Genomic DNA, 144,179 nt, shown 5'->3' with positions numbered 1-144,179 from the left:
GGTGTTGCTTCAGTTTGTTACTGTGCAGAGTACAATACATAAGAGTACCCTCTGGTACTGCTAACATGGGTGTCCTTCCTGCAGGCACACAGTTCCTTTGGCGAACTTGAAGCCAGTGTCACAAGTGGCTCCTGTCCTTGCTTGGAATATGGCTCACAACAGAAGAGGAGCTTATCAGAAAGTAACTGGTGGACACTTCTCAGGAATAGGTTTGTACAATGCTTCCAGAAACATTTCTTCCCTGGGGAAGTAGGAGAGTTGCTCATGGGAGCTGTAACTGTAGCAGGCTTTGGATGTTGGAATGGACTCAATTCACCCTGTGATGTAAAACTTGGCCACTGTAGGGGTTTTATAAAAAGCTGTCTTTCAGACAGGGATGAATTTAACTTTTCAATAGAGCAAATGTATTGAAATACAGAGCAAATTTGGTATTGCTCAAAATTGCCCAGAACAAATTTGCCACTTGGGAACCATCTAGAAAGACATGTCAGTGAACCAGAGAGCTTGTCTGACCTGGCATGAGCAGAGATGGATGGATGGAGCAGGGATCCACTTAAATATGGGTTCAATTTAATTTGGAGGAGGAGTGGTGAGGTTTTTTACTTTTATGAATAAATGCAGCCTGCATAGAGAGGTTTTAACACTGAGTACTGGTTGGATTAGCTGAAGCTGGGAAGGTGTTCCCGTGTCAGATGCTTGTATCATGAATTCCTGCTTGATTCTTTTAAAGAAATGTCTGTAGTGCCCATATTTACAATGCACTTTTTCTGGAACGTGCCACTGGCTTTCTTCTCTATGGGTTCTTCTTCGCTTTATCATTTGTGGCCATAGCTCAGGTTTAAGGTGTAAATCTCTTTTCTGTCTCATGGAAACTGCAGAAATGGATATGAAAACACGGAAGAGGATGCTCAAGAAGGTCCGTGGGAAGGAAGTGTTCATGGCTGTGGCTTACAGCAGGGGCCAGCCAGTGCTGCCCCCCAGGCTGCAGCACAGTGCTCCCTCAGGGCGCTTCCCTCCCATCCACTGCTCCCAGGGAGCTGCAGCCATGGCACCCTACAAACCCTATCACCAGCAGAACCCTCCCAGGCAGCACCGCGACTCCGGCATGCCCAGGTAGGAACCTTTAAAAACATGAGCTGGTCACTTGTTTCCTGTTCACTCTTGCTGCACACCGGTTAGGAGAGAGTTTGTGCTGTCCAGGTAAAACTACAGCTGAGAGGCACTTCTGGTAGTTGTACTTTTTCCCCTTTAAACTCAGGGTATCTACGTGGTTTGTAGACATGGGTATGTACATGGGTGTATATGGGTTTTGTAGACATGGGTATATATATATCACCTGGAGAGAGAACAAGGGAAGCTCTAGAAAAGCTTAAACTGCATCAGAATATTGTCACAAACCCCTAATAGCACAGGCTGCTCCCAGCCAGTCCCATGTTACTGAGCTGGCCCAACAGTCTCAAATATTTCTTCAAAACAGCAACCAAAATAAAGAGCGCTGTACTAACTCCAGGGAGGATAAAAAGACGCAAAATCAGTCTTGTGAGCAGCTGAGAGGCAAGATACTAGCTTGGCCCTCAGATAGCATTCTAGCCCAGCCCAGGGAAGAGAGGCTGTCAGAGTTATGACAACTTGTCCTGGTGAGTGACAACAAACCTCTCTCTTCCACCAAAAATTGCTCTACCACGATGCTGGGGCACGAATTGCCTGTTTGCAGCAGAGTGTGAAAAAGCAGGTTTCTTGGTGGCTCTGCAGAAGGAGCTGGGTTCAAAGTGAGCAGCCAGAGGCAGGTGGAAGTGCAGGTGGTGGTGACTGCTCACCCCTCTCTTGCTCCCCAGCTCGTACAGTCGCAGCCGCCGCCCGCTGCCGTGCCCAAACAAGGAGTGCCAGTACGGCTTCGTGCCAGGGGCTGCCGAGGAACCCCAGGGGCCAGAGGAAACTGTCACCTTCTGTGAAATCGAAGGAGATGACCCTGCTTTTCCTTCTCTGCCTGTGAGTTATGAACAAAGGGTAAGTTGAAGCCTCTCAGAGAGAGGAGGAGGGGGAAACTAAATGCACAGTGATTCTTTACTCAATATATAGAGCAGGGGTTTTTTGCTTTCTTGGAGTAAGGTTTAGCAGTGAATGCGTTTTTGACAATGGAAGACTGAAATTAGTCTAGTTCCTGTAAAACATTCTTAAAAAATATCAGTTTTTCTAGATATTCCCTTCTTGGTATCTTCAGTAGCAACACTTGTTTTCTTTTAAGCATATTTTCATAAACATAATCATGTTTCTCCTTTCTGTTGCGGTTTGAAAACAAACTATTTTCCTCCTGTGCATATCTGTCTAGCTCTAAACATTGTGGGAGAAAGCTTTTCACTTGTTTGCCACACTATAATTTATCATTTGGGGAGGAAGATTCAGAAACTGGATAGTGATAGCCTGTTTTTCCCTAAGAATTTGTAGTTGTGATGTCTTAGATTAATGTGTTGTTCCTGACACAGTTTCTTCTGCTACCAAAACAGGGAAAAATTGCAAACCTAGACTTTTCTTAAAGCAGTCTTTCTGTTAAGTTGTAGATAAAGTGGCAAAGTGTATTCTTAAACTTTAAAATGCCTTTTTTTTTTTTCTTTATTTGTAGTCTAGACTTAGTCCAAAGCTGGGAGTGCTAAGAAAAAAAAATCAATTTATACTTAGGTATCTGAATAGGAAAGCAGATTAAAAAAACCACAACCAACCTGGTATGTTTGAATTTTTTTGCTGTGTTGATGCAATGAACTATTGTTAGACTCATATTTAAATGAGGAAGAGAGAATATGCTTAGGGCTGTTTCAGCACCAGTCATTTTTTCTTTGCTCTGATGTACTAGATCTGTAATCTTTGCTCTGATTTTTCCTCCAAGAGTGCCAAGGAAGAAGGACACATTATCCTGCAATTTCTTTTTTCCAACATGAAATCAATACAGCTCAGTGGTTTTTTCTCCCCCTTTGCTAGACTTGCCTGCAGCTCCTAATGAATAGGTTTTCATGTTCATTCAGTGACTTTGTTATTGTCAATGCCAAAGCTTTTTTTCTGTCTCTTCCTTGTCTTGTTTAGTAAAGGAATGTGACATTTCCTGGGGAAAGATGCATCTCACAGAGGACTCTGCCATGCTGCCAGAGGCCTGGTGGGAGAATCTTCTGACTTACCATCTCTGCTTCAACCTTGGAAATCTTTCAAGCCTCTCTGAGCACTTTATCGATCTTGTAGTCACCAGTGGCTTCTGAGGAGAGTTTTGAGTGTCACCTTAGCCACCACAAGAGTGAATCAACTTATTTTACTTAAGCATCTCAACCCTACATTCCTCCTTCAGAGAACTGATTTTTTAAACTGGGGTGCAGCTAAGGATTTATTTCAGTGCAGCAGCAAAGGGCCTGTAAGAAACTGAAGGAGTGCTGTGGGTGGCCTTGGAGTGTGCTGCTCTCTGAAATAGTCAAGGTTGCACATATGGATCAGCCTAGTGCAGACAGTGCTGTCTATGCCAGCAGCCACCTTCTGGTTCCACTGGTTGGGACTAAAGATGACCTTTCTCCATGGTGATCAGTGTTTGGATGAGCTGATCTACTGCTGGTGTGGGGGGAATGCTCTGGAATGAGGAATGCACTAATACAGCCTTGCCTGGGATCTGCTCCTTCCTTTGCAGCTTTGTTAGACTTTGGGAAAAAGCTGGCTGAGTTCTGGGAGGGAGCAGCTTGACTGCCTGCATGGGACAGTGGTAAAGCTTCTGAACTGCCTTAAGTGTGCAAGGCAGAACAGGGGGAGAAGGAAAGAAATGTTTGTTGCATTAGAATGGACATACAGATGATGCTTCTAGTAAGCTTTGGTTGCAGCAAGCTGGGTCTGCCAGCCTGGTTCTGTGTGTCTGTCTACAGAGCATGGAAAGGTTCTGAATTATTTCTAAATGTGTGCTTCTGACTTTGCCTTTTAGAGCCACACTAGCCATGCTCCCATTGTCCATGGTCCAGGGGCATTTTGGGTAGCAAGGAGAGGTCCAAACTCTGTTCCATCCAACAAGCAGACTCTGAGTACCTTAGAGGAAGAGGAAGAAGCAAGTGAAAATGGTGAGTTCTTGAAGGATTAATGGGCAAAAAAATGTTTAAGAGATTGTATCCTTTAGGAGATGTAAGGAACCTGCTTTTGACAATGAAAAGCACATTGACAAAGTGAGATGATACTGAAAGCAGGTTATTTATAGAGGCACTGAAGTATAATTGCAGTAACTCCAGATTTAAGCTTTTTTTGCCTTCCCCTTTTTTCCCCCTGAATCAAAACTTCCTGTTCTCTTTCCCTTGTAGGGAAATTTCATGAGGAATATATCTATGTATCTTCAGGTAAGTAAAAGTTTAGTCTTTGCTGATAGAACATTTGGTGAATGTAATACACTCAATTATGAGCTCTTTATATGTTTCTGAAGGATTAGATTTAGTGCAGCTCTTTTCAATTAATTTTGCTTATGTTCCCCAGATCCCAATTGTGAAACTGCAGCAGTGTTTAGTTCACCAGAACCTGCAGCAAACTTGGTAAGTTTTACTCACAGACTGTTCAGATTTGAGATCTTTGAGGTGTGTGGCATTCATGGAAACTGTCCTTGGATGCACAAGTGGGTTAGAGACTTAATAAAATAAATGAAATCGGCATTCCTTTCTATATTCACCATCCTTTTCCTCTGTGAATGGTGAGGTTTTTATCTGAGTCTGCAGGTACAGTCTGAATTGCACTGGATGCATTAATGATTTTCCATCTTTCCCTCTGCAAAGAGGGAATGTGTATTTGAGTGCTGTTTACTTTTCTTTCTCTGCTCCAGACAGCACTTGCTTTTATCAGGCAACCCTTCAGGTTATATTCAGTTGATCTTAGCCCTCCTCTGTGAGACTGGAGAGATCTCATCTGTGATAGAACTTATCTTGGAACTTAATTTTTTTTTATTTGAAACTAAATCTTTAGTCACCTGCTGCTCCACAGTGGGTGTGAAAGCAGTCCTGAGCATGCCATAATAGAACTGTGTTTAATGGAGCTACAAAAGACACTCTGAGTGTATAGTCCAGAAATTTAAAAATAAACACTAGGGGTGTGGTGTGTGTGCCTTGTGGCTTCTTTGCCACTGAAATGGACCATGCTTTGCTTTGGAATCCCTTCAGGAAGAAGGGCCAGTCTCGGTGTCACCTCCAGATGAAGTGGCTTCCTACAGCTATCCCCAGAAGGTAGTGTCTGGTACTCTGAACTGTATCTCACACTGCACTGTGGTGGCCCTGCAGGGAGGTGACCACTCTGCTTGGACTGTGACACTTTCTGGGGACCCCTCACAGCCTCTGGCAGCAGAGAATGCAATTCCCTCTAAATACAAGCAAAGCAGAAGATGCCTTGCAGGTGTCTGCAACTCTAAACTGGTATTTTCAAGCCAATTTTTTCAGAGTTTAGATAGTTAGTGCCTTTACAGCTAGGATTTACAAGATGGATTTGTGTGAAGTGAGAATTTTTGAAGTGTGTGGTATTTTCGTAGTCTTTGTCAAAGCCAGTTGCAGAGGCAGACTGTTGAGTACTCTTGACTCTTTTCCAGGTGTTGGTGAACTCTGCAACAGTTTCCACCTCCACAGATGTTTATACTGCTCCAGCTACAGGTCTCTCTTCAAATTCTGCTGCCTCCACTCCAGCCAGTGTCATTACAGCAGCTCCCCCACAAACAGCAGTGCAGCCTGTCATAGTATCTCCCTTTTCTGTGGGGAGGCCAGGTAGAGTGTACAGACTGCAGCTGTGGACTTGGATTTCCAAGTTTTCAGTTACATTTTCCCCTCCCTTTCTCCCCCCATCCAAAACAAGTGTTAAAAGGCTTTAAAAAAAAGTGTCACTTGCTTTGGTTTAAGATTACATAGCTGTAACTTGGCTGCTGGCTTCTTGTTTTGAAGGGGCTGATGCCCCTGAATTTTTGTGGGAATTGGAGTTCTCTGCTTTGTGTTCCCCCCTATCCACCTTTAACCATTAATGCCAAGTGTTTGCTAGAAAATTCTTTTCAGAAGGCAGAAGTTCAGTGTGACTGCTTTCACCTCCCCTTTCCTACAGCTAATTTTCCTCTTGAGTTGAGGTAGCAAGCCTCTAGAGCACCATCACTTCCAGGAGAGTCACTGCCCAGGGTGTTCCAGTTTATTTTTGTGACCCTTAGTTTCCTCTGTGCAGGGCGATCAGGTTTGTGGGTGCACAGGGTGCCCTCTCCACCTTAGGTCCTCTATTTGCTTTGCTCTTAGAAAATGGCAGTTATGAAAAAATTCTGTTTTCCTTCTTACAGAGAGCACTTTTCCTGTCTTCTGTAAGTTTTCATTTAGCATCTAAGACATCTCCACCTTCCATGCTGCTCAGTTCTGTCTCACTTTTCTTGGTTTTTTTTTTCTGCTCCTACTCTGCATGAGAGTTTAGTCAGCATGGTTCTCAAAGCTGTCTGCTCACTGGTGCCAACCTGCTGCTGTGTTAGAGGTGTGGGCTACCTAAAAGGATATTTAACAGTTGTCTATCCAGAAGATTTTTGTTCTGATATGTCTCAAGCCTTCCCTTGTTTTTGTGGGTTTACTGTCACACTTCTGAGGACTTCAGGTGATTAGCCTAAAGCTGTTGTTCTCTTACAACAGAGAAGTCTGGCCTGCCTTCTAATATGAAGAAATAATTGAAAAATACTTTTTTTCCTTTAACTGGGATATACATCTTGCAGATAGAAGTGCAGTTAAGGCTTGAGAGATGGGAAACCTTCCTATCTAGTTACAAAATTTCTTCTGTTTGCCTTTTAAAGTGATTTCTGAACAGAATTTTGTTAAAGCCTGTATCTAGAGGCACCAAGGTGTCAAAGTGCATGCTGAGTTGTGTAAGTTAACACCTTACTCGTTTGACATACCATGGCAAAGTTAACCTTTTGGGTGACATTTGTTTCCTTCCAATTGTAGCAGTTTCTTCAGTGCCATTCCCAGTTTACTCAGCTCCTCTTCCCCCAGTGAGTGAGGTGGGAGAAGCCAGTGCTGTGCTTCCAGCTTACTCCTGTGATCCCAGTGGCAGTGATTTGCCTCGAGGTAATTAATGATGGTGGTTTGTATTTTTACTCCTGTTGCTCTTCAGCACACTTCTGACTTGTGCTCTCCTTGGAAACTTAACAGAACACCAAGTGAGAATACATAGTGAGAAGAAATGGCTCTCTGCAACTTGCAGGGAATGAGAAATAATATTATACATATTTATGCTAAAAGATTTTCATTCCCAGTTTGGAACAGAGAGTTTGTATCTGACTCAAATGTGATCATTGCAGCTCTAGACAGCACCTTAAATAAATGAAAGCCCAGGGAGAGAGTGCTTGGCCTGTGTCATACTTGTTTGTGGCCAAGTAACCACTTTTCTGATAACTGATTAAAATAAGAACTGTGTGTTTATAAGTTGTGCTCTTGCACAGTGGGGTGTTTTAGTTGTTTTCCTTTATGGCTCCAAGCTGTAATTCTGTGATATGACAAACCAGGGCTGAAGTGTGGGGTCAGCTTGTTCCTTGGGTGTGCAGCTTTGTCACACACTGCCATCAGCTGGGACGGTGTCCCAGGTCCACATTGAGCAGTGAGTGCAGAGCCCAAGCCTGCTGCTTTCACACTGCTGCTGCTGTGCTCTGCAGTTGCTCTGCTGCCTCCCCTGTGCCCTCAAATCCAAGAATTGTTCACCTTGGCTGTTCTGGCTCCCTTCCCTGCTGTGGTAGCATCACTCTGACCCCATGCTCACATCAGAGTTCCTGCTTTCCAGCTTGAGCTGAATGCCCTTTAACTGAGGCTTTCTCCACTTGGGAGAATGGGGTGTGAAGTGTGCTGACAAGAATCTGGAGTGGATGTGGATTAATAACCTCTCCAGACCCTGCCTGGAGCTCTTCAGCTGAGTCAGTCCACATCATATTGGTCCTGTCCTTGGCACAGGCTGTAGGAATTTTAAAGGTTGCTTCTTGAATGCTACATGCAGTACTGTTGTGTTACACTGCTGGAGTATAATCTATATGGCCTTTAAGTTAAAAAGCCCAGCAGGTTTGGAGTAGGGCAGGGTGAAATATGTGGGTGTGCTTGATCTGGAGTTCTGTGTGCTTTGCTAAAGACACCAGGCCTGGTACAGATGGGGAGCAGGACTTGGCAATAGACTGGAGTCCTGGACCTGGGAGGAAATCCTCCTGTGGGCTCTAGCATTGGTTGTATCTGCATTTATTCCAGTTTTCATACCATCTTGTATCTTGTTTTAATGGCATTTAGGATTTGTCAAGTGTGTTTATTAACCTCAAGTGTCCTGCCCTTGCATGGTGCCTTGTATTTGAAGGAGCTGTTGATAAAAGCCTGCTTGAAATTGCCATGTTCCAGAAACAGAGTGTTCAGTGCTGGCTGGAGCTTCCCAACAGCACAGTGAAAACTCTAGCACCAGATGAGATTTTTATCAGGCATCAGTGTGATCTTTATATTTTCATATCAGAACGGAGAACTTGTTATGGCTTAGCTGTTGCTTCCTAAGCAACATGTTTTACTGAAGATGGACTTGATTTCCAGACATCTAAAAGAGGAATCTAAACACAAACTGGTCTCCTACTGTACTGGTTTCTTTTCCATCATTCCACAGATGTCAGTATTTCCAGTGTCACTTTGTCACTTCAGTCTCCCAGCAGTTCCTTTGTACTGTTATTGCTGCTATGGAAGCAGCTGTTTCATTCAGCTCTTATGCTTGCTTTGCATAGATTTGCATAAACAATTGAAGAACAAAATTGGGTTTTTAAAAAAATCCAACTTCTTCCAGATGTAGATGGAATTTTAGCTAGATACCAAAAGGTTTGCACTTGTCTAAGCCTTTGAGTTATTTTTACTATTTCACTGACCATGGTCAGTGTTAAAGCCAGCCCACCAATACCTCCAGGACTAAGGAAGGATCTGTGAGCATTTCCTAAAACAGCTGCATGGATTGTTGCCCTGATAATTGGGCTGAGCAGTAAAAGAATTGAGAATTGGCAGCAGCAACAGAGGAATAAATCCACGTGGATTTTAAAATTGTGGTTTGCTTTGCTGATGCTTTTGCCTTCCTGCAGCAAGGCACAACACAAAGTGCCACAGAAGCAGGGCTGGGGAAGGTGTGGGAGATGAGTGGGCAGGGAGGCACTGTGGAGCCTGGTCTAGGGCAGGGTGGGTGTTCGTGAGGATGGAATGTGCTAGCTCTGGAGGTGTTGCTGAGTTGAATCCCTAGAAAATTCCTTTTGAGTTGTCTCCCTGCTTTCCCTTGGCTTTAGTACAGCTGGGAGCTCAAAGGCTCTGCTGTGGAATAGGTCACTTGCTCTTCCTTCAAAGCCTTCAAAGCAAATCTGGATTGAAATCTAAGAAATCAATTTTTCTCATGCACAGTTCCAGCACTCCATCATGGGATTAAACACACACCCTCTTTTTTTTTTTCTTTTTTTTCTTTTTTTTTTTTTGTCCTTTCAGTGGGTCAACTTTAAAGGTTTAAAGCTGCTTCACAGCTTTTGGACAGTTGGAAATGTATTTCCAAGTTCAAAACCCTGTTGCTTTTGGAGAGAGGGTTCAAAGTCCCTTCACACACCTGGGACTGTTTCTCAGCATATCACTTCCTTGGCTGGGGACAAATTATTCAGTACAGGGAAGAGAGCAGTAAAAGACTCTGCAAGAAAGTAGGGAACTGAGTACCCTTGTGGGGAAGGAATTTATTCCTTATTCCTGCCCCCCACTGAGCTTAATATAACAGTTGGAGGGGTGCAAAACTTGGTGAGAAGCTCTGTGTGAAGTCCTAGTTGCTTAGACAACTTTTCTGATTATTTTGTAAAAAAAAAAAGAGTTATCACTTGAGTAATCAAGATGAATAAACCAAAACTAAAGCTAATGTAATTAAATTGAATTAAATAATTAGTTGGCCAGACAAATGCTCTGCCATTGCACAAACATCTAACTGGATTTAATTTAAAAGATAAAACTAGTTTAACAACAATTTATATTCAAGATACGTTCTTTACCCTTGAAATTTTAAAGCAAAGGTAGTGCTGAAATACTGTTACTCATTAAGTAAGAATAACTTCAGGTAAAATGTTGTTAATGTAAGTTGCTTTTGCTTCTTGGTTTATGTTCCTCTGCTCTTTAATGTCCTGTCTTTAATTTCAGATACAAAGGTCTTGCGGTATTATTTTAATATGGGATTGCAAGTAAGTGCTTTTAAAATTAGTATAGCAATTGTCTGTAAAAACTGCTGGGTTTCCTGATAAATGTACTGATGTATTCAAAATTCCAAGTGTCCTAAATGTGCATTCTGTGCACTGGACTATTAATATGGATGGACTTTATTGGTGGAGATTAAAGCCTGGCTCAGGAAGTAAAGTTCTACCACAAAATGTGAAGTACACCATATTAATTATTTTACTGTGGGTTGTGGTGGTTTTTCAGTTTTACTTTTAGTTTTTTGGGGTTTTTTTTTTTTGTATTTTGATGGTGGATAAGTATTCTTTCTATGAAGAGAAGGGAAGAATCTGAGCCATTCTTAAAAAGAATTTGTGCACTTAGATAAGAAATCAAAGACCACTTAGAGATGTGTGGATGGAGTGTCCTAGGGCTTGTGCAGCTGAGCTCAGACTGGTTAGCACCATTTCTGTGTTCTGGAAACCTGCTCTGCTGTAGTAGTTAAATGCAGTGTCAGTGCTGCTGCTCAGGGAAGTAAAAAGAAGCAACATGAGCTCCTTCAGCTGAAGAAATGGGAAAAATGTCTGAAAATATGGCAAAGTTAATAAATGGGAATCTTCTTTCTCTGTAAAGACTTCAGACACAGCAGCAGTGTGGCTGTTGCTGCAAGTATCTTTCCTGGTAGGCTATGTTGGTTTGATGGGGTTTTTGTTTATATGTCTTAAAAGGGCTAGGGAGGAAAAAAATTCACTTTTTCCTAACTTTAGCTCTGAAAGTAGCAGTGATTTGGAGGAGGGCTGGCGCGTGTGACCATGTTTTTCCTTTTTCTGCAAGTATTGCCATCAGAGCTGCTGGCCTTCCATGATGTACATGCAGCCAGTGCTGCCTCCATCTCCAGTGGAAGTTTACCCAGCCTATGCTGAGCCAGCTCCTGTCCTGGATCAGTCAGTGCCCCAGCTCTTCCCTGATGCTGGGCAAGCTGAGGTCCACCAGGTCCCCTTGGAGGCATCACCAAATGGTTTGTACTTGAGCAATGCTGCCTTCATACTCATGAAATCCTGCATAAAAAGGCCATCAGTGTGGCTGAAGTGTGGGAATGAGCTTTTTGTTCTGTTTTTTTTTTTAAGGAAACTTCCAAAACACAGAGCCTCCACCCCTGTCCTATGGGCCAGTGTATTACCCAGTGGTGTCAGACCCCTACAGCCAGCAGCCTGTGCCTGCCTTTGACTCTGTGGTTCCTGCCTACCGCTACATTGGCACCTGGCATCCTGTAAATCCTCCCCATGGAAATTCCCCACCTGTGGCCAAGGCTGGGAGCTCAGGAGCACCACCCCAGGTGGGCTACATGGCCTCCCCTAACCCTGCACCTCCTGATGCACCTCAGGGAATGTAAACCTGGAAGCGGGGGGCTCCTCCTTGGCTCCTCGATTCTTGTTTGCCAGCTCTTGTTAATACTGTTTTGTAAATGTTATCCTCTCTTAGAGGGTTGAGTCAGTTTGCTCAAACTGTGTTCAAATTTCGTGTTTCTCTTTAGGTTTATGCTACTGATAGATGACAAGATGTTGCTTTAGTTGATTAGGGAAGCATAGGAGAAAAGTACTTTTATGCAGGGAACAGCTTGGATGTGAGTAGAGGAAGGATGTGAAAAAGCTTGCTGTGACTAAAGACATGTTATGTGTCTCTGAGGGCTTGCACTGAGCACTTAAACACCTGGTTCTTGCTGAAGCACTGAACCACTGCCATCACAACTCAGGTAAACACTGGGCACAGGGTCATTAGAGGGGGGATAATAATGTTTAAAGTAAGTTGACTTTTTCAGATTTTGCAAAACAAAGCTGCTTTCTCTAGTGGTCACATATTTGAAACACATATTTGTATTTCTTCTGTCTGACTTTGTGGTGCATAGGTTTCATGGCTGTGGAAAGTGTAAGAATAATGATTTGATCTGTTGTATATTTGTAAGATTTATTTTGTGAAAGCTGTTGCACGTACGGTGGTGGCCGTGGTGGTTAAGTTGCACTGACAGCACAAAATAAAAGCATTAAACACTTGAAAATGAGTGGTCATTTATCACTGGCAGGTAATGTTCCTGACAATTAGCTATCCTACAGCCTGGAGTGAAGAAATGCACTGGTGTGGGACAAGGCTGTTCTAGCCTTCTGTGAGAAGGCAGCAAAAGCTTTCAGCACGGAAATGGAAGCAGAATAATTCCTGGTAATTGCACCTTTTGCCCTCTAAACTCAGGCACAACATGCTTTGCCCTCAAATGGCATTCTACACAAAATTTAAATCGGCTCTATTGGCCCATTCTACTGTTTGGTGATTTTTTTTTTTTAATATTTTTTCCTTTCTGTAAAACAGGTGGTGGTGAAAAGGGGATTAAGCACAGAAGTGGGAGAGGGAAAAAATTGTATTTCCTTTGGTATCCCTTTTTAGTAACCCTGGAAGCAAAACCACAGTAGGAAAAAGTAATTTGTTACATTTTTGTCTTAAATTCATGCAGCACTGTTGGTGTTGATAATGTAACTCTGTAGGGGCAGGGCTGCAAGCTCAGCTTTTAGTTTGTCTACTGCAATTTTTAATTGCTGTACATTTAATTTGGCAATTTAAAAATGGCTTTTCCAAATGGAGCAGCCAGGTAAAAAAGTCAAAGTGAGATTAAAAAGACCCCTGAATAGCTAATTTGATTTTGAGCTGCTGTGCTGTTTTAAAAAAACAAAACATTTACACAAAACTGTTTATGAAATAATGGGTGGCCTTTGTGTTTCTGCCTCTGGAGGAGCACTTGACTTGCACAGATGTTTTTTGGAGAAAATACCATGAGGATTTTTTTCTTTTTCTCTGAAATAGCATTCACTGGCCTAACCTCTTAAAGGAACTAGTAAAGGCTGTGATTTATTTTAAGGAGTTTAAAGTGGCACTTACCTGAGCACAGTCTCCATGCTGGAGTCATGGAGTGTGGTTCCATCTGTCATATCCCAAGCAGTTTCTGTCAAGCACTGAAGGGAATGGAATATCTTCCCCTTTCAGGCTGTAGCTGTGAATTCTGCCTCCTGTCTTCCTCTCTGTGAGACAACCTTCTGTTTTCTGTACACGTGGTTATCACAGCACAGTGTTGGAGTTTTGTGTTCTGGTATTAGTCTGTCCCTGGAATTCAACCTTTTTTTTTTTTTTTTTAATTAGAAAAGCTGATAATTCTGCTAGAATTCTCCTGACTTTTTTGGTTTTGCTTACCCACCTAGGACCTTGATTATTCACCATTAGCCATGGCTATTTTGGCCTTACTGGCCATTTCAATACACATGAAAATTACTTCAATTGATATAACAACATGCCATATGTGGCCAGTTAACTTATTTATGGATTTGATATACAGCAGTACCTCTGTGGCCCATTTTATGTATTTTTCCCAAGGCTTTTAAGCCTCAAAATCAGCTTTTTGAACTAGCAAACAGGAGCTGTGGGCAGTGGTTAGCACTGTGTGAATGCTGTCCATGGATAGGAAATGCCCCCCCTTTACTCACAGCAAAAGAGCTCAGAATGGCACAGAAATTTAAGTGGTTGCTGGAGTCTTTCAATTCTGTTTCCCAGAACTGTGTTGCAGTACCACAGCTCTGCAGCACTTTTCTGAAACAGAAAAACAGCTGCCAAAAAAGCCACAGCTCTGCCCAAACCACAGCTGACCTGCTTTGTGCTCGTGCCCTGTCCTCAGCTGGGGTTTGCCAGCTGTGGCTGCAGCATCCCTGGATTAAAAACATCCCTGGGTCTGGGGCTGGTCAGCCTTTCCAGGGGCTGTAGGATAATTCACATCAAAATTAGACCGAGGGCTGGGGCTTGGTTTGAGAGGTTTGGGATGTTTTTTGTTGGGGTTTATGCACGCTCCAGGATGTGGGCTCAGGGTCTTTTCTTTGGTGGGGAACCCAGTGTCAGCCTGGTGCTTTTCCAGACCTCTCTGGCACATGTTTTAGTGTGATTATTTGATTGCTGTTATAGTTTGGTACCAGACCAATGCTCTGGGTTTTTTATGCCCAGCAGAATTGCTGTGAATGGGGATATTGGAATACAGTTTGAAGCCATAACCATATTTTATCTTTAGTTAGAAGAATGAAAAAATCCATGAGTATTGATTTCTATCTGGAATTATTTTTTTCTGCAGATCAATGTTTTAAAATTTTATTTTTATTGGACTTCTTGAATCATGTTGCCTAATAGTAAATTTTTTAAAGCAAAGGTTTGATCCTGGAATGGGAGGGTTTTTGGGTTTTTATTTGTTTGTTTGGGGTTTTTTTGTTGTTATTTTGGTTTTTGGTGGGGTTTTTTCTTGTGGATGGCTTTTCAGCCTTGAAAAGGGAGAACAGAAGAGTTCAGCCAGGTTTTCACTAGTCATGCTTGCCACCTCCTTTCCTTCACTGTATTTTTACAGATGAAAGGCGGAGGCTCAAATTAAATTAACAGCTGCAGGCTTTGTGAAGTGGCAGCACCATGGAGTGCTGTCCCTCCATGTGAGCCCCAGAGCCAAGCCTGTCCCTGCTGACAGAGGGCAGGGCTCCAGCTGTGCCAGGGGAGGCTCAGGCTGCACGCCAGGGAGGATTTTTCATGGGAAAGGTTCACTGGTGAATGGGAGGTATGGAGTCCCCATCCCTGGATGTGGCACTCAGTGCTCTGGGCTGGGTGACAAAGTGGGGATCACCCACAGGCTGGGCTCAATCTTTGAGGTCTTTTCCATCCTGAATGGTTGTGTGATTCTTCTGAACCTGCAGGATGGACAAAGCAGTGACCAGCCTCAGGTGTGGCACTTTGGGGTGCTTTGCTTCTCAGTGTTTGAGTCTGAGGAGCAGGCTCCAGCCGTGTGAGCTGCCAGGCTCCAGAGTCTCTGTTATCTCTGTTATCTCATCTCTGTTATCTCAGCACCCCTCACTGCACAGTCAGCCCATGCTGGTGCTTGCAGAGGTGTCACCTGTGTCACCCCCAGGGCAGCACCAGTCCTGCACTGCCAGCCTCTGCATCTCTCTGATGGGACTGCAGTTCCAGCTGTGCTTGAAGAAATGATAAATACTGCACGGAGACCCTGCTGGCTCTGTCTCCAGCAGCACTGACCACTGGGCTGTCCCCTACTAATGCTCCTGTGCTGTTTTCCCCTTGCTCACATAACCAAACCAATCCCTACAGAAAGTTCGTTTTTCTACCTCAGTTGTTGTTTGTTTGTTTGTTGTTTTTTTTATTATTTCACTCCTAGGTTCCATTTCTCTCGGCAGTGCTGCTGGGATACCTTTTCTTATATAAAATTACACCATCAAAGGCTGCATTATACATGGGAGATACTCAACATATAAATCCAGACCCAGAATTCCAAGTAACTGCTTTTTTCACAAGGGAGGAAGATAAAACCCTTGAACCAGAAAGTTATAGCTTTGAAATAAGATCAGAAATTAAATTTTGCAGGGCAGACCTGTATCTAGGAGCTCCTAGCCACTGCTGCTGACCAGATTTCACAGTCAGCTGGGCTGCAGCACATAGGAAACAGCTCAGAGCACGTTCAGGCACTGAGTGCAGCCCAGCCCTCCCTCCAGTGGGGTGATCTGCAGCCCCAGAACAGGTGCCTGAGCCCTGACAGGGTTTCTTTATCTCTTAGGTTCTGTTTATGGCAATATTTTTATTCCAGATGCTAAATCTTGCCTTCCCTGGAGCAGCTGAGCATTTTGCCACAAGCTTTGGGGCAGGTGAGGATCAGACTGTGCTCACAGCTGTGATGAGGGCTTGGGAAAATGGACTTTTAAGAGAAAGTGGAATATCCCCTAATGATAAAATTGATGGATCATCCAATTCCCTCTATAATTTCCTTTATGTATTTTTTTCTATTCCCTCCCCTCCCTGTTTTCATTTTCCAATCAATTGCAGACATGTGGTTTCTGACTCTGTTTAAACCAGTACTTTTTTCACACGTCGTAGTTGAAAGCAAGAGATGTTTCTTTTGATGCTTGTGGTGATTACTGAATGTGTGATTTGTGTAACTTTGCAAGAAGTGCAAGTCAGAGGAGTGTGCTGAGTCACTCCCTGGCTTTGCAGGGACAAGGAGGGGGTGGAAATCCCTGCCAGGTGAAGTTCAGTCCCTGTTTCTGGAACAAGGACCAAAACTGGAGATTGACAGTGCCTTAACTTCAGCTTTTAGCTTTCTAGTGTGAGTGGGAATGTGTTGCAGACATCTTTTTATGAAAAATCCTTTCCTTAGGATTTTTCCTCCTGAGAAGCTGAGAAGCCTCAGGAACAAAATGTAAACAATGATTGTCTGCTGCTGTGGAATGCAACATCTGTGATTGGTCTCATGTGGTTGTTTCTCATTAATGGCCAATCACAGTCAGCTGGCTTGGACAGAGAGTCCGAGACAGAAGCTTTGTTATTGTTCTTTGCTTTCTGTTCTTAGCTAGCCTTCTGATGAAAGAATTTCTTCTATTCTTTTAGTATAGTTTTAATGTAATATATATCATAAAATAATAAATCAGCCTTCTGAAACATGGAGTCAGATCCTCATCTCTTCCCTCATCCAAAAATCCCTGTGAACACCATCACAGGAATGTGCGCATCCAACTGCAAAAACTCCTTTTCTATTAAAAAAAAAAAGAAGGCATAGCCTTTTGTTTTTATGCAAATATTTAAATTTCTGCCACTGTCGATGCCTGGATTTTGTACAGCTTTTGCCATGGTCAGTGTTAATTTGTGTGTCCACGTTGCCTCCCTTGTGCAGGAACCTTCTGCATTCCAAGGGAAGGGAATTGCTATGGTACAACTTGGGGAAACTCTTGTTGTCCTGCAAGCTTGACCAAAAGCCTCTGGTCAGAGATGGAAACCTGAAATGTATCTCCAGGACTTTAATGAGATTTGCTGGAGGACACTTTCCAGGAGCAAATTATGTTAATACAGTTCTAAGTTGTTGCTTAATGACTCCCTTACACTATTAGCTATATTGCTAATTGTGTGGCCAATGCAGTTGGGCTGGGCTGAGGATATCTTTGGGGAGTAAATTAAAATGAAATTACACTTACTTAGACTTTTCTGTGCAGGAGCAATTGCATTCATGTGGTGAATTTTATTTACCAACACTTCTAGAGGGTTGCTATTTTCTGTTGTAGCCAAGATATAATGAATATTTTGGGGCTGTTTTGTTGTTTGGGCTTTTTTCCACAGCCAGATGTTGTTCAGCTCTTGCTCAGATTTGGGTGATCAGCTTCACTGGAGGCAAGCAGGACTGTGAGATGTCTTTTTTTAATGAAATACCAATAAAATCTTCATAGAATCAGAGCCTTTAAGTACTCCTGACAGTACTCCTGACTTCTGACAGCCCTTGAGAAGTCTGTGCTGAACTTGTTTTTTAAAAACTCTAAAATGTCAGATCTGTTGCTGTTCATAAATGTTTATTATCAATAGGCAGCTGGAAATGTTACATCTGAAAAGGTAGAAACACCTTGATTTTTCAATAGGCTTACATTTTTTGGGAAAAAAATTAAATGCTTTTTATTTGGTTTTTTTTTTTTCAGTTTACAGTTAAGCTAAAAATACACATAAAATAAATAATTTCATTTGTTATGTACATAGTTTCATTTTGTACAGGTTATACGAGGGTCTGACATGGAGTCTGCACTAGGGGTGGAAGAGATGGAAGTAGAAAAGTACATAAAACTAAGCATCTGTTTTTGCTTTTTGCTCTTGCCCTTGTCTCCAGGGGTGGCTGTTACCACTCAACTGGCAGATTCTGAGGTCCCCATTCTGTCTTTGCATACACAAAATTCTTACAACATGTAAAAGCTCTTTTGCCTGGAAAAGGCCTTGGAGTTTTTGAGCAAAACTAAAATAAAGAAGAAGGGGGTGGGAGGATTGAAAAAAGCCTCACTTTTTTTGTTATTCCATGAAATAAAATGGCATTCTAAAATGTGCTTGGGTGTGAAGGCTGTTTCTGTGGTTGCTTTTTTTTATTAATGAAGATTTAACTTGACAATAAAACTTGATTGCTAAAAAAACTTCAGAGTCAGCCCAGGTCTCCAGGGCTCCCATATAGAAAATAGAATACTCAAGCATCTGCTACTATCTTTTGCTTCTCAAAATCTTTAGCCCTGTAGCTCCCAGACCTGCCTTATAAACACCTTCAGGAGTTTTTAAATAACTGTACAATAGCCAGAAAAAATAGCTTAGACCCAAAAGTGCCCTCTTGCTGAAAAACAGCTATTTATAGTCAAAAGGCCTCACTCTGCTGGCTAAAGGTATCACAGTGTTCTGTCAGCTCCTCCTGGGGCATCTCTGAGCCCTGGGCACAGCATCTCTGCTGCCTCAGGGGTGCTGCTGATGTGGGAATGCTTCCTATGGGATGGAAATTAAAAAAAAATGCCCCAAACAATCCCCAAAGCAGGCTGTGCTGAGCGGGGATGGGGACAGGCTGCACTGGTGTCCCCATGGGTGGCACTGGTGGAGAAGGGGCTGGCAGGAGACAGAGGGTGGGACTGCATCTCCAGGGGTCCCTTCCAGCCCAAAGCAGGATTCTGTATGGGAGGAATGAACTAGATGTGAAATTCTGGGTGGTTTCAGCTCTATTGCTGTTCTGCTTGGGGGTTTCGTTTTGCTTTGCACACCTTAAAAAAAAAAAAAACAAACAGAACAGGTCAAAATGTTTCCCTGAAGCACAAAATGCTATCAAAGGTTTGGAAGATGAGGATCAAATGCTTTTTGCTTTTTAAGTGTGCTTCTTTAGATGAAACATGTTTTCTTTTTAGAACAATGATTCTTGGTCCTGAATTGCCTCCAGAGCAGTTGTTGGTCTGGGTGGAGAAATGAATAGTTACATGAATAGTATAGAAATTACTCTTCTGTAAAAAGGGCCTGAAATGGGGAAAGAAGTGTGAAAATTAAATTTAATCAAATTATAAATGTTTAGGAAATAAGCTGATGTGCCTAGCCCAGAGTATTCTCTATCTCCTCCAAAAAAAATCCAGTGAGGAAGTGACTTTACAGCTGTTTCAAGTCACACATTCACTGAAAACTGCAGATTCTGTTGGGGGACACTTTTAGATACTTCTCCAGAGAGTGGATTCATTATCCACCAGTCTTGCTGACTCCAATTAATTTCACCATGACATTAATTAGAGTGCCTGATGCTTGCAGCACACCTGGGAAGGTGTGAGCAGCCCTGGCCCCTCCCTCAGCTGGGGCTGGAAATGCCCTTTGGGGGGAAGAGGGGCAGGGCACCCATCCCAAAATCACCTCCAGGAGGGCTCAGTAAAACCCAACCCTCACTCACTGCAGGCAGCCCTGGTGGCTGGGAGGGTTTTGATGGATTTTTGCCGTTCTGTGGTGGAATTGCAGCAGAGGTGAGAGGGGGGTCCTGATCCCTGGGGAATCAGCCTTGGAGGATGCACAGAGCTTCGTCTGCCTGTGAGACAGGGGTGGGCACTGCAGGAGGAGCTGACTGCTTAAAGGAGAGCTCAGCCAGCACTGAACTCCTCCTGGTTAACTGAAATGTGCTTTTCTTTGGGATTTGGGTCCTTTGGAAAGGAAAGGAGCAACACCAAAGCGAAAGGAAGGGGGACAAACACGTCATGGTGTGAGAGCAGTGAGTGCTTGGGTGGTCTCCAGCACCCCAGAGGTGATCCAGATCCTTGCTTACACTGCTGTCACTGTGCAGACACCCCTGCCAATGACATCCGGGTCCCCAGGGCAGGGACCTGCAGGTGCTCCTGTCCCTGGCAGGGAGCTCAGAGTGCTCAGAGTGCCCTTGCCCTGCCAGTCCCCTCTTAGAGCTCCTCTTGCTCAAACCAAAGACCTTTATCCCGAGTGAACACTGAAGAAAACACATAGCACAGAGAAATCTGGGTGAGGAGCCCCTCCAGGGATGCAGGGACAGCGTCCAGCTGTCCAGGCTCCCCCAGCAGCCACAGTGTTGGCCACCCTCTGCTGCCTGGGTGGGTGCCCAGAGCTGCTGTCCCCTCTCCTGGGGCAGAGCAGGCAGCAGGGCCACCCTGCTCCAGTCCCAGCCTCCCTTTGCCCTCCTCTGACACCCAGGTGAATTCTCCTTGCCAGTGATGGGGTGAGAGGTGATGATCACAGAGGTGATGATGCGAAATTTCCCTATAGCCCTACCCTGGTGTGCACCAGTGCTGAGCTGCCTGTGGAGCCCCCCTCCCCGTGCTTAGAATCCTGTTGTACCAACCAATTTTAACCTCTTTCAAAGGTAAGGGTTTATAGTCATACATTAATATATTTATTTAAATACTCTTAATATTTACAGTGGCTGTTTCTGCTAAAAATCATGTTACAGGGGCTGTGGGGGAAAGGGGTGGAACACAAATACAGGAAGGTGACATTTGGGGTGAGGCAAAAATCACAAAAGCAAAGGTGGCAGAATTTAGGCTTCCAGGGTATGCTGCTCCTGCTCTCTGTCTACTGCAGAAGTCCCCTAAATTCCCTTCATGGGGAAACCATGCGAGTTTCCTACATGGAAAATTATCATAACAGACATAACAGTTAAATCCTAACCTGAATTAGTTGTAAGAAAATAAAAGTACCTACTACTGCTACCAGTGTTACCTACGTACTGTATATAGCGCCTTTAAATTGCAAAGTGCTTCTAAACACTGAACTAACCCCCCCTGCGAGGTAGGTGAGTATTATTATCCCTATTTTACAGATGGGGAAACTGAGGCATTCCAGAGGCTGAGTGACTTGCCCAAGGTCACAGGGGAGGCAGAGGCAGAGCAGGGAGTGGAGCTGAGCTCCCTCCTGGCTCTGACCTGCCCATGCTTCCTCTGAGGGGACACGGGTACAAACACAGCACTATTTACATATTCACCAGCGAGTGAGCCATGTACAAATGCAGTTATCCAAATAACCTGCACTGGTAATTCAGTTGATTTCTTGTTTCTTGAAGCAATTTAGGTAATCTCTGACCTGAGTACAAACACCTCCCAGCTCTATTAAATTCTTAACCCTGGGTGTTATTTGTTAACTTTTTCATTGGTGATGATGCCCCATCCCTGGAAATGTCCAAGGACAGGGCTTGGAGCAATCTGGCCTTGTGTAAGGGGCCCTGCCCATGGCAGGAAGGCTGGAAAAAGAACTTTAAGGTCCCTTCCAACCCAAACCACTCCATAATTCCATGACCATTTGCAGGTGCGCTGCTTTACAAAGCCAGGTGAAAATGACACTGGGATGGGAGGTGAGAAAAAATGCAACTTCAAGAGCAAGAAACCTAAGAAAGGGCAAATGGTTCAAAAGTCTCTGTTTTTCCTCACTCCAAACTCCTTGCATACATACAAGGGTCCTTCTTGAAGCCCACAGAATAAAGGCCAGGTGTGAACCAGCTGAGGCAAGGAAAATTTTAACTCCTCAAGTGTTCCATCAGCTCCTACCCTGGCCCAAGACAGCACAGGAAAGAACAACTTTCGCTAAAACAGGCTTTCATTTTTGAGCAACTGAAAGCAGAAAAATACTGGTGCAGTCCCAAATACTGTGCTGCAAGTGAATTAAGCAATACCTGGGTGAGGTTTTTTTTATCAAATGTATTTTTCAGAAGCTACTTCAATTTCACTCCCCTGAAGCTCCTGTTTTAGCATAATAATAATTCACCAGCTGCTCCAAAGTCTATTGCTATCAACAGGGATGCATAGATGCAATCAAAGAGAATTTTGCCTTTTGGGGGGGACCAATTTGAGTTTTTAAAATTCCTGGACATGTGTATTAATCACAGCCAAATCAAATATTGGTGTTGAATTCCAGAGTCAGCTCAGACTCGTTCATAGCTGGGAGCAAGGATGGATCTCAGTCATGAAACAAAGCCCAGGGGAGCCCCAGCCAGGGGACCAGAGAGCATCTCCCCCTCCAGATCTGCCCTCCACGGCCATGGGGCAGCTCCCAGCCCTGCCTTTTCGGCACCAGCAGGGCAACCTGACTCACACAGCCTGCAGGGAAGGGATTTTTGCATTTTTGGGGGCAGCACTGCTGAGTTAATTCCGTCTCTTTGTGCTGTTTGTACCTGGTGATGCATTGGAGTGACACCGTGTGAGCGTCACCAGCGCTGGGTGCTTGCTCTCACTGAGCACTTCAAAGCCTTTCTGCAGCCCAAGGACACAAACCCAGCTTCTGGCCCAATTTGATGTAATCTGCATAACTGAACTTGAATTGTTTTCATTCCTCCTCCTTGCCCAGGAAATGCCACAGAGATTCTCTGGCCCCTCGTCAAGCAGAGTTCCCAGACTGCAGAGTGGGTTAGGTGAGGCACCAAAGGACCCAAATTCACCCCCCTGCACCCCTGCAGCACCTCCTGCTCATGTTTATCCTTGCAGAAATGTGCTCAGTTTGGTTTCCTGACCTATGGGATTTTTATTGTGACCACAGCCTTGGTGGGTTCTGCCCGTGGCTCTGCCCCATCCATGGATTTGCTCCCCCAGCCAGGGGTGCCTGATTTCCTGAGGGAATGAATGATCAGCAAGCTGCTCCCCCTCGGGTTTTGCAATTCCCCTTGTGTACCACCAATGTCAGTTTGCTCAGCCTTCCATGAGGGAAGAGGAAATGCAGTTTTCAAAGACAACCCTAACCCTGCAATTAGCGTGAAAGCCCGAAATCTGTTGATACAAAAATGCCTTTCACTCTGCCTTAACTAACACATCCAGAGGCTTAAATATTTGGGGTTTTTACACTGCCTGCTGAGAACAAGACTGCTGTCATCATAAGCAAGGAATACAGAAATGGCTTGGAGTCTCTGCTCCTTGCTGCTGGTTTATTCCAACACCACAGAGGAGCCACAGAGTCTGCACTGAACACTGAACACTGCCATGGGTCTGCACTGAACACTGCCATGGGTTTGGGGTGCTTTCTCTCCCTGTTCCACTTGCTGGGTGAAGCTGCACAAGTGCCCAAAGGAAAAACCCCACAATGGGGAGTTTTCCCCCACAAGGGAAGGGAGGCAGGGTTAAAACTCAGGCAAAGCTGCAGGTGTTCCAGCATCTCCCATCCCCCTGACCCCCCGTGCTGCCAGCAGAGCTGCTCCTGCCCCTGCTGATGGAGTCTGATCTGCTCCAGGGGCAGGTGTGGATTTTCCAGCATTCTGCTCCTCCAGAGGCAATTCACAACCCAGCTCCCAGGTGAGGTGAGTGCTGGCAGCCACCCTGGGGAAATGCTGGAGCTCCACAGCCCCTCCTGGGAGCAGAGCCCTGCAGGAATGGGGACAGGAATGGGACAGGAATGGGGAAAGGAATGGGACAGGAATGGGACAGGAATGGGGACAGGGATGGGGCAGGGATGGGGGCAGGGATGGGGCAGGAATGGGGACAGGAATGGGGACAGGGATGGGGCAGGAATGGGGACAGGAATGGGGACAGGGATGGGGACAGGGATGGGGGCAGGAATGGGACAGGAATGGGGGCAGGAATGGGGACAGGAATGGGGACAGGAACGGGACAGGAACGGGGCAGGAATGGGGACAGGAATGGGGGCAGGAATGGGACAGGAATGGGACAGGAACGGGACAGGAACGGGGACAGGAATGGGAACAGGGATGGGAACAGGAATGGGACAGGAATGGGAACAGGAATGGGGACAGGAATGGGGGCAGGAATGGGGGCAGGAATGGGGGCAGGAATGAACCCATTCCTGAGCTCCTGGGAAGCAGCTGACCAAGACCAGCTCTGAGGTGGTGGTGAGTGCCAATCATCTGTGCTTCTTAGCAACACTGCAGAATAAAGTTCAAGTATCCCATTGTTAAAAAATTAAAATAAAAATCCCTGTTAAGAATTCAACCACCTTGCCCTTGATGGGTTTTTCTCCCCGCTTTGATGCTCCTTGGGACAGCAGCAGTGACAGTGCTAAGCACTGTCCAAACACCCCCACAGCTGGGGAAATAAAAGATAATAAAAGATTCACCTCCTGACACACTGCTTTTTGTTGCACCTCAGAGAAGGACCTGCAGAGCTGTTCCATGCTGCTCAGGCTGCTTTTCAGACCTGCAGCTCAGGGGCCCAGGGAAGATGCTCTCCCTCAGGAGATGGATTTCCCCTGGCACCCATCAGAGAGGCAGCAAAAAGTGAATGCAGCACTGGAAGTAAAATTAGGAATTGCAAAATAAAGGCAAGGCTTAGAGCTGGGTTTTGGTTCAGCCTATTAGAAACTACTCTGAGGGCTGTATTTCAAGCAGCCAAGGTTGTTTTGGGTTGTTTTTCTTTTCAGTTCATCTACACAGGAGTTGGAGGCAAGGCCAGGTGCTGACTCCCACTGTCAGCCTAATTGGAAAGTCCTTCTGCCCCCCAAAAGGGAAATTAGGTACATAAGCAAATATGTTAGCAACAAAAACATGTTCCAGGTGGATGATCAAAGAGGTTTCATATTCAGTAATACTTTACAATATTAATATAGTGGCCTGAAAAAACAAGCACAACCAAAAGAAGTCATATTGCTTAAAGGAAAACAAAAACACCAGTTATAGGTCAAAACCCTTTTAAAAAACATTTTCAGTGTGATTCTCAGCCTCCTGCTGAACAGCTGTTTGTGTTGATGAGGAACATTGAGCAGGATGCAGAGCCAATGGTGCTGGACAGCAGCACTGAACCCAGCTGGGGTGGGATGATGACGGGAGCACTGGAGAAATCCTTTCCTCAGCCACCTGCACGCCTCAGGTCTGTGGGGTTTGGAGACTAAGACTGCATCCAGAGGGATTCCTGTGGTTTATGGCAACCTTATCAATGGTGAAACCATTCGTTAAGTATTAGTGAGTGTAAAAAAAAGAAGTAAATTAAAAAAGGTGCAGATGGCTACAAAATAGGCTATAACATAAGTAGGTTTACACTTTTTTTTTCACCTGTGGACAGAAAGGAAACAGTGATGCTGAACCAGATGAGAGCAAACAATTACCAATACTTGGCTGAGTTTTGCAGTGAGAGTGAAGAGAGCTTTGCTCAGAGCCGGGTGGTAACATGATCCTCCTGCCCATCTTTCCACTGGTTTATAAACAAGTCACAGGCCTCTCCCCAGGAATCAAACACATCCTCTGACGAGTCTATGAGTTTGGAGTTAGAGGAACAAATACTGGAAGCACAGTGAAGGGAACTGGTACAAACCACAGGGCACTCCTTGCTCTGTCCTGTGAGTCTCGTGTTCCCACTGTAGGCCACCTCATTGAGGTTAATTTCACTTTTGGAACAATTCTCTTCTCTCTCTCTGTCCATGGGAGAATATTTAATGTCTTTCCACATGTAGTGTGGCTGGATGATGCCGTCTGAGATGGTGTACATGGGTTCTGAGCTGGGCTCGGGGACGTGCCCGTTCATCTTGGAGAAGAGCAGGCCCAGCCTCTTGAAGGATTCCTTCTTGGAGCTGGAGAGTCTCTGCACGCGGTTCCCGTTGCGCACGAACGAGCGCTTGCTGATCCCGTTGCTTTTTGGCTTCTCCTCCACCATGTTGATCCCAGACATGGTTTTAATCAGGGCAGACACGTTGAAGTCCTTCTTCTTGTTGGCTACATTGAAGGACACGCTCTTGGCTCTGGGTTTTTCCGCAGCATTGTCCTCGTTTGTCTCCTCCTTTTGGGACACCTCTGTGCTGCTGGTAGAGTAACTTCTCCTCTGGGGCTTCCTGTTGCCCAAGAGGTCAAGAACTTCATAGCGAAAGCTCGAGATGTCCTGTTTTAATTCCTGGGGCAAGAGGAGACAGGAATTACCCCGGCAGCCTAATCTGACAGGAAGGAATGACCACATTCCCTCGGGGGGGCTCAGTTGTGCCAGTGGCTGGTACCAAGCCACACAAGAACATCACACCCATGTCCAGTGTCACAGAATTGGGGACCTCACAACGCTTTTGTCTCCAAAAGTTGGGGACTAGCCCTGTTGATCAACCCCTCCTGCACACCCCAAAAATTCAGATAAAAGAGTTACAGAACAGGGAAAATTGCTGAAATATGTCAGGAATCTTTTCTGGCTGATAGGCCCAATTTTACATTTGTTGGTGAGTAATCTTAATATCCACCAACCCCAACCCATCCTTTGGCTCTGTCTGCATTAGGATTGGGAATGTGATGTTGACTCAAGTCACATATTTCATTCCTACTCTTTTCGAATGCTTTTGTCTGCATAGCATATTGTATATTAAAATATGGGAGGTGGTCATATAGGAAGACACTCAATAATAACTCACTCTGCCCACAAAACCCCAAAGGCCCATCAGATACATTCCCAGCTTCAGTCACAATCCTACTTCCACACATCACAAATCACCCTAACGAGTTAGTGCAAACTCTGCAAGTGGCTGTTTGAATTAATAAAACAAATTATTATTGAGGAATAATAAATTACCTTGAAGTTTTCTTCAGTTAAACCTTCGTTGGTTTTGGAAGTTCTTATCATTGCAGCGACGTACCTTTTCACAAGATTTCTTATCACTTCCTGGAACAGGAAACAGTCCAAGTGATTCAATTGCTGGATCAGCCCAAACTTTGTTCTTGCTGTGTTTCCCTGAGCTCTTGCCAACAGCAGCTGTCCTGACTCTGCTGGTTAAAAACCACTCACCACCAGAAACAAAATGCTTCCTTTTAAGCACAGCAAACCTTGGGAAGGGGCGATACAGCTTCCATCTTATGGATGCTCAGTTTTTAACTGTTAACTCAATTTTAAAGGCAAAGCAGTTGTTTTGTGCTGGGGCTTGTAAATGTGCAAGTCATGGAGAAAAAAAATTCTAGGAGTGCTCTCTCCAAGCAGTTCTTGGATGGGCTCTTTAATCTCAGCTGCTGAAAGGTTTTACAATTACCAATCTCATGTGCACGCTGCGTATCATGATGGACTGAATTTGGCATCTGAAGGTGGTTTATCAAGTATTTGAAGCCAAGGAGGCTGTGTTGGCAATAAATAATGTGAAGAACAGCCAGGATCCCATGGGTCAATGGACATTCACCTCAAACCACATCTGCAGCTGCCTGAGTGCTCCCCAAGGGCAGAAACTCCTTTAAGGGTGGCTGCACCATCTGTGGGCAGCACTGGAAGGGCCAAACCACACTCCCAGTGACTTCTCCAGGGACTCTCACTCCTCTGTGTCACCTGTCTGCTGTACCCCATGTTTTTGGTAGGATGAGCTCCATTTTGCTCCGCTCATGTCCCTCCCTGATGGCTTCACAGAAGCAAACTGGTGCTTTGAGCTTGCACATTTATCTGTGCCAGCCAAAACACACCCAGGCTGTTTGTGCCTGTTGTGTGCAGGGAAGAGACTGCTCCAAACCTGCCCTGCATCTCTCCCCCTTCACAAACAATCTGAGCAACACCAAGCTGAAAATGGTGTCTGCAACAAGGCTTTGATGGGAGGTTTTTCAGAGATCCCAATGTCGCAGCCCTAAGCTGTGCTGTGAAGTCAGAAAGCTCCATATGCCAGTTGTCAGAGGTGACTAATTATGTTAACCACCAACTTCTGATAAAAGTGCTCTTCAGAAAGCAGGAGATGTCTTAAGTAAGACAAATTACTAATGGCTTTTGGCAGTGCAGCCTAATGTACCACCTAACATTTTGGAGAATTTTTTTCCTTCCAGCGTGCTGGCATAATACATCCCACTGAATTCAAGGGCTGAAGCTTGTATTTTTAATGAAGTTTCATCCTTTTGTAGGTTGAGTTTAATGAGTACTTGATGACAGGCAGGCTGAGAATAAACAAACCAGCAAGATTCAATAAAGGAATCATTCCTCCTTCCCAAGCTGTCCCTAACAAAACAATATCCCAACCACAGTCTGAGTTAGGGGTGCTTTACAAAAAAGAGCAAGAGAGGAACAACACAGGAGTGTAAAAATGCTGCAGAAATAGTTTTAGCTAGGATGTCCTGACAGCCTGATGGCAATGGGGATGTGACCTTGACTTCAGCAGCCACACTGATACCTGCAAGTTTTCCACTATTCCAGAGGGGCTGAAAGGCAAGGACAGATTTACTGAACCATCCACCCCCAACGAGGAAATGCTTTAATCCATGATAAGCTAAATCCTCTTAGAGGACCTACACTTATCAACATATATTCTGGAAACAAGCAAGAACTGAAGTATTGGAAAATGAGCAGGAGAAAGAAACAGCAAGTAAAAACTTTATTTGCCCAAAAGTTTACCTGGTAATGTTGATTCTGAATCAGGTTGTCAGCATGACGTTCCTGGAAAGAGAAAGGCACAGGGGTGTCACCTGTCTGCTCCTGCCTTCAGAACTCCCCATGGCTCTGAGCAAGTGTCTCAGGTTTAGCTGGGTGTGTGTTCTATTTGTTATTTGTCAGAGCTGGGGCAGTTCTCTGCTGTCCATGGGGCAGTTTTTCCTTTATCTCTCCCACAGCCAACCCTCCCTCCAGGAGATCTCTGCTGTCCATGGCCACCGAGTGTCCCTGCAGGGCTGATCCAATCCCAGCATCCCATGGGGAGATGCTCCGCCCAGGGGAGGAGCCAAGCATTCCTACCTGGATCCAACCTCAGCCTGGCACAGCACAGCAGCCTCTGCCCCCTGCATTGCCAGAGGAGCAGCTTTCTGCTGCCCTGCATGGCCAGAGGGAGCCCAGGCCCATCTGCAGCAGCCCTGGAGCTGCAGAGGAAAACTCCCCCCTTGTGCAGGATCCCTGCTGCAGCAGAGCCACAGCTGGCACTGCAGGAGGGCTGAGCCCCCATGGCATGGGGCTGGGACACTGCCCTGACACACAGGGGGACAGGGCATGGTCTGACTCTGGCAGTGGGGTTTTTTGTACTATTGCATTTTGTATTTTAGTTTTCCTAGTAAAGAACTGTTATTTCTATTCCCATATCTTTGCCTGAGAGCTGCTTACTTTCAAAATCATAATAATTCAGAGGGAGGGGTTTTACATTTCCCATTTCACAGGAGGCTCCTGCCTTCCTTAGCAGACACCTGGCTTCTCAAACCCAGACAGCAAGTGATGATCCAGCAACCCTCTGCTCATCCCTCACAACCCTGAATATCCCCAACACCCTCCAGAAACCAAGCACAAGCCCGTGAGCTCCTTACTGTGAATGTTTTGAGGTTTTCGTGCCTCTTCTGTTCGTTGTCAGAGTCATCTCCTGGGCACAGCTGGTTGTGGATCCACTTGCAAAGGTACCAGACCGACTTGGGGCTGGGGACAATGTTGAAAGGAGGGGGCAGAGTGGCGCCTTCATCAAAGTAACTCATCCAGAGCTTCGTCCGCGCAAACTTCCACTCGATGTCCGCGTGGTCCTGTGGGAGGAGGGCAGAGACCATCAGCAGCTGCAGGCAGCTGTTCCTGGGGCCAGGCTGAGCAGGGGAGGCGTGAGGGATTCCCCCAGCTGCAGGCAGAGCAGCGTCACTCCTTACATCACCCTCGCTGGGGGTGGGCGTCAAAAAATTGGTGTGAAATGTAACTGGAGTGAAAAAATACCAACCACTGAGAGACCAGAGGGGAGCAATACCCAGGAAGGAGAATTCCCTGTGCTAGAGGCCAGAATAGAGCAATACCAGCAAGGAGAATTCCATGTGCTAGAGACCAGAGCAGTACCCAGCAAGGAGACTTCCCTGTGCTAGAGACCAGAGGAGAGCAATACCCAGCAAGAATTCCATGTGCTAGAGGCCAGAGGAGAGCAATACCCAGCAAGGAGACTTCCCTGTGCTAGAGGCCAGAATAAAGCAAAACACAGCAAGGAGAATTCCCTGTGCTAGAGGCCAGCTTTGTCCTTAAGAGGTTGTGCTTATTAGCTCACCAATGCAAGAAGCAAGAAAACACATTTCTTATTTTGCTCTTTGCTAGCACTTTTATTGTCACAAACCACTGTTCCTCATGTCTAAATCAAATGAATTCTCATATTCTTCCCTGGGAAAAAAGGTCTTCCATAGTGGTTTTTGATTTGTTTTTTACGGCCTCCATTAATTCTGCTCTTATAAGGAAATGACACATTTTATGTGTGCCGTATTTTACATCCTGCCTCTGCACTATCCTTACAGAAGCCAGGAGACACTTCACTCTTGGGTTGGTAGGTTTTGTATTTATATTATCACCATGATGGTTTGCTGTGCCCTGGTGTTTTTCACCCCAACAAAGTGGAGGTGGGAAGTTAACACCACCATTTCACAGCTGTACAGACAGACACTGGCTCCATACAGATCCCAGGAAAGGAATGCTGAGTTATGGAAGAGACTGACCTTACAGACTTCAGAATAGCTGGTTTTGGGGAGCAAAATTTAGTCAATTTTTAATGACAGTGGAGCCAACCCAGTAACACAATGCATATTCCCTCCTACACCAGGGCAGAGGCAGCTCCCGGCAGCCAGAGATGCTGCAGGGACTCAAACCACATCTCGTGCTGCTCTGTGCAGGTTTTAAAGTCAAAAAAAAAGCCACTGCTTTGTAGGTTCTGCAGAAATTCTGACATTAGGCAGAAAAGGGGGGGAAATAATTAGTGCTGAACGCAGCTGACAGCAGCACACTGAGCAGAAGTGGTGTAGTGTGTGTTGTTACCTCTGCAGAGCAGCGCTAAGCTGATGGTTGTGACATTTCAGCATTTGCGCGAACGGTGTCTGACACCAGATTAAACCAGAGCCACGGTGATTCAGCCTAAGCACAGCACAAGGTGGGAGAAAAGGACAATGCAGGAGTTTAATTTTCTGAGGAGATTTCAGCGAGGCTGGAACAAGCAGCTTATTGAGCGAGGGGTGCTGGGCTGCAGCTCTGGCAGGCAGGCACTGAAGTGTAGGACAGGGAGTTTAATAAAATATTGCTGAACATCTACCCAAAAAATTACTACACTGGCTCTCTGGCCATGCTCCAGCGCCCTGAAACGGGTAAAATATGCTCACATTTTGACAGTGAGGTGCAGCTGAACTCCATTTTGGTAATGTATTCAAATTATGTGCAGCCCTGGATTTAGAACGACTGTCTCAGTGGCCCAGGAGCACATTAATCTCTGCAGATGGTCTCAACCAGCCCAGAACATCATTGTCCCCTGCCAGTTTACCACAGGGGCTCTCTGCAAGCTCAGAGGTGCAGCCTGTCCTGCCCCTTTTCCTCAAACACCATCACACCCCATAAACAGGTGAACTGCAGCATTGCTGTGAAGTGTCACGAGTTGATGCTGCTGGAAATGAAGTCCTGGGTAGTAAAAAAAAGGCAGTTTGTAGCAGTGGGAATAACTGCCACCAGAAAAAAAGAAAAAGAAAAGAAAGAAAGAGAAAAGAGAGGAAGGAAGAGAGAGAGAAAGTGGGAGGGAGGGAGGGAGGGAGGAAGGGAGGGAGGGAGGAAGGAAGGAGAAAAAAGAACAACTCCTGCTCATTTTTAGTTCATTTGTCTCTGCCTCAGCCCCTTCCAGAAGCAGGGCTGGCTGCTCCCTGCCCACACCTGCCTCATGCCCATCTTTCCACCTGAGCCTTCCCAGGTCTGGGCAGCCTGAGCTGAAACAAGAGGAACAATGGGCACTGCAGGCCAGGTGAGCCCAGAGGGACCAGGGAGGAGGGAGAGAAGGGGCCTGAGCTGCACTTTCTGTGCCTCACCTGGATATAGAATCATTTATCATGGAAAAGCCCTCTGAGATCATCAACTCCAGCCATTCCCCAAGGCTACCACCACTCACCCCTGGCCCCAAGTGCCACATCCACCCTCCTTTTAAATCCCTGCAGGGATGGGGACCACATCACTGCTCTGGGCAGCTGTGCCAGTGCTGGACAAATCTCTAGGAAAAGGAATTTTTCCTGGTATCCAAGCTTAACCTCCCCTGCTCTTTACCAGGAAAAGCCCAGTGGCAGCTGCACTTTGCTGGTCTGAGCATCTACAGCATTTTGTAGGGGAAGATCTGCACGAGCCCAGGGCTGGATTACACAGCCCTGCTGGGGCTGAGCAGGAACTAAACCTGGCAGCACTGCCTGGGGAGCTCTGGGCAAGGCAGGAGCTGAAGGATGGTGCAAAGACTTATTTTGGATAGAGATGGCTCTTTTGAGTTCATTGTCAGCACAGGAGTTGTCGGGATCTCTAGTTGCTCACAGTGACCCCGAGAAGAGTTCCAAAGTCTCTTTTCCCAGCCTGGCACTTGAAGAAAGAGTCAGGGCTCTTCATTTCTCGGTCTCAAGGTTGTTTATTGTATCTTATCTATAAAATATTTTCTCCTGCACTGCCAAGGTCCGTCCAGCAGGACAGTTCCAGGCACTCTGCCTGCCCCGGGGCACTGACAAACAGTCTTTATACTAAAAACTACCTGTACAATATTTACAATTACTTTCCAATACCTATCACCTGTGTTAGACAGTGAGCTTCTACTCTAAACCAATCCAAAAGTGCCACCATCACAGCAGGAGATGGAGGCCAAGGAGGAGAAGGAGAAAGGCTGGACACACCCAGTTCCCTCCATCTTGCCCCCTGAACCCCCATACCAAAACCCCAAAATCTACTTTTCCACCCCGTGATAACTTCACTATTATTCTACCTAAACTGTTGTGGCTTGCTGACCTTCATATAAGGTTGGTAATTTGCTCCACGGATCATAATCAAACCCACAGGTGTTCTGGGCTGTGTGCCAGGGCCTCTGAGCCCCCTGGCAGGGGTCCTGGCCATCCTGGACAGCAGAGGGATGTTCTGGGTCCTGACAAGGAGTAGGTGTGAATGTGCTGCCTTCCAGCCCGGCATATTCTGTGATAAATCCACCCCTCCCCTGTACCAGAGCCCATCAAAGGCCTGGTGTCAGTGTGGGATCAGGAGTTTCCTCCAGCACAGCATCAAAGGGCCCATCCTGGGCTGATGCTGTTTGGCACTGGATGCTGGATGCTGTTTGAAGAGGAAGGTAAAGCAAATCTCTACCTTGGGGATTGCAAATTTGTTTCTGGGAAAGGAAGGAAAAGGCTTAAAAAGCTTTTCTGGGTTTTTTTTAAAACTTTTTGTGCTTTCATTTTTAAAACAGCTGGATGGGACATTTCATCCCTGGAGTGTCCCAGGCCAGCCTGGGCAGGGCGTGGAGCAGCCTGCTCTCATGGAAGGTTTCCCTGCCATGGCAGAGGCTTGGAAAAGGTGATCCCAACCCAAATAATTCTGGATCCTGTGACTACACGGGCTTTCCTAGGGCTGAGAGCTGTGGAGCTCAGCAAGGCTTTTCCCTTGGGAAGTTCGGAGGCTGCTCTGAACAAATCCCTGCTGGTCTGGGTGTGCCTGTGCATGCTGCCTTCACCCCACCCGCATTTCTTCTTGTGCTGTCTCAGTCAACAAGTGCACCACAACCTCTCTGAAAAGACAGACCAGACCCTCTGTACCAAGCTCAAAGTGTCTTCTCTCCCCTTCTCTGTTCTGCTGCCACAAATTCCCCAGAGTTTGCAAACGCAGCCTGTCTCAATTATTCACCTTGATGTTTTGTGAACCTGAGCAAATCAGATGAGAGCTCCTGGCAGCAGTTTTGTGTTGGAAATATACAGCAAAGAGACACTTCAATTTTACTGACAATGTCTTTGCGTGCCAGGAAACCACCATTTTCTTGGTTAGAGCTCTCCTTAGTGCTGTAAGCAATAAAATCCTCACACAGAGCTGCAGCTCCCCGAACTCTCCTCCCTGTGCTGAGCACCAAAAAAACACTTCAGTGTCTGTTCTGTAGCCAGTTCAAAGCTGGAGCACCTGGGATTTACAGCCAGGACATCAGTCCCTGCACTGGCTGGGAATGTGGCCCTGGTTTGGGGTGTTCCCCACTGACTGCTAGCCCCTGGGCAAGAAGCACATTTTTGGGAGCTGCCTGAGACTGAGCAGTGAGTGCAGCATCCTCCCAGCCCTGTGCTGCCTCATGCAGTGTTCTTAGATGACAACTCTTTGGGAACATTTATAATAAGCTCAAACCCCACATTCACCAGCTTTGCCAGCGTGACCTTGCTGCTTCAGGAATTTTCATCTAAGTTGGGATTTCAGTGTCCTCTCTTTGAGAGCTTCTGTCTCACTCACCCTTGTTCTTGTCACCATTTCCTTTCAAGCACTGCTCAGCGTTTCAGCTATCAAACACTCCACACTTAAGAGGGCCAAGCCCTCAAGCTCAAAGAATCCATGAACTCAAAGAAAGCAGCACTGGCTCTGCTGTGAGGAAAAAAAACCTGTCTCACTCCCTAGCACAATGGGAATGTGTCATCCTGGCCACATAATCCTCTTGCAAATCTCTGCCATTTGAAGTGAGAATTAATCTCCTACAAAGATTTCCCTGTGGGATGGCTGAAGCCATTTCGCTGTAGCTGTTGCAAATATTTTCTAATTCAGTCAAAGTGATGTATTCACAGATGTGCCAGATTTTAAATGATTACCTGCTACACTAATTATCCATGGTAATTCAGACATTAATCTCCGTCCTCATCTCTGTGTAGAAAATATGTTGTTTACAGTTTCTGAGATGTTTTCTATAAAAATTTCCATCACCTCTCCTCCTTGGGCCATGCAGGTTGGGTCATACTTTGCCAATGACAGCAGTGAGCCCTGACCCAGCTGTCTGGGAAGGTGCTGTCAGCTTTCTGCATGAGCTGGACACTCTGCCAGAGGCTCCAGGTTCCTTCAGCTCTCCAGGAGTTATTGCAGCTCCCTCCTGCCTGGGAGCTGGTGCAGGGAATCACTGTGAATTCCTCTTAGCACACAGGAGCTGAAGCTCATCCCATGGAAAGCCTGTGGCAAATCAAGGCATGGGAGTCCCATCTCCTGGTTCTTAAATTCTTCACACCCCTGGAAGCCCTGGGATAGCCCCAAGTTTTGGTTGGCTCAGGGCTGAGATGGATTCTGGGCACCCTGTGGGTTTTGCAGGTGTCCCTGCACTCTGAATGAGGCTGGTGCAGAGCTGTGGTTCAAACCCAGGGGCAGGGTTAGATATTGAGATAAATTCCTTTATTGTGAGGTTGGTGAGGCCCTGGCGCAGGGTGCCAGAGCAGCTGTGGCTGCCCCTGGATCCCTGGCAGTGCCCAAGGCCACGTTGGATGGGGCTTGGAGCAGCCTGGGACAGTGGGAGGTCCCAGGGGGTGGAATGATGCTGTCATCTTATTGCAGAAGTTCCATCCTTCTTGGTGATTTCTCATGGGCATCTCCTCACAGCACTGACTCCTTCTTCTTCACAGCTGAGCCAACAAATTCCATCTCTCTTCTCCACCACCTAACCCACTCTTTTGTAGCACTCATCTTCTTGTTGGACACAGCTGTGGCCTGTTAAGGGCAGGCCTGTTCCTAATCTTTGGTGATTGGTACAGCTGCACCTCCTCAGGGGTGAGACTATCTTCTGCACTCTTTATTTTTTTACACTTTATTCCTCCACAGAATAAGAAGATCTTGGAGGTCCCTTCCAACACAAATAATTCCAATGTTTCTATGAAATCAAATGCTGGGGTGATTTGATGCTCCGCAGCCAGGCATGCTGAGATCCTCAAGCTTTTCCACTTTCAAACAATGCCAGGATGATCAGCTCCATGATGCTCCAGCTCCCCTGTGCCACTCAGAGGTGCCCAAGGGCTCCTGCCCCTTCCCCTGGGAGTTCCTGGGATGCAAATCCTCCCCAGAGCCACTTGGAAGGAACAACCTACAAAGATCTCTGTCGCAGACATCTTTCATGAAAAATCCTTTCCTTAGGATTTTTCCTCCTGAGAAGCTGGGTGGCCTCAGGAACAAAATGTAAACAGTGGTTATCTGCTGCTGTGGAATGCAACAGGTGGAGCTGGGATTGGTCTCATGTGGTTGTTTCTAATTAATGGCCAATCACAGTCAGCTGGCTTAAACACAGAGCCCCGAGCTACAAACCTTTGTTATCATTCCTTTCTATTCTTAGCTTAGCTAGCCTTCTGGTGAAACCTTTTCCTCCATTCTTTTAGTATAGCTTTAATGTAATATATACCATAAAATAATAAATCAAGCCTTCTGAAACATGGAGTCAGATCCTCATCTCTTCCCTCATCCCAGAACCCCTGTGAACACGGTCAGAGATCTCCACATCACCCTGGCTGACACCAAAAGGGCTGTGTGAGCCTTTTCTGTGTTTCATTACACAACAGGCAGCGGGCTGGGCTGGGATCAGGCTGCTGCCTGTCAGATGCAGATACAGATGGCTCTGACAGTGCCCTGGGGACCAGGCTGTGGCTGAGTGCCTCTCGAGGAGGGCTGGGAAGCTCTCTGGCTGTGCCAGGAGTGCTGCAGTGATTTCTGCAGCAGGAGCAGCTCTCTGCTGCTGTCCCACCCCAGGAACAGCCACCAGCAGCAGCAGCCCCACAGGATCAGGATGTGCCCAAGCTGTGCTTTGCTCTGGGAAGGAAGGAGGAGATGGAACATTTACCTTGCAGGCTACTGAGTAAGGGAGGCTGGCTGCCCCAGAGGCACAGCAACTTCAAAGGTGCCTTTTCTGCTGTGTAATTAGCAGTGCTGCAAAGCCTGAGAGAAGTCATTAGGCTCTATTCAATACATTTCTCTCTCCATGTGCCTCTTTATTGCTCTGTGCTAAACCCAGAGCAGGAAACTGCACAGAAAATGCATCAGGGCTGGCTTTCAAGCACAAGAAAGATGCCCTTGTGTGTCCTGAACAGAAAGCACTGCAGAAAGAGGGTCAGGAGAAATTTAATCTTTACAGAGCTCCACACAGGCAACTCTTGTGCTGTTTCAAAGCTGTTAATTTTGTAATATGTGTCAGGCAAACTGGAAATAACATCAGCAGGGCTCGGGGGTTTGGTGACAAGCTCAGAGAAGCAAGCAGCAAAATTCCAAGCAGGGTATTTGACGTAAGTGGTGCTTAACATTTTTTCAAAAGAAAGGATGTCATATAAAGAAAAAGTCTGTGAGAAAATCAGGAAGCTACAAAGTCAATTAATGCATAGGTAATTCAGCTGCAGCTGGCAACAAATGACTTTGCTTTCAAAGCTGGGGATGACATACTGAGGGGTAAGAACTTAATAGGATCAATCTCCAAAATAATACAAGAAAAAATTACTAAAGGAGGACAACCTAGCATTAGGAAAAGCAATTAGAACAGCGAGGGGATGAGACAGCCAGAGAAGAGATGAAAGCACTGAGGAGCACAAGGCAGGTGCTGGGCAGCAGCCGCAGGGGCAGTGCCCTGGGACAGGCAGCCCTTGGCAGAGGAAAATCAGGGAAAGCCCACCTGGAGCAGCAGCAGGCAGGGCAGGGCAGGGGGGAAAGGGAGAGCAGCTCCCCAGGATGCAGCTCCAAGGGGGAAACAGGGGGAATTTGGCTCCAGCACAGAAAAGGAGCAGGGGCAGGTGCTGAGGAAATGCTCACAAATAAATAATAGCACAAGGAAAGGGAATTCTTGGACCAGGATGCAGGTAAATGACTTCAGGTAAGAGCTTGTCTGATGTGACAGTGTTCACAGGAGTTTTCAGACTGGGGAAGAGATGAGGATCTGACTCCATGTTTCAGAAGGCTTGATTTATTATTTTATGATATATATTACATTAAAACTATACTAAAAGAATAGAAGAAAGGATTTCATCAGAAGGCTAGCTAAGCTAAAAACAGAAAGCAAAGAATGATAACAAAGGCAACTGTCTTGGACTCTCTGTCCGAGCCAGCTGACTGTGATTGGCCATTAATTACAAACATCCAACGTGGTCCAATCACAGATGCACCTGTTGCATTCCACAGCAGCAGATAACCATTGTTTACATTTTGTTCCTGAGGCCTCTCAGCTTCTCAGGAGGAAAACTCCTAAGGAAAGGATTTTTCAAAAAAGATGCCTGCGACAGTCTGGCAAAAGGCAGCAAGGCTCTTAGGAAAGCAAACAACACAAAGAAAGAAAAAACCTCAAATGCAAAGTTTTATACAGCAGATCAGCCATCACTGGGAATGTAAGCCTTCAGAACCTGAAAGCTGGGGAAGATCCCACATGGCAGAGCCCGTGAAAGAACACACTGTAATGAAGGAAGTGAGGAAAAATTTCCTTAATTTTGCAGTGTCCAAGGCCCCTCACTTGGGAATGGCCAGTGCAATGTCAACAAGACACAGCACAGGACCTGCATTTTGTTATGGGTTGGGTAAAGGACTCCATCTCTGGAGCACAGCCAAAGAGGCTCAAGAATTATGGAAATGGGGTTGGTTGCAGTGGAAAAGAAAACCACAAGTGGCTTCTGAGCATGCCAGGTGGGGCAGAGAGCAGGGACAGCCCAGCAGACCTGGCCCAGGAGCTGTGGCACTGCCCACCCCTGCCCAGCTTCTGCCAGCCCCAGGGAATCAGTTTGTTTGCACTTGGAAAATGCAAGCTTTAGCATCTCTGCTATTTATAACTTCCATGTGCAGAAGATATTCATAATTAAAATTTTTATTATGGCTCGCGATGTGCTGCATTCCACAATGTATTTAGGTTATATGTACATATATAGATATATATCAAATACTTTTCATCTCCCAGCAGCATCTTGGATGGAAGCAATGATAGCTAATGAGAAGGCCAGGGAATATTATATTGGAGAAAACACAGAGAACTGGGGATTGTGCTGGTTTTATTGCAGTTAAATTATGGGAACTGACACCTTTTTGTTTCTGCAGTCATATTCCAGTTAAGTTCAGTTTTTATTTTAATAGTCAAATAAATCTGAGCAGTGGGAAGGTCATGCAGAGAAGCAGCTCTCTAAAAGCCTCAGCAGGAAGATATCACCAAGGCTTTGTTCTTCCTGCCATCCATTCTCTCTCTTCCATCACTGCCTGATAAGAGCCTCTTTTCACGCTGAAGGTCAGAGAGATAAGGGGCATCTGTGCTGATAACTTCACCACCTCCAGCCAGGTCAGAACCAAGTAACTCTCACATGTCCTGGAGAGCTGGAGGGCTGAGCAGGTATGGATAACACAAAGTGTTGGAGTGCTGATGACTCTGTTAGAGCTAAGGCAAAAAATAAACAAACTTAGCCTCATTTTTACTTGCCCTATTTCCAGAAGATTGTCTTTGATTTTTTTTTTTTTTCTGCATAGCCAGTCAGGCTGGGATTTGATCTTCAAAGGTCTTTTTTTAACTCAAGCCATTCTAAGAATCCATGAAGTTCTCATTGCTAAAGAGAACTTTAGCAATGAGAAAGTTCTCTTTAGCAATGAGAACTTAATGGATTCTTAGAATGGCCTGGGTTAAAAAAAAAAAAAAATCTGCATTACGCTTGGAGATACTGCTGGGCTCAAGAAAGTGCCTGTTCCTCTCTGAGCATCCATTCCCAAAGCTTAGAATCAAACTGAGTTCTCTGTTCTGGCCTCAGGGTGCTCAGTCTGTCAGTCCAGGCCACCTTCTGCAGGTGGATGGGAGCCCTGGATTCCCTGCTGGACACAGCCAGGATGATTCCCTGGCACAAACTTGCCCTGGCAGGAAGGAGCACTGCAGAATTCCCCACTTTTCACTCTGTGTGCAAGCACTTGGTGTGACCTTGGCTCCTCCTGCTGAGCTGCTGCAGGTGAACTTCAAAGGGGAAGGACAAACCACAGAAACCAAAACCCAGCCTGTGAGTCACGGTGTCCTGCTGAGGATGGAGCAGAACACTGTGAAACTGGGCTGGAACCGCCTCTGGGGTGTTCTGCAGGTGCCAGGCTCCCCAATCTCAGAATTCCCTCATCTCCTCAGAACCAAAGGCAAGGCTGCTGCTCCTCGTGTCCCCTCCCTGCTCCTGGATGAAGCATGACTCTGTGCAAGCATTCAGGCACCAAAAGCCTCAGTGCTCTGCTCTTTTATGGCTGCCCATAAACTGCCTTTCCTCAGCACAGGAGTGGGGCTGGATTGTGTGCTTTACTGAGCCTGCAAAGGTCACAGCACCAGAGGGAGCAGCAGGTGCCCAACACCTCTGCAAGGCAGCCTGCTTAAGTGCAGTGCCTGAGCTCAGCTGCCAAAAACTGAGTAATTGCTCAAAAATGAAAAAATCTTGTGTCCTGACCATTTAAATCCATCCTTGAGCCAAAGGGAAGGGACAGATTATAAATGTATGAGATTGCCTGAGTCTGTAAGTGAACCTTGAGCTGTGCAGATAGCACTGACTCAGGAGACAAGACTCTGTTTTCTCCCCCAAAATACAGGGATTGTAGCTGAGTGGCTACAGGGAACAGGACCAGCAAACAGAAACAGGTTATTAATCACATCCCCATTTAATTAGGAGTGGTTGTGTGTATGCTCTCTCACCTGTATGATCAGCATCCATTTATTTGCAAGGTTGCAGCGTGTTGCAAAAGGAAATCTCTGAAGCACTGGCAGCTAAAAAGTCATATTTCAGAGAATTCTTAGTAATATAGCTGTTTCCATTGTTCAGTACCAGGGGAAAGCTCTTCCCAGATAAATCCCTTTTAGTATTTCACTGCTTTTTCCTCAGTAATATTCTCCCTTTATCTTTCACTTTTCCCCTTTTCTCCTGCCTTTCTAACAAGAGTCCCCTCGATGCAGAAGCACGAGATAATGCTAATTGAGCTTGTCAGGCCTAAATAAAAGATGGGATAATGCAGGGGCTGCAACCTATGTAGTTCCATCTGGAGACTTCAACTTCTATCATGTAGCAAGAGCAAACCTTGCTGTGCTGCTCACACGAAATGGGCAGAGAGTTATTGACCTGTCAGGCAGGGCACTGGGGTGTTAACCACACCAACAACCCCCAGAGCCCAGCCCTGAAAATTCCAAAAATAAATGCCAGCAAACTCCCTGGAATATCTTACACCAGCCAGGGCTCATCTACAGATTGCAAGCTCTTCTCTTTTTTTCACTTAAGTGTAACTTTTCTGCCCTGAATAAGCCCCGAGATGGTTTGGCCATGGTGGTTCCCAGGGACACATAAACTCCTGTGGTTTCAAAGATTAAAAGCCACAGAAAGGCTGAAGCTCCTGATTGTGCTGCCAGTTCTCACAGGAGAGGCAGGATTGGATCCCAGGATGGAGCACAGGCTTTGTCTGGGCTAAGAACAGAAGATGCAGCCTGTGAAGCTGGAGCACATCGAGTGCCTCTATTTAGAGGCTCTGCAAACACCAGATGAATATTAACAATGCGATTCAAGTCCATGGGTTACATGTAATTAGGCCAAAGCCAGCAAAAAGACAAACAGTTCTACACCTTCAAATGAATCCTTTAGCTTGCTAACAAAAAGCAATTAAGCTGCCTGCCAGTCTGGAGCGAGGCTCCAGGGCTGATTTCACACACACAGGCTGTATGGGAGCATCCCAACACACCACTGCTGCATATTTCCCTTCACTTTCCAATAAAAACCTGCTGGGATTCTCCCCACACCCAGCCCCAAGGTGCAGAGAGAGAACTCAGCCTTGGGAATCCATCCCACTGCTCTAGAGATGGGCTGCAGCTCCTCAGGAGGGAACAGGAGTGGGATCCAGCATTTCTTCACATGGAAATGGAACAAAAATCATGGAGTGATGGAATGGGCTGGGTTGGGAGGTCTCCGATTTCTGCAGCTGGAATGGCTCCTGAGGTATTAGAAAGTCTCTTTTTTCCCAGCCCCACAGCCAAAGAAGTTGAGATTCCTCGGTTCTGCTTTTCAAGATTGTTTATTTTTCCTTATCTGTTACATTCTTTCTCTGACTTGCTGAGATCTGTCCAGCAGGTCAGGTTGTGGCACAGTCCCTGCCCTTGGGGTGGTGCTGGCTTTTTATACTAAGAACCACATGTACTTTATTTACAATAACTTCCCAATACCTATCACCCATGTTAGACAGTCTGTCTCGTCTCTAAACCAATCCAAAAGTGCCACCACCACAGCAGAAGATGGAGGACAAGAAGAAGGAGAAGGAGGAGAAGAAGGAGAAGGAGAAGGAGAAGGACAGGACACTCCCAGATTCCTCCATCTTGCCTCTTGAACCACCATTCTAAAACCCCAAAATTCTACTTTTTCATCCTGTGACAAATTCACTATCACTCTACTCAAACTCTTGTGGCCTGTAAATCCTCACACAAAGTTGGTAATTGTTTCCATGGGCTAAAATCAAAGGCTCAGGTGTTTTTGACTCTGTACCAAGGTCTCTGAGCCCCTTGCCAGGGTCTCAAGTCCTCCAGGGCAGCCAAAGGAATTTCCGGGGTTCCAACAGGGAGGGACCCTAAACTTCATTCCATTCCAACCCTCTGCCATAGGGACACCTTCCACTGTCCCAGGCTGCTCCCAGCCCCAGTGTCCAGCCTGGCCTTGGACACTGCCAGGGATCCAGGGGCAGCCACAGCTGCTCTGGGCACCTGTGCCAGGGCCTGCCCACCCTCACAGGGAACAATTCCTTCCTCATTCCTGATCTGAACCCACCCTCCTTTAGCTCAGGGCCATCCCCCCTTGTCCTGCCTGCCTGTCCAGGTGTCACTGAAGGCACTGACTGAGTGCAGGAGAATTCCCCATTTCAATTAATTACTGCTGGTCCACAGATGAGTGCAGTAATTGAGATCTGGGTAATTAGAGCTGTGGTGCAGAATAAAGCAAAGGTGTGAGCGTGTCACCTGCACCTCAAACACTTCTGCACGTGGGCAGTGACCAGCAGATGTGTGTGCTGGTCAGCAGGAGGCTCTGAGGGCCACAAAACTGAGGGGCAAAGAGCGGAATTTCACTCATCTGGCAAACCAAGGAAGAGCCATTTCATTTTCTTTCCAGAACCCCCTTGTTTCACTGCACCATAAAAAGCTTCAAGAAATATTGATCTCAGCTTGTACTGGCAACACAACAAGAGCATAATTTCATTTCCTGCTGCATTACAGAGTTAAAAACTGATGGCTTAATTTCTAAGAAATTCAAATTAATGGTGCTGAAATGAGCCTGGGAGATGAACATTTCCTCATGCTTTAAAAGAGTTTGGTTCTGAGATCAGATTTAGGAGCTGGCCTTACCTCCATAGCGGAACAGCCACCACCCCAAAATCTGCCACATGCACGGACTGGGCAGCTGTTGTACTTCAAACTGAGTTTATTGATTCATAAAATTCCTCCTTAGCCAAACCACCAGGTAATAACTGTGCAGGTCGTGCAAGCAGAGGAACATTTTCTGACAGTCCTGAGGGTCACAAATCACAGTGGGGAACAGAATTTCTGCTGGTGCTGTGAATTAAACTGGGTAGCAATTACTGCCACGGTGCTGAGGGAGTTCAGCTGCTGCAGAAAAGTGCAGGAATCTCTGTGCTTTGCAGAAGAAGAAAAGTTTGAAAGTGCCACCTGGGGGAAATCCAAAGTTATCTTGGAAACAATGTAATAGGGAGCTGAAAAATCTTTATGTTTCTCTGAGCCTTAATTTTTAAGCTCTCTAGCCTGCAAAAATTGAGAAAATTCCATATCTAATATCCCTATACTTACAGTCAAAGTTTTATTTATTTTTTAGCTGCACATGCCATTTCTTTTTAGTGTACAGCTTTTGTTTTGCTATGCAAAATATTTCTTTTCTTCATTCTCATCCTTAACTACTCGTGTTAATCCACTCCATTTAATTTCATCATCTAAAACTGCATCCTGAGGTTGGTGCCCAATGCCCTGATTCCTGCAACCCAAACACTGGCACTAAGTTCCAATTTAGACATACACTACTCTCAGAGACACACTTAAAACTTATTTTTTTTATTTTAAAGACTGCAGCCTTTTGCAGGAACAGCTATCTGAGATGAGCCAGCTTGAAATCACAGAGATACCAACCAACAGGAGGATAGAAAATACAATATACAGGACAATTTTGTGACTTTATGCTGGCTGCTGAAGTCATTATTCCAACATTACACACAGACACTGCATTACACACTCGAGGCTGCAACACCTTCCCACATGGGAGAAAGAGGGAATTTTTCTCAGGCTCCCTTTGGTGTTAAGTAATCCCAGAGGTATTAAACATCTCTGTACTTTTATCCCAGAACATCTGAAGGCTGTGAGGGCCCACATCTCTTCTTTAAAGTGCAGAGCTGTTGTGCACCATTCAGCTCACCTGCAGCTCTGCCCAGCAGCTCACAGCCCGTGGTTTCCACCCTGCACAGCCCTTGCTTGCTGTTCTTACACTGGTACTGCTCCTGCTGCTGCAGAGTCACCACTCCTGGTGCAGCTCCAGTGACTAATTCTTGCCTGACTCCCCGGAATAATCACAGGTGTGGCCACCAGGAACAGGCTGTCAGAAAATACACCTGAAATCCCTGCAGGTGTTCCTGCACTCGAGTGTCGCAGACATCTTTTATGGAAAATCCTTTCCTTAGGGTTTTTCCTCCTGAGAAGCTGATAGGCCTCAGGAACAAAATGTAAAAAATTATTATCTGCTGCTGTGGAATGGAACAGGTACATCTGTGATTGGCCCATGTTGGTTGTTTGTGATTAATGGCAATCACAGCCCAGCTGGCTTGGACAGAGAGCCCGAGCCACAAACCTTTGTTATCATTCCTTCCTATTCTATTCTTAGCCAGCCTTCTGATGAAACCTTTTCTTCTATTCTTTTAGTACAGTTTCAATATAATATATATAATAAAATAATAAATGAAGCCTTCTGAAACATGGAGTCAGATCCTCATCTCTTCCCCAATCCAAGAACCCCTGTGAACACATCACACCCGAGGGCACCCCCAGGTCCAAAATGCACCTGCACCCTCAGGAACACCAACTATGCCCCTTATTGTGAAAAAAAAATAGCATCTGGCAGGAGGATTGCATGACTTGATGAGAAACAGCCCATCACACAAAGTGCCCTCATCACCCACTCAGTTACTTTCTGCCATTTACAAATGATGCAGCCACCTGGCCACCCTCACATCATTCCCTTGTCCTTCCTCTTGTGATTGTGACAAATTCCTCTTCCCATCCTCGGCTAATGGCATTTCTGTCATGTCTGGAAGGTATTGAGATGAGGGAGCTGGCAGTGCATAACATCCCACTGCATCCTGTGCTGCTTGTATAAAATATTCTGATCTTCCCCATATTGAAACACACGGGAGCTATGGAAATTTGGGGCATTGCATTTGGATTTTGTTTGCTTTCTTGGTGAAAGATGGTGTCTGCCATAACCAAAGGATGGTTTGGTAAAGGAGAAAAATGGGCTGTCTGGAAATAATCGATATTGAAACTGCTTCAGGGCACTCCTGGAAGTATGCGTTTATTGAAGTCTGAAACAGCTGAGGAAAAAAACCAACAAAATTATGGCAGAAAAGTTTCTCCTTCTCTGAGTCAAAAACCACTTGAAGCAGAAGTTTTACTCTTTGCTTGCCTTGCTCTGCCTTCCACAGACACTGGTGCTTTCATGCTGTGTGCCTGCAGTGCCTAATTAAGCACTGAGCCCTAATCCCCAGACTGGGGAGACACAAGGAAGGGCCAAGGAGGAGCAGCCCAAATTCTCCTTTCCCAAGCCTCACAGCAAAAACTTATATGTGAGTACAGGAGAAAAGCTGACCTGAAAAACAACTGCTACAAACGCATTAGGTGTACTTGTGCCTGCAGGAGAGGAGGGGAGAAAGCCTGTTTGCATTGCAGCAGTGCCTGGGGCTCATTAACAAACGGGATTAATGAAGATGTCCTCAGCACTCCACTGCAGGGAGTCAGCAGGCAGAGATGCACTCTCATCTCACCCCCACATCTGTTTTATTGCTCTGCAGTGATGCTCAGGCCCAGGATTTCCTGCTGATGCAGAAGAAGACCTGCACCCCACCACAAGGACTCCTTCCCCTCCTTCCCCCTGGAATTCTGTCATTCCACGTGTACCCTCTGCAATATAAACACAAGGAGGGAGAAATGCCCAGTCTAGCACCCAGCCTGCTGTCATTCAGCAGGGGGTGAACCTGATTACAGGAGGTTAATTAATGCCCCACATTTGTAAAGCTCAACGTTTATTAACGACTTGTTTTCTTCGGGGGAGAGATTAATTGATGTTTGCCCTGAGGAGACACATGAAGGAAATTTGTCCCTGAGAGGAAGAAGGATGCAGGAATGCAGCTGGGCAGAGATGGGAAGTGCCAGCCTCCTGCCTTCCCAGGAAATGTCACTGCCCTCGGCATCACCTGCAGCCAGACACTTTCAGTGACAACTGCTGGGGAAGATGAAACAGGAAAGCCTTATAAATATGATTGCCTGGCAAAAGATTTTGAGAATATAGAAACTATAAGTGAGATTGAAATGAAAGCAAGCTTTGAGATCCCTCAGTTACTGAACAACTGGAAAACAATGGTGTGGCCAGCTGAAAGTAATCCCCTTTTGATGGAACAACACCCTCTGCTTGCAGACAGGCCCAAGGGTCAGAGCAGACCCTGCCAGCTTGGCAGAAGGGGCCCAAAGAGGAGTTTTTAGGGTTTAAAATGTAACACAGTATGGTAATGTAATAATTCTTATAGGTTGTATGGAAATGCTATAGGATTTGTATATTGTACTGGATTGGTTAGTGAGAATCAGAATATTCAACACAGAAGAAGATTTATTGTATTGTAACTGGAACCTCACGCTCTTACGCTTTTACTCTCTTACCCTTTTACTCTCTTACCCTTTTTACTCTCTTTCCCTCTCATCCTCTCTCCCCCTCTCTTCTCTTTGCTGCTCTGAGCTGTGGCTGGCAGCTCCCAGCAGGGCCCTGCACCCAGGCCCTTTGCAATAAACCACAAGTTCCAGACCTGGCTGCAGAGATCTCTCGTCTCCATCCATCCTGACCATCCTACCCCCTGACGTTCCTACAGACAACAGAATTACCTGCAGCATTTCCAGCATCATTTTCCCAAGCAGGGGCTCATGCAGCTCACTGAACTCCATGTTTTACTCAGTTATCCAGAGTTCAGCCCTCCAGCCCCGGCTCTGTCAAGGGCAGACTCTCTGATGGGGCCAGTCCCTGCAGCCAGCTGCTCCAGACACAAAACCATTACCACAACAGCCCTCCCTGGACCCTTCTCTCCAGTTAATTGTTATGATGGGTCCCTCTAATTCATGTGGGATTGTGTGTAATGTGTCATTGCATCACTGGAATTATTCAGGGGAAAGAATGATGAGTGGTTTGTGGCCAGTGAATAGCGAATACTGCTATTCTTGTGCCAGTCTTAGGCTGGGGCTTTGTCTTGGTGACAAGCCTGTTCGATGACAATAAAGGAAAGGGAATTGGAGAAAATGGCCAAGGAGAGAATCTTTGTTTTCTGTCCCTCATTCCAGTCTCCCTGGAATGTGAGGAGTAGCAGTGAACAAAGAGAAAGCACTCGAAGCATTGAAACAGACTGATAAATGCCTTTGTGATAAACTGCTTTTCTGCTCATCTGGAAGGTCAGTGGTCCAGTTTTTCTCATACTTTTTACCATGATAAAGATCAGATGTCCAAAAGAATCAGCAATTTGACCAAGTGAATTTAGGAACCACTTGAATCAGCAGATAATCAACAACAATTGTGGAACCTGTTCAAGAAAACAACTCAATACTCCCCTCTGCGCTTCAGCCAGGAAAGGAACTCACCCACACACATCCCCAGAGACTTGTCCAGGAATTTGGAAATGGAAATTGTAGGAGAACTGCTTCTGGTTGTGTTTTTGCTCTGGTTTATCTTCCAGAATAAAACAAGAGTAACCCAAAGCAGAGGAGGAAGCCTCTATTCTATCTATGTGTACTGAGCGACCAGCCAGGGACACAAACAGCTTCCCCCACTCCTGTTTTGCTCCCAGACGCTGCAGCAGAGCAGTTCAGCACCTCCCTGTCTCCAAACCCATCATGTTAGTGGTCACAATGGAGAGTAAGTGCCCACTGATTTATCTGAAGTCCTGTGCACACTAGATTTTGCTTCCTTCCATACTGTTCCTGACCTAAAGAGCCTTAAAATGCAGAGCCACGCTGCTTTAGCTTTCAGTCTGTTGACAAATTTAATCATCAAGGTACAGATTGGCTTTTGGGTACACAGAATGGGATTACAGTGGGGAAAACAGTTTTGAGCATTCAAATGAAAGTTCAGTTTGATAAGGGCTCTACAGCCCCAAGTTGCCTCAGCTCAGATCCATCCTGCACTGGGATTACTCAGGAATCTCACATGGTTACACAGCCAGGAGACTCTGGTATTACACATGGACATGATCTAATTTCAAGTGGGAAGAGACTGTGGAAAAAGAAATTGCAGGACTGGGCTCCTGACACACATGGTTTCACATGAGAAAGCAGAAATAGGATAAAAAAATACACCACAACACCCACCCCCCAGGTTCTAACCAAACATCAGGAAGCAGTGGGAAGTTTCCCTTTATACACCCAAGGTGGTCAGCAAGGTCCCTCCACAGGAGGAGACAGGGGCAGATCACAGCCCATGAGCCTTTTCCAGCTTTACAAACAGAGCAAAACCTCCTCCTCAGGCATGATTCAGGCTGCTGAGCAGAAATCCCAGCTACCTGCTGGCAGAACCTGGGGGCAGCGCTCTCCAGCAGCCCCGAAGGGACCCACGTGCTGCAAATCAGACAAATGAGGCACACAGGGAGAAAGAGCAGCAGAAAGAGAAGGGGTAACTCACAGCAATGAGCTGGTAGGAGTTGTTCATCATGGCTATGAGCATGTTCAGCAGCACAACGAGGGAGATGACGTTGTAGGTGCCAAACATCGTGGCCCCAACAAACTCGGTGAACTCGTGTCTGGCTTTCACGTTGGTCACATAGAGATTCAGCAGCCCAAACACAGACCAGAAGAGTGACTGGAGGGTCTCGAAAAGCCTGCAAAGAAAACAGGTTTTTAGCTGGCTACCTGATGCTGGGGGGTGGAAAATTATCTTTTCCCACACAGATATTGGGAGACACCACTTAGCACAGCCTCTTATCCCTCACTGGGGACAGCCTGTGCTCAGCCACAGTGACCCACCAGCCAATGCATGTGAGAGCTGTCCCATCAACAGCATTTGCTGTCTGTCCAGGAGCCCAGACCACATCCTTGTGAGATGCAGCAAGCACAGCTTCCCCGAGGAACCCAAGGCTCCCTTTCCCACTCTGCACATTGCACAGAACAGCCACAATATATTCCATTTAATTAAAATTGCCATGCTGCGATGCTGCTGCTATCTATAAACTCTCCTGTTTAATCAGTGCCTGCATCATTAACATGTCTGCAGGATAAATGCTCAGGGAGCCCATCCCCAAGCGTGACTGCAGCAGTGAACAGTGCACAACAACAAGGCACCACCAGGTGGGACATGGCAGAAATCACAGCACTTGCACCTTTGCTCTGTTTGGAACACACCTGCCCAAAACACTGCTCTGTTTGCAGTACACCTGCCTGAAATGCTGCTTTGTTTGCAGTAGGTCTGCCTAAAATGCTGCTGTGCACCTGCCCGAAATACTGCTCCGTCTGCAGTGCACCTGTCCAAAACTGCTCTGTTTGCAATGCACCTGCCCAAAGTACTGCTGTGTTTGCAGTGCACCTGCCCAAAACTCTGCTGTATTTGGAATACACCTGCCCAAAGTGCTGCTGTGTTTGGAACACACCTGCCCAAAATGCTTCTCTATTTGCAGTGCACCTGCCCAAAATGATACTGTGTTTGCAGTGCACCTGCACAAACTACTGCTGTATTTGGAATACACCTGTCCAAAACACTGCTGCTCTATTTGCAATGCGCCTGCCCAAAATGATACTGTATTTGCAATGCACCTGCCCAAAAACACTGCCCTATTTGGAATCTACCTGCCCAAAACTCTGCTGTGTTTGAAGTGCACCTGCCTAAAATGATGCTGTGTTTTTAGTGCACTTGCCCAAAACTGCTCTGTTTGGAACACAACTGCCCAAAATGCTGTTCTGTTTGCAATGCACCTGCCCAAAATGCTGCTCTGTTTGCAGTGCACCTGCCCAAAACTGCTCTGTTTGCAATACATCTGCCCAAAATGCTGTTCTGCTCACAAAGCACCTGCCCAAAACTCTGCTGTGTTTGGAATACACCTGCCCAAAACGCTGGTGGCTCAGTGGTTGGAGCAGCAGCTCCCACCCACCACGGGCAGAGTCCCTGGCAAAACCCTGCAACCACAGCCCGGTAATGACTCAGATGAAAGAGAGTCATCACATTAATTCAGCTCAAGGGTTTCTCTTCTTCTGAAGGCCTCCTTCCCTAGATGAACCAGAGCTGACCCCACTGAGCTGGTGAGATCATCCCAGGTCTCTGTGCTTCCAGTGACCTTTCGCAGTCACGTCAGACACGCAATCAGCAATCAAAGTAATTGCTCTATTTGGGCATCTTTGTTTTGGCTTGCCAAAATATGGCATTTATATCATCCAAAAATGACATTTATATGCCTGTTTAAGAGTTCCCATTTTGGCCTGAGGTCAGCAGATGTTTTCAAATGCAACTTCTAGACACATCAATATGAATAATTCAGATGCTTTACTTGACATACCAGGAATCTGTTCTCCCATCATCTCCAGGCATTTGTTCACATGTATCCCCATGCCTTATATGAGAATTCTGTTTATACTTTGTGGATGTAGCTTTTCACTGGCCAAAATCATAAAGATGCTTTAAAGCAAAAAACCTTTATCTCAAAGCTCAGGCTGTTTGTTAGGCTTATTAAATAACCAAGGTAGTAAAATACAGATTAACCAAAGAATGCCAAGCATTTCTCTACTAGAAGTGGTGGAGTGCTAGCTGTCTTTTAAAATATTTATAATATTTTTACAATTAACAGTAGAAATACTACTTGGGCTGTAGGTACAAGAGAGACAGGGGTTCTAATCACTGAACTGAAATCAGTTTTAGAAGTGATCAGTGCGTTGTTCTGGATGCACAATATTACCCAGGTGTGTAATCTGGGCCCAGACTAAAGCAAATATGCACATGTAGTGCCCTTGACAAAGACACCAAGTGGTTCCTGCAGCTCTGCAGAGCAGTGAGGATGCTGTGAGGTGCTGTGTCCTCAGTGTTCAATGACAGGGCAGGTCCACAGCCTCTTTTCACAGCCCATGTTTCAGGGCAGGCTCACACTCCTTTGGAGAAGCAGCTATAAAGAAACAGAATTTTGGAAACGGTGATTGAGAGGCTCTCATGTCCTGCTGAGTGTATTTTGAATCCTAATTAAACAGAAGAATTCTCAAAGCTCCACCACTCTCCATGGTGGCTTAGGGAGAACAAGTGCCCCCTGTGCCCTGGAGAATGGCAGGGAGAAGGACACAGCAGGCAGGGAGATGTGACTTCCTCCACCCCTTCCTCCTCTTCCTCACTCTCCTCTCCCCCCTTCGGTTGCCAGCATCACAGCTATAAACATATTTTCCAATCATCTGCCTAAGCAGCAGGCACTCTGCTTTCTGAGGGATGGCAAGGCCAAAGCAGAAAGCCTTAAATTATTCATTACTTCCCCTCGTTGCTGTCACAAAGGAATATTACTTTTCCATGATCTGTGTGTGCAATGCAGAAAATTTCCTCGCCAGGAAAACGTTAATCCCACCCTTTGAGAGTAATAGGAGATAACGTGGCAGTAAATAGGTGTCACACTTGACACAAGCTGCACACACACCAGGGGCGTCCTCTTTGCTCCCCTGGAAGAATTAGAGCTCGTTGTGAGCCCAGGAATGCTGGTGGGAACCAAAGTGCACTGATTCAGAGCTTTGCAGATTTATTCCTTCATAAGGAATGAGCCATGAGCAAAGTCAGGGTCCCCAGCCCTGCCTGGACTGGCTCCAGCCTCCTTTGCTTCCCCCCAAAACAATATTTGGATCTGCAGCTGCTCCTTCCCAGCCACTGCCCCATGCTGTGCATCTGCTCCCCAGCCAAATGTCAGCTTGTGCCGGGGGTGTTGATAAAGACCATTTAAACTTTTAAGAACACGTTAAATAAATTTCTTAAGCGAGCCTCAAACAAAAAGTACCTGCAGAGTGTTCTGTCCCCTGCCAGGAGACCTCACTCCTAATGGATCCCCTCCCACTGGGACTTTGTTTTACACAAACCTCTGCCACAAAGGCTGAGCCCCCTCAATTTCCTTTCTGTGCTGCATTCCCCTGGCAGGGGGTTTAAATGAACGTTAGGGTGGCAGAAATTGTGGTTTGTATTTAAGCTGATCGACACAGTTTCTGCTAAGTGCTTCTTGTATAATTTTTAGCTCTCAAGACATTACACCTTCTTACAGACTTCAGGATGGTTGGTTGGTTGATTTGCTTTTTTTCTTTCCCTGCTGGCCCAATGTTCTTTTTCTTCAGTCAAATCCTGCTGTTGCTTTCTCCACTTATCTGACACAATGAAATCTGTAAAAAACCCAGTGTGCAGTGGTGGCAGGCCCAAACCAGAACTGAACACACCTGTTCAGCACAGCTCCAGAGAAAGGCAGGGTTTGGTACTGGATTTTGTAGGCTTGACCCTTCCTGAGGTAGAATTTACCCCTTTACAAACACTGTGCTTGCCAAACCTTCCTCCCTCTGGCTGCTGCATCAATATGGACGCAGATCAAGGAATAAATTTGTTATTTAATTTAATTCCTTTGCCAGGGCAGCACGACACATTTCTGGGGCATGTGAGGCAGCTAAAACAGAAAAAGGTCTGAAATCCTTAATTCTGTTTCTCATTAGCACAATGCAGGTCCATTCACTTCCCCCAGACAGAGATGGGTTTCATGAGAAAATTAATCAAGCCTGTGGTGTTCCTGCTCTGCAGTGGGAAATGGCACATGTCTGCTGTACCAGGGCCTGCTGCTCTTGAAGGATGGGCTCTATCCCATGAAAATTCCATATTTCTTCTAGGAGAGAGCCCACAGGACAAAGCTGGAACCTCTCCTCTCCCAACCAAGTCATGTGGCCTGAGCCATCATCTGTTTTTGATAACAGTGCAAATACATCCCAAATCCTGTCTTAACCCCAAACCTTCAGCTGACAGAGGGAGGAGAATTATTGGGCATCATGACAAGTTTTATTTAATTTAGCATAAAGTGGTGGACAACAGTTTTGTTTTGCTTGTTTGCAGGGCGTGGGCCTTTTTCTAGCCCATGCTTTATTTATTTCTCCTGCCATTGTGAGTTAAGTACTGTGCAAGCAGCAAGAACAATCGGGTGGGGGCTGATTATTATAATTATTTCTACTATTAGTAATTAAAACAAATACATCAGCAAGACAATTCATGTCATTTTTCAGCATGTGCTCGCTCTTTCAGCTCTGCCAGATGTCCTCACAGCAATTTCCATGCCAGCATCTCAGTAAAGTACCAGCATTACCAGCAAAAAAAAAAAAAAAGGTTCTGCTGGGATTTTAGTCTGCAAGGAAATCAGAGAAGCCTGCAACATCACATATCCATAAAAATGGTCTAGGTGAGATTGTTGTGGCTGCTGCAGGCACATTATTTATTAATAAATAGGTTTATTCCTTATTTTCTTCATTTTATTCAGGTTCCCCTCCTTTCTTCAGTAATTAGGCAAAACAATTACTGTGGCAAAAGGGCACTTCCTCTCCCAAATCTACTGAAATTGTGCATAGTCATAACAAGATTTAAGTTGCAGGATCATGCAGGGAAACCCCTTGGGCCAGAACTAAAAGGTCTCCCAGTGCCAGACCTAAGTGAGAGTCTGTGACAGCAGAGCTCAGCACAGTGTCTGCCCCACTTAACTCCCACCTTTCCTGCAGGGCCAACCACCTCACCTGGCACTTGCAAATGAATAAATACAGGCTCTGTCAGTGCAGTGACAGGCAGGGGACAGGGGAAGCAGCCCCAGAAGCAGAAAGAGAGGATGTCTTACGTGGAGAAGGCATTGTTCTGTTTCTCACATCGGATCCCCTTGCAGTTGTTGGGTTCCTCCGAGGCACTGGTCTCATAATAAAAATAAAGCTGGTTCAGTCCGTTGGCAAAAGCCAGAAGCACCAGGCAGTAGATAAAAAGGAATTTGAGGATGTCTAGCAGCATGCGTCCCAGAGAAATCTGCAGGGGTCCCAGGTGCGAGTTGGCTGTAAACAGGGAGATGAGGCGCAGGGAGCTGAGGATGTTGGATATTGCAAAGAGAGCTTCTGCAATCAGGGTCGGGTGCCACATCTCCCACTCCTCCCGCGGGCGAGAGCCGTTGTACTGGCAGGAAGGAACAAAGAACAAGGGCAGAAAAGTGAGATGAGGTGTAGTGACTCTGAGGAAACTCCACTCCAAGGTCACACCCACTGACCCAACCCTTCACAGGTAAATCCTAACCAGGTACTGTGGCACAAAAAAAGTTTTTAACTATTGTTGCAAGGAGGCCTCGATGCTGGGAATAATGTGCTCTGACTCCATGATTCAGAAGGCTGAACAATGGCTTTATTAAAACTATACTATATTACACTATAGTTAATTTTAATATATTATGCTATATTAATACTAGTTAAAATTAAACTAATTATATTACAGTAATACTACATTAAAACTATACTAAAAACTATAAAATGATAAAAATTATATTAAAATTATAATAAAGAGATACTATACTATACTATCCTATCCTATACTATACCATACCATACCATATTATACTATACTATACTAAAGATACTAAAGAAAAGCCCATGACTGTCTGAGACAGCCAGAACACAGCTTTGAGTGACTGGCTAATCACTCAAAACCACTTTCACCCATGTCCAATTAACCAACTCACTTTGGGTAAACAATCTCCATAACACATTCCACACGTGCAAAAGCAGGAGCAGGGAATAGAGATAAGAATTGCTTTCTCTTCTTCTCTGAGGTTCTCATTGCCTTCCCCAGGAAAAATCCTTGGGAAACTTGTGCCTGCTGCCCTCTGTGAAGAGAGCTGAGGCCACATTTAACCCCCTACACCCCAGCTGCTGTCAGGCTCACAGTCAGGATTCAGAACTGAAGCTGACTTGATGAGGGTAGAAATGAAGGTTTAAAGATGCTTTTTTATTAATTGTGGCTACTACATTACGACCCCCTGATGGTGAGAGATGTAGGACCAGGTTTTCTTTAGAGGCTTTGGGTATGTTGGCTGTTTTTAGCCTAAACTGAAAAATTAGGATTTTTTAAAATTTGTTTTACTTTTGAGTTCACAGTTTGTAGGTTCCTTATGTCCATGGCTTCATACACACCCTCCTTATCTTTCAACATTTAAAGGGGTTCAGATTTTATCATGTTCCAGATGTAAATTTCCAATTACTTTTGTTCTTTCTCCTGCTAAATATGTCTGCACATTATAAACACTGCACATTCCAGGAACAATGGGAGGCAGGGAGAAGGAAGGGAAGAAAAGCAGTGAACTATTGGATGCTTTCCTTCCCATGTAATCTCAAAAAAAAAAAAAAAAAGCAGGCAGCCCAGAACCAAAAGGCTTTTTTCGTATTAATTTTCTTATTAGTTAATTTGTCATGGCAATTTTAGGAGAGTTGCTAAAGCAGAGGTCTTAATTACAGCTGAAACTGGGTACAGTTGAGTGCATCAATTACAACATTAACTGGGTTTGTAATGTAGCTGTAAAAGCAGAAGCATTTTCTGAGCAAAGTGCAGCCAGATGCGAGCAGGTACCACAAAAGATTGGTTCTGTAAAATGTAACTGCTCTGATTCTGTGAAATGTGAAATGTAACTGCTCTGCCTTAACGACAGTGGCACGGAGAATGGAGTCAAAGACATTTAACATCAAGGAATAATTGTCCTTTTAACATTTGTCTCCGCTCATTTAGCATGCATAAAAAGGCAGAACTGCACTCAGGATAACACAGCTGAAACCATAACCAGCATGTCTGGGGCTCCTAAAATAATTCTGCTACCTCTGAAAAGGAAATGGCACCAATGTCACACTGACAGGACGAGATTGCAGAGACTTTCTATTTAAACCTGAAGGTCCAATACACAAACTCCAGTGTATTCAAGGGCTCCCAGTTTTTTCAAGGGCTCAGCAAAAAGCAGGCTGATATTTCAAACTATCCCTCTGTATGAAGGAGATGAGACACGATACAAAGGCATTTCAGCATGACCTCGGATTGCTTCTGACATTTCCAAACTGTTCTTTATTACATGAACATCATGGCCTGAGCCTGTTAACTTGATTTGAAGATGGGTCTTCAAATGCCTACAAACAGGCAGAGAGGTGAACTTTTTGTGGATATCCAGCAGTGGGGGTGGGTGGGATTGGGAAGCAGATTTGCTTCTGGACAGCAGATTTGCACAGTTATTCCCAATTCCCCTCTTCAGGCTGGCTGGATACAGCAGCCCAGGGCTCTCTGCTAAAGTTTAGCACAAATTGCACATAAAGGTATGGGGAAATACCTTTTTTAAAGGTATTAATATTTTAAAATGTATTTTATATTTTAAAATATTGCTTTAAAAAGAGGTGTGGGACACTCTTCTGTGCAATATTTAAAGCAATAAATAAATAACGCAATAAATAAAACAATGTTTAGGTCATTAAGGTAATATTTTGGTCCTTTATGAACTGATGGTATCTCCTCGCTTGGCAAAAACAATCTTTAGAGCAGCCTGGCATCACAGGTAACAGAGACACAGCAGATTTCAGAGTTATCTAATGAAGCTGGGTATCTGGGAAGGCTGGAGTAGTTTGGTTTGGTGTCTGTTCAAAAGATGAAACACAGCAGAGATGTACACAGACTAGCACAAATAAATTACACCATGCTGTCACATTTACCTTTCCTCATTACACAATAATTCAATGCAGCAAATGGAAGCTGATTAAGAAAGTATTTCTACCCTATAATTAGCCTGAAGATTCCACTGGTATCAGACAATACTAGAGCCAGGTCTTGGAACCAGTCAAATCAAGGAAAAAAAAACATCTTCACGTAAAAACAAGGATGGAAAGCATTTAGTGTCAGTATGCAATTTATTTTTTCTGCTATTTGGCAGAAAGTTAAATGTCCATGTAATCCTTTGAAGTTCTAAGAAGTGTTAGAATATGGTATATTGGCATATATCCCAGCTTCTTCCAGCTCAGGGCTGTTCTATAAATAACAAATCATGTTGCAAAATGTTTTGGAGCCATTATCAACGATTCAAACCCTCACACTGCAGAGCACACTGAGTGACACAGGGCAGAGGGGACTTCTGTGACCATGTGTGTCACAGACATCTTTTATGAAAAATCCTTTCCTTAGGATTTTTCCTTCTGAGAAGCTGAGAAGCCTCAGGAACAAAATATAAACAATGGTTATCTGCGGCTGTGGAATGCAACAGATGCATCTGTGATTGGCCCGTGTTGGATATTTGGAATTAATGGCCAATCACAGTCAGCTGGCTCGGACAGAGAGCCGAGCCACAAACCTTTGTGGTCATTGTTTCCTATTCTATTCTTAGCTAGCCTTCTGATGAAACCTTTTCTTCTATTCTTTTAGTATATTTTTAATGTAATATATATCATAAAATAATCAATCAGCCTTCTGAAACATGGAGTCAGATCCTCGTCTCTTCCCCAGTCCAAAAACCCCTGTGAACACCATCACACACGTGTTTCAGGAGATTTTCTGCACCTCTCAGAATTGCCTGGCATGGCCCTGATCAGGAGCTGACCTGAGATGGGCCAGGTTTAACCCAGGAGGGTTTGAACTGGGCTCAAACTGATCTGTTCCTGCCAATCCTCCTGTGTGTGCTGGCCCATGGGGTTTTGGGGTTGGCCTGCATGTTTCTGTGGCTCTTACAGGGAGCACAAACAGAGCTGCACCTCCTCCGCAGCTGGGCTTTGGCTGGGAGTTGCATCCCAGTGTGTGACTGCACATCCCCTGGATGCACAGCTCCTCTAGTAATTAGTGTGAGGAAGAACCAGATTGGTAACATTTTTCGTTTTGTCCATGCATTTCACCATTTCCAGGTTTTGGGAGTTTTTTTGTGGGGTTTTTTTTTTTTTGTTTTTTGTTTTTTTGGTTTTTTTTTTTGCATTGCTTATGATTTAAAGACCAACCTTTCAAGTCTGTAATTTCCTCCCTGGTTCTGAATGCTGGGAGACTAAAAGACATAATCTGTTCCTGCTTTGATGCTGTTACAGAGCTGCCTCTTCAGGGAGCAGCAACCAGCTTAAAAGCTTTTCCCTTTGAAAATCTGACTCACCAGGACTGCAGCCTCCAGGATTCAACAAAGGCCCCATAGCAGGGCTGTTTGCACTCTGGAGTCAATGGGCTTGGGGAAATTTTCTCCTCTTCTCCCCCTCTGCCTGCTGGGCAGGACTAAACAAGGCTGGTCTGGGGAAGGGCTTGTCCTGGTTATTGGGAGCTGGGCTGGCAGAGATGGAGACCTTGCAAAGCTGGGAAGAGTGGCCAAGGAGCAGATCCCAGTTGCTGATCTACACCTGAGTAATTCCACTGACTGCAGAGAAGCTGCTGCTGATTCATAGCAGGGGAAGAAGTAGGCCAAGCACGAAGCTCCAGCTGAAGCCAAAGAGAGCTGTTGCATAAGGAATTTTACTTTTGTGTCTTGCCTTTGAAAAAGGGAGACAGAAGGAAAAGTGCTTCAGGCCATCCCCTGGCTTCAAACCCTGTGCATATGCTAATTTGGAGCATCAGAAGTTGATAAATGTGGAAGGTGCTTTTGAGGATGAGCTCTGATGTGGGCTCTCACCACAAATGGAACATGACAGGGAAGAACCCACAGGGTGTTAAAGCCCCAGCTTGCTCCTTTGTCACTTCCCTGCCCACAGGTTGCATATTGAAGAGTGACTTGACCCCTTTATATCAGATTATCAGAGAGAAGCCTCCTAAGAACAGTCTTGCTCTTCTCAGCAGACCTGTCACAAACTTTTGATCACTAATCTCCAGATCTGTAGGATCATACAGATTATAAAACTTGGTTCTAGAAGTTTTCAGGTAACCCTGTTCTTGTTTTCCCTTTACCATTTTATTTAAAAGCCATGTTTTCACTATGCATTGTTGAAGGAGGTGCCAGCACAGAAAACAAAAAGTGCCTTGGCAACTGAGTAGCTGCAAAAGGCACAGAAAGTGGAGAAATTTCTCCCCAGTGCCCAAACAATCTATTTAACTTTTAATCAAAGAGTCAGAACGAGCAGGATGTTCGTTCTCCAAACAAAATAGCTTTCCAGGTGAATATTCAAAATTGGACTGCTTGAAAAGCTGCTATTTTCTTTGCTTTGTGATTTTGATTTGAATAGTTTGTACCCTGTGTACCACAGCTCTCACCAGCACATTACAAATTCCCTCTCCCCAGTTACTGTACCTTGACATAGGCAACAATTTTAAGGGAGATAGTGGCAAGATAGAGGGAGTTCATTGCAAAATCCATCAGATTCCACCAGTCATGCACGTACTCATTGAATCCACCATCCCACATTTCCTTGATTTCTCCCCAGATGAAACCTGTAGAAAGAAAGGGAGTTCATTGCCATGACAAGGCATTATTTGCCATTAAAACCCTGTGTATATACACATGATGTAACAGCAGACAATTTGAAATTAACAGCTTGGAAAAAATGCCTCATCCCTCCTGCCTTCCACAAAGCACAATGCTGCTGATTATGAGACATTTCACAAGTCTGTGGGGAATGCAGTCTGGAGAGAGCTGAAAAAGACCTTGGTTTCCTACCCAGGGCTCCAGATATGCACATGAGGAGACTGCCTGAAACACATGTTATTTATAACCAGGACGAGTGAATTGGCTCAGCTGAAATTTGCTCTACGTGAACAAACTCTTCAAGCAGCTCTATTTGGTATAGTTCCTAATAGATTGTCTGCTCTCGCAGACACTGTGAGCAATTCATTGCTCTGTTGGACAGCACTGATTTTCCCTGGCTTTCTCTAGCCACACCAGAACCAGCACAGCTCCTCCCTGACCTGGAAATATCACCCCAAAGGAGGAAGAAATGGATCCATTCTCTGCTCAGCCCCTGCATTGATGCATCCTGCTGCAGAAAAAGCCCACAGGGATTATTTGTGAGGAAAGGTGAGACTCAGCAGGAAGCAGGGCAGTGACTCACCTCGTGTCAGATATGGCTGTGGGGTTGGTGAGCTGTTTGTTCCCAAGGATACGGCCAGAGCCCATCATGCCAACCCTGAAATGCCTTCTGGTGATCATTTTGGGCACTTGCTAATGCTCACTGTACCTCCCTGCAGCTGAAAGGGTGAAGGGCAGCCTCTGAAATTCATCACCAGATTGCTAAACCCACCTGACACAGTTCTGATTATAAGTAACTTCCATGTCCTTCCTTGCACAACTGTTTAAATATTTCTGAAAGCCCAAGTCACATCAAAAATCAAATGGCAGCTCCTCCATGCCTTGGATACTTCTGAAAAAATTACTTTAGAGCCCCAGGTATTTTGAATTACCCACTTGACATTATCCTTGAATGAAAAGTGGAAATGTGTGAAGAAGACACAGAACAAAGCAAAGCAAAACAAAACAAAACAAAACAAAGTACACCTCCATGTGCATTACCAATGTCATTACCCAAAGTGCTGCTCCTGCCTAACCACAGGGTAGTGCAGTGGTCACTGATGTGCTGCTTGCAGCTCAACTTTAAGGACCTGGATGCTCAATCTGAAGAGCAGCAAAGTTGCAATGAACTGCTGCACGCCCCCAAATATCAATCTGAGCTGCTCAGCTGCCAGCCAGCAGGTCAGTGGCCACACCAGCATCATGTCAGGGCCAGCCAGGTAATCCCATTACAGCTGCCTCCACGTCTCTGCACGCACACAAACCCATAAAATAAAATAAATCAATGGAGAGGAGCCTGTTGAAGAACTCGTACACTGTATTTATAGTGAGTTATCCTTGCTGGTTACTATAGCTACAGCAATGCTGTGTGTGCCTGCTCTCTCTCCTTCTGTAGTGGAAAATATTTTGTAAGTAATAACCTTTAATCTGGTGAAACTGTTCTAATTTCTCTATTTAATAAACAGTCATACAATATCTCTATTTATCTGAAACAAAGGAACTCAAGAACAGACAGCTGTAAAAAAGGTTTTTGAAGGGATTGTGCTTTTGAAAGGTTTTTTAAAATGGATTATCCTTCCTTCATCTGCAAATCAATTTTACTGAAATGCCTACCATTTCCGTCAATTTCAACTATGAATTTAAAGATAAAGTGAATATATGACCTAAGCTGAGAAAAGACATTTAACCCCCTGAGCTTACTCTGAAGTTTCCACCAACACCTGCCTTTGAGTGCATAAATCAGCTGCATCAGATAATGGTGGAGCTGTGCAAGGAGCACAGTGCCCTGGGTCAGCACCCAAAGTGATTTGTGAACACATCTGCAACTCTTACTTTCCTTCCTCGTTTTCCATCAGCAGCTTTGAGCTTGGCACAGGAACAGCTGGGTTTGCTCAGCACAGAGCCAGCCTGACCCAGAGCCAGAAACAAAGAGCAGAGTCCTGGTGTCACCAGGACAGGGGAGCCAGAAAGGTGTGGGGAAGCAGGAGAAAGGTGTGGGGAAAGCAGGAGGGCAGAAAGGTGTGGGGAAAGCAGGGGAGGCAGAGAGGTGTGGGGAAAGCAGGAGAGACAGAAAGGTGTGGGGAAAGCAGGAGGGCAGAAAGGTGTGGGGAAAGCAGGAGAAAGGTGTGGGGGAAGCAGGAGAAAGGTGTGGAAACCTCTGCCCATGAGCAAAGTGCCTGGTGACACTCCCAGCTCCCAGGGGTGGCACGTGAGGGTCATGGGAGCAGATCAGGATCCTGATGGAGCTCCCAGGCTTCCACTGCTGCTGTGCTGGAGCTCACTGTGGAAGGGTGAATAGTCCTCTCTCATCAAAAACCCACCCATCTGGCTTCTCTGTCCTTCTCTCATCCCCTCACAGTGCCTCACCTGAGCATCCCCAGCACACAGACACCTCCTCCTCTGCCCAGCTGCCCAAGCCAGACTGCAATAAGAGCCTCACATGTAACTTCAGACAATCAACACTCCTCCTGCTGATATCAGAGCACTTGATGCTGATGTGGCCAGTGATTATCAGCAGAGAGTGAGCCTTATCTCCCCTCTCCTGCATTCCTGCAGCTTATCTGGGAGGAATAAGCCAGGCTGGGGGCAGGTCAGGGAGCAGGGAGGGCAGAGCCAGGCTCTGGGCACTGCACCAGGCACAGGACAGAGCCAGCACAGCAGCAGGGACACTGTGTGTGACCCAGGAGCTCCTCCCAAGCTGCTCCTCTCCTCTCACCCAGCCTGGGGAGGCAGGAGGGAGTGCACCATGCATCGGTCACAGTGCACTGGGGTCATGGCCAGGGGCACATCAGGTGGCACAGAGCAGCAGAGCAGCCCTGGGCCAGCAGGAGCTGCTGCTGCAGGAGGAGCCCAGCTGTTCCAGCTGTTCTGTGCAGCTCCTGCAGCTGCCTGACACAAATCTGCACTGCTGGGCCTGGGAGGAGGCTGTGTGGGTGAGAGTCAGCCCTGCTCAGTGCTCCTGGTGTGGGATTTATGGGATTTACCTAGAACCCAGGGCAAAATTGGGTGTGGGATTTATGGGATTTACCGAGAACCCAAGGTTGGATTGGGTCTGGGATGTGCCAAGAAACCAGGGCAGGATCAGGTGTGGGATTTATGGGATTTACCTAGAACCCAGGGCAGGATTGGCTGTGGGATTTGCCTAGAACCCAGGGCAGGATTTGGTGTGAGATTTTTATGGGATGTACCAAGAACCCAGGAAAGGACTGGGTGTGGGATTTATGGGATGTACCTAGAACCCAGGGCAGGACTGGTTCTGGGATTTACAGGATTGGGTCTGGGATTTACAGGATTGGATGTGGGATGTACCAAGAACCCAGGGCAAGATTGGGTGTGGGATTTATGGGATTTACGTAGAAGCCAGGGCAGAATTTGGTGGGGGATTTATGGGATCAGGTATGGGATGTACCAAGAACCCAGGGCAGGATTGTGTGTGGGATTTACAGGACTGTGTGTGGGATTTTCAGGATTGGGTGTGGGATTTACCTAGAACCCAGGGCAGGACTGGGTGTGGGATTTACAGGATCAGGTGTAGGATTTGCCTAGAACCCAGGGCAGGAGCAGGTGTGGGATTTACCTACCTAGAACCCAGGGCAGGATTGGGTGTGGGATTTACAGGATCAGGTGTGGGATTTACCTACCTAGAACCCAGGGCAGGATTGGGTGTGGGATTTACAGGATCAGGTGTGGAATTTACCTACCTAGAACCCAGGGCAGGATCATCCACTCCACGATGGTGGGAGGCGGCCCCTGCATGTGGAGGTCAGTCCTGACGATGTGCTGCGACGCCAGCAGGAGCATGAACAGGAAGGTCAGGTAGGAGCCGGTGTGACAGATAAACTTGATAAATGGCTTTTTAATGAACAGTCCCAGCCTGCTCTTGGGTGCAATCAGGTATGCCACGGACAGCACGGGGAACAGCAGCCCAATGGTGACACAGGTCAGGAGTTTCACTGCCCAGTGTTTCCTCCTCCAGCCTGGAAAGCCGTCGTACCACAGCGTCGCCAGCAGCTGCTGGCAGTTTGGCTGAGCAACAAACTGGGGAGGAAAAAACAAATTTAACAATTATTAAATTATTACTGACTGGTACTCCACGTGCACTCCCCCTCACTTATGTGTTAGAGCCCCCTCAGATTATGTTTGGGGCCAGCTATGGGCTGGAAAAGCATATTTTAGAGATAAAGGGAAAAAAGGAGGGAAGCTTCACTCTTCTTTTTCTATGTAGGATTTAAGATTCCTGTTGGGAAGGATGAAAGTTTGGCAAGAAAGTCTCACAGATATGTGTGCTTAGCAGAAAGATTTTTAAATGTAGAGTCTGATGAAGGAATAGAGATGGAAGCAAGTTTTGATATAGAAAAAAGAATTGCTGAGCCAGTCTTACTGGATAACCAAGGAGGCAAAGGATGTGTTAGTTAGAAGGGGTTTTTATGGCTTAGAGCAAAGGATAAACCCCCCCCCCCCAAACAAGAAGATGCTTTTACCAAACAGGAAGAGAGCACAGGCAAACAAGTCAGCAAAGCTGCAAGTAGAAAAAAGGTCTCAGAATTTTCCACTGCAAGAAAACTGAAAAACAACTTCTAGCTTAAACTGTAATGTACTAACTTTTAGCGACTGGAGAACAGTAACATGAATATGGTAATGATTGTAGTTATGATAGGCTGTAGATAAAAGTTAAGGTATAGATTGGTTCTACTGTATTGAGATGCTCAGCAAAGAAAAGTATATAATTCATTTGTAACCAAAACCAAGGGGTCTCCAGGGCTGCCTGCAGCTGGAGCTGACAGCTGTGGGCACAGCTCTGTCACCCACAACCCTGGACTGCTGTAACCTCTTGGATGGAATAAATTGCATTTTGTATACAATAAACTGCATTTTGGAGAGCCCCTGGAGTCCCACATCCCTCGTTTTGGCTCTTACAGATTCCTTCTCATGGAAGAAATGTTTTTCTCCTTGCAGCATCCTTCTGCAGATCAGGCACTCACCACACACCCAGCCTCGTGCCAGAGCAGCACCAGCAGGATTACTACAAGCTGTTTCTCTCCCCATGTGTTGGAGCACGTTCCTTTTCACAATGTTTCAGGTTCAGACTGCCTGGAACAAGTCACTGTCAGCATCCTAAAGGAGTGACTCAGGGATGAGGCAGGAGGGAAAAGGTGCAAAGCTCTGAGAGTGTTGTGTGAGAGGGAGAACCGGAGTGTGTGGAGTGCTGCAGAGGGTGTGTGTGGGCTCACACCCTCATGAGACAGCCAACAGCAGCCTGAGGCGTGGCCAGGTGACACCTGGTGGAAAGCAGGACAGCACATCGGGGACCTGCCTGGCTGCTCAGCAAGGGATTAAACAGCTGTAAAATGCAAGGGATTGAGCAGAAACCAAAAGGAATCTAAGTGACATTTGACTGTTCACTTTCACTCTGCGAAAAAGAGCATTGTGGTGGTGGTTTTGTGCATCTCACCCACACCACACCACACAGGCTCAGGGTGCAACTCCTCCAGGCTGCTCTCATCCCCAACAACCTCTGGGATTTTAAACCAAGCCGTGGTATTCCTGCTCAGTGCCAGAAGGCTTCATGTTCCTGGTTGTAGCTGGACAGCCCTGTCACAGACATCTTTTATGGAAAATCCTTTCCTTAGGATTTTTCCTCCTGAGAAGCTGAGAGGCCACAGGAACAAAATGTAAACAATTATTATCTGCTGCTGTGGAATGCAACAGGTGCATCTGTGATGGGCTCATGTTGGATGTTTGTAATTAATGGCCAATCACAGTCAGCTGGCTCGGACAGAGAGTCTGAGACAGCTGCCTTTGTTATCATTCTTTCGGATTCTATTCTTAGCTTAGCTAGCCTTCTGAGGAGAACCTTTTCTTCTATTCTTTTAGTATAGTTTTAATGTAATATATATCATAAAATAATAAATCAGCCTTCTGAAACATGGAGGCAGATCGTCGTCTCTTCTCTCATCCTCAGACCCCTGCAAACACCGTCACACAGACCCATGGTTCTCAAGCCTTTCCAGACCCAGAACTAACCAAAGATGTCTACAAGACATCTCTCTTTTTCTTCAAAAATCTTTAGCCCACACCCAAATCTTTTAAATACACCACAAAAACTGCCCAGTATTGGGAGGACTTTTTAGCACAGTTCTCAGAATGCTCTAAACAAGCAGAGCACTGGCACTGCCATGCTCAAAATGACTAAACCAAGGTCAAACAAAAGGACAAATTAGTTGCTTGTTCTGATGAAGTCATTCACTTCTGTAAGTATTTTTAGATTTTGATAATACATTTTATATGTCTTAACAGGCTGTTTACATCAGAATAAGACCATTTTTGGACTGGGTAGCTAAAATCTATGGAATGACCCAAGCTAGCAGAGAAAATAAGCTCTCCAAGGGAACTATCTGGCATTTATGAAGCTGGATTTTGATGTGTTATTACAACAATAAGCTCCTGATTACTTCTGCATTGGCACACCACTGAAGACACTCTGCTCCAGAGGGCTTGGGAAAATAATATCAGAAGAGTGTGTGATTTGGAATCAACCAGCAGATGCAGCAGCTGAAAATGGGCCACAGCTCGTGGGGTGATGGTCTCCAGAAAAAGCCAAGACTGCTGCTTGCAGTGATGAGAAAATATTATTGTAAAATCCCATATATGGGGAGAATGAGCATAGAGTCAGAGAAGCCCAGAATGGTTTGGGTTGGGAGGGACCGTAAAGCCCATCTTATTTCCATCCCTTTCCATGGGCAGAGACACCTCCCACTGTCCCAGGGTGCTCCAAGATCCATCCAGCCTGGCCTGGGACACTTGCAGGGATCCAGGGGCAGCCACAGCTGCTCTGGACAGGTAAGAGAAACAATTCCACAGAAACTGGAAAACCACCAAGCAGTGATTGGAGTTTGGCTGTGTTGTAACTCTGATTTCAGAAGGGTCAGCGCTTTGTGTTTAAAACCTGGAAGAAACAAAGAGTTGCACTGCTCTGTTTTCTCAGGAGCTGTTACTGGACGTGTTCTGCAGTGACTCACAGGGCAAGAGATGCTGCTGCTTCTCTGAGATGAGGCACAACTTTTTCTTTTTTTAATTTTTTTTTGAGGGAGAAAATGTTATAAACACATTTTCTCTTTATCACATATGATAGAAGGCTCTGAGGGGAGAATAAAACTGTTTTTCCCTTGAGTCAAAGTCAAAGTCATTTGAGAAATCAAATGACTGTATGTTCCTCTGGTTGCTGTGCAACTTGCAAGCATCTTAAAAGTGCCTCTTCTCTGCCTAATAGCTCATTTCTAAAATCTGCTTTCTCAGTTGTATCTGATGTTAGTTCTTCAAATGGAGACAAATTCACACATCATGAAAGAGCAGCTTTAAAGAGCAGATTGGCAAAAGGGAATGGAAATGGAAAAAGCCATTAAATTTTCCAATCAAGCTGATCCCAACCTCAATGAAAATTGCCCAAGGGAAATTTAAGCACACCACACAAAGAGACTCCCTAATGTCATAAACCACCAAATGCTGTGTTTATTAAAGGTAAGGCCAAGCACTTACCAAAGTTGACTTTTACTAACTTGTATTAGTCCAACTTATTAATCACAAATATGAAATCAGTAAGCACTGATGCTTTTATCTCCAGTAGTGCAGGTGGCTGAAAAATAAAATTTCCAGTGTGCAGAAACACTGGAATTCTGAATTATAATGAAGAGGGAAGCCAAGCCACTGGTGTGCTGCCTAAAGAATTTATTGGTTTATGGTGAGTTTGCTTCTAGATGCTGTTAACTAAACTAAACCCCCAAATTCATTGACCAGACTAAATCACTGAATGCTCAACTTATTAAGGATTGTCTAGGAGTCATAGTGCTAAATCAATTCACACAAAATACAAAAGTACATTCTTTTGGGTGTGAAGTACCCTGAAGCTCTGACAATATCGTGTAACTTTTGTTATCCTCCATAATTTCAAATTTCTCCACAAAGTTAAGGAAATTTCTACTTTGCAAATAACAGAGAACTGGAAAAGCAACTTGACATCTTCAACACCACTTTTACCAAAGTTTTTCCTGAGTGAAAGTTAATTTTCCATGTAAGTAACCCCAAATGTGGATTTTTTCCACATTTTTGCAAAGCCTTTCATGTGCCACAGCCTGAAATAGTGTCTGTGTATATCACAGCCTTTTATCATTTCACATGAATGTACCGCGTGTGACAGCATTTGGCATCAGTCAAAGTTTCTGCACAACAAAAAGGGTTTTTTTCCTAAAAACCTGCATTTTGTCCCAGTTTTGTGGATGGGCCAGAGTCACAGGCAGATGCACTGCACCAGAAGCTCTGCTAGGAGAACACATGGCTATCACACACTATTTCTCCAACACTTGACAAGCATTTTATCCAAGGACTGCTGCATTTCAGGAGCCTCCAGTCTGTACCATCAACAGCAGCACAAGGCATCACCCCACAGGCAGGATGGAGAATGTTCTGAAAGCTGCACCACTGAAAAGGAATGTCACCAAGAGGTGGCATTTCTGCTCAGTCCAATGCATGCAGGAACTGAACATCCAATGCTGTGCAGGGTCTGGTTGGGCTAGAGTTAATTCTCCTCACAGCAGCTGGGTTTGGTTTTGTGCTGATAACCCAGGGATGTTTGAGCTCTCCCTGAGCAGGGATTGCACACAGCCAGGGCCTGTCCTGCTCCTCACCCTCACCATGACCTCTAAAACCCTCTAAATAACCTAAAAATAATCCTCTAAATAACCTCTAAAATCCTGCCACTCTTCCATCAAAATTCACGGGTTTAACACCTTCAAGTTGGATTGGCTTCAATATTTAAATGAAAAGGAGGAGCTGGGGGACACAGCCAGGACAGCTGACTCCAGGGACACCCCAGACCTGATGGCATCACCCTCAGCACACAGAGCTGGGGAGAAGGAGGAAGGGGGAACATTCTGGGTTTGTCTTCCCAAGTGAGTGTGACAGTGATGGAGCCCTGGGGATGGCTGAGCTCCTGCCTGCCCATGGGACACAGTGAATGAATTCCTGCTTTTGCTCTGCCTGCACACACGGCTTTTGCTGCACCTGTTCAAGCTGTCTTTATCTCAGCCCACAGTTTTCTCACTCTGCTCTTCCAGTTCTCTCCCCATCCCACGGCAGGAGTGGGCGAGTGGCTCCTGGGGCTGAGCAGCTGCCTGGGGTTAAAGCACCACAGAAGGACCTGTGGTTGTACAAAACACTGCCCAGCGTGGTCCCCACCTGCAGATGCATTTCTGGAGGAGCTAATCCCAAAAACAAACTCCTTGCCCATTACCTGTTGAGCAGAACCCATCCCTAGCTGAAGATACAGTTCACAGCGAGGTAAGATGCAACTCAGAGTCCCTCCTTGTGAGCACAACACCCCTGTGATACTTGTAAGCAAAGTGCTGAGTCTCCTGGCTTTTGAAAATGGGGATAAATATCTTTTCCTTTCCAAGAAATGAGATCAGCAACTCCAGTCATAGTTGGGAAGCACTCTAGAGATTACTGCAGTACAAAGTCTTTTATATTCTCTTCTTCTTCTCTCAGCCTTGCCAGGGTCTTTGTGTAACATTTGGCTCGCAGGTGGATTGTGCTATTAGAGAATTTCATTTTCAATGTTCATCACGCTCATTGCCACCTAATCCTCTACCAAGAGGGATATTTTTAAGGGGAAAAAAAGCAACTGCTGGATGGAGTGTCTTTTCCTTAACAACTAATCTTTACTGATATTTTTAAGTCACCTAAATTCCACTTCTCAGGAATTAAATGTTTTCTGCATGCTGTCAAACACAGAAATTATGTCCCACCCCCCCTCCCCTCATCTATGGGGAAATCCCTGATCTCTCACAGTCATAAGTAATTTAGGATCAGACACAGATGGGTTGAGATGTGAATGCCTCAGGGAGCAACTGAAATAGCTCCCTGATAGACATCACAGGGGCTGAGCACAGCATCCCTCTGCCTTTATTCTGATTACTGTGGCTGCTGCCAGCAGCCTCTTGTTTGGAGTTTGCTGGAGTTCTTGTCGCTGCTCTTGCTGTGGATGGCGAGGGTGAATCCTCTTCATAGATGAATAACCACTAATTTGGAACTGCAGAGCTCTGTCTTAATCAGCAGGATCCAGTTCTTGTATCAGTCAGCTCCAGCAGCTCCCACAGAGGTCACCAGTGAGAGCCAAACACGGCCTGGGAGCCATGAAATCACCTTTGGTTCCTCCCAAAGGTCAGAGCTCACCAACATCCCTGCAGACCAGAGCATCTCACACCTGCAGGGCTACTGGGTAACTGTTCAGATTGCAATGCAAGATGTTTTCTGTTACCATCTGTATGGCAGATTACCTTTGCCAAGTGGGCAGTTTGCCTTATCTCTCTCTCTGAGTGACCACAATCACACCTCCCTGGGAGGGGACATTGCTGATAACAGCTATTGAATGTCCCTGCATGGCTGATAAGAACTACAGCATCCCATTGGGAGATGTGAGCCCAGAGGGAGGAGCCAAGCATTCCTACATGGATATAATCTGGAGATTCTGGAACACCAGCACAGCTTCTCCACTGGATTCCCCAGAGGAACAGCAGCTGCCTCTCCTTCCACTGCATCTTCAGAGGAAGAATGCATCCTTCTCTACAGGATCCCTGCTCCAGCAGAGCCACCCCTGACACTGCAGGAGGGCTGAGCCACAATTCCAATGGGACTGCTGCCAACACCCTGACCCACAGGGTGTCAGGCTGGGTTCTGACTCTGTCAGTGTTGTTGTAGTGTACTGCATTGTTTATTTTATCCTTTTCTTTTTTTCCTTTCCCTATTAAAGAACTGTTATTTCCTGCTCCCATATTTTTGCCTGAGAGCCCCTTAATTTAAAATTTATATAGAATTTATAGCAATTGGGAGGGGTGGGGAGGCTTTACATTCTCCTCCTGCCTTCCTTAGCAGACTCCTGTCTTTCCAAACCAAGACAGTAACAGTGCATGGCACTGGCCTCCACCATTAAAGCCATTCAGGCTTTGGAAAGGCAGATTTTCTCAGATTTTGCAGCCTGTGTGCAGTGTCTGATTCAGCAGCATATCTCAGTGAGGTCTCTGAGGAATGCAACTTCCCTGTGAATCCCTGTCTCCCATGAGAAGGAGAAATGCCACTGCCATTTTCCACTCAAGCAGCACCACACACTTCCAGGGCCACACCAACCCCTCTGCCTGCATTTTTACCAAGAACAAGATCTTCTGAGGAAGAATGGAAACGTGGTGGTTGCAGCAAGCTGATTGCTCTTCAGGGAAATTCCAGTGGGCAATATTCAAAGAGCCTCATTTCTAAATTAGCCCAAGACAGGAGAGAGAAACTCTGTGTGGCCTAATTTGATGGCTCCAGCAGAGAGCCAGTGAGCCCTGTGAGACCACATATTCCAGAGCAGAAATGCCAGCCTCCTCAAATTTGCAGTGTTGCAAACAGTGAGATGAATAAGAAAACCCTCTTTTGTAGCACATTTCTTTTTAAAGTTCAACCTTGTTAATGACTGCAAAGTTATTTACATTCTGCTGCTGGAGTGTGAGCTGCAGAGGGTAAACACCTAATGGCTGTTCATCCTGTTAATTAAGTACTTTCTGCAAGAGGAAAGAAAAAAAGAATAAGGAGAAATGAGACAAAGTAGTTGGAGGAGGGGCTGTGTGATGTGGGGAAAGGGACTACACAACTCAACATTCCTCATCAGACACTTCCAAGACATGACAGTTTTTTTGCAGGATGAATATCCTATCAAAACCACAGCTGTGAGGAGCAGCAGTGAAGCACTGATGAAAATCCAAGTGGCAGCATTCCTGCCATGAAGGAGATCACACAGCTGAGCTGGACCAGCCCTTCAAGGAAACCAGGTGCTACCCAAACTGCTCCAACCCTCAGCTGGCGAATAAAACAAACTCCAGATCCTCCACAGATGAACATATGGCCTCAAATTAGACAGGAATTTAGTTTAATCTGTTCTTAAAATATTTTAAATTATGATGACACATGAATCTCAGCTAAAGGTCTCTTTTCCATAATAGATCTCTCTGGTGGTAGCAGACATGAACTCAGCACAAGTGGCAGCAATTGGAAATTCAGCAGTGAGGTGAATGCTGACAAAAGGAAAGAGGGAATAACCTCTAAAATCCTGCCACTGTTCCATCAAAATTCATGGGTTTAACACCTTCAGGTTGGATTGGCTTCAATATTTAAATTAAAAGGTCCCACATATCCTAGGACAAAGACAGATGCTTGCAAATCCTGCATACCAACCCATGGAAGAAGCAATTATAAAGTCTTTAAGCTTGAAATTAAATCCATCTCTACCCCGAGTGCTTAAATGTGTGTTTAGCTGTAGGTTTGTATTTGTGGCCTGTGTCAGCAGGATTTGGGTGCATTAATTCTGCTCTGAGCCAAGGCAAGTTGCTGAAGGCTGCTCCTGGAGCAGAGACACCCAGCAGAACAGATTCGTCTGGGAACAAGAGCCCAACAGAACCAGGATGTTAAATACTTTAATAAATATAATAATGATGCTTTCCAGTATTTATTCCAGCAGACAGCTACAGCTGATAAATAAATTTATCATTTAAAGGGATGTATCCCAGCAAACCTCCCAGGATCCAGCTCTCTTACAAAGATGCAGGAGCTCTGGGCTAGCTTTCCAAAGGCAGAGTGCTGAAGTGATGAACAGGAGCAACACAGCCCACAAGGAATTAATTCCAACACATACCTGGGTCCCAAGAACTGAACAGGGGATATCAGACACAGAAGCACTGGAAAAACACTAAAAAGTGTTTAGAGACAAATCTACCAGCATTTCCTGAGTGCTCTTTCAGGCAGGATTTCAGGAGTTACAGATTTTGGCAGTGAATACTGGGAGGTCTCAGGGGCTAGGGCAGAAGTGGGGAAGGTGTTGACTTTTAAGTAAAAGGCTGGGCTCATTCTCTAGTGAATTACTAACATTTACATTAAATGAGTGATACGTAAAGCAAACATGAAAAATTTAAAAGCCATTTACTAGTATTTTAAAATACAAACTTACTTTACCCGATTAGTGTTAATAAAAAGTCCCAAAATTAGTTTTCCTTTGCTTCCTTTCTGTCCTGAGACACGTTTACACTGAAACTGTGTAATTTTGGATTCCTTTTCCTTTCTGCCTTACCTTCTCCTGAATGAGTAAACGTATTCCAATATCCACGAAAGAGCAGAGTAGCAGACTACAAACACTTCTCACCTCCCTGGGAACCCCCAAAGGCTGCCCCTGCTCCTGGTTGTACCACCCTGGCAGAAAATACACTTTGCTGAGGGAAGTTTGCTCAGCCAGGTGGGGTTTGGAGAGATAAGAACAAAAACTGCAGTCACAGCTTTTAAATGTCAGTCTGCACAAGAGCTCAGTCTGGGGGGTGTCATGACAAACCCATCTATTCATCTCACTTCTCCTGGAGCCACCTGTGATGTGACCACTGAGATGGTGATGGACCTGATTTGTGCATGAGGTGAGAGGAGTGTGCAATGTCAGTTTTCTTCTGAAAGGAGCTTCATAACTCACTTCTCTAAGCCACAGGAATGAAGCTGAAATTCTCAGAAATCAGGTAAATAACAATGATCACTTCTTAGTCCAAACGAGAGTATCCATGCCCACAGTTTTCCCCCAGAGTTTATTACCTCAGAGTGTCATTCAAAGTATGAAATAACATGATTTACTCTTCTCCACTGACATAAAGCTGACTTTAAACACACTTCAGCCCTTCAGAAGTGGGCACACTGAACACTTGGCTGTTACCACACACCAGGCATCACTTGTCCTCTCCAGTTCCTGCTGTCTACAGAAAGCCCATCAATCATGTCCTGTACTTTGGCTTTGGCTTCCCAAGCCTCTTCTCTGGCTGGCAAGGAGACTGATGGGAAACATGAAGTTTAGGGAACTGTCAAACTCACTAAATCACTCTTGAATGCTGTTAAAACAGCGGCGACCTCTTTAGCTTTCAACATATTTCCCATCTTTGTCCAGGAGATCATTAAGTAAGAGGAACAAGACACCAAAAATGACTTAAAGAATGATCCTGGCATTTTCTGCCCACTTCACATCACCATAATGCAATCCAAGTCCTTGTCCTTGACCTACATACCAGTCTTAGGGTGCTTTTTCAAATTGGTGCATGACAAGATTAGTCAGAGATGATTTTGCTGTCAAAAGACAGTGTTCTGCAGCTCTGTTCAGTGACAGCTGCAATATGTGGCTAACCTTCATCAAGCGCGAACGCTTCGGCGTTACGTGAGCGATGTACCAAATAATGCTGCTCCCTCAATAAACACTCCAGCCCACTTTGTCAGACCACTGAACCATCAGCCCTCTGAATATTATTTCTTCTTCCAAGTTCTGAGAGGAGTTAAGATTTAAGAGTTAAGATTTAAGTGCCACTTGTCCTGATTTTTGTAACGTGATGATGCAGCTGTACAGGTTAAATTCCTGTGACGATTTCCCAAACTGCACAAAGAGATCTGGCAACTGCACAAGCCCGTAGAGGAGGGGCTCTGAGTCATGCACCACCAGTGATCAGCAGGGATGGCTCTTTTAAGGCTGCAAATATAGACAAATCTCCTCTCCTGCCACCCCAAACTCTGCCTCTGAGGCTGCTGATAACAGCTCAGTTTAGTGCCATGTTCACACAAGATTTTCCAAGGTGGTCAAGTGCTGCTGGGATGGAGTTTGAGAGAAAACAGCTTCATTTAGCACAGGCCACTGCTCACACACCAGATGGGAACACTGCTGCAGACAACAGTGAACAAATGAAAGGATGGCTGTTGGAAAAGGGAAGGTCACATTTGGACACTCAGTGCTTTTGAAATCCCCAAAATTACGTTCAGGTTTGTGGCACAGGACAGACCACACCATCCTCACCATGGAACACACTACGGAATATCAATGTTCCAGACCACCAGAAACCAAGAAAAGCTTCTACAGGAAGCTTTGCTTCCCTCACCTAGTCCTAATAAAGATCATTTCACGACCTGATTTCCTTCTAGAAATCTGGAAGTAAAAGCCTCTTTATTACTCTTCTGAGCCGTGCAGGCTCAAGCAAGACTTTTCATTGTGCCTTTGAAGAGCACAATACAAATATTCAGCCCTCTATCATTATTCCTCCAGGCAGTATGGCAAGAAAACAGACCAACCCACAGGAGAATAACTGAGCTTTGCCTGCAAGCAAAGAAAGATCTGTGGCCATCCATCAAGATACCTGAATGGCTTTCAAACCGGGTAAACAAGGTGCAGGCGAGGAGCTTTGATTCTCACAGACCTCGCACTTCATTCCTCATGCATCTCTGATATTTTTATAAGCTCTTTTTATACACTAAGTGAAGTGCCCTCAGAAATTTCCCAGGTTTATGCATGCTCCCTGGAGAGGGATGCTGCGCTTCTGACTGCAGCCACACACTTGACAAGAGTCAAGACACAGCGGAAAAATATGCGGCATGGCAGGAGTGATTATTCATTCACTTCAGAGCTGCATCTCAGGAGGTGCTTGTCTATGTAAATGTCCTGGGAAAAAAAAATAAAAAAAAGGAACTGAAGCTGTTGAAGCTTCATCCTTAAGAGAAAAACGGCAAAGAGCACTGGCTTTTGAATTGGAAAAGCAAACAATTCTGCTTCTGTCCTTTCCTGCCATTGATCAGAGCACGGTGAGGAGGAGATACGGAGGTTAAGGGTTTTTGAGAAGGAATTTCTCTGTGCACTCCTTTGATCTAATTCTGTGGAAGTGCTAAGCAATACAGTAATAGATAAAATAATGGGGTTTTTTTCTGAGTGCCTTGCATTGTGCAGACACATAAACTAAACTAAACCTGCCCAGCTATTTGCCAGCACCAGAAAAACACATTAAAACCCCCACTACTGTGATGTTTCACTTCGTTTTGGAGATGGGAATGACCTGAGATGGAGAGCAGGAATAAGTGAATGCGTATTGCTGCTCTTTTGGCTCAGCAGAATGTTAAATATGAGCAGAAATCTGCCTTTTTAGACCTGACTCACTGCTACACTGTGGATGTTTTACATTATTGGCAAAGGAAAAAATACTTAAAGGACATCAAAATTTCCTTTGCCTGCTGCCTCTGCTCTGATTCCCTAAATCAGACACATACCCTGAATACACAACTGTGCTTTACAGGACTGGCAAGATCCTAAGAGATGACTTTTCCCTATCTTTTCTTAGAAATGCAAACAAATTAACAAATGTAGAGCTAATTTGGTGCCAGGAGAGCACAGTGAAGACTGATCCTCAACAGCTGAGCTCTGCCTTTTCCTATTAGGCCCTGAGTACCCTTTATCCTTCCAAAATTAGTCATGAATAAAAGAACTAGAAAAGGAATAATATGAAGACAAATGCCACACACTACAGAACATTTATGAAAAGCCTGCTGGTCTCTTAGACCTTAATTGCTGCAATCCTTGGAAAATAATTTCTTTAACATTGGACTGAGAGAACTGATGCGTCTGTGCTGGGTCTAACTCATTGTGTTCCACAGTGTTTTGTGCTGTCCTCATTTTTTCCCCAGATTTTGTGACTGCCATGCAATCAGATGGTGCAACTATCAAGTCCTTCCCATCTCCTACAGAAATTATCACAGTGAGTTGAAACCGAGTACACAACCATTCTACACTTCACATGAGAAGGGAGAGGGAGCTTGAGAACATTGCACAGCATGTTTTTACCATTTAGTGCCATAAAATATACTACAAAGCTACCTTAGGGCACATTTTAATCTTTCCTGTGTAATTGATTTTTTTTTTTTCTCCCCCCGTTCTGTGTAAGCAGTAATTTACCTTCTAGGATTTACAGGCTTATTAAAAACAAACAGGAAAAGCAACAAATTTATTATAACTCCATTGTTTTGGCCCTCCTCCAAAGAAGAATTGTCTTCTTCCTCATGAGCAACACGTTTCTCAGTTTATAAAATATTTAGCACGTGTCATGTTTGGGAGAAATCAAAATTTCTACATTCCAAGGGATTTTTTGGGGGAAAAAACCCCAACAAAACATAATGGGAGATTTTTCTTGCCTTTGAAAAGACAAACCCCATGATCTCTTCATCCATCTCCCCTTAATAGCTTCTCTGAGAAGAAGTTGAGGCAGATAAGGTGATCTTGAAGTTGACCTTATCTGCCTGATTAAGCTGAAATGGAATAATTTCATATTTTGGGGAGAAATTTTCAGGTTCAGGTTCATTTCACTCAAAAAGAAAAAAAGCTGCAGGAAATTTGTATGAAATTACACATTCTTTGTGCAGAATACAGAGAACTAAAAACTGCAGTAACAATTGACACCCCAGAAAATACACAAACTCCATGGTGGATTCTTCTCTTAGGCTACCAGAGATCTGACTTTATTCTTCGTCAATTTTCAGGTGTAAAAACCTTCTCCATCCAATCCAATTCCATTTAACACTAAGACATAAAAAGCTTCAGCAGGACAAGATGATCTACTTTTAAAAGTCTGCTGTTTTTCTCTGCAGAACCTTCTTTCATAAAAACCAAACTCCCTTCTGTTTTCCTTCCTGTCCCCACAAAAAATCCTCCCAGTCTGATACTCTTCAGTCAGGATTAAAAAACATTTCTCAGTGTCTCCCTGGCAAAGGTTCCTACTCATTTTTTCAGAAGCTGGCAAGGGTGTTTGTATCTTGCTTGATGTTTTGTGTTGTGCTAATTGCCACAATAAGATGGCCTAATTATTATGGTAAGAAAACCCCAGCCACCCTGCAGGATGCTTCAGGATTTTGTGAATAACCAGGTGGGATGGAAGGGATCAGCAGCTGCTTCCCCAGCCTCATTCATTCTGCCCCTGCCCACCAGTATTCCACCTGCAAACAGCACTGACTTTAGCTGGCAACACAGAGCATGTTTGCTATCATTTTTAGGCTGGAACTGTCATGAATATGTCACAAAACATGGAATTTGTCCATATGCTTGGAATTCAGTCAAATACGCCTTAAAAAAAAAAAAAAAAAAAAAAAAAGATAAAAGCTGTCAAGAAAGCAGGCAACGATTAAAAAAATTAAAATTAAAAAAGCTCCAGGACTGTTCAGCACCACGTTTCAAACACAGTGAGCTGCTTCAGCAGCTCCTGACTGTGAACACAAGACAAGAGCAGGCACAGAATGACACCTGGATGTCACCAGTGACCCAGTGGGACCAGCAGGGACCTGCACACAGGAGCACTGGGGTGATCTGGAGCTTGTGGCTGCCAGGCCAGTGCAAAACCAGAAGCAGAATCTCTGCTCCTTCTCAAATCCAATGAACATTGACCTGATTACCTGGGCTACCCTTCTCCAGAGTAACTCTTCACTGCTTGTCCATGTCCCTGGAGCACTTGTGGTGTTACCCAACCCTGTCAGAGCAAAAACCAACCTGACATGACACCAGCGAGCTGACATTCCCCCAGAGCAGCCCAGAAAGAGCAGGGAGATGCCAAGTGATGGATCCCAGGACGTTTGAGGCTTTGGCTCCAGCTTATTGCATGGAGGGGCTGGCACTGGGGGGCACAACATGAAAGGAAATTGCATTTTTCACCTCTCAGTCTTAGGGAGGTGAAATGGATCACTTCACGCTGGGTCAGTGCTGGATGTGGGGAAGGCAGTGAAAAGAAAAATGTGGCAGGATCTTCTGCCACTCGGGTGACCCTCCAGACACAGAAGAATGTAATGCACATTGAAGTTCCTCCATCAAGCAACTGAATTCCTCCTTCAGATAACCTGGAACATCGCTGGCCAACAGCAATTTATCATCTCCTAAATTCTGTCTGGATTTGGAAAGAGAAAGGAAATCCAGAGCCAACTAATGAAACTGCTGTCAGCATTCTCCTGGGGTTTGTGGCCTTTATTGAATCAATTTATAAATCTGTGGATCTGAGGGCTTCTGAAAGGCTCTGTGCCCTTTAGCTGAAGTGTGGCTTCCCTCGCTGGAACTTGGGGCAGGAGTTTGAATTTCTGGGAATTGCTGCTCAGCTCCTAAAACAGAGATGGGTCGAGGACTGAGGACCAAGAGGCGTCACAGGTGTGAATAAAGAGTTGCACCACATGAGTGTTTTCACAAGACTGCTGGTAACTTGGAGACCTGGGACCCTGGTAGTGCCTCCAGCCTCTCCTGCTCTCTTTAGCTGCTGACACATCTCTGGCCCTTTAGAGTTGGTGCTGAATGGGTGCCTGGAAGTGCTTGGTGGCTGCAGGAAGTGAATGGTGTGCTGTATCATTTCCTGCCCTCCATGAGGGAGACAGTGTTCAGGAGCCAGGCAGCCCCTTCTAGCTCTGGGCTCCTGTACAAAAGCAACTACTGGGAAAAGTTTTTAGAGCGAGCAGAGCTGGGAATGTCTGCAGGCCGTTCTTTGCAGGGGCACAATGAGCTGGGATTCAAGCAGCTTTGAGACAGAAATTATTGCTGCTCTAGAAGCCACAGCCCACTGCAGCAAGCCCCAGTCCTGTTACCCTCAATTGTTGTCAGATTCATGCTGTCACCAAGGTGCCCTGAGCCTCCTAGTTTGTGACCAATCCCTGTGCACATCAAAAAATCCCACCTGAGAGCCAGCACTGAACAAACCCACAGTGTAGGATTGACGGGGGGGTAGGATGGTCAGGACGGACAGAGATAGAGATCTCTGCAGCCAGGTCAGGAACTTGTGGTTTATTGCATTTATTGCAAAGGGCCTGGGTGCAGGGCCCTGCTGGGAGCTGCCAGCCACAGCCCAGAGCAGGCCCCAGAGAAGAGAGGGGGAGAGAGGATGAGAGAGTAAGACAGTAAAGGATAAGAGAGTAAAAGGGGCTAAGGGAATATAAATGGGGTAAGAGCTGAGGTAAGAGCTAAGACCGCGAGGTTCCCGTTACAATACAGTAAATCTTCTTCTGTGTTGAATATTCTGATTCTCACTAACCAATCTAGTACAATATACAAATCCTATAGCATTTACATACAACCTATAAGAATCACTACATTACCATACTGTGTTACATTTTAAACCCTAAAAACTCCTCTTTGAACCCCTTCTGCCAAGCTGACAGGGTCTGCTCTGACCCTTGGGCCTGTCTGCAAGAAGAGGGTGTTGTTCCATCAAAAGGGGATCACCTTCAGCTGGCCACACCATTGTTTTCCAGTTGTTCAGTAACTGAGGTATCTCAAAGCTTGCTTTCATTCCAATCTCGCTTATAGTTTCTATATTCTCAAAATCTTTTGCCAGGCAATCACATTTGTAAGGCTTTCCTGTTTCATCTTCCCCAACACACTGAGCAACTCAAGAAATTAATTCTTTCACCCAACACCTTCACATTTAGGTGACTCTTACCTCTTTCTGGTGATACTTTATTGCTACCTTCAGCTTTGCCAAGTCGTGACACTTCTGGGGATCCAGCTCCTCGCTCTGATCGTCCCTGTGATTGAGAATGATCTCCAGCTCCCGGGAGCTCCGTGCCTGGTCCAAAAGGTCCTTGGCAAAACGCTTGCACTGCTGGGACAGCTCCTCATACTCAGCCTTGAACTCATTCTCCACCTTGCTCAGCTCCTTCAGCTCCCAGCCCAGGCGGAAGGCGGTCAGGATGGGATCCTCGCTCGATAAGGCAATCAACGAAGGGCTGGCTAAGGCTTTGTAGATGTTCAGCCTCGACCTGGAGTGCCTCAGGCTGTCCACCTCGGAGCTGGAGACGCATTCCACACAGTTGCACCGGATCTGGTGCGGCCGTGGGATGGTCACCCGCCTTTGCACGAGCAGTTTGATGATCTCGTAGTTGTTGGTGTGAGCCGCCAGCATGATGGGGGTGATGTCTGGGGTGAACTCTGAAAACTGAGTGTCCATCATCAGCGTTGGAACCTGCATGGAGGGATAAACCACCAGGGGAAAAGTCAAATCTCATGTGGAGCAGCAGGATTTAGATGTCCCTCATTCATACTTTGCGAGTGACACCATAACAAAATGGGTTTTATGGCACTCTCTGTGCTGTAAATGCTGCTGTAGGCAGGCTTAGCCACACACTGCTATTCTGGCAAAACCATTTTCCCCCAAATGCTGCAAATCTGCCTCCTGAGCACTCCTTCGCAGGCTGGTGTAAAAGTCAGTCCCATCCCCATCCAAACGTGAATCCGGTGTGAAGTGGGTATGGGCTCATACATTCATACATCAAACAGAAAAACAAAAACCAATAAAACAAACAACAAAAAACCCCCAAAATCAAACAAACAAACAAAAAAGAACCCAACAAAAAAAAAAAAAAAAAGAAATAAAAACCAAAAAAAACCCCAAAAAACAAACAAACAAACAGGTAAACAAAAAAATCAGGAAAAAAAAGAAGGGCAAAAAAAAGGAAGAAAAAAGGCCTAGCTAATTACACAAAAAGAAAGAAAAATCTAGAAAAGAGTGAACACTGAATAGATTTCCATAACTACCATTATTTGCACTATATATCTGCATCAGCAGGACAAGAACCTGCTCAAAGCAGGTCCTGCACACACCAAACCCTGGTCTGCAGCTCAGCAAAACTCTTCTTCACTTTTGCCTACTGTTTTTATTTGAAAATATTTTTCAGTGTAAGGATACATTACTTAACTGCCCTCAGAATAGACTCGTAGGCTTTTTTAGAACAGATTTGAAAAAAATTAAATGTAAAATTAATGAGCCATAGTCCACTACAAATAAGCCACTCCAGGGTGTGCATTTTCCAGCTACTGCTGCACTTCTCAAAGGACGAGCTTAATGCACACCCTGTTGTGTCTTATTACTATATGCAGAGTGTAAAATTAGCTGGGAATGCTGTTAGATGCAAGCACCCAGTGTGTTTCCATTTGCAGGCAGGCAGCTCTCTTTGCTGTGTGTTAATCAGTGCCCACCACTCCTGCCCTGGCACATCCTGCTGCTCCAGGGGGCACAGCTGGGCTGGGGGAACAGGGGGTCTGCTCCCTTGGCAAATATCAGAGATATCTTGGAGAAACTGCTGCCAAAGAGTCCTAATGGCAGGAAATGTTCCTCAGCCTGCCTAAATCCAAGAGCAAAGTGATGGAGGAGTGTGAGGTAAGAAATCTGCAGGACACACCTAAGGCTGGTGGTGAGACCTCCAGGCTCATCAGGAAGGTGGTACACGGCTGAATAAATTTCAGCATTTATTTTAGGTGATTCAATGCTGTGTGTTAATCAGTGCCCAGAGAGAGCCCACAGTGCTCTCCCCGTGCCCACCACTCCTGCCCTGGCACATCCTGCTGCCAAGGATTCCTAATGGCAGGAAATGTTCCTCAGCCTGCCTAAATCCAAGAGCAAAGCAGTGATGGAGGAGAGCGAGGTAAGAAATCTGCAGGATACACCTCAGGCTGGTGGTGAGACCTCCAGGCTCGGAATCTCAGTTTCCTGGGAGTTAAGAGCCTGTGGAGCACTAAAGAGCCAAAGCTGATCAATAAATCCTTACATGTAGAAGTGTGACAGCACACAGCACACTCCCAAAGGTGCTCACAAGGTCAGTCACAGGAGCCTGGAGGCATTTTGGGGAACAGATCTGCTCCCCTGGCTGTGGCACAAGAGGAGTTAAACGCCTGGCACCTTGCAGGCTTTGGAGAGGCTTTGCTCAGCAGGCTGGTGTCCACAGAGGCAGCAGGGAGGGAAAGCAGTCCTGAGGATTTGCTGTGGGTCATGGAGGGCTTGGTGGCTCTTAGCAAGGCTGGATAAATGTATTTTATGATATCCAGTAACAAATGGCTGAAAGCAGCTCTCTGTGTAAGGTCTTGCTCTCTCTTCCTTTCCCTTTGCTTAGCTTGTTTAGGTAGTTTCTTAAATGTCAAGAGAAAGGTGTGGAGTTTTCTTTTTTTCTCTTTCTTAGAAGCTTTTTTTTTCTTCAAGACCTGATGCTTGACTATAACTGCATTTATCTTTCTTCCTGCCCTTTTTCAATCAGTGCCTGGCTGCTGTATTCAGAGCCTGTGCCTCAAAGGAAGAACACTTTTCCTCCTCTATCACTTCTATTACTGTCAGGTTTAATCTTGTTTTTCTATATGGAAGTTATTGTACCCAGGGCTGCGAGAAGGATTTTCAGCTTTACACAGATGAGGAATTCATGTTGCTCAGAATATGAAATGGGCACTGGAGGAGAAGGCAGTGATGTTACAGGTGGGGATAGTGCTAATCCTGTCTGCTCCACAGGCTGTCTAAATATGGATCTGGAGCACTCAGAATGGTTTGGGATGGAATGAAGTGATCTCTCATCCTTATTCTGACTGGGATCACAAGCCCTCAGCCCCAAATCAGAGCAGTGCCCGGTGAGGACTGGAGCAGTGGCAGGGGAGGTGTGCTCTTGTCATAGACATCTTTTATGAAAAGTTCTTTCTTTCGGATTTTCCCTCTTGAGAAGCTTAGAAGCCTCAGGAACAAAATGTAAACAATGATTATCTGCTGCTGTGGAATGGAACACGTGCATCTGTGATTGGTCTCATGTGGTTGTTTTTAATTAATGGCCAATCACAGTCAGCTGGCTGGGACTCTGTCTGAGCCACAAACCTTTGTTATCATTCCTTTCTATTCTATTCGTAGCTTAGCTAGCCTTCTGATGAAACATTTTCTTCTATTCTTTTAGTATAGTTTTAATGTAATATATATCATAAAATAATAAATGAAGCCTTCTGAAACATGGAGTCAGATTCTCGTCTCTTCCTTCATCTGAAAACCCCTGTGAACACTGTCACATGCTCTCCTGGGCACTGCACAGAACTTTAAATTAAGGGATAAAGGGGGAAGTGGTGGTGCAGACACCCAGAGGCTCTGAGGAGCAGATCAGTGCAGGGATCCGGGCACTGGAGTTATTTCTGAGCAGCAAAGCAAACCAGCACAACACAGAGCAGGGACAGTGTGACCAGGGGCTGCTGCAGCCTCTGTTCTGTGTCTGCCTGACCCAAGGGCCATGGATTGGCCCAAAATTGCCTGTCTTGTGATAAATATTCTTGTTGTCTTCTCACACAGTGTTTTTTGATAACCTGCATCACAAGCTATCTGCTTTAAAGCTGTGGCTATGCAGAGCCTTTGCTAAAGGACTGTGCTCTGTCACTGGAGGGGCAGCAGAGATCACAGCAGCACTGATGCTCCTCCTGTGATGCTCTGCCCAGCTGAGTTCATGTTTAGATCACCTTCTCCTGTGTCTTGGGCTAACCTGCAGCGATGGAAGCAGAAGAGGAATAATTTATTCCACCCCAAGGGCTCTGCTGAGCTCTTCAAGGGTTATTTTCATTAAGTGGCCTGAAAAACAAAATTCTTTTTCATTAACCTCCTCACCTGACACCAGCTGCTAACCCCAGTCCCTCAGAACCTTAATGCCACCACCTGCACAGGAGCAAACACCTTGTCTGCATTTATTCTTGGTTCTTTTCATTTGAGAAATTCATGCTACTGTTGACAACAAGTGACTGAATGCTTGTTATCATCTGCCTAGATTTAATCCTCATAAGGTCCTACTTACCCCTGTACCTCTGCTGCTCTGAAAGATGCTGCAGCGAGTGAAAAATCCCCTTTATTTGAAAAGGAGGGTGAAGAAACAAGCTTAATTCATTAAAGGAGAAGGATTAGCTCACATAAAAGTGCTGTTCAGTACAGCTAAGCTCTCCTCTGAATGGAAAAATAAGTTTTCCAGCAAAATAGTGCTGGAAAGAAGCTCTGGATAGAAAGAAAACAGGAATCTCTGCTCTTAGAAAGGAGTACAGTGTAAGAGGAATTAAACTGCGGAAGGGAGGAAAAAAAGAAAGAAGCTGGCACAGAAGATCTGGTGGCCTTGTTGAGGGTCTTTTAGGAGTTTTACTTTGAATTTATTCTAGTTTGGTATCTGTCCCTGGAGCAGCTCCTCTGGTTTAGTGCTGTGTAAAAGCAACCCAGCCTCCAAGACTGCTCAGCAATGGGAACCATGCTGCAATAAATGGGAAAACTGAGGAGATTCAGCTCAAAAACATTCTCCTCAGCCAAACTAACAAACAAATTGAAACGTATCTTTTGTCTTTTATGGATAATAATATTTTGTCTGTAAATAACTCACTGTGCTTTTACCTGTAAAATTTTGAATTGCCCTGTTTTCAAGCCATCTGCATTTCATAAACCATCATCTCCCCTGGATCAGTGCAATAAATTGTAAGTATAACCATGATAAACTGTAAATACATTAATCTGTAAATACATTAATCTGCATTATTTTCAACTTGTGTAGCTTTTTGACTCAGCTGTGCTTTATAGAAGATTTTCTGATTGCCAACACGAACTTGGGGAAAGCTACAAATCTAATCCAGCCTCCTTGTAAGCTCCCTTTAGGCACTGGAAGCAACTTTGTGTGGGACCCTGGGAAGGTGGTTCATGGCTGAATAAATTTCAGCATTTATTTCAGGTGATTCCGTGGTGTCTGGTATCAGAGTGATGCCAGAATTTATATTAATAGGGAGTTTGTGGTTTTTTTCTCTCAAGAGGAATTCATTGACTGAAATGATGTAATTTGGTTAATGAAATATAATGAACAATACAAAGTGCTACCTAAAAATGTCATGTAGTTTAAGGGCTTTTGTATTGGTTATTCACAATCTTGGTGAATATGGCACACATTGTAGATGGACTTATGGGCAAACTCTGCTGTTATTGAAGTGTTCCACTGTTTCCAGTACAGCTGTCCCAGAATATCCAGCTGAAGAAAAGGCTCTTCCTGGTCTAAAATCTCCTCAGTGACTTACAAATGTGCCTGTAAAGCCAAATAAAATCTCTGCTCCTCACACTGATACTGCAGAACAGTGACAATTAGTACCTTTTACTGCCGTGCAGCAAGCCAAATGCTGATACAAGGTTACCAGATGGTGCACATTAACTCTAAAATAGGTATCTCTGAATTTAAAAAAAAGCATTCTATAGAATCACAGAACTGCTAATAATTGTTAATTATTGTAATGCATGAAAGAATGTGAAAAAGTAGATCTGTGATATCTGTATAACCAAATAAGCTTCTCTACAACCAGTAAGCAGAAGTAAAATACTGATAGACCTGCTCTAAATTCTTCCAGTTTTAATCTGGCTTCTTTTCCATGTGTTTAGAAATGGAGGTGGGCCCAGGGGATTCGTTCTCAGGGCTGAACTGAACCCAGGGCACTTGGCAGGGGCAGAGCTGCACCAGAGCCTGTGCTCAGCCATGTGTGCATGAATAAAGCACAGCCACAGAGATTGTCAAAAGATGTCACCATTTCTGCCTGATGCCACATAATAACTTCTGCTGGGGATTAAAAAAAAAGAGAGGGACTCGGAGAGGAGCCTTCAGGAGGAAAGGATTTTGCAAATATGCATTTTAATGGCTGTGGCAAGTTCCTGCAGCCAGAGCCCCCTCTGTGCGTGTGTGTCTGTCTGTGTGAGTGTGTGAATCCACAAAATCAGAGGGTTTGGGACAGCTGCAAAAGGCAGGCCTCAGAGACAGCAGAACTGTGATTAGAGCTAAGCAATAGCCATAAAATAAGGCAGTAGAAAAATTATGTAAAAAGTAGAAAAGGACAAATAGAACAATGGTCTGTGTATTAACACTTGTCTAGAATAGCTCTTTAGGCTGCAGAAAAGTATATCTAGTGAGATATTAGGAAGTTCTAAGTTTAATAATGGAGCTCTGTGCATTGTGTTTTAAGGCTTACAAGCAGATATTGTATTTGAAATAAGCAAGCATTGCTTTAACAGAAGGTACCTGTGCTTATAGTGGTTGGATAGAACTACTGACAATGTGCTCTCGCTTTGTGTGATTGGTCAGAAAACTCATAAAGTGAGTTGTAACAGTAAGTTCTTTGTCTGCTGCCTGGGATATGAGCTGATGGCATCTTCCCATTGTCATAACCATGTAATGAGACTGATGCTGGAAAATAAAATAGCTCAAAGCACATTGCTAAGCAGTCCTGTCCTGTTTGTGATTTGGACAGAGACCCAGGCTGGTGATATGTGTGTCTGTGTGTGTGTGTCTGTCTGTCTCTCTCTCTCTCTCTCTCTCTCTCTCTCTGTGTCTCTCTCCTGAGCCCTCTCCTTCCCTGCCTGTGCAGGAGATGAGATGAGGCACTTGATGATGACGAAGGAATGCAGAGTGCAGTCACTGTGGCTGACTCTGCGAGTCACAGGGGGACACTGACAAGAGTTACCTCGTGTTTGAACCTCTTGTGCTGCGCTGGAGTGCAACCTGAGCTCACTTTGCCCTAAATTCCTGTGCCTTGATGCACTTCAGAGCCACTGGGAAGAGCAGAACCACTTCAGAGCAGGGAGATGGGCTGGGAGCGCCTACAGGAGCTGTGCCACGAGGAGCTGCAGCCTCTCCTGGCTTCTCCTCTGTGCAGGAATGTTTTACAAGCCTGCTGCAGTCCTAATTTATCACATATTTTACCCTGATTTATCACATATTAAGTGATGTTATCTCCAGGGAACTGTGGCTCCATCACACCCCTGCACGGTCTGGGCTCACTGAGTGGGGACTCCTCCAGGCAGAACAAACACAGCACAAAAGTCCAGGAGTGTCACAAATCCAGGCAATAATAAAGCTGCTGAAGTGGCCCAAGTGACATGGGGACCTGGCTCACAGGGTGCCATGGGTCTACCAAAAATGCAATATTCTGGATCTTCCCAAAATGCAGAGATTCCCTGGCTGCTTGCTGGAGCTTTTCCTGAGACTGTGACACCAACACAGGTGTAAGCCCAGAATTACTGACATGGCAGTGAACTGAATTACCTCCTCAACACTGAACAGGCAGACTAGCTGGCTCGTTCCTGATCATTGGTATTTTTTCCCCTCATTTGGAAACACAGAATGCTCTTTGTTTGGTTTTTTTCCACCCTTTTTCATTACCATTTTAAGAGTTACTCTGTGATAGGAGCAGCTGTTCTGAGTAGAAGTTATTAAGGTTTATTCTTTATTTGTAATGCTGGTTTTAAGCTTTGAAATGAATTTTATTAAAGAGCTTGCTTAATTCAGTCCTATAAATTTCTTAACTACTCTAAGGACCTTGCAATGTTGCTGCATCTGAGATATTTTTTCATTTTATGGATATGCTTTCCCCTGACCCCAAACATAAGTAAAGCAAAGACAGCCTATGGTTATCTGGAAATTTGCAGGCTCTGTCTTCAAAGTAATCTTTATTTCATTATAGTTACTATTTTCTAATATTTTTCAGGCTTTATTCTGGGAGGGAGAGCTGTCCAGCTTTTTGATTCATTTTTCTTGGTCTCTGTATTACCTATTCTTAGTGGTAACAAGGACAAGATGTGCTAATATAGGTTAATAATCATGCTATCTACAGCCTTTTATATCATCTTTGTACATAAAACATCCCCTCTTCCTGTAATTTATCACCTTGCGTGGATGAGAGATGTTTCATTAAGTTTAGGTGAGGTAATATGTTGCTGACAGGGCTTGAAGAGGGAGGGCTTTTTCCTTGGGTTGCATTCATATTCGATCACGTTCCTTTAGAAAAAAAATTAGATCAGATTGGATCATGAGACAGTGTCAGGGAAGGAGTGAGTTACTGCCCCTGGCGCCAGCCCAGCGCTGCCTGATGCTGCACAAAACACAAATCCTGGTGCTCACAGACCAGGAGCTTCATTATTCCCCATTCTGACTACCAAGCTGTGCTTTTGGTGATGCCTCAGGTTTCAGCTTTTATATTTCTCAGATTCTGTGCTGCTTTGGTGTGTGGGTCTGGGCTTCATATTCAGGGATGGTGAGCTCAGTGCACAGAGCAGGGAGACAAAACAATTCCTGCTCCAGCTGGGCACCAAGGACAAATAATCCAAATATCAGGCCCAAGAGCATAAACAACGTGGGCTGGAGAGAGAAAAACAAGCAGGGTGGGACTGCATGGGCTAAAGCTGGAATGGGACAATGAACTGCAAGATGCAAATGGAGCAGAACTGATCACAGTGAGAGACCCCATGAGCAGTTGAGGATTTTGGGACCATTTTGGTTCATCTTGGGTGCAGCCCTGGCTGGGCTCTTGTGCTGCCCAAGGTGGATCCCCTGAGGCCTTCTAATAAATCCCTACTTTATTCTTTAACTCTGTCCAGCCTCTGCTCTAGCTCAGCCCTCACAAGGCATCATTGGCACTGTTGTTTTACCAACCAAGAAGATGCTGTGGCTTCTGAAAAGACCCCAGAGTTTGGAACAAGCAAAGAAATGACAATCTAGACAGGTGGCAGGGGCTTGCACAAGAGAGAAAAAAGATCTGAGTGGTTGAGATCTTCCTTTATTCCCACTCTGTCAGTGACTCCCTCTGATATCCCCAGTGCTGGGAAGTCAAAAGCCTCCAGGTAATGCTGTGCCCCTGTTGCTGCAGAGCCTGGACTGCCTCATCCTCTGCTGCCTGAGGAGCACTTGGAGCACACCAGCCCTCCCTCACTGCCATGAACTAAACACCAACCATTCACATGGCCCTGAGCCTCTCAGCAGTTTTCCTCCCAAGGCAATGACAGAGCAAAGACCTTGGATCACAGCGTTCCCTCCCTGCAGCAACTCAGAGACAAGAAATACTGCTCCCAGTCAATGCCTCTTTGATATTCCACCACCACTGCCACCGAAGTGCTGTCCCACCAGGCTGTATTTTGCCATGGGACAGCAAAATACCGCTCCTACAGGGATAAACAAGCCATAAATGTGATTTTGCCAGCCCTGCACAGCTCTATTCAACAGCCAGGTGAGGCTGAGGGACTCCTGCTAAGCTGCCCTGCAGTTCCTCACAGATCTTTATAGATCCCAGAGCTTTGTTTTGCAGGAGCCTGTAATTTGTGACATTCACTCTTCCCACTGAGAGAAGCTTCCCTTGGAAAAAATGTGTTATAACTATTGCACCAGGAAGAGTCTCGCACAAATCTGTACCAGGGAATCTAAACACCCATGTCAAACCTTTGGGTTTGGGGTTTCAGACAGAGCAGAGGCATACACATGTTGGGTGATGTCAGGGGATGGTGTAATGGGGGCTTAGGAGCCAAGGGAGGTGGGTGCAGTAGGCACATCTATGGATGATGGGTAGATAATATGGATTTTTGAAACTAAGCTCCTTAATCAACAGATCTACAGAGAGCCCAGAAGTTCACTTGTGTAGAAGAACAAACAAAGAAAAAAAAGATTTTTTTTTTGCCCTATAACAGTTCATCCACTCAGCTGAATCCTGAGAACCCATCACACCTGACTGAAAATTCACTGTACAGTGTGCCCAGAGCAGGCAAGTGCTCAGAACCCTCCCACAGATCAGTAAAGACAATTCTCTGGGAAGCATCTTGGATAATCCCTGACTTCTCACCTGTCTGTGTGTTCAATTACAAGCATGGCAGGTTTGTGCATGCTGTGATGCAGTTCTTGGCTTGACCCCCACCAGCACCCTAGGAAATAATAACAGAGTTTATGTTGACCCAGGAGAAGGAGCCAGTGCCTTATTGGCACTGTTAGAAACCTGGTATCTGCAACTGCCTTCATCTCCTGAGTCCAGGAGATGTTTCACCCAGTTCCTTTTTCCTTAGATTTAAGATTATCTGGGGACTGAGGCAATGGGGAGGGAGGAAAGAATTTCCCAGTTAAATGTAATCATTAGCTGAAGTGATCTTTGATTCCTCTGTTGTTTAGTTTAATTAGATGGAATTCATTTTGAAGGCAGCCACCAGTGTCAAAGGCATGTTAACTATAACTGTGAATTATTACTGCATCAATAAAAATAATGAAAAGCTTGGGTGCTAATGGAGCCATTAGGCTTTGAAACTGCTTCTCTGTTTTCAGACATGATCCTTCTTCCTTATTGTTCCTTTCAAATATTCCCACACTGAGAACTTGGGGCCATGTTTTTCTTCACTGGTTCTACTCTTCAGAACCTCCTCTTGCTCAGGAGTGTTTCTAACCAGGTTCTGCCCTTCCTTTTCACTTTGGACCCTCCTGTTAACGTGGAAATGGCTGGTTTGAGTCACACCCATCAGCCTGTTCCCCTCTGTGTTCCAGAGCTCCTCAGCCACCATTCAGAACTGCCACAGAATTCCTTCATACAGATGCCTGCTCCTAAACCTCTCCTCTTTACAACTGCCTGCATAATCTAGATTTTATACTGTGAGATTTTGGAGAACTGAACTGTTTCTTTTGACTTAAATGGTCCCATCAGTGGTAGCACAAGGCTGGCAATGAGCTTGTATCAGCAAGTCCAAAATCAAGGCCTGTCAGTGGTAAGGGCTAAACTTTAAACTGGTTTCTGCACACAGGACAAAAACCCTGTGTGAGTAGGGAAATTAGGCTAAATCACATTGTCTCAAGAAAGTTATTAGATTTGGGCAAGAATATAATGGTTTAATGCAACCTTTATTTTCTGTTTCACAAAAGGCTGTCTCTAGGCTGTTCATCTGTGGGATCTGAACAAAGATTAAGGTGGATTTTCACTCATCAGCTTGCTTAAGAGAGGATTTTTGAGGTCAAGTTTTAGGATCACTAACACTATCTAGTGCAGCAATCTTCTACCAATTTTCACTCATCAGCTCACCTAAAAGGGGATTTTTGGGGTCAAATTTTAGGTTCACTAACACTATCCAGTGCAGCAATGTTCTACCAATCTGATGATTAGCAACTAAGACTGAAAACTTGCCTTTTATTCTCTATAGTCTCCTCTTCACAACCATACTCGTCCAGAGGCTGTACCTGCAAACTCCTTCTTTTGGAATACATATGGATGGGCATTGATTCAGAAGCACCATCAGAACAAACCAAATCACAGCCACAAACCCTAAGATCCCTTTTCTCTCTTTTTATTCTCATTATTGAGGAATTGCATTTGTAGTCCCATCTGTGAACCAGCTTAATTTGGAGCCATCTGCCATGAGAGCAAATTGCTAAGTTTGCCAGCCAGCAGAGAGAGATGCTGGTACCCTCCTTATGCGAACAGCTGATGTCAGCTCTGATTGTTGTGAAGGAAACAGCCACCGTGGAGGTGCTCATGGAGCTGGAGCAGTCATTCAGATGACTGATTACAGCTCCTTAAAGGAGGGAGGAGGGCTCAGCAGGCAGCAGAGTCCGTGTCTGGAGTGCTGCAAGCACAGCCCTGGCAGGAGGGCAGAGAGGCAGGCGAGACCTGAGAGCTCTGACGCACCTCCTGCCACCACCCCACACACACAACTCACACCAACGGGCCCCTGAACGCCTCATCTGGAGAATTTGTACTGATTTCAACAGGTTTCCAAGTGTCAGGAAATACAGCTATTACTGGTAAATTGAGGCGAATCAAATGCAGGGGGAAATGGGAGTTTTCAGACATGAATTTCCTGCTCTTTGCTGGCGAAGGTTAGGCGCAGCCTCCAGCTTGGCTGAAAGCAGAACTCACTGTATTGATGTTTGTATAGCAAAAATAACCATCTGATAGCACTTTTAGGGGGAAAATAAACAGCAAAACTCAAAAAGATCAGATAGTTTGAGAGACAGAAGATTTTACAGGGAAGGAGAGTTCATTCAACAGGCTTCATATATACATTCCCTTGCTTGTACAGTAGTTCTGAATTAAGAAACAACCCAATAATTTAAAGTTCCCTGTTAATTTCAACCCCATAGGATGCCAGCCAGGTCTCTGGTTTTGCTGTGTGCCTACTGTCTTGTTTTGCCATTGCATTTACTGGACCTGTCCCATGCACAGACAACTTTGCATTTCAACATTTCCACCCCCAAAGAGAAAAGCCTCTCCTAAAGCAGCCTCTCCTGAGCATTTGCAGCTGCTCAGTTTTGCTATTTCAAACCTATCCCTGCACTTTCTGTTGGTTGTTCAGTGGTTTGTTGTCTCATTTAAATAACAAGACACTCATCACTCAGGATGGATTGCCATGCCAAGTACACCTATATTCCTCCTCTGCCCCCATGCAATACAACATCAGCCTCTGCACTGCCCAGAAAATCAAACAATAACTACCACAGCACCAGACCAGGCTCACTTTTATTTCCTGAAAAATGCATGTTTGCTGACTACAAACCTCTGCAGGAAAAACAACACTTGCACACCCTCCAGGTTCTAGGAATATTAGTTTGTTTTGTTGTTCCTCTTAATATTCATGAATAGGTTGCTTGGTTTCCAAATGCCTGCCATGAGTTTGGGAAAAAACAAGCTACGCTATGGTTTAAGGGACCAGCTGTGTGATGGGTCAAAGAGATCTATGGTTTATAAAAAGGAGTAATTGGAGTAAATTATGTAACCCTTGGAAGTTAACCTGTAAAAATCACAAAATTAGGGAAGCTGTTTGATTACTGAAGAGGAGGATGGGTCGTTCAAGCCTGGGCTTCACTCTCTGCTGGGAGTGAAGCACACCAGAACATCTCTATGCTCTTCCCATGGTTGCACCATGATGACTTTCTCACTGACCCAAACATCTCCCACAGCCAACAGCATCTTTCAAAACAGCTCTAAGTTTATTAACATTATCCTGCCTGTAAGTGGTGAAGCCTCCTCCCAGCTCCACCAGCAGAATCACAGCTCAGTACCCAAAACCACAGCTCAGTTCACAGAATTCACAGAATCACAAGGTTGGAAGAGACCTTCAAGATCATCAAGTCCAACCCAGCCCCAGCACCTCACCCAAACCCTGGCACCCAGTGCCACATCCAGGCTTTGTTAAACACACCCAGGGATGGGGACTGCACCACCACCCTGGGCAGCCATTCCACAACTTTATCACTCTTTCTGTAAAAAATGTAAAAAACCTTTTCCTGATATCCATTCTGTATTTCCCTTGGCACAGCTCGAGGCTGTGAGCTCTGGTTGTGTCAGTTCCTGCAGACAGAGCCCAGCCCCAGCTGAGCACAGGCCCCTTTCAGGAGCTGTGCAGAGCGATGGGGGCACCCCTGAGTCTCCTTTTCTGCAGGCTGAGCACCCCCAGCTCCCTCAGGGGCTCCTCTCAGGGTTTGTGCTCCCAGCCCCTCTCTCTGGATGTGCTCAGTGTCCCAAGGTCCTTCCCAAGCTGAGGGGCCAGAGCTGGGCACAGCACTCAGGGTGTGCCCTCACAGTGCCAGGGACAGGGGCAGGATGAGCTCCCTGCTCCTGCTGGCCACACCATTCCTTGCTGTCTGGACTGGGCAGCATGGATTGGATAAGAAACACTAAGATCTTAAAACAGCCCACAAAGCTCGGTTGGAGATAACCCTAAAAAGAAGCCCATGTGCTGGAGCACATCGCTGCTGATCTCTGCTGTGCTCTGCAGCATCCTCTGGAGCGAGGTGGCTCTCCCCATGTAAACAGAGCAATTTGCTCCTGCGCCGAGCCCCGGGTTGTTATAGTTACTGCCTGTGACTTACCCCTGCCATTGTCACCGCATTCGCAGTAAATGGCGCTTAAACAGCAGGCTAGCAAAGGTTTGCAGAATAATGACTCAGAAAAATTCACTTAATGACAGGATCCCAGCCCCTGAGCCGCCCAACCCCTTCATCCATCCCCCATCGGGCCTTACAGCATCAACGAGACCCTGATTCTCTTACATAAGGAGCACAGCAAAGGTCACTACGTGTGCTCGAAAGGTTTTCAACTTCTGCTCCCTGAAAAGGTCATCCTACAGGTGGAAAAGCTGAGCTCTTTCCCTCGGGCAGCTCTCAGAGCCGGGTCTGGAGCTCTCCTCTTGGAGGCTCTGTGGCTGCTGAGTGAACCTGCCTTGGCTGAGCTTCCCACCGTGTTCTGGGGGTCCCTTTTCCAAACCATATCCAGCCACTGCCACTCCACAAGAGGCTGGAACGAGGCAGCTCTAAGAGCTGCTGTCAGGATTGTGGCACGCTGATAAGGCTGAAGATACACACCCATGAAATGGATTATGCTGGATGATGCTGCTCAGCTGCTTTGGAGATGCAAAGACAACAATTAACAGGGCTGACGTGAACAGACGCAAATAGGAACAGCCCTCCATGCCCAGAGAGACACCAGGCTTGGGGAGAGAGGCAAATAACCAGGAAAAGGGAGCCAGCAGGGTCTCCCAGAGCCCAGGCTCAGGTGAATGAACATTCAATACACAGCATTCAGAGGATGCTGCTCCTGCACCTCTGCCCAGAGTGCAGCAGAGACAGCCAGACCCTGATGGCACACACGAGCCAAAAAGCTGTCCCCACACAGGCTTGTGAAGGCAAACTGAACCCTCTGTACATTTAATTAATAGAGTATACTAAATCTAATATGTAAGAAGTGCAGTGATAGCATCTTACGAATTTCACAGCCAGACAGAAACCTTCCTATGAGGTGCGATTCTTTTGTTACTACAGGAACAAAAAAGCAGCATTTCTACATGTTTTAGAACACCTAAGTAGCTGATGAGGAAAAAGCTGTGCTAATCTGCTTTATCAGGGGCTTTTTGTGAAAGCAATTAGGTGTGGGGCTCCCAAAAGACCTTCTGAGAAAGGGTCCAGCAAGGACAATTAATGAATTTATATTGATATTGCTGCGGAATTAGCATCAGGAGCTCGTGCTCAGAAACCCCTCCTGGAACAGCTTTGGGATTTGACAAAATAACCAACTTTGGCCCTTGACAAAATAACCAACTTTGGCCTTGGACAAAATAACCAACTTTGGCCCTTGACAAAATAACCAACTTTGGCCTTGGACAAAATAACCAACTTTGGCCCAGCTTGTCCTATCACCACACATGAAATAAATGTTCATCCCCATCACTGCATGAGCAGTCAGTGAAAGAGCTGCAAGGGCAGCCCAGTCCTGCAGCCCTCTACCAGCAAACTCTTCCTGCAGTCCCCAGAAGAGCCTGAACCCCAGCCAGGGAAGTTAATCCGAGTTTGTTCACAGAATCTTGCACCAAGCCAGTGCTGGTTTAAAATACACTGACGAAATCTGCTCTTGTAACAAACCTTGTAAATAAAGCTGAAACTGGCACCGCATCTTCTCTCCCCCACACATGCTCTCCTCCAAGTTGTAAACCCTGCAGCAGATACAATTCTAGCTACAGAAGGAGAGCTGGCACGGAGATAACAAAAATGGAACAGGCCTACCATGAAATGGATCACTGAACTGGAGACACTGGGGCTGAATTTCAGCTGTAATATATCAACCTCATTTCACGGACCTCTGTCTCTGCCCAGTTAAGCCAGCAGGGATGGGGATTTGAGTGGACACAAGTTTTGGTATTCAAAGGATGTTACAGAAATCCACACGAATCCCATCACTTGCTTTCCATGACATTTCAGGAGAAACTTGTCATTAGCCTGCTATAATCAGTGGCAATTCCTCATGCTGCTGAAAAGAACTTTTCTGTTCTGCTTTCTGTCCTGTTGAGCTGCAGGATGCTCAAATTTCTAGAAGACCAAGGTAAAAATGGCTCATTCTTAATGGATGGTCTGTATTTTGCTACTTACATTTTGTCAGACTAAAACTCAGTACTAACACTTCCATTTTTAGGTCAGATAGAGGAGTTTCGTTATCTCTCTGGTTTTTAAACCACACATCAGAATCACACTGTTGCAAGCATGCACAATGCTGCTATTTCTAAATAATAAAGCTGAGCACTCTTGAATTCTGTCAGGGTTGATCCTTATTGTTTGCTTGGCTACATGAAATTACTATTGAAAAACAGTGTGCCAAGTGCCATTATGCACTGAAAACATTTTCTTCCGTGATTGATTGGTATTAATCCTTCACACACACAGAGGGATGTGTTCCCTTCAAAAGGAAGCTTGATATATAAGGATTATCCAAGTTTTGGATGTTCCTTTCTAAGCAGTGAATACGCAAAAATTATCAGTGGTCAGCAATGTACATAAATTATTCTAGTTATTGGCAGTAGTGCTTACAAATGAAAAGAAGAAAATCGGAAAAAAAAAACAGTTGGTGACAATAGGTGACACTTGAAGTGACAGGATTCAAATTTGGTGGTTTTTCCTACAAGATCCTTATGTAACTCAGAGGTGGCTTTGCAGCTCAGGATCCTTCCTACAGTCACTGCTGTAAGTTATGTCCTGCCTCAGCATTTCTGCCCTGGAGCTCTCTGGAGAGGGAGACCAAGATGATCCATCTGCACTACAGCAAAGGACTGAAACCCTGCAGACTGTTTGCTTGCTTGCAGCTGTAAATAAGCTTGTGTGCTTTCAGGATTTACTTATGAAAAGCAATTCCACTTAATATCAGCACAACAGCGTGGCAATAGTTCATATTTACAGATTGTAATATAATTTCAGAGAGCCACAAATTCCTTTAGAAACTGCTCATCTATAAATCAATCTATAAATCAGTGTGTCCACAAACACTGTGGGGCTGGAAAGAACACTGAGTGAGAGAGAAAAAAATGAGTGTTTAAATCAGGCAGAACATGTTTGCTCAGGCTGGAGATTACCATCCAAACAGGACTGCCCAGGTGAGGCATTCACATTCTCTGAAAAAAATCCTTCACTCAGGGTTTTTCTCCTGGGAAGCTGAGAAGCCTCAGAGAAAAGGAAAACAATTCTTATCTCATTTGCTTCTCCTGTGTTGTGCTCATGTGGAATGTGTTTGGAGATTGTTTACCCACAGGTGATTGTTTCATTGATTCTGCTGTGAGTTGTTTTCACTCAATGCCCAATCAGGGCCAAACTGTGTCAGGACTCTGGAAAGAGTCAGGAGTTTTCATTATTATCTTTTTAGCATTCTGTAAATATCCTTTCTGTATTCTTTAGTATAGTATAGTATTCTTTAATATAATATAGTGTCATAAAGTAATAAATTAGCCTTCTGAGAACATGGAGTTAGATGCATCATTCCTGCCATCATCAGGGCATCCCTCGTTTTGCAATACCCACATCTGCTCTGGTATTTAAAGCCACGGACCAACACCAAGGACTTTGAGCAGCAGCACTTTCCTGAGGCAGGATAACAGCTCAAAACTGAAGGGGAACACTCAACCCACCTGTTTTTCACCACTGGGCTTCCTGTAGTTGAGCAGCAGCTCCACAGCTCCCACCACCTCCTTGCGTATGGCGTAGAGCAGCGCGTCCCCCACGTAGACGCTGTGGCTCAGCAGCAGCTCCATGATCTCCAGGTTCTCATTTTCTATGGCTATGAGCAGGGCACTGCGCCCCAGAGGATCCATGCAGTTGATGTTGATGTTGTAGTAGATCTCTGCCTCCTGCAGGGCATGTTTCACGCTGGCATAGTCCCCCTTCTCCACGGCACTGAGGTAGGCTTTCTCTTCCAACGAGAGCTCTGCCTCCGCTCGCACGATCTGCAGTGGGATCCGGTCTCGGTACGGGGAGAAGTTGACCTTTTTGTAGTATAGCTGGGCCATGGTTCATAGTGACCAGGCAACCTGTGAGGGAGGAGAACCACGCATCAGTGACAGCACAGCCCCACAGGGGACAAAATTCCAAAGGGCTATCACAGGAAAAGCTCCCCGTCCCTTTTTAAGATGTTGTATTCATAACACCCCCTCAGCAACCCCATCTCAAAGGCTACCTGAAAGCAGAAAGGTGTCACCACAACTCACAATGACAGAAACTCAGTATAATTTTTCATCTTGTTTAAACACTACGCCATTGATGTCTTTGTCTGGTCAGAAGCACATCTCGATGTTTATGGGTAATCCAGCACACGCAAATAGTGGATTTCTCATCTTTGCTTTACTTCCCACTCAAAGTTCCTTTTATTTCCTCCCTTTCCACTGCTAAGCCAGGTCCTCAGTATCTCTGAACTGTCAGTGATGGGAGCTGCTGATTTACAGCCTCCTCTTTACAGTAATAGATTCATTTTGAACATTTTTGCTGCTGCTTCTCTGCTTCCGTCTCTTAAAACAGTCTTTTATTCTTCCTTAGTGTTTACTCTTCGACTAGGTCATGGTTTTATTTTTAAAGCTTGCATGTTTTTAAACATTTTTTCTCACTCTCCTCATTTATAAATAGGACCTAAAGACAGGCTGATGTAGAAAGCTCCCACCCTTGCTCTCCAAAGGCAGCGATGTTGTTTTGTGGTCTAGGAAAACGAGAAGTGAATCCTGCCTTGGAAAAAGTGCAGCAAACTGAATGAATTGAGGTTCCTTGCCACGCCTCAAAGATCCCAGCAGGTGACTGGAGTCACAGGAGACACGGGCTGGGTATTCACAGGTAAGGAAGAAAGGAACCAGGCTTGTCTACCTCTGCTTGGCTTTGACAAAGGACACCAGGCCAGCACCAGGGGCCACCAGCAGCTATGGCTAATTGGGTGACTTATTCCAGCTCCTTGCTCAACAGCTTCCTGCAGCCAATTAGCGGGAGTTTTGGCACATTGTAGTGCCCTATCCTGGGGGAAAAGGAGGTGCTGATGAAGGATGGTGATGAGGAGGCTGTGGTGGTGCAGAGGGCTCTGCAGGTGCCGCCCCAGGCAGCCACAGAGCCCCACGGCACTTCTGCCTTCCCAGAGTGGGTGGATCTGAGCTCCAGCCCAGCTGACACTGCAGAACAGTGGGAGGCTGTAGCAGACAGCAAAGCTGCATCTGAGAACTTCCTGGGGAGCCAGGGATCTGTACCAGCTGCTTTGGCACCTCGGGGAATGTGCTCGCTCAGGATCCTGCTCTCCTCCCAGTGCCAGAGAAGTTTGTGTTTGTTACTTACCCAGAGATGCTGGCACAGTGCTCACGTGTCTCTCTGCACAGGCAGAACCACAGAATCCAGTGGTTCGACCTCAAGACACACACAAAGGCACTGGAGGCAAAGGGACCCAAAATCTGATTAGAAACCATAAATATACTGTCTGATTTTCTGCAAGAACATTATGCCACTAAAGCTTTTAGAGCTAAGGAAGAACCTCAGTGACTCAGAAGCTTCAATAAACTGCATGTAGAACCAACTACTCTGACTTTGGAAAGCACCAAGGATCACAGGTTACTTTCAAATTTTGATTTTGAAAACATTATTCCTCTGGTACCCAGCTAATTCCCACTGAAACACTGACAGGAGACAGAAGGATGCAGCACGGGTCTGGTAACAACTAAGGAGACCAAAGAGATCTTTGGGAAAGTAAGGAGAACCCCAAATGGGAAGGGAATTGTGTCCTTGTGTGGCAGTCTGGCTGATGGGAGCAGGGAACACCAACCAGTGGGACTGGTGCCAGAGGACAGCAGTCACCATGTAAAGGTCTCCTGGGGGAATCTGTTGGCTCCAAAAACCATGAGGGATTCTGGCAACAAGTGCTGCTGCTAAAGTGGAATTGGATATTTTTCACTGCTCTTTAGTTTAATTGGACGTTTTGTAGATGGTGAGTAACATTTGCAATGAGTTATAACAAATGTCACCTTATGAAGCATCATGCCAGCATTGCATCCCTTTCCTTCCCAACAGTTCTGGAGAAAGAAAAGAAAGCTTCAAATATCTCAACTCCTCAGGGAGATCTCATCTCCCAGTAGAACCCCAGCCCAAAGAAAGCTAATAATGTTCATACCTCAAGCATATAGGAAGCTGCAATAAAACCAAACAGGAAAGACTCACAAAATTAATGATCTTCCTGAATTCCTCTCATGCCAACGCCTGCATAGCCTGACAAACACGTGCTGCTGACTGGGTTTGGAAACAATAGCAGGCAGGATTAAAAGAAAATAATAAAAATGTCTGCCTGGAGTTCATGGAAGATTTCAGCAAAACCTTTATCTATTGAAGGATCCCTCAGCCAGAGATCCAGCAAAATTTACAGACCCAACGTCTTTGTCAACCAAAATCATTTAACAAAGCATCAGCCACACCTGTGGACGGAAGGAATGAGCACAAGGTCCCTGCTCCAGCTGTCCCCTCTCAGCACCACCAGGCTCCCAGGGTAGAATCTCTTGGTGCAGCAGACAATTCTGGTGTGCCCTAAACACTTGTGGCCCTGTCCCCTCCTTAACAGTCCAAAATTACAAAAATATTGATGCAATCCAGGTAAGATAAGTGGAAGGCAATGCACAGGTGCTGCCTAGGGAGAAGCAGCAGTGATATTCCTGAAAGGTAGCAAAAAATAGAAACCCAGTCACACTAAAATTTTGGAATGGGTGCAGAGAGCCTGAAAACACATGTTTTCCATATGAATTCTCCTCACAGGGAGGCATTTTCTGCTACTTGGGTTACTATTTGGGGCAAGGAAAATTCTTCCAGCCTATGCCTGAGTGCAGATGCCTCAGACAATACGCAGTGACTGGTTAATGCAGTGGTGATACCTGCACCACAAACAGGTGGAGAGAAACAGGAGAACCATAACAAGAGAAATATAACAAACTACTCAAGATAGAAGCAGGAGGACAGCACTCGGTTTGGACTCTATCACCTCTCTCCAGCAGAGATGCCCTTCATGTGTTGGCTTTAAACTAAAGGCTTCTCAGATGGCATCAATAAATGGTGTGGGATGTCAGATTTGTTTAGTTTTCTCCAATAAAACAATCCTTTTTTTCCTTTTAATCTAGAAAAGCCATCCATAATGAGCTGAGGGACTGTGCTATACATCCTAGGAAACAAAACAGCCTTCTCCCTGAATTATTAGTCCAAATCTCCAAGCCTTTTCAGCCTGGCACAAGAAATCAGAGTTTTAGCCCAGGAACAGCTGGCCTGGTATGGGGAAGGAAAGTTTCTGGCCTTCTGCCACTAAAATTTCCATGAGCTGTTGCTACAAAAGGATTTTAGGGTCTGTTGGGAGTTGAGCCATCCCTCAGTTCCCACTTCCCACACACCCCACACTCCCACACAGCCCCGTCTGAGGGAGTCAGGGTGACATGGATGAAATGGGATGAGCAGAGCTGGAGGGGAGGCAGCCAGAGCCAGTTTACAGCCATGTGTCACCAGGACCATTATAAAACAGGACCTTCCTGGATTTTATTTGCTTTGATCCTCATCATGAAGCTGATTCAGAGGTGGGAAAGCACCATTGCCCCTGTAAGGGAAGCACAGAGACTCTTGGGTATTGAATTTAGCTGCCAGGTGACATCTGAGGAACTGATCAAACACCGATTTTGGACATGAAACGAACAGCAAAGAGTTACCTTTGCCACTTGCTGGGGCTCTGAATCACACCTGAGAGCAGCCAGCAAAGGCCCTCACCTGGCAGGCTGCTCAGAGTAGGGCTGGGTGCTCCCTCACACCAGCGTTCAGATTGCAATGCAAGATGTTTTCTGTTACCATCTGTATGGCAGATTACCTTTGCCAAGTGGGCAGTTTGCCTTATCTCTCTCTTTGAGTGACCACAATCACTCCTCACTGGGAGGGGACATTGCTGATAACAGCTATTGAATGTCACTACATGGCTGATAAGAACTACAGCATCCCACTGGGAGATGTGAGCCCAGAGGGAGGAGCCAAGAATTCCTACATGGATATAATCTGGAGATTCTGGGACACCAGCACGGCTTCTGCACTGGATTCCCCAGAGGAACAGCAGCTGCCTCTCCTTCCCCTGGATCTTCAGAGGAAGAATCCATCCTTCTCTACAGGATCCCTGCTCCAGCAGAGCCACCCCTGACACTGCAGGAGGGCTGAGCCACAACTCCAATGGGACTGCTGCCAACAGCCTGACCCACAGGGTGTCAGGTTGGGTTCTGACTCTGTCAGTGTTGTTCTAGTGTACTGCATTGCTTATTTGATCCTTTTATTTCCTTCCCTATTAAAGAACTGTTATTTCCTGCTCTCATATTTTTGCCTGAGAGCCCCTTAATTTAAAATTTATAGCAATTTGGAGGGGTGGGGAGGGTTTACATTTTCTATTTCAGGGGAGGCTCCTGCCTTCCTTAGCAGACTCCTGTCTTTCCAAACCAAGACAACCAGCAAAACTCAGTGTGTGAAATGCACTGCACCTTCTCTCAGACCTGAGCAGGGTTTATGTGCTGCAAAAGCCACCTGCATTTATCAGCCCCATCAAAGAACTGATCCCTTGCAACACATCTTGCTCCACTGCTTCCCCCCATCCTTCTTGCCAAGGCTGTTTTCTTCTTTTTAGTCTTTCAGGGAGAGCATTTTCCTCATTTTGCAATTCTAATCTGGACTCCAGGTCTGGAAATCATGGCCCATGACTGTGAAAATGGCCTGACTTTCATGGTGCTCACACACTGCCTGCTCAGTACTATTGATCTGTTTAAAAAAGGTTATCAAACCTGAGCTATGAAATGGTCCACAAGGGCCACTTAGGTAAATAATATTACATGTAGTTAATGGACCAATTGAATTTGTGATTGGATCCTTCTTTTAAGTGCTCTAGATCTTATTTACTAACAATGCCTAGCTGAGCACAGTATGAGGAAATAAAAGTGACTTTGTAACATTCTGCAATTCCCTTCCTTCTGCAAAGATACCCCCTTGTTCCAGCAAATTGCTTTTTCCATGGAGTTCAGTGGGAACCAGATTACAACCCTAAGTCTCAATGCCTCTCATGACATCTCACCACAGAAGCATAAATTTTTCCTGATGCTTTTAAATGCAAAGAGAGCTAAGACTGAATAAATGTATGACTTCAGACATGTTTTAAAATTATAAAATTGCAGCGACCTTCTGGTTCTATGGCTGTGTAAATTCCTTTTAGCTAAAGCCCCGTGATCTCAGAAAGTTTATATCCAGCTCATAAGTTATATAAAATATATCATTGACTGGAGTAAGTGCTGTCCAAAACTTGCAGGGCCACGGCACAACACAAAAATGAGAAAGTGACAGCTAATAAAATTGGGGATGAGTAATCCACTTTCACTGCCCAACATGAAGAAAGGAAGAGCACTAATGGCACATGTGATAAAAATGCAAGGCTGCAGTGATTCACAGTGGAGATATGTCCTCAAAAAACGCAGAGGAAAATTCCCCATGAAGTGTTTTTCACTCATCCTCACTCCAGGCCTGGGTAAGAACACATCAATTCCCTGGGTGCAGCACAGAACCTCCCAACCCAGAAGTGTCTGTGAAGAAAGACAAACCTCAAACTTCAGAGCACAAAGTCTGCAGCCACCAGAAGAAAATCCTTTGTGCCAGTAACGCAAAATGTCACAATTTGACTCAAGTCCCAACTGCAAATCTTAACTTCCTGGGGAGGGTGACAATTATCCAAGATATATATGTTTGATTTGGAAAGGACAACTCTTTGGTAGAAGTCTCTTCCGCTGCATAATCAATTGATGAGTCATGAGCAACCCCATATGGGGATTTATAGACGTGGTTTTATATGTCTGTATGAGATATATAGATCTATATTTATGTATATATATATAATATAAGCTCCTTGCTGGAAGCTTCAGCTTTGTGTCCACTTGCAAGGCACTGAGGATTGACCTGTCTCATTCTGTTCAAAGATGAGCAAGAAGCTCCCTTTGCACCAGGATGTTCTCCACATCTCCTCTGCCAGGCAGAGCATAATTCACGGATGGAGAATTTGGTCTCACCAGAAATCTCAAATGCTCAGGGCTCCCTCAAGCCTCCTGCATGCCCAGGGATAGTTCTGTGTGTTTTGATCCACCCCAGGGATGGGATGAAGGTGGACATTTGCCCAGCGCAGGCCCACGGGTGAGTTTCACGGGGCATTGATGGAGTGTTAACGATGCTAAAATTTCAGCTGAGCTAACAGGGAGAGCAGCTCTGCAATAAAAACCAGCTGCAAACCAGATTTCCCTGCAGCACAGCCAGAGGAGTTATCCCTGCACCTGGGAGGAGGAAGCAGAGGGGCAGGAGCTGCAGAGCAAGACACAACTTTGGGAAGGATGACAGAAAAAGGCTCTGGTGTGGGGCCAAATGCAAAGCTTCTCTTTGGGATACAGCAGGAGGGGAAAGTACTGACCCAACCATGGAATACTTCAGTGTTACCTCAACAGAAATCAGCCTGGGCTACTAAAATGATTAAAATTACTTCCTAGTGATGCAATGGCTGCAGAACATGCTTTTAGCTACTTTTATAATAAAGCATTTTCAGTCTGCAATTCTCCCACTTCTTTCCACACAGCCATCACGCAGGTGGTAATAAATAAAAATGTACCATTGTGAGAAGATTAAAAAAAAAATAAGCCCTGGAATATATTCCTGGTACATATCTTTACAAATGCAGGCAGAACAGAAAGCTCATTTTGTCTGTCTGACGTCACTGCTCTGTCCCCTACTTGCTTGAGATGGGCTATGTATTCATTTTCCACAAAAAAGAGATGTCAACTGAACTGAGAAATACTGTCAAGCACGCTGCCCTGTTGTCTTATCTGCTAATGCAGCACTAATGTAGCATGGCATCATTATCATCTCCAGCTCTGTGTCCACTGCCTCTGTGCCTGCTGCTTGTAATCTCTGCCTGCTGCAGCTATTAAACAAGAGATTGGGGGGTTTTGTTGTTTTCTGCTTGTTCCCACTCTGGCTCATCACTCCTGCAATCAGCAGGATAATCTGGAGAGCAGTGAGGAGTCAGACCTGCCTCAGCCCAGCTGGAAGGGCAAGTGAACCACCCAGGCAGGAAAGTCCAGATGATGGCACAGTGGCCAGAGAGGGGAAAAGGCAGTGGCAGAGAGCTCTGAACTACCAACAGCAACAGTCTGGGCTCCTTTTCTCATCTACAATGAGTGGATTTATCAGTGGCCATCAGTTCCCATTTCTGAACAAGCTCTGCTGGGCTGTTCTCACTGTCACACCTGTAAAAACAGAGTCAGACCCAGCACATGGAGCATCCATCACCTGCAGCCCCTGATCTGAGCCTCCAGGGTTCCTGTGCTGCAGGAATTCTACCTCTGGCTCCATTTTGGGTTCGTTCCCAGTTCTGGCATTCAAACCTGACTGGAGGCTCTTGGAAGAAAGAGGAAAATTCCTGTACTCAATTCCCAAGTGAATGTTTTCCAGTTGCAAAAAAAGGGCTTTTTTAGACAATACTACATTTGCCTGCAACACCTTTTGGATATTAAAAAGTGCAAAACACATAAATTCTCTTTCCCAAGTTAAATTCTAAACAGTGGTAAATACAGAGGGATTAAAAGCCAAATCCAATGGGGACTGGAAAACAAGGAATCTGTGCCCCATGGAGAGCAAGCACATCACTTTCACAGTTGTCTGAACAAATGGGGCCAAACAGAGAGCACTGGGTGGGCAAGGAGCTCCCCTGCTCCCATCAGGGTGCTGGTGCCTGGCAGTCACTGTGTGCCTGCCCTCCATGCAAAAGGAACAAACCTCCAGACATTGCCCTGTTCTAAAACCTTCGTGGAATAAAAAAAAAAATATTCTTTTGAGAGGCTTCCAGATAGAGGAAGAAAAATCTGAAAGATCCAAATACCTGTAGCAGTTAGAGCAGGTGACTGAATTAAATACAGCACAGCTTGGTGCGGGGAGATTCCATCTCCTGCAGCAGCTGCACACAATGCAGCTCTCAGTCCCCTTTCCATGCAGCCTCCTCACCATGCTGGATCCTGCCCAGCACAGGCACACCAAATCCCACAGCCTGAGCCACCCAGATGGTTGTAGAGCCGAGAAACAGAAACATTTCCACGAGCAAAAGGTCTCTCTGAATGCATTTTCAGAGGATGGAGACCGAGCATTACCATTACAGGGCAGCCACAGCTTGTCCCAGTCATGGTTTTGTCCTGGTCACCACATCCTTCACAGTCCCTGGACAAAGCAACTGCCTCAGCTTCATGGGGAGGTGGAAATGCCATCCAGAAAAGAGAAATCTTCATAGAAAGCAGGTGTGAGCAAGCTCCTCCTGACAGTGATAATAAACAGAATAGTCTGCAGATAAAATAAAGAAGCAGAGCCAAATCCTAGTTCATTAACATAGCTCAGGAGAGAGCCTAGAACTGCAGACTGGACAGTTTTTGAAGGCCCACAGAAAGGCTGCAGGCAGTAAAAACACATTCATTTTAAGTGGAAAAATGTTGTTCTCAAGAGTACTAAGCAGGCAAATCCAAAAGACTCCAAAAATGCTGCACAGCCATAAAGCACCTTGGGAGGGGAGCAACACTGTGATACTGCTTCTAAGTGAAGGAATGCCCAGAATCAGGGTTTTGCTTCCATGAATGCCCTAAAAGGCTCCTGAATAACAACTGCAGTATAAAACTTGCTTATCCAACCTCCAGATCATTCCAATAAAGTCAGAGATTTGGGTCAGAGATTTGTAGGAGTAACCACAGTTATTCCTTGATCTCTGCCATACTTACATTGTGCCCTCTGGCTACCAGCAATAATAACACCCTGATCTTTTGAGCCACAGACCTGAAAGTCCTTTTTAAAGGACAGACAGAATTCATCCTCATGTTGTATGGGCTGGAAATCTGCAGCAGAACAGAAGTTATTTGTTTCATCCTTGTGGCAGCAAGTGGTAACTGAGCAGGATAAACAAATAACCCCATAAATACAGATACACATATATATTCTATACCTAGAGCCTAGCAGGTGTGACAGTTCTTTGGTGCCTGCTGAGACAAGCCCAGTGCCAGAGAGATCTGGAGTGCAGCAATGATGAAAGTGATGATAAAAACTAGAAATGTCCCATATAACCAGGGAAAAACCTTATTTTAAATATCCCACAGGGCTACTCTGTCACACACTGAAAAATCTGCAGGGCAGTATCTTGGCAATCCATTCTTGGTCTTCCTAAGGGGAATTTCTCACACGGGCACAGGATGCCTTCTTCCCCCCAAGCCTTGTCTGCAGAATACCTTAACGCCACTGCTTTTTTCATATTTCCCTTCATCAAGATACTTTTCTAAAATTTTCTCCCATTTTCTCCTGGATTTAATTTTACAGTTTGCTGCCCTGTTCAGTTAAGTGTTGATTCAAGACACCTCAGCTTTCAAGAGACATCTGAGGTGAGGCTCATCCGTCTCTTTTCAGGAGAATTTCATTTTATGTGCTCTGGGGTACAGGCTCAGCTACAGTACAACTGCAGGGGGTTCATGTTTAAATTGAGCTGCATTCCTTTGGCTGCAGGAGTGGGCCCAGGCAAAGGAAATGCACAAACCCATAAATAAGGCTTGGCACGATTCCCCTGCTCTACTTAATGCCGACATTTACAAGCTCTGTTTTCCCAAACCCCTCGCTTCCAAATCCCTGCACCTGCTAATTTGTTAATTCTGTTTTCACTGAGTTTAGACTTATGTATTCTTAATTATGCTAATGAAGAATAAACTACTTAAAATATTAACGTTTTGCAAGCCTTAAAAAGCAAACAGTTAACAAATACCTTGCCCCTGGGGTCTGTCTTGACTGCTGGATTCACAGACCAGTCCAAGGCATTGCTTTTTCTCTTGAGGAGATGTCCTGTCCTCCCCTTCTCCTTTCTCCTCCCTCCCAAGTCTTCTGAAACAGCCTCACTTTCTCCTTTTCTGTCTGACCTCTCTTGGGAGGGAGAGCTCACAGTTAAATGAAAATCAGCCCCAAGGTGGTCATTACCTCAGATGTCTCCCCCAGATTTCTTTTTCTCTCTTGGTGTTGATCTCTCCCCTCCAAGGCTCTGTAAAGGCTCCTTGCCCTGCTCTCTGTCAGGAATTCTCCCTGCTGGGAGTTCCTGGGGTGCCACAGAACTCTGTCCCCTCCTGGTGCATCCCTCAGAGTTGAAGCTCTGGCAGAGGAATGAGGCAGGAGACAAGGTGTGCTCCCTGCAAGGCAGGAGCTGAGCTCCCCCCTTCATGTGTCAGACAATGCCCTTTTCTGGCCCAGACATGGGAAAACCGAGAGGCATTTTCAAAACTTTTTATTCCATTTTCAGTGTCATGTGAAGGGTGAGACAATACTTGTTACAATTCACTCCATCACAACCAGAAGCTAACTATTTCCTAATAACAATACACTGTGTTTCTTGCCCTATCAGCTTTTTGCCACACCATGCTGTAAATGCCTTAAAGCCAATCATCTAAAATTACTCCTTGTGGGTACTAATACAATGCACCTTCCATAGTTCTATTTCTCCAAAGTATCTAGTCTTATTTGTAAGGCCATCCTTTGAAACTTTTTTCTAGGTCCATTCCTCTCTCCATGGCCTCTCTAAATCAGTATTTCTCATCTCAAGGTTTGCATACAGATGTACACTATGTGAGCCTTCTGTCACACCCTGAGAACTCTCTACAGATCCATTTCCCACATTCATTCACCCACAACTCCACCAAATTCTCCCTTGCTCTCCCTGAACACTGCTTTGCACACCTGGTTTATGCTTTCCTGGCTTCTACCTGAACCAAAGGTCAGATCATGGCAGCCATGCACCAAAACTGTGATTTACTGCACATGACAGGGCTGGTGAGCACTGAATCTGCAGAGAGGAAAGCAAACTAATTGCTTCATTTCCCCAAACAAGGACTACCTGCAGAACGTCCCTGGCTGCTTGGGGTTCCTTCCTATCTGTGCACTCCTGATAAAAGCTGTGCTTTTCATGCTGCCAGCCTTTCCTGAACATCTGCGTGGAGCTGCTAAATCGCAGATTACAACGTGTAGGATATCGTTCTCACCATCTCCCTGACAAGGCAGCATTGTTTCTTACAGGACAGATGGCTCACAAGATACTGATCTCTGCCAAGGGAGCAGCACTGCACTGTCTGCAAAGTGCCTCTGAAGTGACTCTGAAAGCAACAGTTTTGGCACTGAGCTTGAGATTGAGGATAAACCACCCCAAGGAGCAGGTCTGTGAGCAGCATCACTCCCAGCAGGGTATCGAGGAGCAGTTTCAGCCCAGGAGAGCAGCTTTCCCCAGGGCTGTGAGCTCCCCTAGCTGCTCACAGGCTGCACCACTAGACTGGATTACAGTCATGCCATGCTTGTCACTTCCCTGGGAGTCTAGCCACGCTTGCTGGGGTTTATTTTCAGCCCTCAGCTTTGGGAGTTCAATAATTATATGAGAATGTGTTCTTCTGGGGGGAAAAAAAAAAGAAAAAAAAGTTTCTAGCCTCTGGGGTGTGAAGTAAAGAGTGTGAGTCACGGAGTGAACTTCATTGATGCAGAAACCAGACAGAAAGTGTCCCAAATTCTCTGGGTTTAAAAATCTCCCAACTTTAAGCCAAAGCTTGCAGATTTGAGATGTGGGACAGAGAGGGGAGAAATGGGAACAAGAATCACAGAAACACAGAGTCACAGAACATCCTGAGCCTGAAGGGACCCACAAGGATCAACCAGTCCAGCTCCTGGCCCTGCACAGACACCCCAAAATTCCCACCCTGAGAGCACTGTCCAAGCACTCCTTGAGCTCTGTCAGGCCTGGGGCTGTGACCATTTCCTGGAGCTGCTTCATTTGGGGATGCCAGATCTTCTCTGCAGCCCCTGCACCTCCTCACCTCCTCTCAAGCCCCTTCCTGGCTGGAAAAATCCCCATCATGATCCTTGCAGCAAGGGATGTGTCTGTGCTGCGCTCTGGCAGCAGGTCAGGGTGACAGTGGCACTTTGTGCACTGCCTCAAGCCCACACACTGCAGGGATTGCCTGCTCTGCTATTTATAAAGCTGAAAGGTGTTATCACTCAGCCAGCACAGTGCAGAAGCATCGCTGGTGTTCTCCATGGAGGCAGCTTTGTAAATCCATTAAATCATTCCAGCCAGATATCATCCACCTTGCTCACATGGAGTGACAGAGGATCCCTCTGACTCAATCCAATAAAGCAGCCACCAATTTAGCAGCACTTTTGGCAGAGCAGAAATGCATTTCTGTACAGGCCTGCTCAACAGCCAAGGCCTGCTGAAGCTCCTGTGCTGCAGGACACCTCTGTTACTGCCATGCTGAGCCTAAAATCAGCTGTAAAATATGCTGCACACTGGAGATCTTTATTTAAGTGTGGCTACAGACAGAAATGCAGAGTAGACATCACCAGACAGGCCCTCCTGCAAACCCTGCTCACTGACACACCTGGGCAGGGAGCCCTGACAGAGAGGAACCATCACCCCCATTTTCTAAGGAAAGCAAAGCAGGAGACACTTCCAGCTTCCGAGAGAGCATCCAAGGCAGTAAAGAACCTCATTCCACTCCACACCTCAGGCACTGACTGACAGCTGAACCCCTTGTGGGATTCTGCAGTGAAGAGTGAGACCTCCCTGCTGATGTTTTCCCTCAATCCAGGCACTGGAGCAGCAGATGTGCAGTGATGAGGTATTGCTGGTCTCCTCTGACAAGCAGTGTTCTTTAAACCCTCATTTTCTTTTGGTTCCCTCTTGCTTCTTCATCTGAAATCTTTCATCTTCTATGGCTCTGAAGGGTCTGAAAATTCAAGTATCTGATGCTTAGACAGCTACAGGAGTTAGCAGACAGCCTGGAAAGGAACAAAGGGTTTGAACAGTCCCATCTATCTCAGGGAGGGGTTTAATCCTGGGGCACAATTCCAATCCTTACACAGCAGAGGAGATGGAAAGTTACCAGTTTACACTCTCTTCCTTTTTAGCATCCTTATTGTATTTTTTACTCCATGCCTGGGTGGTGTTTGAAGACACCCTCACCTATTTTTCCCCACCTAAATGGAGCTACATAAATAAAACTTGTGCAAGAAGTGAGCTGTGATTAAGGTGTTCACTGAAACACAGGAAACAGGCAGAGAATTTAAGGAACTCTGCAAATTGCTGGAGAGACCACTGCAGGCGTCAGACATCACCTGGACATGGTCTCACCTGGCATGTGCTTCTTTTCCAGCTCCTGCTTGCTCAGGCTGACCCCAGTCCTGGACCTGAACCTCCTCTGCTGTGAGCACAGAGTTCAGAATGCAATCCTCCCTTCCCAGGGCTGCTTCCAGAGCTGTCACAGCTCTCAGCACTGGCTGACATCCCCCTGCACAGCCTTTCTGCACTCCTCCACAGCTCCCAGCAAAGCAGCCAAACCACACCAGCCCAGCTCCCCACAGATCATCAGGTCCATGGCAGAACAAGCAGAATTAATGAGCAGGAAATGAGATTAGTGCCCAGCTCTGCCCTGACTCTGGTTTCTCACACCAGTGATGTGAATGGCCTGGTGTTCCACCACAATGGGGTCTGTCAGGAAGCACAGCCCATCACACATGGCAAAACAATCTGTGGGTGCCATCCCCGAGGCACCTGAGTGTCACAGACAACTTTTATGAAAAATCCTTTCCTTAGGATTTTTCCTCCTGAGAAACTGAGAGGCCTCAAGAACAAAATGTGAACAATGATTATCTGCTGCTGTGGAATGCAACAGGTGCATCTGTGATTGGCTCATGTTAGATGTTTATAATTAATGGCCAATCACAGCAGGCTCAGACACAGAGCCTGAGCCACAAACCTTTGTTATCATTTTTTGTTATTTTATTCTTAGCTAGCCTTCTGATGAAACCTTTTCTTCTATTCTTTTAGTATAATAAAATAATAAATCAAGCCTTCTGAAACATGGAGTCAGATCCTCATCTCTTCCCCAGTCCAAGAACCCCTGTGAACACTGTCACACCTGAGAGCTTCTCTGGGGCTGAAAAGTAATCAGGACTCTCACTGGGACTCTCAGCAGCAGCATTTGATCCATCCCACATCCCAGGCACTGGGGATTGCTCCACTGCGCTTCTGGGCAAGCAGCTTTTCATACTTGCACTTCTGTTTGCTCCTCTCATCTGGTTTTAGGGTGTGTGGCACCACTGGTGCCTGCAAGCAAGCACAACCTGCTCTTGGTTGCTGCAACAGGAACCTGTTCTGTTCCTAGAATTCAATTTTTGCATCTTCCTATTTTCAATAAATGTCACTGCACAGCTCTCCTCTTCAATGTCAGCACTCTTCTTTCCAGATACAGAAAAGCAGATAAAGTGTCTTTTTAAAAAAACAGATACAGAGGGCTAAACCCAGCTTGTATAACAAGCAACTGGCAGAGATAATGAATGAAGACCTGGGGATTTTTTCCCTTACTCTTTCAATGGACATTGGCATAATGAGCATGCACAGCTCCATAATTTCAAGCTCCATGGTTAGTTTTACACATTTCCTTGTTCATGTAATTAGCTGTTAGCATTCTTGAACATTGTCCATTAAATTTTATTACCCACAATCTAGTTTTCATAGAAGAACAGCAAAAATTACTGCAGAAATAATATCCATGGAAGACATGTTACATGCATCATCACAAGGCAAAATTGGGACGTTCCTCAAATTCTGAGCTGTTCCTAGACAGACTGCATGGTTGATTAAAATACTGAGTCTGATCTTGCTTCTGTCACAAATCTAAAATTAATTCTTTGACTCTTTTAAGATTACCCTGCATCCCTGCTAGCTTAATTACATACAAGACTTAATTTGGATTCACTAAAAGTATTCAGGTTCACAATTTCCTCAAAACTTAATTTTTCAGGTCTCTTTCTGTAACTTTACTAAAGGAATGGGTTTGTATTAGTAGCTAATTACCTCTATATGCATGAAAAAACCAAACCAGAACAAATTTTTTCCTCTGATGAGCTAAGGCCAAATTCTTCTCAAAGCACTGAGGTTATATTCCCTGGGTCCTGTGTTCTGAAGTGCCATGAGGGACCTGATTTTTGCTTAGTGTTACAGAACCTGCAGCCTGTCTAAACTTCCTCAGCTTCTTCAGCCTGTTTCTCTGAGCTTTCCATCCCCTGCTCATTAATTACCTTTGCCAGCTCAGCTCTCCAGTGGGAAGCCAGATTCAGCACCAACTTTCCTGTCTTCTCAAGCAGGAAACCTTGCACTTTGTTTTCTTAGCTGGATCTTGCTGCCAGTGATGACCTCTTTTCAATTCTGTCTCAAATGCATTAGGCCAAATTTTCTGTTTGCTTTCTTCACCTATCTTTGGCCAAGGTCTGACTCCTTCCTCCCTGTCTTAGGCTGAAAGATTTAGCTGGGAGTGTGTGTTCTATTTTCATCTATTAAAGGTGAGGCAGTTCTCTGCTGTTCATGGGGCAGTTTTTTCTTTATCTCTCCCACACCAACCCTCCCTGCATGAGATCCCTGCTGTCCATGGCCACTGAGTGTCCCTGCAGGGCTGATCCAATCCCAGCATCCCATGGGGAGATGCCCCGCCCAGGGGAGGAGCCAAGCATTCCTACCTGGATCCAATCTGGGCCTGGCACAGCACAGCAGCCTCTGCCCCCTGCATTGCCAGAGGAGCAGCTTTCTGCTGCCCTGCATTGCCAGAGGGAGCCCAGGCCCATCTGCAGCAGCCCTGGAGCTGCAGAGGAAAACTCCCCCCTTGTGCAGGATCCCTGCTGCAGCAGAGCCACAGCTGGCACTGCAGGAGGGCTGAGCCCCCATGGCATGGGGCTGGGACACCAGCCTGGCACACAGGGGACAGGGCATAGTCTGACTCTGGCAGTGGTTTGTGGGTTTTTTGTTTTTTGGGGTTTTTTGGTTTTTTAGTTTGGTGTTTGTTTTTTGGTTTTTTTGTACTATTGCATTTCTATTTTTATTTTTCTTAATAAAGAACTGTTATCCCTGCTCCCATATCTTTGCCTGAGAGCCCCTTAATTTCAAAATTACAATAATTCAGAGGGAAGGGGTTTACATTTTCCATTTCAGGGGAGGCTCCTGCCTTCCTCAGCAGACACCTGGGTTTTCAAACCAGGGCACTCCCAGAACTGCAGCTCAGGTCCACCCTTCCTGATTTCTGATCAAAACATGGTGGAGTGGATTTTACCAGCTGCAAGCACCTCTGGGGAGCACAACCACTGATGTCCTGGGCAGCCCCTGCAGAACAGAGCCCAACAGCCACATCCTCCCCAGCTTTCACACAGGCAAGCATGGAAAACTACAGACACCAGCCATGCCCTGATCTGAGGCAGTGCTAAGGCAGCTGTTCATCTATTTGGCTCCATCTATGTGAGCACAAATATTTTCTTTCTCCCCACAGTGAGCCAGGGATGCTCCTGCCACTGCTCATCCCACAGGGCAAGGAACTCATCTTTTGTCAGCAAGAGGCGGGGCTCCAGCTGGAGAAAAAAACTGGTGCAGCTCTTAAATGTCTCAGTTCAAACAGGAATTTCTCCTAGAAGACATACTCAGAGTCTCCTGCAATTAACTCTTTCCATGCCAGCTTAGTAAGGGTCCCCTATGTGTTGGAACCCTGGATGCTGAGAATTTTAGATTTTCTGTGCTGACAGGCACTGACCCCCAAGAGAAAACTGCTTTTGATCTGAGGCCATGGAGAAGACTTCCAAAATTCATCGATAGCACTGGGATTACAGGTGTGTGGTTTGAATAGTGTGTGATATCCCAGGGTGGAAAACTTAGAGTTTAAGGGTTTAGAATACAGTAATAGATATAAAACTAAGATGGAGGTTTTAGGGCAGAGGCTGGTCCTTCTTCACCTTCTTCTCCTCGGGTTTGCGTGGTTTTGTGTAATTGGAGTAAGAAGTCCCCATTGCAGGACAGGGGAGGTTGGTTATTGGGTTAAAAGTAAAAATAATTTAGGTATCATTTCTGAATTGGACAGTTTATCCTTAAAAGGCCTTGTAGAGAGAGAGATGGGGCTCCATTTGTAGTTTGTTAGAGGGAAGTACTGCAGAACTCAGGGTTTGTGAGATTGTAACAGAGATAAGAACTAACAAACATCTGAGTCCCAACAAAAAAAAAGTCTTGTGCATTTAATCCCAACCTTGGCAAAAAAGAAGCAAAGGTTCCACACACCTATGGACAAATCCAAGCATTTTGTGTTTGTTAGTAAACTGTTACTTGAATGGACAAATTTGCTTTTTTCCCCCACTGGTTTCCCTGGATTTCCATGATGAAGAGGAGGAGGGCCAGAAGCCATATGGGCTCTACCCATATGATCATGGTAGCTACAGCTCTTCCCACTGCCCTGCTTTTGCTCCAAGCTTTACCTTAAAATGATTAAAGGTGCTGCTTGCTGCTGACCCAGCTGACCCTGGCAGCTGCTGTGCATCCCCCCTGCACCAGTCCCTGCTGAATTTGCCCCTCAGCCCTGCCTGTCTCCTCCGTGGGAGGATTGCACTGCAGCCCTTGTCCCATCCCAAGGCCAGGCCTTGAGGCTTCAAGAGCTATTTATTCACAGTGTGCAATTTGGAGGCATTCCAAGTTGCAGATGCTTCTCTACCTCAAATCTTTATTTTTCCTGCTGGTACTCTCGATTTTACTTCATCCCTGGGGTGTCTCAGAGCAGTCCACCCTCGCTCAGTCATGGATGATTTATTTCCCTTAGTAAAATCTTTTGCCTAAGGGTATATTCTGCACCTCAAAGCTGGGTTTGGTGGGATTTTTTTTTTTTTAATATAAAGATTATTAGCCAGTTTCCCTTCATTTGTACTTTGAGTTTTCTGTGGTGCTTTTAATGACAGCAGCACTCTAAATATGCTGGGTCAGGTGAAGCAAGCAGTGTCCCACTTGTAAGTGAGATGTTCTCTGAACCAAAAAAACTGCTCAGCAAATCATCCTGCCAGTTCCAAACCCCTGCTGACCTAGCCAAGAAACCATGGATCACCTTCCATGGAGTGAGAAGCCTGGGTGAAAGGAGCTGGACTCCTCCAGGAATTCCCTGTATTGCAGGAGAGCTCCTGTAGCTCCTTGCAAACCCTTAGCTGGATAGTCCAGGCTGTCACACTGTGTCTGACAACAAATGTCACTTGGCTGACATTTCAGGTGGGAAAAAAATCAAATGCTACCTGTATGTTTCCCAAATTTCTTTCTGGACTTCAACTTTCTACAGAAGAAAACAAAGGGCCGCGACAGCTCCAGGGATGCTGCCTGGTGAGTTTGTGAGGGGCCCCCGGGACGAGGGGAGAGATGAAAATCTGACTCCATGTTCTCAGAAGGCTGATTTATTATTCTATTCTATTCTATTCTATTCTATTCTATTCTATTCTATTCTATTCTGCTATACTAAAATTTTACTAAAGAAAGAGAAGAATATAGACAGAACAAGAATGATAATAAAAACTCATGACTGACTCCTCAGAGTCTGGCACAGCTGATGGTGATTGGTCATTAAGTAAAAACAATTCACATGAAACCAATCAGACATGCACCTGTTGGTAAACAATGTCCAAACCATATTCCAAAGCAGCAAACACAGGAGAAGGGAATAATATAATTATTATTTACATTTTTCTCTGAGGCTTCTCAACTTCCTAGGAGAAGAAATCCTGGCGAAGGGATTTGTCAGAAAATATCACGGTGACAGTTGCCCTTGTGCCCAATATCCCACAGTCTGATCTGCTCACAAACACACACCAATGCTGCTACAAGAGTGAGGGGGAAACTGCCACAAAGGGTTCAGCATAACTCAAGAATGAGCTCCTTAAAGCCTGGCAAAGGTGACACCACTTTGTGCAAACCCAGGGGACTGGGAATATTTCTCTGTCTGCTCTGGGGTGCCCTGACCCCGACTTTGCCCCTCATCCATGGAGAAAGTTTCCCAGACTTCAAGATAGACTGGAACCCACAAAAGTGTGAAATAGATTATAGAGAGTAGTGTAGGTGAATCACTGGGTGAGAAATTGAGGTTTTGGGATTTTTAGTGTGCTGTGGATGGAAGCAAGATGGAGGGCACAGGGTGTCATCCTGGGTTTCTTCTTCGTGCTTCTTCTTCCTCCTTCTCCAGGGGTTTGGGTGGCATTTTGTAATTGGGCAGAAAGTCCCCATTGCAGCTCTTTGAGATCAGTTATTGGGTTAAAAGGGAAAATAATCCAGGTGTTAGTTCTTAATTGGATAGTTTAGTCTTAAAAGACCTTGTAACAAGAGATTGTTGGCCATTTTGTGCCTTCTAATGAAAAGCTGCCAAGCTCATGGTTGTGAGGCCATCAGTTTTACTGATCAGAAATAATAAACACCTGAGTCCCAACATGAACTACCCTCTCAAGTGCCTTCAATGCAGACCCAGAGAAACCCACAACTGGAACCATCACACCACTTCAGCAGACACACAGACAGACACCCCAATTTCCCACCCTGGTTTGTGCAGGGCTGGCCACAGCACCAAGCAGGAGCCCTGCAGCTCCCAGGTCTGTCCTGGCTGGCTCACAGCAGCAGGGACACCTCTGTTGCAGTGCAGCAGCAGGTCTGCCCTTGCAGAAGCTGATAAATGCAAACTCAAGGTGACTCCACTTCATGGATTGCATTAGCATCAGCTGCAAATCCTCAGGGCACAGCCTGAGCAAGCAACATCAGCAACTGCAAGTGACACAAGCCCAGGGAAATGCTCCCTGCTCACACCTGGAGCCAGGACAGCATCTCAGGGAGTGTTTGCAGCCTGCTGGGCTCAGGGCAGAGGCACTGAACACACTGAAGGCAGGAGGGATGAATATTGCCTCTTAGAGACACCTCCTACATGATATTATTACTTTCCATTAAATTGAACAAAAATACCCAGGTTCTGGAAACACTGTCTCATTGTAACACCTGCATGATTGGATGAATAAATCTGTTTTAATTAACTGCCTTTTTTATAGTAGGCTGTAACAAAATATTGTGAGAGAGTGAGAGGCTGATAGTTGGCTTTGAGATTTCAAATAACCCTCTCCTAATTAAATCTGTATATATTTATTTGTCATCTTGGAGCACAAAGGCACTTAGACCAATCCAGACTTTTAACTTCCTTGCCTATTTTCTTTCCTAGTGTTAGTTATTAATTAACTATGCTCTTCCTTCCCTTTGCTTCAGCCAGAGCAGAGCCAAATTGTTTCAAATGCATTTTGTGCACTCTGAATTTCACTCTGCCTATGCAGACCCACTTGTCTTGCAGGCTCCAGTGACATAACTCCTAATTGCACAGCTAAAACTGAAAAGTCACTATCCTGGACTCCTTCCTGCTTCTTTGCACTTGTGATGCCATTGACTAGAGTTTCCAAACTAAAACTCTCCTCCAGCTCAGCAGGGAAGGTGCTGCAAAGCTTTGGGAGCATATCAAAGCATCTCTGTGCACTGCTACCCATTTCATGTCCCACCAGTGTGGTCTGTCACATGCTGCCACTGAACTTCTCCACTGCCCAGCCCCAAAGCCTGCTAAGCTTTGAGTTAAATGTATTGCCACTCTCACTTTTGGGCTCTATCTGCCTGCCTCAGCACCCAAAAAACGGGAAAAGAGAACAATGAGGAGAATGTCTCTATCCATGCATCACCGGTGCTGTGCTGGGCTTGGGTGTGTGCTGCCTTAGGGGGAGTTTTAGAACCCAATAAAGCAGAAATTTGGACCAAAACAGAACCATCTCCTGGTGCCTTGTGCAGAAATAGGGTGTGGGCCAGCAGGAAACATGGAGGGGGCTCTGCAAAGACTGTTCTGACATTACCTTGGAGGGTGAAGATGCTCAGGTCATGGACCATTCCTGGGCTGTAACAAACACAAACAGGATTCACTCTTACCACAATCACATGAACTAAAGCTGTGCCTTTCTGCCCCATAAGGTCTCATGAAAGGCACTGTTAGCATTACTACAAACACATCCTGGCTGTTCTAATGCCAGCAGATGACTGGGTTTCCACCAGGAACAGCCCATCACTTTGCAGCATCCATCAGTTCTCAGGGATTCAAGCACTCATGCAAAGTGCAGTCATGCTCCAAGCATCTACAAAAACGGAGATGCTCCAACTAAAAATCCTGATATTCAAACACCCCTTGTGTCCAGCATCTCCACTGCACTGAGGAGATCCATGTGGGATAGGAAAACCCTGCAGTCAGAGCAGGCTGATTCCAGAGTTCATTTTTCAGGTGCAGGACGTTCTCTTCAGCAGCAGCTCTTGATAATGATAATTGATCTACATGGATTAAACAAGAGTGCTGGATGAAAAACATTAGATTGGGCCCCTGGTTCCAAACCAAGATAAAGAAAGAATTTAAATGAGGCACGAGCAGGTCTCCTTATGTGTTTGTTAATTTAGAAACAAACCAGTACTTCTGAGCAGCATCAGTTACCCATTATACTTATAAATGATCCTCCCTACAAGAGACTTCACTGCCACTGAAGAACTGCCCATACTCTTCACTTTTCACATCTGAAGTCTCAGTTCTCTATGACTTGATTCCCCATTTAGTACTCACAAAGGCATGTTCTGTGTGCTGAGATGATAAAAGATGAATAAAATGAGAATCCATCCATCACAAAATCCACACAGCAGGATGGTGCCCCTCATGTATCCACATTTCAGCAGCACACTGCTCATTTGCTTCTGAGCTAATAAACTGAACTCAGTGACAGCTTTGTGTGGCACAGCCTCAAGGAAGGAAGAAACCTAGCTTGGGCTTCTCAATCTTGCTGCTGTGTTTCTCTCTCCTTGCCTGTAAAATGGGTGGAAATGCTGCTAATCTATCCTAACTCCACGCTAAGAGGCTCAATCCATAAAGCCGATTTAAGCTGCAGTATGGGCACAGTAATAATGCCATTAACATACTCCAGATTTTCCAGAGGTGAACAAGAACTGAAAGCCTAATTTTATTTCTTTTTTTTCAACTCTGCATTCTCCTCACAATGCTTCAGCATTCAAGCACAGGAACGTGCTCTGGGCCAGGACTCAGTGCTGTGTGGATGCTCTCCCTACATGCCCCAGCTGCTCCCACTCGAGCCTGGTGATCCCTTGGAAAGGGAGGAAAACCCACCCTTAGTGTGTGTGACAGCTCTCACCTTGCCAGTGTGACCAGAGGGCATTTGAAAAGGCTCTCAGGCTCAAGCATCAGTGTCTGGATCAAACAGAACCACATCCTGTGGCTGCCCAAAATCTCCTACAAGCCTCACTGAAAATGAGAGTCCGTTCTATGAGCTGGCAAAAGCATGTTTGGCCACACATCCAGGAACACCAGAGCCATTTGTAGAACCTGGATCAGGGTTTGAAATGGCCATTAGCAAGGAAAAAAACACCCATGTAACAGTGTTGTTGCTGTAAACAACCTGACAGCAGAGATTGGACAGGTGTTTGTGGTTATATCCTGGTTTAAATGTTGGAACAAACAGGCACAGCATCCTCTCACAGCCTCAGTGCTCCAAGTTTGGCAGTTAAAGGACTTCAGCCAAGCAGAATAACCAGATTAAAGGACACTGAGAGGGGCTCTGCAGCAGGACTGCAGGGATCACTCCTCTGTGACTCTCAGCAGCTCCTCAGCTCCCTTCACCTCAGCCTGCACAGAACAACACGCAGATTTTACCCCATCTGTAACTCTGTGCTTCCAGAGGGCTGAGCCTGATCTCCTGCCCAAACTCCTGGGCTGAGCCAGCCCCCATTCTGGGAGGGACAGAAGGATGCTCCTGAAGAGGTCACTGGCACAAGGCAGATGTCCCTGCTCCACACACACCTCTGGTCTGCATGCAGAAAGAGCAAAAAACAGCTCTGATGCTAAAAAAGCAAACCCACACAACAGTCCTGAACTGGCCTGCTCTGCACAGGTCAGTGACACAGGGGGGGAAGCCTTGTTTGCAGCTGGGTTTTGCAGGAGAGAAAGATTAATCCCAAAATGTGCAGGAAGGTCACGGCAGCAGCATGACTCTTTCATTACACCCCAAATGCTTCACCCAGAATTTTGGTGCTATCACACAGTGTGCCCTAAGAAAGAATGAAAACAAACCATTCAGAGGACAGAGAACTTCTGAAATAAAACATTGTTTTTCATGCCCAGATCTAAATCTTGCTAAAGTCAGTGGGAATTTTTTCATTTCCCATTGCTGCTCCTGTGCTCAAAGAAGGGCCCTTCAGTTTTCACCAACAATTCAACCCATAGCCAGCCCCAGGACTGGTGAGAGAGAAGAGGCTGATTAGAGCCACAGTTCCCTTCAGCCCAGCAAGAACTGGAAATTCTGAGAATTTAACTCAGCCTTGGACTGGAAATGTCCCTGAGCAGGGACCAGGCAGAGCTAATAACAAATCTGATCTTTATTCCCTAAAGAAAGACCAGTGTTGGTGGCCTGAATCCCAGCCTTTCCTTGTCTTTCCCCAGCTCTCTGCTGAGAGATTTAACTACCAGGCTCTTGGATTCTCTGGATGCTCCTCTTTGCATAAATAATTAAAAACTTTGGGAGCTTGCTGGCTGTTGTGCTTGAGGACTGGAGCGACATGCCAGGAATCTGTAAGATTTTTGTAGGACAAAACCACCTATTTTAAGTTTTGCTCCATTCATGAGTACATTCAAATATTTGGCAAAATCAGAGGACAACCCAAAAGATCTGCTCATTTTCATGTTCTCTGACCCACTCCATAGCTGTATGGCCAGTGCAGATGAACTATTTTTGACTGGAGATCATCCAGAGACCCTTGCATGTAAAACACTTCTAAAACACCTCCCTTTCATCCAAATACAGCATCCTGCATTTCTTTTCAGCCAAGCCACTCTTCATCCTGTCTTTTCCCAAACTATTTCAGTCAGTCAGCCCGGGGTTCATGTGGCTCCTGTGGACAGCAATGGGTTTATTTTGGGAGGGGTGCCTACCCTTCCCCATTCCATTTTGTGCCAGTAGCTGAAGTGATGGCTTGTTGACTGCTGATATTCCTACTCCTGTCTTTGACAGGCAAGGCTCCCACTCACCAGCTGCTCAGCCTGTTTGATTAGGTTACAGACAGGGTGCAGGGAAAGCTGCAGGAGATAATGTGCGAGCGGAGCTGCTCCGGCTGCGCAGGCGCGGCTGGGCAGGACCACAACAAACCCCTGCCAGCTCCCAGGCTGATCCAGCACTGAGCTCCTGGGCACCCTGCAGCTGGGGGAGAAGTCAGGAGAGCTGGGAGGGCACCACTCCAAACCTGGCGTCAGCTCAAGATCCACAGAAAGACACAAATGTCAGAACATTTGCCCTAACAGACCAGAAACGCGGAGCTCCGCGCTTAAACAAAGATGTGCAATTTAAGGCAGAACTTTAGACCTTGGTTTAGGCCTTAAATCTGAGAAGCCTGGAGCCCTTTTCCCAGCATCTCCCTGCTCTGTCTAGGTTCAGCTTGTGCCCCTTAAATCCATGGCACAGAGGAGGGACTCGGGGTCTATCTGGAATAGGGATGTGGCATCTCTTTCCTCCTGTGCATCCAAGCTGGAGCAAGACCTCAGAGGAGCTGCTGCTCTCCCTGCCAAGGAAGCAGGAGGCTGCTGGAGCACAGGGCTGTGTCTGGGCAGCCCTGGTCCCTTCAGCAGCCCCTGTGGAGCCACTGGGTCCAGCCAGCTCCAGTATGGCCCTCATGGACTCCCCCAAGAGGAAAGTTCATCAGGGACTCCCCCAAGAGGAAAGTTCATCAATGTTTTCCTGCTGAAGAAATGAGATACTGCAGCAGAAGCAAACTTTTAAGACTCTTCAGAGGCTCAGTCTGCTCTTCCCAGATGAGGATCCCCTGATGGTGTTACACAGGACAGAAAGATCTGGGAAAAGGCTTTTCACTATAGCCCCTGCAGGGACTTTGCATCTTTTTGTTCAAACATTCTCTGTGCTCTCCTGCCCTCTTCCATAGATCACATCTTACTTCCTTTGTCCACATAACCTCTTCTTTTCAGTTAGAAAATCCCCTTTTGCAGCAGATGCTTCTCTGTGAATCAGCCTCCCCAGCAGCTCCCCAGGGACCCCCTCAGAGCCCCCTGTTCCTTCACTGACCACATCCCTCGACCTCACAGGAGAAGGGGGTGACAAGGCACTGCCATCCTAGCAATCCTTATCCCTCTTGCTCCTGTTATGAACAACTTTAGGGCGTTAGGACAATTTTATAAACCTGGAGGTCTTTCCTCCTGGAAATTTTCAAATACCCCAATACACAAAATACAGAGATTTCCATTAACTGCAGCTCCAGGCTAAGTAAGAGATCAGCACCTCCGTTTCGTAATGCAGCACAAACCAGAATGAACAGGACACAAAGAGCGAATGAGAGACAGGAATTATTTCATCTTGTGGTCCCAGCAAGAGCCCTGAGCCCCAAATGGCTTCATCCTCTCACTGCTTTTGTCAGTAAGGCTTCACACAATGAAATTCTTTCAGCTTCCTATGTTAATCCATTAATACCTGTGAGAGCATGCTGAAATCTCTACCCTGGTTATCATTCTGGAGCCAAAATGCCCAATAAACACTGTCCCATAGGCACTGTTCTATCTTTCCCTCCCTATTTTACTGAGCAGAAAGTGAACTGCTGTTTTAGCAAGCTGTGCATGTTAGAGCTGGGAGAACACAGGAATGTATTAAATCCATGCTCCTTCTATCCCAGGATGCCATCCCTGGTGATGGGCAGCAGTCTGGGTGCCCTTCTACACTATCCCTGCATCTGGAAATTCCAGGGAGCCAGAGGTTACACCCAGACCTTCCTCCTTCTGTCCTCTCTCTGTGCATTGTGAACTCACCTCGTGTTTTTCAACCTGCTTATGCTTTTGGCCTCCACAGCATCCTGTGGTAATGAGCATTACAATTTAATTAGCAGACATGATAGGGAACCTATCTGACTCTATTCAGGTGCTTAAGCCAGTCTTTCCCAAAGAGTGAATCAGATTGCTCTCTAAGGACGAAAAAAGGGATGCAGGACACGTGAGAGGGGCCAGGAAATTGCTTCAGTTCTCACTGGAACATGTTCACTGCACGTGAAGAGGGAGAGAGAGGGAGAGAAGGGAGAAGGGAATAAGGGCAAAGCAGCTTCCTGGCTTGAATCCAGAGACTGAGCTGAGAATAAATAATAATATGTGTCTAATGAGCTAACAGGGGCACCCATCATTCCCATCAGCACAAACCATCCTGCTGCCTAGGTCAGGTCCCGTATCATGGCCACTGTGACCAACACCACATAAAATGTGATGTGCTCTAAAGAACATAAAAAATGGAGGAGGACATGAGGACCCAAGTCTACCTGCTACTCACAGGCAGAGAGAAATACTCCTTGTGTCTCTAATTCCTCCTCTTCCCAGCCACCACCTCACAGAGAACACTGCAAGGATGCCATGCCACACTTCACTCACTGCTCTGCAAGGCAGCACACCTCAGGAAGAAGAGCACAACTTTTATGTTGAAGAGCTGCACACAACAACCCAGCAGCCTCTCCACCATGATGATAAAAGCAGCCAGAACATGAGGCAGGTTATCCAGCAGCGAGGCAGAGCTCCAGGGAGCTGATCCTCCTGCAGCAGCAGGAGGGGACCAGCCCCAGCTCTCCTCATTTCAGCTCTGGATGCCAACACATTTCTGGCTTCCCCAAGAGGAAACTTAACCTAACTTAGCCTGAAAACACACTGAAGCGGAATGGCTCAGAGAGCTGAAAGGAACAACAGCCCTGCCCCAGCCTTGCAGCCACTGCAGCTCCCTCTCACAGGGACAGCTCCATCCTCCCTTGAGCCCGAGCTGCACTGGGCCTGGCCATCCAAGAGGAGCTGGCTGGCAGGATGCTCTGGTGCAGTGATTTGTGCTTACTGGCCATCTCCCTTGGCAGGAAAATCAACTGAGAGCAGCCTTGGCCTTGCTCTGATTTAGTGTTTGTCTAGCTAAGAAACCCACACTTGTTTAAAAGCCACTGACCTGCTCTGGTACTTCTTAATCTGAGCCACACACTGGGTCTGCAGTTATTCACACCAATTCCACATTGCTCACCAGGATTTCCTGCTCAGAAACTTTCAGGAATCATTTGCTAGCTTGTATAGCACAATCTTTCCCCCCAAACTGGACATTGTAGGGATGAACAGCCATCCCTGTCTCTCTGGGACAGGCAGCACACCGGGTTCCCAGCTCTCAGCCTCTGAAAAGTGCCAGATGCAGGTGCTGAGAGGAACCTGCCCACCTTTGTACCATGCTGTCAGCCCAACCAACTGCAGAACTCTGCTCTGTGCAAAACCTGCATTTAGGCACTCACTCCACACAGGTGCCTCTCATTTCCAGAGATGAAGCACCAAGGCAACTCCAGACCCGAGGTTTCCTGATGGTTGCACCCTGTGCTGAACTTGGTGATCCCTGCTAAACATGACTTTATAAATGTCTCATCCTGCAGGTTGGCTTTTTTTCTTCTCATGTTTTCCTTTCTCTGTCTCTAGCCAGAAATGATTTACATGTTTGTTTACTCTGAGCTACATTCATCTGAGTCATTCAGCAACCCTCTACCCACAATCACATTACAGCAAATTTGGAACTGGAGTCTCAGGGAGTGAATATTATGCTGTTGTCAAGATGAGAGTGGGGGGCCATATTCTGCCACTGGGTTTCAGGAAAAACTGACTTTTGCAAGCGTGTCAAAATCCAACAGCCTCACAATCCCCTGTGTTCTGCATTTCTTCTTAAAGAAGGAGAAAATCCAGGCAAATAAATTACTCTATATTTACACCAGTTACAGTGTAACAATTAGTAGGATTTGGCTCATTTTGTACAAATTATACTACTGTACTTGTAGGAATAATCTATTCTGTTTCAAACTAATTTTAGCCACCCTTGACTGCTCTTCCATCTGTTGTAGGAAAAAAAAATTATTTGCACATAGCTATTGTGAATTTTCTTCTCCAAGGTATGTTTTCAAGAACTACATCTCTCAAAAAACAACGTAATCATATTCTTAGCAAGACTCATAGCTCAGCTGACAGTACCTTGTCTATTAAATCCACAACATGAAAAGACCTCAGAATTGACATTCTAAAGGATTTTTTTAAGGTTGCCTGAAATAAATCTTTGCAGAAAGGAAGCTGATCAAAGAATTTTGAGCTTTGCATTACCTTTAACGCAATCCTAGAAGCTATTCAGAGATTCTACCAAAGCAGAAAGGGGTTATGAAAAGTAACAACACCTTTTAAAAAAACACATTACAAAACCAATGAGATTTCAATACTACAGTGAAAGCGATGCACAATAAAACAGAAATCATTCTCTCAGAAGCCCCAGTAATAAAAATAAGGAATTCTATTAATGTTCTATGCACTTGCAAGATATATTAAGACTGATCAGAGGTTACTCTCAAGCTCAAGTCCTTTTCCATCTAGTTTCTCTTCACCACTTTACAAGAATAAAAAAACAACTAAACCAAAAACCATCACCTCGACCTTTTTCTTTACTTTTAATTCTAGAAATGTGCTCTGTAGCAGTATCTGAGGTACAGTTCTTGCCTGGGAAGTCTTGCACCTAGCTGACAGTGTATTGATCCCTGCTGTACCTGAGAATAAAAGTACAACCAGAGGAGGAGCAGAGCCCAGCACAGAGAGCAGGGGGCTCACAGAGGGCCGGGGTGTCGTGGTCAGGGGAAGCACCTTCGTGTCTCCATCCACCAAAGGGTCTGGGGCTGAAGCATTTCTTCAGCTGACAATTACTGCCAAGTTACATGCAGAGAAACTGGGAGCGAATACTCATGGCCAGAACAAAGAGTGACACATCTGATAACACCCAAATAGGGGGTGCTTTTCTGCCTTTTCTCCAGAAACAACACTAGACTTCTTTAGGAGGGAGTATTAGTCAATATGCCAGTTCCTTTAATCTGCTTTGGAGCTCCCTGAGCAGGCATTTGGCTACAAGTTCCAATGAGCTGCCTAAAGATACCGCCTTAACTTCTGAAAAGCATTTTTAAAGCAGCAATACAGTAATTTGCATTTACACAGTACCTGCCTGGCTGAAAAGTGTTCTCAAGGGCTTCTGAGCAGCTCCACGGAGCCCTGGGAAGCAGTGACACCCGACATCATTAAGGAGAAGGCAATCAACACTGAAGAAGCTTTGCCCAGGATCGGGGAGAACGTCCTCAGAACAGAAAAACCCTGCTCAGCTCTCCGTGGGGACAGGCACACACACACAGAGGCACGGTGACCACAAAGACAATGCTCTTCCCAAAAATCCTTCCTCCCAGCTTCGATCCCGGCGGGTCCCTTCACACCCGGGAGATTCTGTGCTCCTGGATCCCCTCCTGCATTCCGCACAGGGCACTGCATTACATAAGCTCGCCTGCACGGAGATGCACAAAAACTTAGGGTTCACATCTGACCCGCGGGAGGACCAAATGTTTTTTACAATGCAGTGGAAAAGTTAAGAAGAAGTGGTCAAACAGGCTGGGAATTCAAAGCGATGCTGCTCGGGAATGCAAGACTTGGTAGGTGACTGTTCAACCATGTTACCTTAGAGCATGGAGAATTTAATGGGAGACTCGCACATTACCATATTCATAACCATGACTAACAAATCTGTTGTCAATGCCACCAAAAATATCACACAAGCAGAATGTTTTTATACCAAAGAGACCACTGAAGTCACTGCTCCATAGTAAACAAATGAACTTATGAAGAGTCTTGAAAATCAGCCCTTTTTTCTTTTTCCCTTTTTTTTTTCCCCTGCAGAATTTGATACACTATGAACTGCGAGATGCCTGCTAGTTCAAAGAGGGGTCGATAAAAAAAGCATTTTTCTTCTGTAAGCATCACAGCAGCGAACACCCCTCCGGTACCACTGTCACCTTTCCCATGCTGAGGGCACGTGGGTCACCCAGATGACTCACAGCCAGGTCAGGGGCTGCCCGAAGGAATAACAATTGAAACCGGCATTTAACCCGCTCTGCGAGGGTGCAGGTACTCGGTGCGGGATGTCATTTAGGGCAAGGGCAGACAAAATCCAGCACCGTCCTTCGGGGTGCGAGTCCCGGTGCTGCCGGCAACTCCCGTGGGGGAGCGAGGCCACGCATCCCGTCCAGTCCCGCATTCCCCCGGCTTCGCATCCCTCCCGGTCCCACATCCCCCTCCTAGTCCCGCATCCCTCTTGGTCGCGCATCCCTCTTGGTCGCGCATCCCTCTGGGTCGCGCATCCCTCCCGGTCCCGCATCCTTTTTGGTCCCGCATCCCTCCCGGTCCTGCATCTCTCCCGGTCCTGTATCCCTCCCGGCCCCGCCGCCGGTAAGTTCAGCGGGAGCAGCGCTCCTCGCCGGGGCAGGCGGTGCCGGTGGCTCCGGGGGATGCGGGCACGGAGCGGCCCCGACCCCCCGCGCCCGGCACTCGGGGGCTCGGGGCTCCAAGTTCCGAGACGACCCGCGGAGCTCTCGGCCCGGTTGTGCCCCAGTTGTGCCCGGTGCTGCCCCGTCCCCGCTCACCTCCGCGCCGCTCCGTCAGGCGGTTCCCGCCGGGGTGCCCGCGGGCCCGGGGCTGCTCCGCGCTCCGCCGGGCGCCCCCATTCCGCTGCCCGTGCCCCGCTCCCTACGCCGCCGCCCGCGGCCCCGCGGCTCCGCGCCGCCGGCGGGCAGGGCAGGGCGGCCGCCGCATCGCTCCGAGCCCGCGGGCAGCGCTGCGAGCCGCCTCCCGAAACCCCGCCGGGAGCTCCGCGCTGCCCCCGCCGCCTCCGCCCGTCCCTCGGCGGCACCGGGCCCCGGGCGAGCCGAGCGCAGCGCAGCGCAGCCGAGCCGAGCCGAGCCGAGCCGAGCCGAGTCGAGCCCCGCGGCCGGGCACACGCCGCGCCCCCCGCACCCGCTCACGGGCACACGCCGCCCCTCGCCGGGAGACACCCGCCCCGCACACGCACACAGCGACACACACACCCAGAAACACAGAGACACACACACCCCGCACACGCACACACCCTACACACAGAGACACCCGCCCCGCACACCCTACACAGCAACACAAACTCCGCACACAGAGACACCCGCCCCGCACACGCACACAGCGACACACACACCCAGAAACACGACACACACCCTACACACAGAGACACACACCCCACAGACACACACACTCCGCACACAGCGACACACACCCCGCACACTCTACACAGCGACACGCACACCCAGAAACACAGAGACACACACCCCGCACCCTACACGCAGTGACACACACCCTACACACCAACACACACACCCCGCACACAGACACACCCCGCACACCAACACACGCACTACACACATACACACACCCTACATCCAGTGACACACACCCCACACAGACACACCCCACACCCCGACACACACTCCGCAGGCACACACACCCCGCACACTGGCACACACACCCTACACATACTCCAAGACACCTCTACACACACACAGAACCCCCTAATACACACCCTACTCCAGCGCGGGCACAGCCGCACCTCACACATTCAGCCACTCCATTCACACCCTCACACGGGCACAGCAGCCACACACACACCCCTACACTCACACACACCCATTCACACCCACACACAAACACACCCATTCACACCCGCACTGTTTGGGCTGGGGGCAGAGTGAATTCTCCCCCAGGATGTGGTGCAGGCCCTGGGCTGGGGTCAGTGTGAGGATGGGGATGCTCACAGCCCAGTGTGGCTGAGCAGGGCTCACCCCAAGCCAAGGCTGTGCAGTGGGCAGGTGCACAGGGAGCCAGGACAGCCAGCCTGGGCTGGCCAAGGGGACACCAGAGTGTCCTGCCCAGTGTGGGAACTGGGGGAGCTGGCCAGGTCACTGTCACTGTCACTGCTGGGGAACAGGCTGGATGGACATCTGTCAGCAGTGACCCATGTCTGCATTGTGTGTGCAGCACTGACCTTCTTAGGGCTTATTCCTGTCTCTTTTGCCACCTCCCTTTTCATTACAGTTGCATCATGATGATGATGATGATGATGTATTTTATTTCAGTTATTAAGCTGTTTTTATTTCAACCCACAAGTTTTGCCTTCTTTCCAGTCTTCCACCCCATCCCATTTGTGGAGTGGGTATGAGTGAATGCTCTGCATTGCACTTTGTTGCTGGCTGGGCTTAAACCCCAGCACCCACACACCCACACACATCCACCCAGCCACTCATGGTTCCCTCACACCCCTCAGACCCACAGCAGCCTGGTCCTGTCACAGGGAGGTTGGATCATGAGTGTCCCAGAGCCACCAGCACAGCACTGGGTGACACCCTGCCCAGGGACCAGCTCTGGACCTGAGCTCTGCAGCCACCTCAGGGCTCTGAGCCCACATCCCCTCCTTATTTCCCAGCCACTTTGTCTTGTGGGTGACCAAGTCTGTCAGACAACTGGTCAAGGCTCCTTTAAAGACAGAGTGAACCAGTGAATTTCAGCTTTCACTTCTTCCCTGGCCAGGATAGCTTGCTATGGCCAGACAAAGGAACTTTTTCCCTTTCCCACCGACCCCACCAGGTAGCACTGGGGTTCCCTTCTCCCCTTTCTGCCCCTGCAGCTGAATGCAGGACTTTCCTTGGGTCAGGAGAGAGGAGCTGCCCTCTGAAAGGAGCCAGTCAGGAGAGATGTCCCACTGATCGTGCCACACTGGGACATTCCCACAGCCACATCCACATGGGTAGCACCAAACCCACGAGAGAGTTCTGTCCCCTGGTCCCCTGTCCTCAGTATTTTGTGGTGCAAATGTGGTTCTATCATGGGCACAACATCACAACAATAAATTCCTTTTCCTTTGTAAGCACCATAATTGTCACAATGAGCCTTTCTTGCACTTCATGCTCCGAGTCTTGATGCTCAAGAAGAGCCTGTAATTGGCCTTTTAGACACATCCATGTCCTGCCCTTTTAATGATCAAAAACATTGCCAAACTCCCCTAAATTTTGCTTTGATATGGTTAAAAGATGAATAATACATACTCACACTCTGAATTTGCTGTACCTCATCCATGCTTCCCTTGAGGAAAGAGTTTCCTTGCTACAGCCTGTGCACAGGGACCACTTTGTGTGTGACAAAGATGCAGCCACCTATGAGGAGAAATGCAACCACAGCTTTAATGGGGCACAAAAACATGACACAGACAACGGCTCAAAGTTCCAGAGCCCACCAGCAGCCCTGTCAGGGAGGCACCACCCAAATCTGTCACAGCACTGGGACAAACTCTTCTTCCCCTGCAAACAGCACTGGAGTCCACTCAATATTTCATGGTGCAAATGTTGAGCTGCCCTCCCTGTCCTCTGAGGTTCTGAGCAGCGCTGAGTAAATAATTCACAGCAAATCATTTATTCAAAACTCCTGCCTGTGTTTTGTGTCAGTCCAAGATCACAGAATTATCTTCTCCTTGTTCAGGTTGAGTCAAGCTGTGTTTTAGGGTTTGGGTTGGAGTTCCAAGGGCTGGGACACGTGGGGGCTTGGTTTGAAAAGCCAGGTGTCTAAGGAACAGGAGCCTCCCCTGAAATGGAAAATGTAAATCCCCTCTCACTGAATTGTTGTAATTTTGAAATTAAGGGGCTCTCAGGCAAATCACACAAAAAAGAGTGTCATTTTTGAAACACCGTACCAACCCAAACTCCATTTTCAAAGGCTATATATGTCTATTCCATTTGGGAATTCATTCTTCTGGAGCCACCTGAGCTCAATTAACCATTGATATGGGAGCAGGAGTAACAGTTCTTTATTAGGGAAGAAATTTTTAAAAACAAAATAAACAATGCAGTAATACAAACCAACATTGCCAGAACAGGAGCTGATCCCTGTGTGTCAGGGGGTGTCCCAGCCCCATGCCATGGGGGCTCAGCCCTCCTGCAGTGCCAGCTGTGGCTCTGCTGCAGCAGGGATCCTGCACAAGGGGGGAGTTTTCCTCTGCAGCTCCAGGGCTGCTGCAGATGGGCCTGGGCTCCCTCTGGCCATGCAGGGCAGCAGAAAGCTGCTCCTCTGGCAATGCAGGGGGCAGAGGCTGCTGTGCTGTGCCAGGCCCAGATTGGATCCAGGGAGGAATGCTTGGCTCCTCCCCTGGGCGGAGCATCTCCCCATGGGATGCTGGGATTGGATCAGCCCTGCAGGGACACTCAGTGGCCATGGACAGCAGAGATCTCCTGCAGGGAGGGTTGGCTGTGGGAGAGAGAAAGAAAAAAACTGCCCCATGGACAGCAGAGAACTGCCCCAGCTCTGACAGATTCAAATAGAACACATACATTACCTTGCAATCCTGGACAAGGGGTCTCACTGCACTGTCCCCACCTGTGTGTGCCAAGTGGGTGCAGTTGGCTTTGTGAATTACATCCATTAGTCCCTGCTCCCGTGGGATGAGCTGAATTCACTGCCAGGGAGCAGCCTTGAGCCCAAGGAGAGAGTCCATTTAGCAGCCAAGATTAGGTTCAGATTACAGACAGAGAACAGTTCTAGTGAGAGAAAAAATTAAAGCAAAAGCCTCTGGTTATTGTGTAGAGAAAACATAGGAGGAGCTTCTCCAGCCTTCCTTTCTGAGGGGCGTTAGCAGGGGAACAGGGCAAAGCTGCACCAGGGAAACTTGCCTCAGAAAGCAATGCAAAAGACCCCCCAAAATCCCACAAAAAGCAGTCTCATTTTTGAAACACCATACCAACCCAAACTCCATTTTCAAAGGCTAAATGTGTCTATCTCATTTGGGAACTCATTCCTTTGGAGCCACCTGAGCTCCGTTAACCATCAAGGACCAGATTTCCATGCACACCAAGCTCTGGCAGTGCCTGGTGTCAATCAGAATCAGGCCCAGTGGGGCACTGACAACCCATTTTGTGCCCCAAAAGCTGTCTGGTGCCTGTAATCTCAAGAACTGTAACAAGTAAAATGGATAAAATTATTTATTTCCCATTTCTTTACCAGAAAGTGGACAGCTGCTGAGCCCTAAAAATGGAAAGGGGAACAGTCAACTATCCTCAAGAATAAAGCCTTTGGAAAAATGCCTTTTATCTTGCTGGGGAAAAAATGTTTTCCTTCATTGTGCAGAAAGGCAGATTTTACATATTTTAATTAGATCAGTTGAAAACTTGGGAAAAAGAGAAAAAAGAGAACCTGCTTTGCTGTCAAGCTCCTTAGTGAAGAAAAGTTCTGAAAGTTCAGGAACTTGGAGAGAACTTTTTTCTCCATGGCTAAAAATAATCCATCCCTTAAGAAAATGCCAGATTTTTTTTTTCTTTTTTTTTTTTTTATCATTGCTGCCTTAGATGACTTCAGGTCATCCAAACATGGAAATTAAAGTAGGAGACTGAAAATCTTTTTCTTCTCAACTTTCTGTTTCTTTTCAGAACCTTTTTGCTGCTAACTGGGCAGAGGGTAATCCCTGCAGGGCTGCCATTCCACTTGGATTTGCAAGGAGTGGTGCAGCTTGATGAAATCGAGCTTGACAAGATGTTTGGAGCTACAGCTGGTGGTGCAGACATGAGCAGGAGATTTCTGCACCTCCTCCTCTTCAGTAGTTTTAATTTTTCTCTGGAATTATTAGCATTATTTTAGATTCTAGGTTTTTTTGCTCCACTGAGCACACACTGAGCAGACTCCCCAGGCTCTGCTGGTGGCAGAGGGGACAGCTTGGCCCATGACAGTGGCAGAGCCTCGTTCACCTCAGGGGAAGATCAGGCTCCAGGACTTACACCTGCTGCTCCCACTGAGCTGAACAGGAAAATGAGTTTAATTCCTGTTGTCACAATGTTCCTTCCATCCTGCGATGGATCACAGAGTCAGGGAATCAGCAAGGCTGGAGGAGATCTCCAAGATCACCGAGTCCAACCATTAAACCAGCACCATGTTCACTGCTAAACTATGTCCCCAAGTGCCATATCCACACATCTTGTGAACTCTTCCAGGGTTGATGATTCTAGCACTTCCCTGGTCAGCCTGTTCCAATGCTTGACCACCCTTTCAATGAAGGAATTTTTCAGAGTTCACAGAATGACCAGGTTGGAAGAGACCTTCAAGACCATCGAGTCCCCCCTAGCCCCAGCACCTCAGCTAAACCCTGGCACCCAGTGCCACATCCAGGCTTTGTTAAACACACCCAGGGATAGGGACTCCACCACCTCCCTGGGCAGCCATTCCAGAACTTTATCACCTTTCTGTAAAAAACTTCTTCCTCATATCCAGCCTGTATTTCCCTTGGCACAGCTTGAGGCTGTGTGCTCTGGTTCTGTCAGAGATGCCTGGAGAAAGGCAATAATAATAATAATATCCAATCTAAACCTTTCCTGATGCAACCTAGGCTGTTTCCTCTTGTCCTGTCTCTTGTTAATTGGGAGCAGAGCCTGATCCCCTCAGCTGTCCCTTCCTGTCAGGGAATTGTGCAGAGCCACAAAGTCCCTCCTGAGCCTCCTTTTCTCCAGCCCCTTTCCCAGCTCCCTCAGCTGCTCCTCATAGGATTGACTCTCCAGACCTTTCCCCAGCTCTGCTGCCCTTCTCTTGATTCCCTCCAGCACCATCCTGTCAACACAGAAGCAATTTTGTCACCACCACTTTCTCAGAGCTGTCTGTAGATTTTTTCCCCCTGCTCCTGGTGCTCGGCCCCATTGCCCAAGGGGTTTGTCTCCCTTTCCTTGTCAGGTCCTTTTTCCCTTTTGCTAACAGAGGATCCACATTTCTGCAGAGGACACACTCCAGGCTGGCTGGCTGCCCTCACCAAGCTGGGGGATTCCTGACAGGGCTGACCCTGAGCATCTCACAAGGGCTGGCTCCTGCAGGGGCCAGCAGGGGACAGGTGACAGGAGCAGCAGTCACAGGGCTCCTCAATAGACCCCTGCTCATTCCTGCTGTTTGCTCCTTCTGGGAGTGCCCCATATGCATCACAGAGGGTGATGTGTCTGCTCACCATCCCTGGAAGAGTTCACAAGGTATTTGGATGTGGCACTTGGGGACATGGTTTAGTGGTGAACATGGTGCTGCTGGTTTAATGGTTGGACTCAGTGTCTTGGTTTGGAAAGACAGGAGTCTGCTAAGGAAAGCACGAGCCTCCCCTGAAATGGAGAATGTAAACCCTCCCCATCCCTCCCAATTGCTATAAATTTTAAATTAAGGGGCTCTCAGGCAAAAATATGGGAGCAGGAAATAACAGTTCTTTAATAGGGAAGAAAAAATAAAAGGATAAAATAAACAATGCAGTACACTAGAACAACACTGACAGACTCAGAACCCAGCCTGACACCCTGTGGGTCAGGGTGTTGGCAGCAGTCCCATTGGAATTGTGGCTCAGCCCTCCTGCAGTGTCAGGGGTGGCTCTGCTGGAGCAGGGATCCTGTAGAGAAGGATGGATTCTTCCTCTGAAGATGCAGTGGAAGGAGAGGCAGCTGCTGTTCCTCTGGGGAATCCAGTGCAGAAGCTGTGCTGGTGTCTCAAAAACCTCTGGATTATATCTGGGTAGGAATGCTTGGCTCCTCCCTCTGGGCTCACATCTCCCAGTGGGATGCTGTAGTTCTTATCAGCCATGCAGGGACATTCAATAGCTGTTATCAGCAGATGTCCCCTCCCAAGGGAGGAGTGAATGTGGTCACTCAAAGAGAGAGATAAGGCAAACTGCCCACTTGACAAAGGTAATCTGCCATACAGATGGTAACAGAAAACATCTTGCATTGCAATCTTCAACACTCAGTGATCTTGGAGATCTCCTCCAACCTTGCTGATTCCATGACTCTGATCCATTGCAGGATGGAAGGAACATTGTGACAACAGGAATTAAGGGATGCCTGCACCCAGTGGGAGGGCTCAGAAATGTCCCCATAGACACACATGTGGGTTTGGTACATGCTGGAATTGTCAGAAAAGGAAGCAAAGAGTTTAACCTGGCAATAAATCTCCTGGGAAGAGCAGGGTGTAATGGCACACAGTGCCAGGGAACTGCACAGGGCTTGGCACCCAGGAGCACTCAGCAATGTGAGACCAAAAGAGTAATTCCTATCTTCCCACAATTCACCTCTAATTTTAGCCTTTGGGACAAATCCCTTTGAAGTGTCTCCTTTATGCTCTCTTGCCCCGGATATCTGTCTTCAAACCTGGCCTTTTCCTTAGTGTGCAAATATTAACTCTTTTTAAAAGAGAATTTTGGATATTAGAAAGAAATTCTTCAACTGTGAGGGTGCTGGGGCACTGGCAGAGGTTTCCCAGAGCAGCTGTGGCTGCCCCTGGATCCCTGGCAGTGCCCAAGGCCAGGCTGGATGGGCTTGGGGCAGCCTGGGACAGTGGAAGCCATGGAAGGGGTGGCACTGGATGAGCTTTAAGGTCCATTCCCACCCAAACCATTCCATGGTTCTGTGATTCTATCTATAATTACTCAGGAGCTGGGCATGGTTACTTTGCATTAAGTGACTGGGACTATTTTACATTCCATCACTGCCTGATGGAATTATTTTTTGCTATGTTTAGTTTTGGTTCACAGACTTCCTTTCCCCAGCAGCTCCAAGCCACCCTGCATTTCACAAAAGCCATTGAAATCTCTTGATAGAACTGGAAATGTAGTGGTAAAGTCATTGCTTTCACCCCAGCTGGGCAAAAGCAAACGGTGAGGGGGCAACAAGAAGGGTTTGCTCTCAGCCATACCTGCAGAGCTGCAGAGTTTTTATTTCCCCCAGCATCACATTGCCCATCCCCAGCCCCAGGTGAGGAGACACCAGAGGCAGGACACGAGTGGGGATTTGGGGTGCAAACTGCTTGAAATGCCAGGAAGGAAGGGGATCCCTTCTGTACTGCATGGTCTGTGCCCAGTGATTCAGAAATAGGGGGGTCATTGCAAAATCCAGTTGGTTTCAGATGCTCAGCAAAGGAATTTTTGAAGGGGATCTGCTGTGGGGGGTGGCTGCCAGGTGATGTGCACTGGAGAGTTCAGCCAGAACTTCCCAGACAGTACCTGAAAATGCTGTGGAACCACATAGCTCTGTACTGTGCCTGTCCCAGCATAATTTATATATAGATAGATATAGATATATAGATATATAGGGAGTTTTGTTTGGTTTTGTTTTTGGGGTTTTTTTCCTTGGTTTTTGGGGTTTTTTTTGTGCTGCAAATAGATGCAGCCTACACTCATCTGTATTCATTTAGGATTTGCATATTGGGGACATCAAATCCTGTGCCCTATCCTTCTCAGGGCTCTGTTCTGGCTGAGCTAGAGGAAAAAAGGCAGAAAATCACATTGTAGATGCAAGGGGAATAAACAACCTGGAGAAAATCTCCCAATCTCTGCTGGCAATCAGCTTCTGTGCTGGAGCAGAAGGGATTAGATCCCTCAGAGAAAGATAAACTTCTTCTATCTGACTCGGTGGAGAAAACTCTCACTTCACAGATAAATCTCCCTGTGTGCCATCTTCAGGGCTGTTTATCCTCTGTGCATCTCCCAGGCTAATTGCAGGCTGTGGCTTTCTATGTGTGCAGGGTCCTGCAGTTTTGAGCATTGTGCTCTTGGGATTTCTGTGCCATGAAAATCAGGGGCCCAGGAGAAGTCTGCAAATGCAGAATATGCAATAAACGTCCATGAGTGTCCATCCTTCTTTCTGTGAGTCTGTTTCACCTCCCCAAACTGAATCATTCCCATCTTTTCTCTCTCCCCCTCAGCAAGGACATCTATTTTAATTGAGGATTTTCTCTTTTCATCTCTTCAACCCTCAAGTCTCTCCTACTGCAGCAGAACTGTCCAGGTCCCACCTGGTGTGCCCCTGCAGTTCTCACCCACAGCCAGACTCTGGTATAATTTATGCACTGAACCTGAGCAAAATATCAATTTCGGTGGTGTTTTTCATGATTTACATTTGTGTAACAAAATTGTTCCTGCTACAAATATCCATTTTCTCTCCAATTTAATGGAAATATGATTCTGGGAATAATTCTGCTTGGCTTTTAAAACTGTCTGCACTGGGGACTGAGTTTATCAAGTAAAAACCTCATGACTTTGCATAGTCCAGACTACAAATCATTCTTTGGCAATAGGAACCTGTTACTTTCCTGTGGCAAACTTTTCCAAAAGGAGTCCATTCAGTCATGTTGTCACACCTTACACAGTTATTAATGAGCTCAGGGATGGAGACACAGTAGAGGGGTAATACACTAATGATCCTTTATTGATTTAATTACAAACCTGCAGGTGTCATGGGATTTAAAATTGCATTTGAGGACAAAAAGAGCTATTTTTGTAAGGAATCAGCATCTATTTGCAATTTCAAGCCATGGTATCCAAACAGGTCCTTTAGTAGGAGCCTTTAAAGTAATTTCCTTTGCTTGTGCAAAGCCTCTACTACTTTGCTCTTAGTGTTTCTACCCATTATATTTTACTGCCTCCTTTCCTTTTTATGACCCCATTTTTATTTACAGTACAGCCCTTAATTTAGTAGTGCTGACACAGTTACATTTGCAGCAATAGCTTAATTACCATATATTCATGAACAGGGTGGTTAGGGATAGTAGCTACAAAAGATGACAGATTCATTTGCATTATTATCATTAGCATGCTGCACAAACGAGTTGATGTTACGAAAGGAACTGTTTAATGGGGCTATATTGGTTCCATAAGAACCCAACACTGGAGGAGAAGAGTGAGCTGCCACCAGCACCACCCTGGCCTGGCACCTCTGCAAATTGCACTGCGATCATGCTGGCAGATGGCATCCAATGCCATTTTCCTACTCAGCAGAAAATGGAAAAATATAATAAAGACACGACAGAGATTAGAGTCTTTATCAATGAGACTTGAAATCTAGTGCACCATATGCTTGGTATAAAAAGAAACATTCATCTGAAAAAAATTAAAGCAGAGCATGGGCTGAATTTATCTGTTACTCTTTGTAGACTCCGTGGTTAGGTTTTAATCCCTGATTTTAAACATGAGTGTAACTGCAGTGAGTGATAACGTGGTGCTCCAACATCCTCCCTGCTCTCTAGTAGCAAATCCTCCCCTCACAGCTCTCAAAATGAGACTCTGTCTGTGCTGAGGTGATTCTGTCAGCAGGAAATGGGCTGGAGCTCATTTCTCCACACCCATTTGTTGGTGGCAGATCTGAGGCAGTGCCCAGGGCAGGGGATCTGAGCCAGCAGAGCCTGACCTTGCTCTGGCAGAGGCCAGGACATGCATCCCCACACACCCACAGCCAAGGCTGCTGCTTCTGCCAGCGTTGCTGTGGCTGCTCTTTGCTGGGTGTCCCTTAGTGACAACAGATGCTGAATGCTTGAAATGTGGGCTCACAAACTCTGTGATAAATCCATCCCTTCAGCACCATGCAGGGATGGACACCATTCAAGGCCACCAAAGGACACCTCAGGTGCATGGGACATTCTGGGCCTCCTCTGACTGCACCTGATCCATCCCTGGGCACAGCTGACTGCACAAGGACAGAGGCACAGGGCTCAGGTCACTGGGATGCTCAGGTGAATGCAGGAAAGTGCTGAGTGCAGGATACTCAGGTGAGTACAGGAAACTTCTGAGTACAGGAAAGTGCTGAGCGCAGGATATTCAGGTGAGTACAGGGAAATGGTGAGTACAGGATGCTCAGGTGAGTACAGGGAAATATTGAGTACAGGATACTCAGGTAAGTACAGGAAGTTCTGAGTACAGGACACTCAGGTGAGTACAGGAAAGTGCTGAGTACAGAATACTCAGGTGAGTACAGGGAAGTTCTGAATACAGGATACTCAGTTGAGTACAGAATACTCAGGTGAGTAGAGGAAAGTACTGAGTACAGGACACTCAGGTGAGTACAGGGAAATGTTGAGTACAGGATACTCAGGTGAGTACAGGAAATGTTGAGTACAGGATGCTCAGGTGAGTGCCTGATGCTTGGCACAGGAAAAGCCCCACTGGAGTGGCTGCACTTGCTAAAATCAGGTATTTACTGAAATGCAAACCCTAATCTGGAGCAGGGATCGGGTCTGAGGGAGCAGGGAAGCCAAAATGCTGCTCTGGGTGTCCCTTGAGGACGTGAACTCTGTTTATGGCATGAGATAAAAGTGGCTGGGAAGGCTGATGACACAGACAGCAGTGATGACTCTGCTCCCACTGGGGCAAGGGGAGAGTTCCCAGCCTTAGTGATGAATTTGCAACACACAAAACTGGTGATTTGGAAATGTAACCATTTTCCCCCTCTTAAGCCTACATGTTAGCTTTTTCTCTGGGGTAGGCAGTGGTCTGAACAGCAGCTTCTTTCAACCACACTCACCTGAGTGAACAGGAATTTGCTTGGAACAGGTAGAGAGGCCATTCAGCCCATTTACATTCTCTTGACACTCCAGAATAAGACAAGAGAAGAGATCTGTTTAGTTTTGTTATTCATCCAGATGAGATTGCTGAGACAGCAGGGCCATAAAACCCAAAAACTTTACCTGGCTGAGCGCTAGGAAAGCTTCATCCCAAACAATGACTGTAAAGATATAAAGACACAGTACAGCTTGTGTGGAAAACTGGTGTGGGGGAAGATTTTTTGGTTAAAACCTGATCTCATCTCTGTTAAGGAACACTGAGGTGCTGGGTCTGCACCTTCCCAGAGCTCACTCATGAGTCACCACTCAAGGGGGCACCTCCATCCTGCTCACACCTGGTTTCCATGGCATCACACCCAGGATATCACTGCCTTATCTACGTCAGGGGTCTTATCAGTTTAACCCAAATTCCCTTGTCCTTTTTGCCCCTGAATCAGAACTTAGAGACCCTAAATCCCATCATTTCTTGCTGGTTTAGGTCCACACTTGTTATGTGCAGCAGGAGTGAGGGAGGCTGTGGATAAACCCTTTGTGACTGTTCACAGGGGTCTGAGGATGAGGGAAGAGATGAGGATCTGACTCCATGTTTCAGAAGGCTGATTTATTATTTTATGACATATATTACATTAAAACTATACTCAAAGAATAGGAGAAAGGATTTCATCAGAAGGCTAGCTAAGAATAGAATAGCAAAGAATGATCACAAAGGTTTGTGGCTCAGGCTCTCTGTCCAAGCCAGCTGACTGTGATTGGCCATTAATTAGAAACAACCACATGAGCCAATCACAGATGCACCTGTTGCATTCCACAGCAGCAGATAACCATTGTTTACATCTTGTTCCTGAGGAGGAAAAATCCTAAGGAAAGGATTTTTCATAAAAGATGTCTGCGACAACCCTTCCCTCAGAAGTTGGCAAGATCCGTGCTGGAGGTCACTCTGGCAGCCAGGACAGACCGCAAAGGGACAAACAGACAGCAACACTTTCCTAGGAAACGCTCCCAATCCCTCACATGCAGCTCTGGCACTGCCCAGCCCAGAGATTCTGTCCTGGTATTTGAGATCCCTCCATGATGTTTTCTTCTGTAATTTCCCCCACTTGTTTTTGAGCTTTGCAATCTCCTAGCACCCACAGCACCCTGTGACAAGGAGTTCCAATACCAATTCACATATTCTCATAAAAACTCTTTTTTAAACCGATTTTCTGCTTGTTGTTTTCCATTCCTGGGGTTTTGATTGACTCCCCACAGGCCATCCCATGACCCTGGATGTTCCTGGCTGTAGGACATGTCAGCAGGACTGTCAGGGTTGCAGAAGAGTTCCATTGGAATGAGGCTTGGTCTCTGTGTTCCCAAGCAGCAAAAACCCACTGTATTACTCAGCAGTATATTCATGCTATAAATACACAAATTTTTTTTCGCATTAATTCATCCTTATTTACCACAGCAGATAACAGAACTCCGGGCTCAGATCCACACAGCAATAAAAAACGACAGAAATTTCTCCCAGATTATAAAGATTTGTCATGTTGTCACTGCGTTTATTTTCTCCATCTATTTCTCTCCTTTCTGTGCATTGCTTTATGCTCTGCAGAGCCCTCAGGGGAGGCAAAGAGGGTATTGTTTTGAAAAATATAAGGGTTTTTTGATTAAAGGATACAAAATTAATTTGCTTCACAGAGCCTGGAAGCATATTATTTGACAACTGTACTTCACTGAACAAACACAGCACACATGGCCAAATTCATCATGTTGATCACCAGACCCTGGCCATTTGTTCTCCAGACTGGGGTGTCTCTTTTGCAATTAGAGAATGTGAGTTTGGTAAAACACATGGAAACAGGGGCTGTTTTGTTCACCAGCTTGCACAAGGTTGGAGGGATGATGTGGCTTCAGCTCCCACTTGTAGTTGAGACAGAGACAATATACAAAGCAACACACTGCATTTTCAGAAGGCTTCAAACTGTTGTTTTTATAGCCTGCGTGCTTTTTATACATTCTAACAAAAATCATCAGTTTACACTTTACTCATTGGTCACGAGAGATAAACAAAGTGCTCATAGGAATAGGCTTTTTTAGGTTTCTCTTATTTATCCTTATGAATTATCATCTTCACAGCATGTTCTTTGAGGGCCCATGCTCCAACCCACCTGGCGATTGTGTCACCCACTCATCCTCCTTCAGCTGTGGAACCACCCATCCTGTTCCTTCCTATACACTCCAGATAAGACTTAGCACAATGAGAAAAACCCCACGAGGGCCATTCTCTGTCAGAACACACATGTCATGTTATTAATTCCACTGCGCCAGTCCACCTTCCAGTAATCAAATCTTTAACCCATATTTCTTTCTTGGTTTCTATGTCAACGACCTTGGTAGAAAATTCTTGCAGGGGTAAATGTGGATCCTCTTATCAAACATGGATCCTCTTATCAAACGTGGATCCTCTTATCAAAATGGATCCTCTTATCAAACATGGATCCTCTTATCAAACTTCTCTCTGGCTCACAGAATTTGCTGTAAGGCCTCTTCCACACCCACTGAACTGGGAGGAGTGTTGGAACACAGCACTGACCATACTGGGGATACTGGGGACACCACAAAGGCCAGTGCTGGAGACTGAACCACCCCACTGGGAACCCCAAATTAGGTTCATTAGCAGCGTTTAATTTAGGGTTAGGTCCCAATTAACCAGCAGAGCTAGAAGGGTCACAGTGGTTCTCTCTCTCTGCAGGGTAGATTTTCCCATTTAAAGGATTGGGAATTGAGGTTCAATCACATCTGAATGCACCAGAGCACCACCACTGCCCTCATGCTGGTGCCAGGCACTGCTCTCTGAGCTTATTTTGGATATAAACAAACAGAGCACAGCCAGTCCTTGGGCAGACACTGTTACCAGCTGGGAAACAAAGCTGAAGACAATTTGCTTTTTTTGGGTATTTATACACCAGAAAATGGGGGAGAGAAATCAGTGTGTCTGCCCTGCCCTGGGAAGGCACATCTGTGCTGTGCTGTCCCTGGGGATGCAGCTCCATTGGGGCATCCCCTTCACGCACACAGTCACACTGCCTGCTCAGCCTCTGTTTTACTCTGTGCTTTTGAGTGCAACAAAGAAGAGCCCAAAATTCCTCACACAGGCAGAAATGTCACTATGGAAACCAGGAGACAGTTTAGCCTAGTTTGGCCAGTATTGACAGAGCTGCTCTAATAACCCAGAAGATGCTGTGACCCTGGCTGTCTGCAGAGCTCCTGAGGAGCACAAATCCTTAAATCTTCTAAAATGTCTCTACATTGGCCCTAACAGATATTAACAACTCTTTCCTATTCTCACAGTGCCTTCCCATAGTTAAAGGGCTTTAGGAGAGCACAGATGGGATGGGACCTGAGCAAACCTGGAGAAAACACCCTCTTTTCCCATCCCAGCCTTTCCACTGGCTCAGATGTGCCTCTCCATCAGTGTGGGTTTAGGATTCACATGATGTTCACATGCACTGAGAGTTCAGGTCTGTTTTCTGCAGCCCCAAGATGGAGAGTGTCCCATGGCCCCTGCAAGGACCAAACACACCCTGGTGGGGCACCAGCAGTGCTCCTGCCACAGCAAACACATCTCCTGTGCACAGCACAACCAGCTCTGTCAACCCAAGTGAAAATAATGTTATAAAAACAAGCTGGATGAAATCCTGCTGCTTGTGAGCCCTGGAGAGAGTGCACGTCCCCATCTCCCTTCTCCCCATGATTTATTGGCCTGCATTTGCCTCAGTCCATGCAGAGAGCTTTCAGGAGCTGCTGCTGTAACCATTTTTCTCTGCAGATGTGTTCTCTGTGGGGTCTCACCCTGTGGCCACTTGTCTGGGAGCTGAACATGAGGAATGCATGGAGAGGAGACCCTTCCTGCAGATCAGCACCAGCTCTGCCTGCCAGCACAGGCTCTCACACCTCCTGTGCTATGAAACCAATTTAAGTTGAAAATACAATTAGAGGCAGTAATTCTTCAGAATGCCAATGTTTTAAATACCTTCCAGACAATTCTGTACCCAGGAAAAAACCTCAATGCAGCATCCAAGTGGATGGTCCCCAAAAAAGGATTAGTGAGGCTCCTAAGGACCCCCTGAGGGACATTTTGGATCTTTATTCCTGCCAAAGGTGGGGAACATGCTCAGGGCTCTCACCAATCCCAGAGACCCTCTGCTTGAGCCAATTTCCCTGTGGCAAACTAAGTAATGAGTCAGATTGGGATGCTTTTGCTGGTTTTATTGCTTTTGGGGGCAAATTATTGGTGAAGAAGGAAAAGAGAAGGAAAACACATCTTTTAACCATTGTGGGCACATCAAACCTTCTCTGTCCTGGAATACCAGAAGTGCTTGGTGGCCCCAGAGCTCGTGCAGGGAACCAGGACCAGACCTGATGCCTGGGAAGTGTTTCCAGCC

At 46.0% G+C, this 144,179-nt stretch overlaps 1 protein-coding gene across 2 annotated transcripts; it reads right to left on the bottom strand.

Moving 5' to 3' along the window:
• Positions 1-23,933: 23,933 nt before the first annotated feature.
• TRPC5 (transient receptor potential cation channel subfamily C member 5) lies at positions 23,934-128,080 on the bottom strand. Of its 2 annotated transcripts, none has more exons than XM_054289574.1 (11): positions 127,995-128,080; positions 97,150-97,548; positions 79,621-80,142; positions 63,007-63,343; positions 59,093-59,232; positions 53,681-54,003; positions 48,505-48,700; positions 29,170-29,376; positions 28,277-28,318; positions 26,495-26,584; positions 23,934-25,837 (listed from the first exon to the last, which is right to left on the bottom strand). In XM_054289574.1, exons 2-11 carry the CDS (start codon positions 97,525-97,527, stop codon positions 25,103-25,105), a joined length of 2,970 nt encoding a protein of 989 aa, XP_054145549.1. In that variant the 5' UTR covers positions 97,528-97,548; positions 127,995-128,080; the 3' UTR covers positions 23,934-25,102. The 2 variants fall into 2 exon arrangements, with proteins under 2 accessions (XP_054145549.1, XP_054145550.1); XM_054289575.1 differs by lacking the exon at positions 127,995-128,080 and adding an exon at positions 126,529-126,846.
• Positions 128,081-144,179: the final 16,099 nt, after the last annotated feature.

The sequence above is a fragment of the Melozone crissalis genome, unplaced genomic scaffold (assembly GCF_028551555.1).
Source record: "Melozone crissalis strain CALT ecotype California unplaced genomic scaffold, PUWL_Pcris_2 ptg000068l_1, whole genome shotgun sequence".
Classification (NCBI taxonomy): Eukaryota; Metazoa; Chordata; class Aves; order Passeriformes; family Passerellidae; genus Melozone; species Melozone crissalis.
Note: the sequence above shows the minus strand (reverse complement) of the source record. Positions and strands in the feature narration are given on the sequence as shown.

Excerpts from the sequence above, each read along its gene's own strand:
- TRPC5 (XM_054289574.1), bottom strand. The coding sequence starts at position 97,527 with ATGGCCCAGCTATACTACAAAAAGGTCAACTTCTCCCCGTACCGAGAC. Across the intron at positions 29,377-48,504 it reads ACTCCTACCAGCTCATTGCT|GACCACGCGGACATCGAGTG; the intron begins GTGAGTTACCCC and ends CTCCTCCCACAG. Across the intron at positions 26,585-28,276 it reads TTCAGAATCAACATTACCAG|GAAGTGATAAGAAATCTTGT; the intron begins GTAAACTTTTGG and ends TTCCTGTTCCAG.